A 144,179-nucleotide genomic window follows, 5' to 3' on the forward strand; every position below is an offset into this window, starting at 1 on the left:
AAGCTATTAATAGTATCCTATTACATTTATCTTATCAATAGGATCTTTAGTATACCATCTTATTCATTCCTGATATTTGAAAATTGTGCAGTTTCTATGTTTTTTTAAGAAGTCTAATTTTGTATCCTTTTTATTTGTCTTTTCCTCAAATAAGAAGATTTTAAAATTTTCTTTGCTGTTCATTTAAAATTTTTTATATTGATTTCTGTGTCTATCTTTACTATGTTCTATCTTTATTCTTTAGGATTAATTTGCTACTCTTTTCCTGGTGTCTTGAAATGGGAAATCAAAAAATTAATTATAAGCTTTTCTTCTTTTATAATAAATACATTTAAGACTGCAATCTTTTCTAAATACACTTTATACATATGCCATACTTTTTATTTGTCATATTTTTATGATTATGGTATCATACTGCTGTCTATCCTTAATTCTTAAATTGTAAAAAAATGTCCAATTTCTTTTTCTTTTAAACATCTTTTTATGAAGCCTTTGAAAAGTGGAGATTTCAGTTAAACACATTGAGCTTAAAAAATATTGTGTGATAATTACCTTAGGGCATGCATTATGTCAAAAGAATGTAACAAATATGAATTCAATATAAGAAACAATTTACTGAAAAGTTTGATCAAATTGATTGGCCAATTTAAACAACCATTAAAATCCAGCAACCAGTTTGATTTTCTTTTCTACCTGAACCAGTTGATGACCTTCTGAGTTTGTTGATTCATTACCCTTTCTGTTGATTTATGTTAGTTCCAGTGTAAACTAGTCCTGCAATCTGATTCTTTCAATTCACTTTACTAGAAAAATCAGCAAAATAGTTGATTTCTATATAGCTAAAATGCAAGCATAAAGAAAACCATGAGAAAACATTTCTCTGATCTTTCAAAATTTTTCAGTATTTTCTTTTAAGTTCCTAATTGAGCTTTAATGATTTAGTACTATGGTTAAAGCTTGTAGTGTCCTTAACCTTTAAAATGTGCACAAAACCCTTATTCTAGAAAAAGATACAACAAATTTAAAATAATTACATTAGGCAAGATTTGTTTATATTGAATTTCTAATTCTTACTGTTTAAAACTGTCAGGTGGTTTATTAATTGATACTTTCACAAAATGAGAAATGAGTAATTTCTTTGATGGAAAAGTATTAGTGCTATGTGGTGCAAATCACCTGATAATTTAATAATGTAAGACATGGCTTCTATCAAGTTACATTTCAATAGAGGAATAACATGCTTACAATTATTTTTTATAATAAATATTTATATACACACATACTTTATAAATGTACTGAGTTACATTTTGTCTTGAATAAAACAGTGAATCAAAAGGATCTATAGTGCAGTTTTCTGCCATATATGGTATTAGGTATATATCCCAAAGCAAAATAACTGAAAGTATTTTATTAAGTATGTGAACTTGTCATACACTGTTTCTTTGGAATTTACTCCATATATTTACTCCCAGTTTATAAAAAAAACTGGTGTAGTGTTTTACTATTAGTGAAAGGTTTATTAACATGTCATTGCTCTTAATAACTTTCCCATACTGTCTATAAACAAAGCAGTAATTCTTTTAATAAAGGAAGAATTCAAAAAAAGATGGGCAGACACTGTTCCATAGTGCACTCTGACATTAAATATTCCCAACTATTAACTCCAGTGACATGATAACACATTATGGCAGCAGCCCTTCATGGAACTAAATATTCTTACGTGGTGGACTTTTGCTATTGATTACTATGCATTCATTTAGAAAAGAAAAAATATATTTACATAGCAACAAACAAAAGATTAAATTGAAGAATTAAGTTAATGGAAGGAGATAAACACAAGTATACAAGAATACAAACTCCATAGAATATCTGTCAGAAACAGAAAACTGAAAATTAAAGGAAAAGACTCCTACTGGTCTGAAGTTGTTGGTGGAATTCACATCTATCTCTACTTGCCCTCCATTCCCCAATTTACAAATTCCCTTTAGGAATAGGAGCTCCTCACCAAGATGGGAAAAAATAGCAAGTGTAAAATCATCTAAGAAACACATTTGAGGCTCTGCCAAGATATTCTGTTAGCTTCATTTCTGATAATCAGTAAATTGAAAGAAATCCGACTTTAATTGATCTTGTAAGATACTAATAATTTTATATTTTATAAATTGAAAAATTAATTGAGCTTTAAAGTTTGTTTTAGACACTCAAAAAGGACATTGAAAAATGCACATGACATTTATAATTGGTAGATATAAAAATGAACACTATGTTAATGAGAGAGTGACCAAATTAAAATTTTTAAAAATACAGGATTTAAAATAGGATGAGCACATACCAATACTGAGTGGCAGATGATCCAGTGGTTTTAACATCTTCTATGTAATGATTTATTTTTAATCATAACATATAATAGGAAGTGGAAGAATTTCTTGTGATAGAAATATCAGCTTTATCTATTATAGTTTCTAATTTAGCATCAGGAGATTATCTTGGATAAAATGTACCTGTGATTTGTCACTTAAATATGTATGTATGTCTGAGAGTAAGCTCTGTTTTGCCTGTGTCCTCTCATTTCCGCATCTTATATATTTTAGAAAAATAGGTAGTGTTAGGGGTCACCAAATAAGCAGTCTTCCCACTTGTGATTAAACCTTTATTTTTGACTCAGGTAATGACAAAGAAAGATTAGTGAAGGGATCTTGCTTCATTGTTGATATCACTATAGACAATTTTATACATTTAGAAAGCCTAATAACAGTTTTTGGAAGATATAAAGAAAGGCAAAACAGAAATTCAGGCAAATATATGGCTATGTTAAAAGATAATACCCCCCTAAGTATTAAAATTAAATTAGAAGCAATTATTGAGACCTTGCAAAAATTAATTAACTATTTTATCTTTGGTTTCTTATTCAACCACAAGGTTATCTTGTAAGGATTAAATAAATTAATATGTAATGGACATTGAAAATTAGAAAGTGATAAAGATAGAGAAATAAATAGAGCTAGAGATAGAGAAGGACAAGAAGAAAGGAAAAAAGGATGGGGAGACAGAAACAGAGAGAAACTCATTTTAAAAGAAGACTTCAAAACAGTTTCAAGACAACACCTTAACTGCTTATAATAGAATTTGTGTTACTAAGAGGATCTGGGAAACCAGGAATAGAGGAGCAAGATCAGGGCAACATTTAGAGAAAATTATGGAGTTGTTCAAATTATAGGTCCATTTCTACTCATCAGTCAGCAGAGTATCCAGTGCATGGTACTCTTCTCTGAGGAGGAAGCAGAGGCTGCAGCAGGATTGGTTGAGGTCTAGTTGTAGATCCTGCTGACAGAGCAATTCAGTCAGTACGCTATAGATTGTGAAGGCCCAGAAAAAGTAATTCCTGGTATTTTTGGTTCAGACACTTTTTGCTAGACATTACTTCCAAATTCTGCTCTAGGTGATAGTTGAAAGTGAAAGTAGGACTTCATTTCTGGTAATGGAGTTTAGAGAACAGAAGCCTGGAACACCTGTAAAATAAGGTAATTACTCAGCTGATCCCAGGTTCACGTGACTAAAATTTCTCCATGGTGCAAGTGGTACAAAGAAAGCAAAACGGATTTAAGTTTACCTTAAACTTTAACTAAAGAATCTTTTATTTAATTGTTTTTAACTATGAAAATTTATACTATTTGTATTTCTCTGTCTGACTTATTTCACTAAGCATAACATATTCCAGGTCTATCCATGTTGTTGCAAATGGCAAAATTCCACTTTTTTTAAACAGCAGAGAAATATTCCATTGTGGTGTACAAATCTTCTTCGTCAATTTATATGTTGATGGGCACTTAGTTTGTTCCATATCTTGGCTATTGTAAATAATGCTGCTATGAACATTGGGGTGGATATATATTTTTGAATTAGTGTTTTTGTTTTCCTCAGATATATACCACAGGGTGGAATTGCTGGCTCATATGGTAGTTCTGTTTTTAGTTTTTTGAGGAACTCCATACTGTTTTTCACAGTGGCTGCACCAATTTACAGTTCCATCACCAGTGTACTAGGCTTCCCTTTTCTCCACATCCTGGTCAACATTTGATAATTGCAGTCATTTTTACGATAGCCTTTATGACGTGTGAGGTGATATCTCATTGTGGTATTGTTTTGTATTTCTCTGATGATTAGTGATGTTGAGCATCTTTTCATACACCAGTTGGCCATCTGTATGTCTTTTTGTGGAAAAATGTCTATTCAGATCTTCTGCACATTTTGAAATCGTTTTTTTTTTGATATTGAATTGTATGAGCTGTTTATATATTTTGTATATTAACCCCTTATGAGACATATCATTTGAAAAAAAATTCTTGCATTTAGTAGGTTGTCTTTTCCTTTTGTCCATGGTTTCCTTTGTTGTGCAAAAGCTTTTAAGTTTAATTAGGTCCTATTTTTTTCCTTTGCCTGAAGAGACAGATCTGAAAAATATTGCTACAAATTACATCAAAGAGTACCTTGTACCTATGTTCTGTTCTAGGAGTTTTATGGTTTCAGGTCTTACATTCAGGTTTTTAATTCATTTTGAGTTTATTTTTGTATATGGTGTGAAAAAAAATGTTCTAATTTCATTCTTTTACTCATAACTGTCCATTTTCCCAGCACCACTTTTAAAAGAGACTTTTCTTCATTGTATATTCTTGCCTCCTTTGTCATATATTAATTTCTATTGAAATAATTGCATTAAATCTGTAGATTGCTTTGAGTAGCATGAACATTTTAACAATATTAATTTTTAAAATCCATGAACACGGAGTATGTTCCATTTCTATATATCATTTTTAATTTCCTTCATCAATGTTTTATAGTTTTTAGAGCACAGGTCTTTTTTTAATGTGATTTTTAAACTGGATTGTTTTCTTGCTTTCTTTTTCTGATAGTTTATTAGTGTATAGAAAAGCAACATGTTTCTGAATATTAACCCCGTATCCTCCAATTTACTAAATTCATTTATTAATTCTAATAGTTTTCTAGTATAGACTTTAGTGTTTTCCCTATATAGTATCATGTCATCTGCAAATAGTGACAGTTTTACTTCTTCTCTTCCAAATTGGATGCCTTTTCTTTCTACATTCTAACAATTAAACAAAACAAATTCCATTTACGTAGTAACTTTTATGAGATTTATATGATAACATGATTAGAAAAAATCTTGATTCTTTATGATTTTGACAATCTGTAATTTTTCTCAATAAGTTCGTTTTGAAGTTACAAACACCTCTATAATTCCTCAACCTGTAAAATAGTGATTTCCAATACTGAACAATAAAATCACCTGTGAGTTTATAATAATGGCAAATGCTAATATCTAGGATACTTACTAGCTGAGATAAATTAGTAAATTAGAAATAAGAAAAATATCCCTATGTCAGAATCTAGATATGTCACACAATGTAAAAAAAAAAAGTAAAAAGGACAAAACAAACTGCCATGAACAACAGAGCAACAGAAACTTGACATGATTACCCATTCTTCCCAATAGAGCTTCAGAGAAAGCAAAGGCAGAGAACGTCCTGGGTGGTTGGATGATTATCAGTGTAATTAATTAAAAGATTGAGCAATATCTGGGTCAGATCATCAAAATTTATTTAGGTTCAGATTGCATTTTCTTTTACACTAATTCTCTTATTTAGGTAATATTTATTAATAATTGCATTAATATTAAAATATTAACATCTGGACAATAATTATTTTTAAAAAAGGTAACACCCAACAGGTTAGCATGATATGTAGAGAATGCTCAAAAATAAGCAGCAAAATATTTATAGTTAAAACTGTTATGAACACAAGAAAATGTATGAAACTAATGATCTTTATCAGAGAAAATAACATATAAGGTTTTATATTAATATATTTACATTTCTCATTGTAATTTTGCTATTTCTTCTTTATTTCTCTGTTGTTTAGGAAAATATTACTTTGTTTAATTACTGGAGACTGATTTGTTTTTATTTTTAAAATATGTTTTCTCACATGGATCTCTTAAAGTTTTATTGAGATATAACTCAAGCATCATAAAATTCATCCATTGAAGTGTATGATGTAATTTTATTTTTAGTATCCTCCCTGGATCATGCAACCATTACCACAGTCTAAGTGGAAGAATATGTTAGAACATTTTCATAATTATAAAAAGAAACCTTGTACTCATTAATAATAGTCTCCATGTCCCAGGCCCAAAGAACTGGGCAAAAATTAATGTACATTCTGTTTCTACAGATTTAGCAATTCTGGACATTTCATTCTGATGAAATCATGCAATAGGTGGTTTTTCATGATTGGTTTCTTTCATTCAACATAGCATTTCAAAATCATTCACGCTGTAACATAGTTAAATACTTGATTAATTTTATTGCTGAATAATATTTCATTGTATGTATACCTAGGAGTGGAATTGATGGGTCACATGGTAAATCTTTAACCTACTGTGGAAATAACACACTATTTTTCCAAAACAAATAAAGGCAAAAAAAAAAAAAAAAAAACTATGTCATTTTATACTTCCACCAGCAGTGTATAAGGATTACAATTTATTCACTGTTATTAATCTGTTTTTTTTTTTTTATTTCATCTTAGGGGGTGGGACATAGTTTTTGTGGTTTTCATTTTCATTCCCCTGGTTGGATAAGAATGTTGAGACTCTTGTTATGTGTTTATTGGAGATTTTTATATCTCCTTTAGACAAATGTCTATTCATAATCTTTATACATTGTTTCATTTATGTGTTTTTATTTGTCTTTTTTTTACTGAGTTTTAATAATTCATTATATATTCTGGGTACAAGTACCTTATCATATTTTTGATTTGCAAATATTTCATCCATTCAGTAGTTGTCTTTTCACTTTATTGATGTTATTATATGCAACATAAAAGTTTTCAATTGTGATGATGCCAAAGTTATCTCTTTTTTGGTCACTTGTACCTTTGTTGTGATAGCTAAGAAATCATTGTCTATGTATTCTCCTAATGTTTTGTAGCTTTAGATCTTAAATTTAGGTTTATGATGCATTTTCAGTTAATTTCTGTGTAAGGTGTGAGGTAGGGAGATCATTCTTTTACATGTGGGTATGCAGTTGTCTCAGTATCATACTTGTTGAAAATAACTTAAGCTGGGCATCCTTGTAAACAACTTCAAGTATAGTGGTTTACTTCTGTATTCTTGATTGTGTTCTCTTGATCTATATTATCTGTCCTTATGCCAGTGCAACACAAAGTTGGTCCTGGGCTTTTCTTTGTGAATAGTCTTTTGATTACCAACTCAATCTCCTTACTTGGTATAGGTCTATTCAGGCTTTTATTTCTTACTGAGTCAGGTTTGGTTGTTTGTGTTGCTTGTGATTTTCTAGGAACTTGTCTATTTCATTTCATCTAATTATCTAATTTGTGGGCATACAATTGTTCATAACATTCCCTTAAAATTCTTTTTATTTCTGTAAGGTTGGTAGTCATGTTAACTCTTTAATTTTTTATTTTAGTAATTTGAATATTTTCCTTTTTTGTCTTGAACAGTCTAGCTCAAATATGCTAATGTTGTTGATCTTTACAAAGAAACATTTGTATTTTTGTTGAATATCTATTTTAATTTTAATATTATCAGTTTCATAATTTCAGTGCTAATTTTATTATTTTTCCTTCGAAATAGGTTCAGTTTGCTCTTCTTCTTTTAGTGTCTTAGGATGGCAGTGACAGTTATTGAGTTGAGATTTATTTTTTCTTTATTTTTCAGATATATAATTATAACTGAATCATAATATAGTTTTCCCTACTTCTTCCTTTTTTTTTTTAATTTATTTTTTTTTTTGGCTGTGTTGGCTAGTTGTGGTGAGCGGGGGTTACTCTTCATTGCAGTGTGCAAGCTTCTCATTGCTGTGGCTTCTCTTTTGTGGGGCCTGGGCTCTAGGCACATGGGCTTCTGTAACAGTGGCACGTGGGCTCAGTAGTTGTGGTGCACGGGCTTAGTTGCTCTATGGCATGTGGGATTTTCCCAGATGAGGGATCAAACTCATGAGTCCTGCATTGGCAGGTGGATTCTTAACCACTGCGCCACCAGGGAAACCCCCCTACTTCTTTCAGTTCTTATGCCTTTGTCATGTTAATTGCTTTGACAACTGTCTCCAACCTAATGTTAAATAGCAGTAGAAATACTGAGCATTATTATATTGTTTCCTGCCTTTAATAGCAAAGGCTCTTGTGTTGCCCAATTAACTAAAATGCTAGTTTTGGGCCTGAATTATTTTATCATGTTGGGAAGTGTCCATCAGTTCTTATTTTTTGTTATTAATTTTTATTGAAGTATAGTTGCTTTACAATGGAGTATTACTCAGCCATAAAAAGGAATTAAATGTGCCATGTGCAGAGATGTGGATGGACCTAGAGACTGCCATACAGAGTGAAGTAAGTCAGAAAGGGAAAAACAAATATCATATAATATTGCTTATATGTTTAATCTAGAAAAATGATACAGATGAATTTATTTGTAAAGCAGAAATAGAGACACAGACACAGAGAACAAACATATGGATACCAAGAGTGGAAGGGCAGGGTGGGATGGATTGGAAGATTGGGATTGACTTATATACACTACTATGTATAAAATAGATAACTAATGAGAACCTGCTGTATAACAGAGGGAACTTTACTCAGTGCTCTGTGGTGACCTAAATGGGAAGGAACTCCAAAAAAAAGGGGGATGCCAGTATATGCATAGCTGATTTACTTTGCTGTACAGCGGAGCTTTTTTTTTTTTTTTAATATAGTAATTTTCAGCCACAAGGTACCTCTTAACACATAATTTGAGGTAATATGGCTCAGGGTCCTTTTCAATACTTCAACCACAGTAGTTCTGCTTTTATGTGATTTATAAATTGATATATAAGCAAGATTTTGTTTCAGAGATAGGCTTTTGTGCTTGTGCATATGTGTGTGTCAATGATTTAAAACCAATTCCAGAGAAAAAACTCTTACAGAGAACCTTAGTTGGAGCAGAAAATATGTAGAAATAACAAGAAATTGGAACTTAGTGAATCATAATTCAACATAAAATGCACAAATGGTGCCAGATATTACTTTATCCATTTCATAATTTTGCCTCTGACAATTATAATGGTAATTTTTTACGCAAATTAAAATTATTGGAAATGCTTATGTAGCAACCCATGATTTTAAAGCACACCAAGAAACAAATAATAGCTGCTAAACTCATGTTTCAAAGATACATCAAGTATGCACTTGATTAGGTGTATCCACTCTTGCAGCATTATTTTATACATTTCTCCATCTGTAAATTTATTTTCATGTAATATAATATAAAACAAATAATATCCTAAATGCTTTAGGTGAAGCATACTATAATGAGATCTGTGTACTTGTAGAGTGAGCTGGTAAGAAAAGGAAATATAGAGACACACTCTGATGATCATTTAGCTGCCTGCCAATTATAAAACTACAAGAACAAATGGCAGAGAAAATCTACCTAGCATATTTAAACATAATGGTTTTTGTTCCTAATTCTAGTGGTAAACATTCCATCTGGAAATTTTGGAAAAACTAAAATATTTAAGGAAGAAAATAAAGATTATTTATAATTTTGTTTGGTCAAGAATAAATGATAACTTTTCTCAGGTATCTACTTCTTTTTTTTTAATTAATTTATTTTATTTATTTATTTTTGGCTGTGTTGGGTCTTCATTGCTGCATGCGGGCTTTCTCTAGTTGTGGCTAGCGGGGGGCTACTCTTCGTTGCAGTGCATGGGCTTCTCATTGCGGTGGCTTCTCTAGTTTAGGAGCATGGGCTCTAGGAGTGCGGGCTTCAGTAGTTGTGGTGCATGGGCTCAGTAGTTGTAGCTTGTGGGCTCTAGAGCACAGGCTCAGTAGTTGTGGTGCACCGGCTTAGTTGCTCCACAGCATGTGGGATCTTCCTGGACCAGGGCTTGAACCCGTGTTCCCTGCATTGGCAGGCAGATTCTTAACCACTGCACCACCAGGGAAGTCCCTCTACTTCTTTATTTCTAAATTGGCATTATACAACCATAAATTGTTTCAAAACATTCTTTGTTCATAGAAACATACATTATGAACTAATTTAAAATTTTCTAGTAGTACAAAAACACCTAAGGGACTCATGATATAGAAGGTCCTCCTTTTCCCATACTATTTCACTTTCCATAATAGATATCAACATCCCTGGCACAGGGGAAGAAAATCCTCCCTCTACAACTCAGGGTACATTTTCAAATTAAAAGAAATGTAATCCTCATGAAAGAAATAGGTCCCACAACATTAGAATTGACTTGAATATTATGTGGACATAAATTATTTTATTTAAGTGTTCATTATAACAAGAAAATTAATAGTTACATTTTAGTTGGCACATATTTTTAATTCACGGGTTTGCATTCCATTTGTATGTTTAGTAACATTTCCAAGCACGGTTTTCTAAAACCAATGTTTTTCATTAATAATTTTTGTTGGAATATTCATGGGGCAAGGCCAGATAAAAGTGCATATAAATGAGGATGACTAATCAATCATATCTCAAGAATAATGAAAAAATTTAAATGAACCAGGGTTTAAAAGGATTTTATCAAAAAGAGGAAGAGGGAGAAAGCACCAAATATATCAGGATGTATAATCCATGTTGGGAAGAAACCAGAAAACATTTCTGAGGGATAATGATTTCCAAGGCTGGCATGTATAGGTTCATAGGCTGTACATTATACAACTTAAGACCAAGTCTATAATTTGACTTTATTTTCTTACCTTATCCCATGAAGTTTGGGTCCCATTGCTACTCATTTAATTTTCAGTTCCACTGAAATAAGCCATGCTTTTTAGTTCAACTTGTTGCCATTCTACATCATGGAAGGGAAAAAGTGATGATTTTTGTCTTGGTATATTGTTTGTATCATCAGGAATCATAATAATGGGGCAATTTCATCATGCTATGTAATGATATTATGTGTCAGCACTTGACATAGTTATATAACTAATGATGAAAGGCTTTTAATTAATGAGAAATTGATAGTACAATCATTAGATCAAATTTTATTCACACTATCAGATAACTTAATCTAGACCTCATCCTTTTCTCCAAAAATAACCTGAATCAATAAAATATTACATGTACATTCAACATGTTATTGGGGAGGTTTATGTAGCACCAGGAGGAAGAGATTCATCAGTATTTCAGTATTAAATAATAATAATTTTGACTTCTGTTTTCCAGTCCAGAAGTAAGTAGCTTAGAAGTTGACACTTAATCCTAACAACAAATAAAAAGCTGAATAAACTAAAAAATCAACATATCTTTTTAGACCATCAGAGAAATGAAACCTAGGGCAAACTACTGCTCCAAAAATTGGAGACAGATGAACCTATACAGAGAATCACAATTTACCAGAGCAAAAATTTATAAACAGTAACCTCTTAGGCACAGGTAATGTGGTAGAAAACCTTGAACAGTAATTGACAAATTGATGGGGGCTCAATGTGGACAAGCCTGAGAAAGAACAATTTCAGAGGGACTCAGTAATCGGGAATTTGTACCTGCAACAGCTCTATCAGGTCCTCATAATGGTGAATATCAGAGAAACATCTCTGTGTTTCTGACAGGGGGTGGGGAAACCAACACTTTGAAATATGCCAGTGTTCTATTCTACTTATGAGGCCTACCCTTGGATAAACTATCTTTCCAGAACCTAACTTATTCGAATTTTATCAGAGCCCAACTGACCTGGGAGGAGGAAAATAGCCAACTCTAGATCATTCTAGTCAGCCTATACCACCTAAGGGGGTGAAAGAAATAAAAAAAGAAAAGGCCAAAAAGCATTTATGAAGTTAACAGCCCAAAAGCAGAGGCTCAATAAAAGACTGAGACCTATTCATTGAACTATAGAACGTTCCCCCTCTCCCAAGACATTACCACAAAAATATAGATTCAACACAATTCCAATCAAAATCACAGCAAGTTATTATTTTTTTTATTATAATTTTAGTTTTAGAGCAGTTTTGTGTCACAGCAAAATTCAAGGAAGGGTACAGATATTTCCCATATATCACCTGTTCCCACAAATTCATAGCCTCCCCACTGTCAACATTCTGCCGCCAGAGTGGTACAATTGTTAAAATCGATAAACTTACATTGATGTGTTATAATCACTCGAAATCCCTATTTTATCTTAGGATTTTTTCCTGGTTTTGTACATGTTACCTGTTTAGACAAATGTATAATGATATGTACCCATCATTATGGTACCATATGAAGTTATTTACACTACCCTGAAAATCCTGTGTTCTATTTATTCCACCCCCAGCAACACATGACAGCCACTGATCTTTTTACTGTCTCCACAGTTTTACCTTTCTCTGGATGTCACATGCTTGGAACCATAGAATATACAACCTTTACAGATTGTCTTCTTTCACTTAGTAATATGGATTTAAGTTTCCTCCATATCTTTTCATTGTTTGATAGCTCATTTTTATTTAGCACTGAACAATATTCTATTATTGGGATGTACCACAGTTTACATATCCATTCATTCACCTATTGAAGCACATCTTAGTGGCTTCCAAGGTTTGACAGTTTTGAATATAGCTGCCCTAAACATCTATGTACAGGTTTTGTGTAGACATAAATTTTCAATTCCTTTGGTAAATACCAATGAGTGGGATTGCTGGATCTTATGGTAAAAGTATGTTTAGTTTTGCAAGAAAAGTTATTTTTCAAATAACAACAAACCTATTATAAAATTTATATGAAGAGACAAAGACCCAAAATAGCCAACACAATATTGAAGAAGAACAAAGTCTGACTGGCATTACTCTACTTCCAGTATTAAGATAAAGTTGTAGTAATCAAGACAGTGTGGTTGGTATTGGCAAAAGAAAATATAAAGAGACAGCTGGAACAAAATAGAAAATCCAGGGCTTCTCTGATGGCGCAGTGGTTTAGAGTCCTCCTGCCGATGCAGGGGACACGGGTTCGTGCCCGAGTCTGGGAAGATCCCACAAGCCGCGAATCGGCTAGGCCCGTGAGCCATGGCGGCTGAGCCTGCACGTCCAGAGCCTGTGCTCCGCAACGGGAGAGGCCACAACAGTGAGAGGTCCGTGTACTGCAAAAAAAAAAGAAAATCCAGAAACAGTCCCACATAAATATAGTCAACTCATCTTTGACAAAGGGGCAAAGGCAATAAATTGGAGAAAAAATAATCTGTTCAACAAATGGTGCTGGAAAGATTGAACATCCCCACGAAAAGAAAAAAAAAATGTATCAAGACATGGATTCATTTTGTACCTTCTTCACAAAAATTAACTCACAATGGATCATAGACCTAAATGTGGAGGAGTTTGGGTATCTGTGGGGGCTGAGGAACAATGGGAATTCTGTAATGTCTGCTCAGTTTTGCTGTGAAACTAGAACTTTTCTAAAAATTAAAGTGTATTATGGTTACCAAGGGATATGGAGGGATAAATTGGGAGTTGGGGACTGACATATAAAAACTACTATATATATATATATATATATATATATATATATATATATATATATATATATATATATATATATATATATATAAAATAGATAACTAATAAGAACCGCTGTATAGCACAGGGAGCACTACTCAGCACTCTGTAATGGTCTATATGAGAAAAGAATCTAAAAAAGAGTAGATATATGTATAAATGATTCTCTTTGCTCTACACCTGAACTAACACATCATAAATCAAGAATACTCCAATATTTTTTAAAAGTCTATTTATAAAAACAGTCTGTACCAACACCATAAATGTAGTTATTTGAAGTATGAAAGTGTATTATTTGCATTTTGCATTGTTTACTTTGTCACAGGAATTTTCTTAGATTTCTTAGATTTGGGGCTAATTAGTGATGCTGAGGTCATGATTCATCTAGAGTTTTGTTCTATAAAAACCTGTACATATTACAGAAGAGTCTTGTGGGAAGGGAGAAATATCAGGAACTAAATCACTCCAATATCATCCTGACATTGCTCATTTCAAACTGGCAACACATCAGCTCTGTCCCTCATTCTGAGCCATTTGCTGGCAGTCAGGACTTTTTCCGCTCATGTAAACCCCGTAAGCAAGAAAGTAAGAGACATTTCATTATGCCTATGTATATGCTTCTTATGTATTCATATTCATAAAATTTAAGTATGACTATTTTTTTAAACTGCAGATATCTAGTTTCAACAGTGTTTGGAAGACAGCTTTATAAATGTGAGAGTATTTACTCAGAGGTCATGTCTAGAGCAGCCTAACTTCAAGAATTTTTATTTTTTTTTGGTAACAATACCAAATCAACACCAGAAAAATATTCTAAGCACAGGAGGCACTTTAACTCAATTATCTGTATGAATCTATCTAATATATTTTTAGTCATCATAGCTGTTGTATTTGACATTTCTATTCTTCAATGTCACTTCTCATTAATGCACTGGTTCTGTTACTGTCATTTGAAGACTTTTCTGTTGTCATTTTACTTCATTAACTGATTATTTGCTAATTGCTATTTTATTCCCCTGTTTGATTCATCAGCTTTTAATAGTCCACTTAATCGACTTCTTTGTCTACATGATGTGAGAGAAAATGTGGCTGAATTAATCATTTAGCCTCTGAAGGCTGATATAGTGAGAGCTTACTTTGATTGTTCCATTTTCTAGATAGAAAAACTAAGGAAATATATCTGCAGTCTATTCAAACACCTCTCATTAAAAATATTCTTACTCCTCGCCTTTTCCAATCTCTTTTAAAAGTCAAGTAGCTACAAGGACACCTATATGTACACTACATTTTGCTGATTTTAAAATATATCATCTTTCATTTTTTCTGTAGTATTTCTTGTGATAGGATTTTAAATCATAACTTAAATTGTGTTTATACAAATTAAAAAATAAATGTTAAACTAACACAACATTATAATCAACTATATCTCAATTAAAAAAGAAAGTTTAAATCAGAAACTGAGGATCAAAGAAATCGGTGATTAAAGACAGTGTGTTGAGGCCTTTATCAATCAACTTAGGGTTACCAAATAGGAATTTTAAGGAAAATTAGAATAATAATCATAAAAATTCTAAAGTTTAATTTATTTTCCTGTTGAACATTTTCTTATTACAGTTCATACTGAGAAGGAATTTTGTGCAGCAAGGAAGTGATAGAGTTGAAATTCAAAGCAAGTTGTGCCAAACACAAAGACCTGAGCTCTACATAGTCTTACGTAATGAATGTGTGTGCTCTGAAGTCAGGTGGTGTATATGGTGTTGGTAAAAGAGAAAGGCTGTTACCCTTCACTCCATTATGGTCATCTCTGATACCCTCATTGGCAAAACCCTAGGAAATTCCAAAGCTTTTTGTTTTTTGGCCAAGCATGAGGCATGGGGATCCTAATCAAAGTTAGGAATCTACTGCATGGGGTACAAACTCTTAGGCAGAGCATGTATACCTTGTCTTGGGTTCTCACCACTTCCTCTTAACCTCAAAAGCTTTCCCTCCCTCCTCTTCTTGTTGAAGACATGTCTGCAATTAGCTTAGGCTTCTAAATGCCTGAGGCAACGCATCAGAAAAAGGGAAGGATAGACAGTTTGATTCAGGTTAAGCCAAAGAAAGAAAAATACTGTGATAAATTTTAATTATTCAATAAACGATTCTCTCATTTAAGAAAACAAGTAATTACCATACGGTGTTATACATACTGTAGTGTTATACAATGAGCACAAAAATCTTGAGGTCAATTTAGTTTGGGAGAGGACATCATGGCATTTGTGCTGGAATTTTTTATTTTTTTTAATATTTTTGGCAGTGCAGTGCAGCTTGGGGGCTTTTAGTTCCCCGACCAGGGATTGAACACCGGCCCTTGGCAGGGAAAGCACCGAGAGCTAACCATTGGACCTCCAGGGAATTCCCTGGAATTTTTTTTTCTTTTTATTTAGACAATTTTTTAGTGTAGTTTAAGGTTCACAGCATAATTGAGGAAAACTAGAGATTTTTCATATATTCCCAGCTCACACATATCCTCCCTCAAACTGTATTTTTTTTTTTTTTGCAGTACGCAGGCCTCTCATTGTTGTGGCCTCTCCTGCTGCAGAGCATAGGCTTCAGATGCGCAGGCTCAGTGGCCCAGCCACTCCACGGCATGTGGGATCTTCCCGGACCGGACACGAACCCGTGTCCCCTGCATCGGCAGGCAGACTCTCAACCACTGCGCCACCAGGGAAGCCCCTCAAACTGTATTTTTAAAGATAAGTAGGAATATATCTAGGCAAAAAATGAGAAGCTACACTCCTGAGAAAAATAATCTGTAAAAGACATGGGAAGTAGGACCTGTGACACATTGCAAAGGCTCTCATTAGCTAAGCCAAAGAGATCTGAAAATGAGCAGTAGGAAGGTGGGCTGGGAGATTGACAGCAGCCACAGGGTCATGAATGATCTTATCATGCACAGATGTTTAGAATCATGTTTGAGCATTACTTTGTTCCAATACATCAAAATATCTGAATGTTTTTGATGATCATGAACATTTTATTTTATTTTTTCAATTTAGTAACTCTGAGATGGCTGACTTTCAGGAAATATATGCTAGGAATAATGCTAGGCAAATTCAGATATTTTAATGTTGGATAACTATGCCCTTAACCTAAGAACACACAATCCAATACATTGAAAGAGGAAGGATAAGAAAACAGCTCAATATAGCACAGATCGGAATATAATTTAGTCATGATTTTCAGACTAACTTTTGGAAACAGATGCTTTGGAGTATTTTTGTTTGTTTTTTTCCAATACCAAGTTGATTATAGCCCTTAAGGTCTGAGGCTTAAACAGAATATAAACAAATTAGAACCCTAAGTTGAAAGGAGGAGATTTTGATGAAAACAATCATTATTTATCTGTTTCTCAGAGAAATAATTTGATATCTCTTCAAAAAGCATTATACTGTTGCTTAGCTAGTTAAAGAAGTGCTAAAAGAGACAACTACAAAATTATGCTGAATGTTATTTCTCATACATCAGAATCAAGTTTTGTGCACCATCGATTATTCAGGAAATAAAGCTCATTGCCACAGTTAGAGCAATAAGAAATAACTTTTGTTACATAGATGGTTCAATACCCTTCCTAATAAAGGTCATCTTCCCATTCTGGATCCTTTTCTGGGCTGACTCAACAGGAAAACAAAACAATTACCCAGACAGTAAAATTTCAATAAAGAATTCCAAAACTTTATTAGGTCCTTAAGAATGTCTTTCAAGCTCAAGCCCAGACTACCCTTCTCACTACTATCACTGTAATAAAGGCATCCATTACCTCCCATATTGATTGTCGTAACAGTCTTCTAGGTTTTACTTCAGTGACTGGCCCTCCAAACTCTAAAATATCTTTCAAATTAGTTTTAAGGTAATATTCATTAAACATCATACTTAAAACATTATTTCCTTATGTTCAAGAATCAAAAATGGATCCTTTATTTGAAGTAAAATGTAGTGTCAAGTTTTGTTTTGTATTGTTTTGTTTTGTTTTTGCTGTACGCGGGCCTCTCACTGTTGTGGCCTCTCCCATTGTGGAGCACAGGCTCCGGACGCGCAGGCTCAGCCTAGCCACTCCGCATCATGTGGGATCTTCCCAGACCGGGGCAGGAACATGTGTCCCCCGCATCAGCAGGCGGACTCTCAACCCCTGCGACACCAGGGAAGCCCTAGTGTCAAGTTTTAAAGACTTTTGTATTCACATCCCATCCAAATTTATTCTTTTTATTCTCCAGAATAAGTTCATGTTCCATTCAGCATACACAATGTTTGCTATCACTATACTATGGAGGGAATGTTTCTATCCCCCACAAATTCATATGTTATAATCCTAAACCACAATGTGGTGGTGTTTAAAGTTGGGGCCTTTGGAGGTGATTAGGTCATGAGGTGGAGCCCTCATGAACAGGATTAGTGCCCTTATCAGAAGAGATTCAAGAGCTTGCTCTAGTTCCCTGATCTCAGCCATGTGAGGATACAATGAGAAGACTGCCAGCTGCCAGTCAAGAAGTGGTCTCTCACCAGATACCAAATTGGCCAGTGCCTTGATCTTGGACTTCCCAGTCTCCTGAACTGTAGCAAATAAATTTTCTACTTTTTAAGCCATCCAGTCTAAGGTAATTTGTTATAGTATCCTGGAGTAAGAAACAATACCATATATTTATGTACTGCATCAATTTGCTTATAATTTTTGCTAGCAAAAAATGCCCTTATTCTTCTTCTCCTATGAAATTTTATCTACTTTCATGTCCTGCATTCTGTACTGTTCTCTTAACCCAAAGCAAACAGGTCTAAGTCTTTGCTTAATCAGCATACATTTATCTTTAAAAGTTTTTTGTTTTAAAAGTGTATATTTCTTAAATTCCTTGAAAATAAAAGAGCATATGTTTTATTCCTTTGTAATTTTCCATAGTGACTACCACAAGCCTTAGCTTATAGAAAGTAGTCCACCCTCTCCCAATCTCCCATTCCCTCACTGTTCTACTTAGTCTCAGAGGATAAATTTAGATCTTCATTCAGGAAAATGAAGAAGATACAAGAAGACATTTCTCTCATCTGTCTACTAAAAAATACACAAATCTACTAAAAAAAGCTGACTCATTTAAGGCCAATAACTTATGCTATGGTTCTCATCCACACATGCTATGATTATCATCCATACATCTCAGCTGTGAATGATCACATTTCTTCTTTAATATTAATATTTTCCACAATTAAATACGTCTCCTCAACCTAAAATAAAATGTCTTTTTCCACACCATTTGGTTCTGACCCATGCTGCTCTTTCTCTTCTCTAGTCTTTGGCTTCAATTAGCATCTGTGTACTATTTCTGAAAATATCCTTAGCCAGGCTTCTTTTTCTGAGCATCAGACAACTTATCCAATGGCTTATTAAAGTAATCAACAGCTGGCTGACTCAGACATGTGAAAACCAGATTCCTAATTCCCCCCCAAACTTAGTCCTCTCTCAGAGAATATTAATGTCGTCAAGCCAAAAACCTAAAAGTCATCTGTGACAGTCTTCTTTTCTTACCCCCTCCACCAAAGAAAACTAATCATAAATTCTAGTCATTTTTACCTTCTAAATACCATTTAAAGGCATCAGCTTTTGTTCTGTAGCCATCCTTTTACTTCTACTAATTTCTTAATAAATTCTATCCTGGCTTTTATTTGCCCCATTTTAATAAAACCATTCACTATTATTAGCATGTTTCTAAATAAATGGAAATGTCCATTCTCATCTTACCCGTCCTTATAGCATATTCATTATCTCTCTTCTTTGATATCCACTCCTTTAGAAATACTCTCCTTTATCAGATGACATGGCATAACTACCTTCCATTCATGCTTCTTCTATCCTGTTCTCTGGCTTATCAAACTTAATTGGATGATTAAATATTTGAGTTTCACAAGGCTACATTATAGTCTCTCTTCTTTTTCTTAAAAGGTGACTTTATTAATGCTTGAGCCTTCCATCTTTGCATACATATGTGCTATCTTAATCTACTTTTATTAAGAAAAGCTTTTCCCAAACCTTCCTGTTGATGTTGCCTTTTATTAATGTTCTCATATTCCATGTAGCTTTCCTTCATTGCCCTTATCACTGGCCTAATTTCATACATAACTATGTGATTCTTCTTTCAATTTATTTCCCTGCCATTAGACCCCTGGCTATGAGAGCTACAATTATAACTTTTATTTTATTTTTCTTACTTGGAATATGCAGGTATTTAATAAATCTATGTTGAATTAATGAATTATTAAAATAATTACTTAAATATTACACATTTAGTGGCATCATCTTGAGAACACGAGTTAAATATACCAAGAAGCAGATTAGCAATTTCACCCTAAACTTTGTCTTCTCCCAGCTTTTCCTCACTCAGTGAATGTTATCAACCATCAAGCCAGAAAGGACTATTTTATTATTTTTATCATATCTATAGAATTATCCAGTATAATTATTTAACAGTATATTAATCGTAGTACTCAAGAGAAACACACTCACTAGAAGATATATGTATGTATATGCACATGCAGAGAGAGAGAGAGAGAGAGAGAGAGATCCAGTCTGCTGTCTGCAAGCTGGAGACCCAGGAAAAATGGTGGTATAATTCATTCCAAGTCTATAGGCCTGAGAACCAAAGGAGTTAATACTGTAAATCCCAGTCTAAGGGCAGAAGAAGATGAAATGTTCCAGTTCTCTTAGCCTTTTTTTAAAATTCGGATTATCAATGAGTTGGATGAAGCTTACCCACACTGAGGAAGACAATCTTATATTTATATTCTATATGAGAATATGTCCTATACTTGTTTATGATCAAATATCATATATTTTTATTTTAAAGCAATTTCCATCTGTTAAAGCATTTAGCCTCTGGAAGTTTTAATGAATCATATATCAGATGAACATTATAAACATGTATATTTTATACAGAGGTAAATTCATTTCTATTTGAAGCTAAAAGAGTTATGCATTTGAGATTTCATTTCCAATGGCACAACGTTTTTTTTACCTTTTCTTTCACCCTAAAGTTTCATTGTGTTAAATATGTTTTTGCTTAAGTCATGCTATGTCATAGCATAAGGCAACACAGGACTGATATCAACAAAGGGATATTTTTTCAGCCATTCAGAAGAACAATAAGAAAAAGCCCCATATAATTTAGTTCCTTTTGAAATACAGTCATTCAAAGTGATAGCATGAATCAAGATATTACTCTTTAAAGAGTAATGTAAAATATAGTTAAAAAATATGTGGCTACTTTTTAAATCAAGTTTTGTTCTTTTTTAACATCTTTATTGGACTATAATTGTTTTACAATGGTGTGTTAGTTTCTGCTTTATATCAAAGTGAATCAGTTATACATATACAAATATCCCCATAAAAATCAAGTTTTGAATTGATAGTTTCTTGTGTCTTACATTGTTGAAAAATCCAATAGTGAAGCATTCGATCACATTTTGAAATGAAATTTAGTATATTATTAAATACTATTATTTAGTTTGATATTTAGTATATTATTCTATGGCTATAACTCTAATTTCCTAAAATTAAATTTGTTATAATATTACTAATATAATTTGAGAGACAAATGCAACTAAATTTATAGAGAACTATATGCATAAGGAGCACATACAAGCACATAGACAATATACTTGCCTTTCTTAACATTTTTAAACAGTTTTTCAATGATACCATACAGACTATTATGTATTATGTCCCACCTCCCAAACAATATGTTGTATTGTGTCCCACCTCCCAAACAATATGTTGAAGCCCTAACCCCAAGTACCTCAGAATGTGCCCTTATTTGGAAATGGAGCCATTGCAGATGTAATCAGTTAAGATGAGGTCATAATGAAGTAGAGTGAGACTCTAATTCAATATGAGTGGTGTCCTTATTGAATAGCCATGTGAAGACACAGAGACACTGGGAGAATGTCCTGTAAAGATGGAGGTAGAGATTAGAGTAATGGGTCTACAAGTCAAGGAATGCCAAAGAATGCTGGCTGTCACCAGAAACTGGGAGAGGGGCATGGAAAAGGTTCTTTCTCAGAGCTCTCAGATGGAGCCAACTCTGCTGACACCTTGATTTCAGACTTTTAGCCTCCAGAACTGAGACTAAATGTCTGCTGTTTTAAGCTACCAGTAGGTAGTACTTTTTATGGCAGTACTAAAAAGCGAATACACTGAGTAAACTAGACTAGTAACTGTGTGTGTGCATACACACATGCACATACACATATATAAACACATAGGTACATGCATGTATGTAGGTAGCTTATTTCAGCCAAAGTTCTGCTACTTTTTAGCCCTATCTTTAAGACTTAAATTATATTTTTATTTGGAAAACTATAGTATTCAGTATGTCGAAAACTAAACTAATTGAACTTAACATGCAAAATTTTATTTTATTTGTGTGAACATTTGAAATCAGCACAAATTGGAGGTAGGTGAGTTCTACAGGTCTCCTCAATCACAGCCTCACTTCTATGTAGAAAAGCAGTGACCATGACACTTGCAAAACAGTCTCACCTGTGTCCTTTTAGGGTCTCTGTCTACACCTCAAAAGAAATGTTCCCTCAATGCAGTAAGACAAATTATAGGGGTAAGGCCATTTATCATTATAAATCAACCATAGGCAACCAGAATTCTCCAAATCTGTAACTGTACATAAGAACACAATCTAATCAACTGTCAAAGATCATTCTAAAGAGTGAAGGATAAAGATCTTGCTATATGGCTTATATCCTGCTCATCCAATTTGTAGTGTATCTCTATAATATCATAGAAAATCCACATAGCTTAAACACTTCCATAATTAAAAATAATAGTAATTTTAATCATAATCTAATTAACAAATGACCAATTTTAAAGTGAATAGCTCTTCAAAATTCATTATTAAGAAAAAATAAAACCTCTAAATCTTTACCTACAAGTGTTTATTAGTTAGAAGGAAAGATGGCAGAAATGTTGACCAGCTGTTTCTGGAGTGTGGCCTTTTATGTAAATCACAGCTAACAAAACCCAGAGAGTATTTTCTCAATTACAGACATTAATTTACAGATAAGTTACTGAACACTTGACTTCTGCTTCCAGCTATGGCAGATTAGGTTGTTTGAGGGCAAATCTCCCACCAAGAACAAAAGGAAATATACCTCTGTTTGAAGGCATCAGAGTACTAATGAGACAATAAAAACTGGAGGATATAATATTTTAGACTGGAGAAAAGTGCTAAGAAGAAAATCTAAGAATTAGCTCTGTCTTCCCCCTGAGATATTTTCCATTTTTAAGTGGCAGACTGTATGCTGAGAAGCTGAGGGAGCTTTCAGCAGTCTCACGAGGCTGGGAGACCACAACTGGAGTTCATAGCCCACCAAGGAAAAGTCCTGGTGAACATGTGTTTTTCTGTTGGGAACAGTGAAGGACTGGCTACTTCTTAGAAGTGAGGGTACAGTGGAAATAGACAATCCTGCACAAAGTTTTAAATTCAAAATTAAATGTCTCTACTGGTATGCCTCCCAAGAATATTCCCTCTAGAGCAAGACAGACTCATTCATAGCCTCGTGTTTTGAAACACACTATTGGGTCTCTTTCTTTTAAATCTGCCATAAAGAAGACAAAATAAAAATGGCAAAAATGAAGAACTATCTATCTATCTATCTATTTATCTAGATGTATCTAGATAAATATGTGTATAGATCTATGTATATATATATATGTATGTATATATAATATATTATATATATATATATAGAGAGAGAGAAAAGGATTCAGTTATTTAATAAAATAGTTTTCAACTAAATAATGATTAATATATATATTCAAGGAAATATATAACAAATATATATGTATATCTCCAAAAATAATCATTAAATGAACAAATTAAGATAGATTATTGTAAAGTGATAATTTCTGTATAGTTTAGAATCATTGAACATTTAGTACATATGACTTATTTTATATTTTCGTATAAAGTTGTGCTTTCCAATATGGTAGCCATATTTGATATTGAGCATGTGAAATTGTGGCTAGTCTAAATACCATGTGCTATAAACGTAACATACATAGCAGTTTGCAAAATTTAGTATGAAAAATAATGTAAAATACTCTATTAATAATTTTTATATTTATTGCATATTAGTATTATAATAATTTATATATTTATTCAGTTAAATATATTACTAAATATTCTCTCTTGTATTTTAAACTTTCAATTATAGCTACTAGGAAATGTTAAATTACATATGTGGCTTGCATTATATTTTTATTAGCACTGCATAAAGAGTACAAAATTAAATCGTTACAAATTTTTTGCCTTCCTAGAATTAGTAGAAATTCAATATTTGTGTGTTGGAGAAATAATTGTATAGCAAAGATAAGTTTCCCTCTAAATGAAGAAGTATGAAATATAAGAATTTGAAAACATAATAAGGTGGCATGTTAATATCTGATGTACAAAATATATACTTGTGGTGGTCTTTAAGATGCAAAATATACGTTATATATTGAGTAACAGTAAACAAAAAGACTATAATGGCAAAGAAGCATTAAAAAACAGTGGGAGATGAGAAAAAGTTGCATTATGAAAGGCCATATGTTCCATGAATATGATTTTTGAAATGGCCTAAAGGGCAGTGTGAATTTTAAACAGTTGTTGAGTCAAGACATTTAAATATCTGCATTCAACACTAGATCTAAAGTTGAGATCTGTCACGTAATTGATAAACATAATTAATTCCACTATTATTTACATTCCATAAAATCATTTTCCAATATTGTTTATCATTATAAAGACAAGTAAGTGATGAGTGAGAATCTCTGGGCTCTCACTATTTCCTCTCCAACAAGTGATCTTCATTTAAAGCACTACAGAAGCAATAGTTTGGAGTTATTCATCTGTACTTTTGCCCCTCTAAAATAATGGTCCCTGGAAATTTTTAATTAGTCTGAGATCATAAATCTTTCCAATTCTCCTTGGCATATTTTTATCACTAGAAAAGCCAGTGTATATTATTTACTTCTTTTGTAAATGTGTTAATACCTATGATGATATGTATTGGTCAAATTAACTCAAAATTTAGAGACCTATTCCTCTAACACACTAATCTTTTCAGTAGCACAGATATGTACAATTTACAATTGTGTAATGGAGGTTAATCTCAAAACACCTCTATTATTATCTCTAACATTATTGCTCTCTAATTAGAGCACAACCTGCATTGTTATTGGTTTAACTGAAGATCAATTTCTCAATCATTGAATTACATAAAGCCCTGAGAGGGATAACACTTATTATTTCTTTCTTTGTTTTGTTAGGCATTTCTGACCTGTCAGTACATCTGATTTAGAAAAAATGTTAATGCAGTAGCTTATCTTTAATCTGTGAGGAGATCTGACAGCTGAGATTTTGTGATGATGAGCATTTTTGTCATCTCTGCTCATGGATTTTTGTGAATGCAGCATCATTCTGCAACTTTCCCTTTGTAACTCGCTCGCTCCAGTCTCCTGTGGTGGGGGTTAGTTGCTCTTACTGCTCCATGCCTCTTTCTTTCAAATGTCATAAACAAGACATATGCTTTCTCCCTACGTCTGTTATTGTAAAGTCAGGGGCGGGAGGGGAGGGTGTCTTTTTGGTTTGCTCCAGAAGTCAATTAATTTTTGCTTTGACAACAGAGACAAAAATTCAAAGTCCCTACACCATTGCCATAATGTCAACCTATAAACAACAAAGTGAAAGGTCCAATAAACTAGCAATAGAAATACCAAGAGCAAAAGTTCTTCCTTTCAAAGAATATAAAAATCTCATAAGATACCATTTTTAGTCGTTGGTTGGCCTTCTTAGGCCTGTGGTAGCCATGAAGGTGTGCCCCTGGATCTTCTTACAGGAAACAGTTTCCCATCCATCTGCGTAGAATTAGCTGAGAGACCCCCAGCATCACTCTCTTCAGAACCCACCTCAGCTTTCGTGTTGGCCCCTGCTATTTCTAGGCATCTTTCAGCCAATGGCAGTGCACAGTCAGGGTACTAATGGCTGGGTATTTCTGTACAAAGTGACTCCTTTAACAGGCAAATTTTGCTTCCAGACTTTGTCCCCTGTGCAACCCAGTCTGATGCTTTCTCTATCCAATCCTTTCTGTTCACAGGTATCAGATCTGTTTCATTGTCTGAAGGCCAAGCCTGCTCAGTACTTCCCCTATATATCTTTATATATATGTTATCCTTCAATAAAACTTTTACTCTGTGCTGATTCCAGTTTCCTGGAAGAGTGAACTGACAGACTGAAAGGGCCAGGAAATTTTTCCTCAGTGCCAAATGCCACAGTTGGCATAATTATCAATTATTAAATATAATATCAATTTACTTTCATTTTACATGTAAAAGTTAAACCAGAACTATTTGTCCTAGTACCACTGAATTTTACTAGGATTTATTTTAAAAAGACTAACTTCAAAAATATTTATGACTTGTATCCATATGGTACATCAGTCTTAACTCCTACTTGCTTTTCTTTTAAAATATTTACTATCTTACAAATGGGGCAGCTTGAAAGAATGAGGGAAAGTCCACCAAGAGCTATATAGTTACATTTCCAAAATTAATAAATCTTACTATTTTTAAGAAATATTGTATGGGACTAGAAAATTGGGGGGATTTTGTGAATGCTAATTTATGAAATTTAGTGTTACTAAACCCTTACGTATAGTAAAAGAACACTTGTATTTACAGTATTATTACAATAATAAGGAAGCATTCAGGAGGCTGCCAGGATGTTAATAATTTAGAGTGTTATTATTGAAAGTCATAGAAGAAGACACCAAAATTGCAAGCATGAGAAGTCTCCCCAATGTCTCCTTTCTGGGTTCTAGATTTATATTATCGAACATGGAATTTTATGTTTTATGATCACAGGAAGTGATGGAATTAGGAAAACACTAAATAAAATAGTGACATGGTCAGCATTTTATATCTATATATGTATGTATAGATATAGATGTATAAAAATTAAATTTATGCGTTAGTTTGAGTGTTTCTCTCCCTACTCCACACCTCCCATTATAATGTAGCAGCAGGAGAGCAAGAATTTCATTTTTCAATATATACAAAATTGATAGCAATGTTTGATGCTCAATAAATAGTCATTGAATGAAAGAGTAAATGCAATAAAGAATCCAACATCATAATCCATTAAAATATTTCTCTATCGATAAATTAGCTTCTTTTTAATATTTCAGTAAATTTTTTTGGTTTGCTTGTTTGTTTTTTACTTCAAAGAAAGTTCCAAGGTGATTATGCACAGGGAAAATATATTAATTCACTTGCTACCACCATTTGAGGTATACTTCAAAGAAGGAGGACAAATAAGTCAGTTCCATCAGACTTTGAAAATAATAGGAAACTATAAAGTCAGAGAACAAGAGATTTTCAGTAAAACTATGGTCATTTATATTTAAAATTATTCTGTAGTAGTTGTCCTGCCTGGGCTGGGTAGTTGCAGCTTTCCATTGACCTTAATCACAGGCCTCTGTAATATTAAGAGATACTCTATGGGAGCTCCTGTATTCCAGGTGTACTCTTCCTTATCTCTGCTGTGATGTAGCAGTCCAGTTTCCTCTGAATATTAAGGATCAGTCACCCCGGCCAACACAGTAACTCTCCTCCTTGCCTATTTAAGAGGCATAAGGAGTCCAAAATGTCTGGATGACAGTCTCCATGACCAGTTCAATGGAATTAATGGAATCAGTGGAATTAATGTTGTGTTTCCAGGTGAAAGCATTCTTTCCTTTGGAAGTAAGATCCCTAGGCCAGTAGAATATAAGGTCATGAGGACAGAAAGGAAAAACTTTGTTAGTGAGTAACAAGAGGTAATGAGAGTGGTGCCTAACCATTGACCACAGGCCATGAATCAGTATATAATCACCTGTCTGGTCCTTTTCCTTTCAAGCAAAGTGAAGAGCCAGGTGCATTGTTCAAAGTTCTGCCAGATGGGTGGATTTCCTTCACCACTGTCCTCCAGGGATGTCCCAGAAAGGGGCTGTAGTGTTGAAGCTGTCCACTTTCTGGTGGTGCTTGCATATTGTGCAGAACCATCTGTAAACCAGGCTCTACTCTTCTCTTCTTCTGTCAACTGAACTCCCCATGAGGACATAAGTGCAAGCTGAGAGAAAGCAGGTAGTGTGGCAAGAGAGGGGACCATGAATAGTTGGACCACTTCTTTATGTAACTTACTTGAGCCTTTAGGGACTGATTGGATCTGATCTCATATAGACCACTTCCATTTGATGATGGAGTGATGCTGTGCATTCCCAACTTTATGGCTTGGTTGGTTAGATAACATTCAGTTCATAATGGGTAGCTCAGGTCACATGTAACTTGGTGACCCATGGTTTAGAGTCCAGTGTCTACCAAGACCCAGTAGCATGTCAAAAGCTCTTTCTCAAAAAGAACGAGTTATCTGCAGAGGACAGCAGTATTTTGCTCTAATATTCTAAAGTTCTGCACTGTGATTCACCTAAAGGATTTTGCACAAGGCTTCAAGTGATACTCCAATTTGCCACTGACACTTCAAGCACCATTGGATTTACTGGGTCATATGACCCAAGTGGCAGAGCAGTTTGCAAGGCACCCTGGACCTGTTGCAGAGCCTTCTCTTGTTCTGGGCTCCACTTAAAACTAGCACCTTTCCAGGTCACTCAGTAAATGGGCCAAAATAACAATCCAATGAGGAATATGCTATCTCAAAAATCCAAAGAGACCCACTAAGTGTTGTGCCTCTGTTTTGGTTGTTAGAGGGTCCAGATGCAATAATTTATCCTTTACCTTATGAGGGATATCTTGATGTGTCCACATACGACTGGACATGTAGAAATTCCACTGAGGTATAAGGTCCCTGAATTTTTTGTCAGTTTTATTGCCTACCTTTTGACATGCAAACAACTAACCAATTAGTCTAGGATAGTTGCTACTTTTTGCTTACTAGGTTCAAACAGCATAATGTCATAAATGTAGTGGACCAGTGTGATATCTCGTAGAAGGGTAATCAAGATCTCTGTGAACTAAGTTATGTCATAGAACTGGAGACTGATAAATTCCTGAGGTAGGATGCTGACGGTCAATTGCTCTTCTTACCAGCAAACTGCTTCTGGTAGTCTTTACTAACAGAGATGGAAAAAAAATGAATTTTCCATCTTAAGAGCTGCACACCAGGTACAAGGGGATATGTTAATTTGCTCTAGTAATGAAACCACATCTGGTACAGCAGCTGCAAGTTGAAGCAACTATCTGGTTAAGCTTATTATTGTAATACATTCTTATTCTCCAAGATCCATGCCTTCTGCACAGTCCAAATAGGCAAGTTGAATGTCGATGTACTAGGCATAACCAGCCCTGCATCTTTCAAGTCCTTAAATGAAGCACTAATCTCCACAACCCTCTAGAAATGCAGTAATGCAATTTTCTAGGTAGAGGCAGTTTTAGTGGCTTCTGCTTGACCTTTTCCAATATAATAGCCTTCACTTCACAAGTCAGGGAGCCAGTGTGGGATCTGCCAATTACTGAATATGTCTATTCTAATTATGCATTCCAGAACTGGGGAAATCAGGGATCCTCTGGATCCACTGTGAGATGGACCACAGCTACCATTCCATTGGTGGGGGTGGGGGAGAGACAGAGAGGGAGAGAGAGAGAGATTTTAAGGGATTGGCTCATACAGTTGTGGAGGCTTGGTAAATCCAAAGTAAGCAGAATAGGCTGGCAGGCTGGAGACCCAGGAAAGAGTTGCAGTTCAAGTACAAAGGCAGTCGAATGGCAGAATTCCTTCTTGGTTAGGATGGTCAGTTTTTTTTCCTATTAAGACCTTCAACTGATTGCATGAAGCCATTCAGTTTGGTTTTTAATCTTTCTTCTTTTTCATCTTCCACAGCATGACATGATCTCAGTTTCCACTTAATGTTATTGTTTAAGCCACTATTGTTTGGGTGTTCTGTTTCTTGCAACAGAAAGTGTCATAAACGATGAACTTCTGAGCCTTTTACATTTATTTCTACTTTTAAAATCAGGCTTGTCATTGCTGTTCAGATGTGACATACACATTTTAACTTTGCTCTTGCTCTCGCGACATCTCCTCCTGGTCTGTCAGGGCTATCCACATAGTCACTTAACCAAAATCATGTCCATGTACCAAAGTTCAGTTTAAACAGGATATATTAGCAAGCTTCCCTTTATTGCCCTAACCAGATGTAACCATTTTAGTTCTAAAATTTCATACACTCTGGGGGTTGCCCTGGTGGTGCAGTGGTTGAGAGTCCGCCTGCCGATGCAGGGGACACGGGTTCGTGCCCCGGTCCGGGAAGATCCCACATGCCGCGGAGCGGCTGGGCGCGTGAGCCATGGCCGCTGGGCCTACGCGTCCAGAGCCTGTGCTCCGCAACGGGAGAGGCCACAGCAGTGAGAGGCCCGCGTACCGCAAAAAAAAACAAAAAATAAATAAAATTTCACACACTCTGAACTTTGAACCCTGAGACACCTGTCAGTATTGGCAGAAAGCAGTTTTGGATTTCCACAGACCTGAGTTATCAAAGTCCCTCTTTTACTTAGTAATCATGTGATCTTAAGAAATTTATTGAATGTCTCTTACTCTCAGATTACTCATTTAAAAAATGGATATAGTGACACTTTTTTGCTGGATTCTTAGGAAGATTAAATCCCGATTCTTCCCTTACAAACCGTGTAATTTTAAGAAAATCCTACTTAAGTTTCCACGTATATAAAATGTGGAGAGTAGTAACACCAACCTTACAGATTTTTGTTGAGGATTAAATGGGTTAATAAAAGTCGAACACTTAGAATGGTGTTTGGCACAGAGACAACACTGTCTACATTTGTTTTCTATTATTAGTAATGCATTGCCTGACACTGAAATATATTCTTGATAAATGCTAACTATTTTTATTATTATAATCACTATTTTTATATTTTTCTTAATATTTTCATTTGTTTGCTTACCTAGAAAACATGTGCCATGTAGATCCTAGCACTATGCCCATAAATAGATCTCAGCAGATAGTTAAAAATTATACTTATTCGTCAAACAATATCTACATGAAGTGCAACATAATTCTAAGAAAAAAATCTTTAAGAACTTTTTGCCCCAGATAGTAAGAAAAATGAAAGCTGTCACTGAAGTGCTCATAAAAATAACAACAGAATTGAATCAATATAATTGTCCATTGATAAAGAATTGACTAAATAATTAATGCTACACTGAGCCAAAAAAAAATCAAACAGTTATTAAATAGAAGAGTATTTTAAAATATAGCTTTTTATTATTATTCAGGTATGTCAAGACCAACAGATCAAGAGATGATTGCCTTTGAAAAGATGGCCTGTTATATTCACAAATTCTAAAAAGAGGAACATGGGGACGGGGCCACACAGAAAACACCAGAGTCAGTCAAAGGCAGAGAGTGAGGGGAAAGCAGGGACATGAGTCTTTATTGCAGTTTCTAAGGGAAGGAATGGGTGAGGCAGGGTAAGCAGGCTTAAAATTGGCTAGTTTTTAGTAATTTCCACAGACTCTGGGTTATAGGAGGTCTGTCTCTAGTTGCCTGGTACCTGGTCCTGAGATGATTAGGGCAAGGGAATAGTGTGTGAGCACCACAAAGGAGGTAGTTGGGGGGGGTGGTGAACTCTGAATTTATTAGTTTGCATATGAAAGACATGCTTGCAATTGGTTTGCCATCACTATGGATTAATTAACTCTGGGAAGAGCAATGTCTCCAGGCAACAAGATCCTAAAATGTCAAAGAATCAAATACGGAAATTAGAAAATATGGTATTATAAAGAGGTAAATCAGTATGACGTGGAAAGAAGTCCATAGAAGTTTATAACAAACTATTGTGTAAGAATTTGTTTAACCTGCAGCAGATCTGTGGTTGTTCAACATTTTTCTACTGGGTTGTCCAGAAACATGGTACTGAGTCTTGCAAATTAGGGATAAAGTGTATTAGCTTGTGGTTTATGATGTGTAAACTCATCTTTTGTACTAGCTTGCTTACATTGTTTATTAAATGTGTATAGACAATGGTATGCACCTAATTTTAGCTAGTTGACCAGTAGAGGATAAAAGACTTTAGTAAACTTGTTTTTTGGCTCATCTGAGACTAAGGTGTTTTATATCTATTTCAGTGATTCACAATCAGAAGATGGGATATCTACTGTGTAACTGCTTCTGGAAAATGAAAACTTCTCTGATCTTTGCTTGGCTTACTTATCTTGGTAAACTGTGTATCTTCATCAAAGCCTTTATGAGTGCACCCTATGGAGTTTCCTGAGTTCTCTCAATCACCTGACCCTTTGTAATTGCTAAAACATTATATAATACCATCTGTCTTATTTTTAAAGACAAATATGTATGTATATATATTTTACAAATATACACTGTAAAAAATTAATAAACAGAAACCTCAATTAAATAGAATTGGGAGACCAGAGCAGGGAGCTCTGAATATATAGAGTTTAATAGTGAATGTAAGTAATAAAAGTAAGTCGAAATATTTAAATGTTTAGTACATAACTATTCCCTTTTCCTTAGCTTAGGATAGTATGTAAGCCTCAATTACGTGACTGCCTGGGAGTCCCATATTTTCTGTGGAGCTCCTATACTTACTGAATTAAATGTGTTTTTCTCCTGTTAATTGGTCTTATGTCAATTTAATTATAAGACCAACCAAAGAACCTAGAAAAGAAAAAGGGAAAATTTTTCTACCCCTACACCACATAGGACCTTCCAATTCTAACTTGACTGATCATTACTTTGACTTGCATATGTGTACTTTTATTCAGTCCCATTTCCCAATTTTAGAATTTTACAGTACTCTTCTTGTTTTTCCATTTCTAAAGGTAAATTACAAGGGTGACCTATAACTAATTATGAGGTGTATCTCTAAGCACTGAGTCTCTAATGTCAATGCCTTCCTGCCAAAGACCACCTGGCATACACCTGCAGTTGAAAAAATTGTTATGCTTATTGCTCGGTGTAACAATGGGACTGCACACAGTGTGGAACCAAAGGTGATATTTCACTAAGGTGATATTTCACTGAGAGCATGTTACAGAGGACTTAATATTGGAGTTAGATGCTAGGTGATCTTGGAATGTACATTAAGTTAAAACATTAACTTTCTAGAAAGTTTTGTTTTTCTCTTTCTTATTAAGTTGTATCCTTCCAATTTTCAGTCTTGGATTATTTTATCAAAAAGAATAATCGAATGTATGATTTAAAGTAGATTAAATAAAGACACAAAACCTAATACCTGAGTTGAGTATGTTATAATATTTATATCTAACCCATACCAATTGTTTAATTAATTTCTATTGAATGGAAAAATGAATACCATTTGTGTGTGTGTGTGGTAGTGGGTGTGACTGGATGTTTTAATACTTATTACTTTAATATTTACCTAAAATCTTGTCTTTCTAGGAAAAGCTCCACTCAGTGTCAGGAGACTGTAGTGAGGTTATCCACCAGGCAGCTCTGTCAGAACTGATCACACATTCCATTCTCCTGGAGACTGTGCTTGATCCAGCCACCGGCACATAAGGGAATCTGAGTAAATCAGAGTGTGCAAAGAGAGTAAGAAGGTGGGGAGACTTGATATTTCTCAGTCCCTGGAACCATATACACCAGGTGAACTCAATAATCTCATTGAAAAAGACTATCTGAGAAATAAACCAAATCATCATGAAGAACCATGAGAGAGAACAGTTATGACTAAGAAACAGCCCTGAAACACTGGATCCATCTGTGCCTGAAAGAAGTATTATTCCTTCAACTGTAGCTACATAGGCAATAAAACACCTTTTTTTCCCTTTAACCTAGTTTCTATTGAGTCTCAGTAATTGCAGTGGAAATAATAATAAGCAAATTCTAATACAATTATTTGCTTTTCTATATGGGAAAATGTAGACATTCCTATTGGGAATATTTTTTTCCTCTAGTTAAGATCAAGCAGTTTTGGAGGATTTCAGCCATTTTGGACAGCTATAGAAACATAATTTTATCATTAGATTTTCATGTAAGCATTCTATAGAAGCTGACTGTGTGAAAATAATTCTGACACCAAAAAAGGCAGTTTTTAAGGGGCTATTTTATTCACATTGTAGAACATACAATGTTGTATGCACTTTAAATAATTCAGGACTGAAGAAATGTAATGATAAGTAATCAAATGAAAGCACATATATCAAAACATTTTAGTGGGGATGCATAGCTTCATAAATAGTTATTTCTGATGACTTCAATTTTCTTACCTGCATTTCTCAATGAATAGTTTTATTTTAATTCTAATGACAGTCAGTTTGAAAAACTACTTTTATTATTTTCAACTTGTAAAACCATTTAGAAAATAATGTCAATGAAACACTGGCTTTCTAATATGATACACTGTAAATTTTAAGTTTGGTCATCATTTGTTCAAAAATTCTTGTTGGCTTTGTGAGTAGGTGGAAAGATAAATGAGGACAGAAAATGAGAAAGGTATGGAAAGCCTTCCTCTTTGCTTCCTGTCTACCTAGCCTTATCTGGGTGATTCAGATCATCTCATCCCTTATACTCCACTTCCTGAGCTAGTAATTAAAGGGATTATGACTCCCAGTCATTTTTGAATTTAATTACAAATGCCATAGCATTGATAACTGTTAACTGGAGAAATAAAGACTAAGTGATATACACTCCTTGTCTTTATAATATCTCCATCTTTCTTCATCACTACACATAAAGAGCTCATGCAGAGTTTTAACAAACTGTTTCTACCACTCAATTTCAAGTTTCTCAGTTTTAAAACATTTAAAACAATATGCTTTTCTTTGCCAAGTCTCAGGAAATGTTGTACCTCTGCTATTTTGAGAACTGTGCTAGACAATTAGAAAATCTTCAGCAAGATGACTGTTGGTGAACATTGAATGTATTTAACTATATAGAAACAAGAATAAACCAAAGGATAACAGAATAAAGTGCAAATTTATATTTCTAAATTGCAGAAAAATGAAAGAAAATAGATGATATTGTGAATTACATAGTGGGCTATTAAAGAAAATAAATTTTTAGATGAAGTTATAGAACAAAAAACAATTTTTAAATATGCTTGTATTTAAGGTAGAAACCTCTATCAAATCATGAAATGTCTCTCACCTTCCTTAGGACTACACCACAATAAGATACAAGGTATGTAGGGAAGTGGCTTCTTATTAGTATGTTTTCTAATACGCTGAAGCAGATTGTGGGCATACTTAAGCTTTATAGCTTGCGTTCTAATCAAGAAGCTTATTTATTCCTTTGTCCTAAGTTTCCACAAAATCAAATGCACTAGATAAATTGATGAATGTAACAAAATTGCAGAACATCCTGACTTATTCCAAATATATAATACCCTTTCCTCTCTATATATTTCTATGGATCTGTTCAGCTAGAATTCTTTTGACCATTGGATAAGATCGCGTTGCCCTTTCCCGTAGTAAATGCTTTGAAAATCATAATAAAATGTGACCTAAGAGTAAGAACCTTTAGTTCTCATGATTTTATTGTCCCAAATAATTTTAGCTTCTCAAGAAAACAATTTAATAAACACCATGTATCTAGCACCATCCCTAATTCTAGCTTATAAATGATTGAAAATTATTTTGGTTATTGTTGGTAAAGGCAGTCTCACACACAGTCTTTCCACCACCCACTTGGTTGCTTAAGGATGGACCTTGGGTTTGTGATACTTCCTTATCAAGAGATAAAGAGCTCACACAGCCTGTGCTGGGCTTATCATCTTGTGTGGGAATATTCTCCACTGTTTCAAGCTCAGTGAGTATTCTTTTGTTCTACTTAAGTGTGTGATCTTATGTCACCATGCCAACCCCACTGCTATATCTGTCTTCTGTGGACAGGGACCCAATCCTTTTGCTATAGCATGAGAGTGTTGGGAATAGGTGAATTGCCCTGCCAATAGAGACCCACTGGGTACTGGGACCCAGACCAATCACTGAAGTGTCTCTAAGTAAGTAAAGCGTTGTTCCATCCAGTACTTGACTCTGTTGTGTTTTCCTTGCCAACTCTGATACCAAGATGCAGTGAGCAGAAGTGTTTGGATTTCTGTTTCTGAAGGTTGACATAGTGATGATCTTTGCTATCCTCCATGTGGTTGGAATCCTCCCCTGGGATTGATAATAGGTATATGATATTCTGCTCAACAGTTTTTTTGGTAATGATTTGGTCTACAGATCCTCCTAAATGGTGTTCAGTTAGTTGGAGTATATTTGTAATTACTCTGTGGGCCAAACATCATGCTAGAAGTTAGGGGTAACACCACTGAACAGGAAATATGATCTCTGCTCTCTGGATGATTTCATTCTGTTTGGAAGATAGTCATAAAGCAAGTAATTCTAATTTATTAAGCAGAGTCTCTTGTGTCACAGGTTCGATAGGGTCAACTCCTTCATTCATCTTCATTTTCCATGAGAACAAGCTGGCAGCTTTGATAAGCAAGTATGCCTAAATTCAGTGACCTGGGACCTTAGGTGTTTAGGAGCACAGGTTCCATATTTGCAGTTTTATTTTTTAAGTATTTTTAAAAAATCTAAGCTAACAGGGGAATTAATTGATAAATTCTGTATACTTTTAAATGGCATAAGCGTTGTCTGATTTACTTGTTTATGTTATTGAATGCTAGTTTTACCACATCTCTTACCAGGTTTCCTGATTAGACTCATTCCTATAAGTGAGTGTTCAGACCATAAAAAAGAACATAATAAAAATGTAAATGTGACACCACCAATGGCATTTCTCAAAGATGAGCTCTGATTCCTGTGAGCAGTGTTCACACTGGAAGAGAGGGAAGCTTTTTTCATGTGCTTCAACACCTGAGTTCTTGTCATGTTATCCTGTAATTATGGGTTTGTCTGTAGCCAAGCTCCATTTTCCCATCTCTTAAGGCCGTTTCTTGTATCTGTTTAATGTATCTAGTGAAGAAATGAGCTAATGGGTTTATTATTTAAAGACTTTTGTATTAAATCACTATATTATATCAATTATATTTTTACAGGGTATGATTATATTATACCAGTGGCTTTTATATTAAAATCTATTCTGGAATTGGCATTCTCATTTCTAAACACCAAGTTTCTGGCACAAATTAACAGTACCAACATCCCCTTTCAGAAGTCATGGTTTTAATGATAAATGAAGATAGCAAATAAAAAGATAATTTACTTCATAGAAACTTAGAGAATATTTACCTGGTGTCTGGAGATTATTTATTCTAGGCCCGATATATCCTCATCCTATTCCAAAATGAATATTCTGAGTACAACTTTTAATTTAAGAAAGAGGAAAAATGACCTTTTTTTTTTTTTTTAAATTTTATAAACCGTGAAGTGTATGAGGGTTGACTACAGGTACAGTGTTGTACAGAATATTTCTAGACCTTATTCACTTTTCTTGACTGTAACACTCTGTCACTTGATTAGTAACATCCCAGAAACAACCTTTTTAATCAAAGCACTCCCTATACTCTTCAAATAGGGAAATTATCAGGGAAGAGACAATCTTGCAATTCAAATGTAATGAGACAGATGTTTTTCTGTGTCAGCTTTCTTTACTCTGTATGAGCTCCCAGTACTTTGTGACTTTCTTCCCTAAATATTGAGGCTTGAGTCACTTCTCACACACCAAGTATACACCAGTTGGGCAAATAATTAGAATTACAGAGAATTTATATATCAATCAAGGGCAAGTTGAACAAGAGAGTGCAGGTTATCAGTGGTATGCTTATTTAATGAATACAAATTCTAAAATAGTCTTGACTGTACAAGTCCAGGAAATCTGACTTAGCATTGATTGAAATCCTGCTTCACATAAACATTTTTCATTATTTGTGTAGTTCCCATAGTAAAAAAGTGCCTAATGCAAAGTAAATACAATCATTATCATTTCTAGAACGAGTCGTATGAGAGGTTGTATTACATAGTTTGCTGTGTGTTGAACGTACAATTTCCTGCTAAGTTGTCTTTTAGTGGTAGCTCATTCCCACTTTTGCCTGAAGCTTGCTGTGCTTAAAGACCTAGTTAGATGTGTTCTCACCTCTGGCAGATGAGGGATCAACTTTATAGATTTCAGGATGAAACAATTTATTACCACTTTCTCACCTTCATAACTGTTAATCTAGTTCTTCTGGTCCTCTTAATGGTCTAGCATGTGGCCTTGCATAGATACACATTATTTTTGATTGTTACACTGTCACTTTCCTTCCATGTGTGGAATGTGTCACCGAAAGAGGACTAAGTGCTCCAAGGAGCTGATGTGGCTTTTCCTGTGACTGTGTAATTATCTGACTTCATTTTTCAGTTTTAGTTTTTGTCCTGGCTTTTTCTTTTTCTAAAATGATAACTGCAAAGGAGAACAGAGTGCACCATTTCTAACTGAGATAAAGTTTATCTCCCTCTCATTAGCTGAATAGTATTCTTCTTTGACATTGTGGTCCAAACATTAATAATCTGGAGGCTCTGGGGAAAAATCCACTTCCAAGATCATTCAGATTATAGGAAGAATCCAGTTACTTGTGGCTGTAAATCTGAACTTTCGATTTCCTTGCTAACTCTGGTCAGGCAATGTTCTCAGCTTCTAGAGGCCACTTACATTCCTTCTCACTTGGCCCTCTCCATCTTCAGAGCAGGAAGGGCACACACATTCTCTTCACAATTTGAACCTGTCTTACTTCCTCTTCTGCTACAGACCAGAGAAAGGTCTCTTTTTTTAATGGTTCCTGTGATTACAGTAACCCCACCAAGATGCCATGCAACACAGCATAAACCTGAGGTGATAGCTTATCCATCGTGTTAACACATTTTCAGGGATTAGGGTGGAATATCTTTAGTTGGGGGGGCAGTTTAGAAATTCAGCCTAACACACATGACATGGGAAGTTACTTTGGATACTATAGCATAAAAGTTAGATTATGTGCTCTTGAGGTAGATGTTCTCCTGTATTTATACTGCTTGTTGCCCTTTGACATTTTTATCTTTTACAAACAGTGGTTTCCTCATTTACACATGTGGTGAATAACACCATAAAACTCGTAAGGCTGCTGTGAGAATAAAATGAGATGGTGTTTGGGAAGCACCTGACATTCAGCACTATATAAAAGTTATAATTATTAATTTTTTTCTTTGTTTTACCTATAAATTCTATTTCATCTTCAAAAAGTCATTTCCTTATTTTCTTACTTGATTCTCACAAGCTGTAAAATAATTATTAAAGTTGAATGTATTAAAAAGTAGTTGAAGTAGGTAGGATTCAATTTTAGGGTTTTTTTTTACTTCTACTTATATATTTTTCTTTGCAGATTTTTTTCTTTTTTTCTTTTTTTTTTTTTTTTTTTTGCGGTACGCGGGCCTCTCACTGTTGTGGCCTCTCCCATTGTGGAGCACAGGCTCCAGACGCGCAGGATCAGTGGCCATGGCTCACGGGCCCAGCCGCTCCGTGGCATGTGGGGTCCTCCCGGACCGGGACACGAACCCGTGTGCCCTGCATCGGCAGGCGGACTCTCAACCACTGCACCACCAGGGAAGCCCGGTAATTACTATTATTAATTACAGTTTTCAAATGAGGAGATGGAGGCTTAGAGGGTTTAAATACAGTCTTAATACCACACAGCTTGTTGGTGCAAAGTTAGAATAGAAGTGATTTTCCTGAATACTGAGTCACACATCTCAGCCATTCTGCTACGTAGATTTGTTTAAACACTCTTTATAACTAGAATGAACTTGTGTTGTTTTTTTCTAGTGTATTCTTGTTCATATCTGTTGCCTTGGTTCAATTAATTGTGCAAGTTACATAAACAAAAATTTTTCAGTTTATTTAATATACTATATTCATAACATATATTATTGACTAATGGAATTAAGGTATTTTTTTCTTAAAATAAGCAGATATTCCATGTCACTAACATAGCTTTATTGAATTTTGTCCATGTTAACTTTTAGAGAAAGCATGGGCAAATATAAACACACACACACACACACACACATACCACACCATGACGTGAATGCTTAACACTGTCAAATGAGGTCCTTACATTTCAAATGACATGAGATTTTGAAGAGCTAAGGTTTAAATGCAGGATGGATCTTGTCACTTAATACCCTATCCCATTCTCATCCCCTCATCCTTCTCTGGAAAGAATATGTAAGCTAATGGTGAAATGGAGCAGCACTCTATGGACCCTTCCCAGGACAACCCCCCCCCACCCCCGCCATGGCCTCTGCCTGCCCCTTCTCTGTAAAAACACTTTTAATCAAAGAATAAATTTAATCAGAGGAGTGAGAAAATGCAGAAATAAAGGAAAAGCAGTCAAACAGGACAAAAGAATAATTGTTTAGTTATTAAATAAAGTCAAGGACCTTTAGTTTCTCCTCAAGGGCTATAGATAGCATTCTGAACCATATCCTTTCACCTACTTTGTAGATACTGAAACCCCCAGCAAGTGAAAGAAGTTAACTATCAATACATGATGACCACACTGTAGCCATGACATAAGCTGCCACAATTCTGACAACTGGCCTCAAGGAAATAGGAACAAATTCACCCTGGAACTGAAGTTTAACTCTACTTAAAAGAATCAACATGAAACTGATCAGAGCACTGCATGGCCGATTTTAAGATGACATCTCTTTAAAATATAGAATCGAGGAGAGAAATAACTATAATATCAAAGTGCTGAAGAAAAAAAAAGTCAACATTTTAAAAAAGTCTTCCTAAACTTTGGGGAATTTATTAATTTGGTTTTGCTACTTTACAAGTAACACTGAGAAACTCATATTTCTAATACTTGAAAATAAAGACTGAATCAAGAGAGAAGGTCAGAGAACATTCTGAAGGTCTAAGAACAATATAGGAGGAAAGAACCCAAGGGAACTAAGTTGCATTTTTGACTAGTCAAATGCAGTTTTGAACACAGGCGTCTCTGCCTTGAAAGAAAAAAAAAAAAAGCTTTCACATGAGACTTCATTTCTTTAGCCCTTTTGAATACACTAAATCATCTTTATTTAGTTATTTCTATTGACTTTATAATCTTACAGACTCAGTGAAAGAGTCCAAGAAATAAAATAGGCTTAGCACAACAATGCAACTTGAATCAGCAAAGTAATGAATGTGTTGTTCTGTCAAATCCCATTGCCACAATAGCTGCTTCAATTTATTTGAAAAATATACAACCCTGGAGTCTCAGCACCACTTAACAGCCAAGGAGAACAAAATGTGTACAGTGAGATACGAATCTTCAGTACCATTAGTTCAGTATATTTCTGCATAACAGCTTTTCAAAAATTGAAAGCATATTTTGGCACCATGCTGTTTCAAAACAACAACAAGATCTGTGAGATATATGCTGAAATCTGTCAGTGCTTAGAAACACTTTTTAGTTTTTTTTTTTTTTTTCCATAGAACTCCTGCCTGTTTGGCTAAATTCCTTTTCTCTATTTTTTCATGAAGATTACATTAAAATAGTATCACCAAGGAGACTTAAAGTTTATCATGTATGCATGTGACTCAAAGAACTTTGAACAGGCTGAGTAAATCAATTCTTAATTAATAATCTGTTGACTGATTATAGAAGGGCAGGCTCTATATCTTATAAGAGTGCAGGAAAAAATAAAGAAACTAAAAAAACAGTACCACCTAGAACATCACCTTCAGAGCACAAAGTAAGTATTGTTTGTATTTGGCTCTTTCGAACCAAGAAGAGGTCTGTAAATGAGTGGTGGTGAGTTTAAAATAAATGATACTAAGTAAGATAAGATTTTTAAGTAAATCATTCTCACTTGACATTCTTTGTATTAACACTGTTAGAAAACAATGTTATGATTATATTTTAATAAAATATATTTGTATAATATGTCAATAGAAAATAATTTATTTTCAAAACTTGTGCTAATTATTTATTTTCATTACTGTAATCCTCACATTAATCAATTTTAAATTTTTTTTTCTCTTTCTGATGAGGAAACTGAGACTCCAAGACAGTTGTAAGTCACATAACTAAAAAGAAACAAACTTTGTTTGTTTAACTTCAATAGATTTTTTTATATTTACAGAAGTAGCTACTGATGATATTACCAGTACTCTTATGATGAATGTTCAGGATAAAATTCTCAAGTTTGAGATAATATTTAGCTATCAAATGTGTGATATTAAATATAAGGTGAGGCTGCTAATTTTTCTTGATGTACAGTATTTTTTTAACATCTTTATTGGAGTATAATTGCTTTACAATGTTGTGTTAGTTTCTACTGTATAACAAAGCTAATCAGCTATATGTATACATATATCCCCATATCCCCTCTCTCGTGTCTCCCTCCCACCCACCCTCCCTATCCCACCTCTCTAGGTGGTCATAAAGCACAGAGCTGATCTCCTTGTGCTATGTAGCTGCTTCCCACTAGCTATTTATTTTACGTTTGGTAGTGTATATATGTCCATGCCACTCTCTCACTTCGTCGCAGCTTACCCTTCCCCCCTTCCCCCTCCCCATGTCCTTTATTCCTGTCCTGGCCCTAGATTCATCAGAACCTTTTTTTTTTTTTTTTAAGATTCCACATATACGTGTGAGCCTATGGTATTTGTTTTTCTCTTCCTGACTTACTTGACTCTGTATGACAGACTCTATGTCCATCCACCTCTCTACAAATAACTCAATTCCGTTTCTTTTAATGGCTGAGTAATATTTTATTGTATACATGTGCTACATCTTCTTTATCCATTCATCTGTCGATGGACACTTAGGTTGCTTTCATGTCCTGGCTGTTGTAAATAGAGCTGCAATGAACATTGTGCTATGTGAGTCTTTTTGAGTTATGGTTTTCTCAGGGTATATGCCCAGTAGTGGGATTGCTGAGTCATATGGTAGTTCTATTTTTAGTTTTATAAGGAACCTCCATACTGTTCTCCATAGTGGCTGTATCAATTTACATTCCCACCAACAGTGCAAGAGGGTTTCCTTTTCTCCACATGATCTCCAGCATTTACTGTTTGTAGATTTTTGATGATGACCATTTTTGTACTTTTTTAAATGTCAAATCTACGAACAAATAAGCATGCTCATTGGTGATAGAGTGAAATAGCCTAAAATCCCAACTAGTTAATTTTTGGATATGCCCATTTATATAAAATATAAAATATATCTTGGAACACACTCTTGAACATTATTGAGACTTCCATCCATCTGATTTGAAATGAAGGAAAATATAAAAACATTTTTACTGACTCAGCTGAGAAGCATGGCAGAACCTCAATCATGTAACATGGAAGAGAAACAACTCATTCAGGAATGAGTAGGACAATATTTAAAAAGAAGATAATGCAAGTGTAGAATATGTTCCTCCAGAGAACAGAGGTTGCATGGTGTGTGCCAACTTTGTCTAATCCTTTCTTTTCTGGAGGAATGGCAGGACTCCCCAGAAGTGAAGGCAAGCATACTGCAGCAGAGGGCATACTTCATGAAAAGAGAGGCTCTCTGGTTCATTTAATGTGGGGAAGGAGAGAAAAAGTCCTAGAAACCTCTTCAGAGAAATGAAGCTGATAAGATCTAGCAGGTTATCACAGGTCCAAGCAAGAATTCTGGATTACAGGAAAAAAATAGTTAAAGTAGTAGCAGAAAACTAAAATGTACATCAGGAACCAAGGTGATGTTTCTCTTATAAGGACAGAATTGTGAGTTACAGGTAAAAGACTAACTCTCAGTGATCATACAGTTTTCCAGAACACCTCATAGGCATAGGATACTGGAATTTGGATTTAGACAAATTCCAGGATCAGCTGGAGTTTCCAACAATCTCTTTGAACATTGACCATCTGCTAAGTCTGTTGAAAGTCTCCATTCCCATGTAGAGGGCAGTCTGAAGCATTACAAGCCTTCGTAGTGGAAGACAAAGATCAAATGTTACCCAAAAGATACAAGAAATTCAGATACATGCCCTCAGAGAGTTGAGAACTAGCTTACTTCAGAGAAAGGACATCTTAAAAAGATAATTCTATCTGTATGTGGTGGAAGTAGTTTCCATAGCTAGACTTCAGTCTTTGGTGTCTTCTGTAATGCCCAATAAAAAAAGGCCAATCATCCAGAAAAGGAAGAAATTGAAGCAAATTTATTTATTCTTGATGAGCATAGGCCACTGCTAGTAAATGTATTTTCCTTAAATCAATGTATTTATTTATCAAAGGTTCACTGAGCATCCAATATACACTAGACTCTGTACAAGTTTATGGAGAAAAAAAATAATACTTAGTCATCTTTCTGAAAAGTTAGAACAATTCTACTATGAGATTAATAAGTAGAATCTCTCTTTTGCAGATAAGAAAGCTAATAAAAAAAGTTGGTGCCTTGTTTGGATATTGTAGACTCATCCACAATTTTGAATTGCATTTTTTTCATAAAAATATGAAACAGCAAAAGTAACCCTACTATTTAACTTAAATGGTATATAAACACCAGCCAATTTTGTTAAGGCTTAGAAGGCTATGACATTAAGATTCATAGCAACATTATTTGTCATAGCCAAAAAGTGCAAATAATCCAAATATTCATCTGTTGATGGAGGGGTAAATAAAATATGGTATATCCATACAATGGAATATTACTCATCAATAAAAGGAATGAAGTACTAACTCATTCTACAATATGAATGGGTCTTGATAACATTATACTAAGTAAAAGGAAACAGTTGAAAAAGACCACATATTATGTTATAATATTTATATGAAATTCCAAAATAAGCAAAGTTACAGAGTCAGAAAGTAGATCAGTGGTTGCCTAGGGCCCAGAGGTTTGGGGAAAAAGGAGAGATGACTGTTAAAGGTTGTGGAGTTTCTTTCTGGGGTGATGAAAATTTTCTACAATTGATTGTGACAACATTTGTAAAATTCTGTAAGTATACTAAAAAACATTGAATTGTACAATTCAAATGAGTGAAATGTTTGGTATGTGAATTATATCTCAAGTAAACTGTACACACCACACACACACACACACACACACACACACATACACACAAGTCTAAAGACTTTTAGCCACAATTTGTTCTTTCTGTCCCAAATGTTCAATTTACCAGACTATGATCTTGATTAAATTACTTAATCTCCTGTGCCTCATGTTCATAGTCTGTATAATGGGCATAAAAAATAGTGCTTATTGTACAGGATTATAGTGAACATCTAAATGAATTGATATATATATATAAAGAATTTACAAGAGTGCCTAGCACACTGTCAGTGCTAAATATATATTTGCTTCTGCTGTTGCTGTTACCACTACTACAAGTAGTATAATAATAATATTTATTATCATTATAATTATTATTTTTATAAGTCCAACCTAATTCATTTAATCCATGGAAACAGTATCTGACCTCCTCCCATTAATTTAACTACTGTATTAATTAAATTGTAACTACATTTTTACCTAAAGCCTGTCAATAATTTTTAATCAGTTATATAAAAAAAGTCTTGTCCTGTGACTTAGACCCAGATTTCTTTGTGAAAAGATTAACATCTTATTTGATATAAAGTAGGAAGTTGTATTTTTTTCCTACTAAGGCAATGAAAATATTATGTTCACACCCTGCTCAATCAAAGCCAACCTACTGAACTGGATAATGGTTCTCATTGCACACCTGCTCACTATATATTTCTAAGTAGGATGGCAGAGTTATAATATCAGTATATGGCAAGGATATGGGATACTAACACACCAGTAAGAGATTGACTATAACCACTTAAATTTTTTCACATAAAATACTCAAGATATAGTCCCTCCAAAGGGAAAAAGCAAAATCTTTGACATTATAGCATCTACTCTTTCTTTTATCTTCACCTCTCTGTAAGTCTTGCTTTAGGCTAAATACATCATTAATCTTTAACATATCCAACTAAGAACACAATTAAAGTCAAATAGAATAATGAGTGGCATTACAAGAAATACAAAGTAACACACTCAAGAATGGATTCAAATATTACGTATGCTTCATAATTACACATACCCAGTAACTTGCACAGTGTCAGATCTAGAAAAAAATTAACTCTTTGATGAATAGAATCAGAATATTTGAATTAATTTGAAAACAAAGCCAAGAACCAAAGGTTAACTTGTAATATTAAATCTTTTCATGCATGAACTGTACTGTCAAGCCTTATATTCATGTTTTATTTCTTTGGGTCTTACTCTGATTTCAGAAAATGTGGCTTTAGTTACAGACATGCTTTTTACTCATTGGGTAACACTGAATGAAATTTGAATCTCTAGGAGTCTCAGTTTCCCAAACTGTCACATGTAGGAGATAAGATTATATCACTGATTCTCAATCTTCACTCAGAATTACCTGGAGCAAACCCTGAGATCTACATACAGAGACTTGCTTTCAGCTGGTTATTTTAGTGTGCAGCCAGAGTTGGGAAACTATTGGACAAAAGTATCTCCCAGGTTTCTCCCAGTTCTATAAGCAAGTTTTCTATCTGGGTGGATACGCTGACTCAGTTCACAATAGTAACATAGCATTACCTCATAGAAGAGTAGGTTTAAATGGTTAGTAGTTATACTTTGAAAAAACATAATTGACCTAATTTGATTTTACTTACACAAGGAAGTCAAAGAAAAAAAGATGTATTATGTTACATTAACACAAAGAAAAGGCTGCAATAGAGAGGAGAAATAAAACAAATCATACCAAAACAAAAGAAAACACAAGAATCTACCGTCCGTATGTTATCCTTCCTACAAGGTAGACCAAGAAAAAAGAATCCTATAGAGGAAAGAGCAGCACTACTTTGAAATGGTATGATTTTCTTTGTCTTTCTTTCAAACTATTCATATATAGCCTCATGTATTTGAGCAATTGTTTTTGAAACAGCTTGATATATTCAAAACAGAATGTAAGGTTTGGGAAACATTTTATATGTCACTCTTCCACCCACATTCCCTCACCACCACACCCTACTAAGCTAAGGAGAAGATACTTTATTCTCAATTTAGCATTCTTTAAATGTGAGGGCATTTCATACAGAGACCAACTAATTGATTCCTAAACTAGCCCCTGACAACACAACAGCAGACCCTTGGCTCTCCCCCTCCTTCCTCTGCTTCTGACAGTAGGCAATACATCTTCTCTAGCTCTTGCAATATCCAAAGGCTCCAAACACTTTTACCTCCAAAAATTCAACACTAGATAAGAGTATAAACTCTTTGTGTCCCAGATACATGAAGGCTTTCTCCCAACTTGAGACCTGTCAGTTGACCATGGATGTCTTACCTTCAGTGGACTACAATGTTTAGGTTCTAGAGAGTGGAACTTTGCTTTAATTTGAAGAGTTTCTTTTGACTGGAAACATATTTTAAGTTTCTCATTGACAAAGAGGCTCTTTCCTCTCTATGACAGAAGTAAAGAAGTAACATTTCTAGCAAGCATGGTAATCAGCACTTTGCCCATATAGTTTAAACAGCCCCAGACTCCACTTATTACTTAACCTATTTAATACATGAAGAAAGTGTGACTTGGAAAGTTTAAATAATCTGTCCCAGGTCCCATAGCTTGGTGATGTGGCCAGTGATGAAGCTATTTCACACTAGTTGTCTACCTGCATGAAATCTCATTTTGCGGCTTGAAGCAATATGAATGCTTTTTGTTTTGTTTAGATTGTTTTTCTTTTTGCTCTCCTTCCCCACAAACAAGCACTTGGGTTATTACTTTGTATGAGTCAGGGTAGCCTTTATGTCTACTTCTTAACTTGAGGATAAGGATCTTTTGGAACTCAGGATGATTTGAAATATTTTACTTTTCTGTGACATAGTTACAACTCCAAAAGTGAATAATATCTATGATTGTCTTCCTTAGTATTAAATATTTTCAAGAAAGATAAACACATTAAATTCTACCATGACAATTGCTATCTATGACATAGTCAATTGTGGACTCCTTTTTATTTTGTGACCAAAGTTGCATTTCATTTTCTTCTCAGTTTTTCTTAAAGATTTCATGAATATCAAGGATTACTGTTGAAACAGACTTTACTGGAGAAGTAATTTTCCTCCATGTTTAATTAACTACATATATGCAAAAACAATGGTAGTTTGTTTAAATAAAAATGGAATTCTTAGTTGACAAGATGATTTAATTCCAACCAAAAGTAAAGGAATTCCCTATTTTATGTAAACCATGCATCCTTTATTTTTGAAAAAAAAATATTTGGTTAAAATTATACTGAGTGAAAAGCTGAAAACATTTCTTTAAGATCAGGGACAAGACAAGGATGCCCATTCTTGCCACTTTTACTCAATATAGTATTGTAAGTCCTAACCACAGCAATGAGACAAGAAAAAGAAATGAGAGGAATCCAAATTGGAAAGGAAGGAGTAAAACTCTCACTGTTTACAGATGACATAATACTATACATAGAAAATCCTAAAGACACCACCAAAAAACTACTAGAACTCATCAATGAATTTGGTAATGTTGCAGGATGCAAAATTAATGTACAGAAATCTGTTGCATTTCAATGCACTAAATCAAACTATCAAAAAATAAATTAAAGACACCATCCTATTCATTATCCCATGGAAAACAATAAAATACCTTGCAGTAAACCAACCTAAGGAGATAAAAGACTTGCACTCTCAGACAACTTTAAGACACTGATGAAAGAAATTGAAGATGACACAAACAGATGGAAAGATATACTGTGTTTATGTGTTGGAAGAATTAATATTGTTAAAATGATAATACTATTCAAGGCAATCTACAGATTCAATGCAACCCATATCAAAATATTGTACCATTGGCATTTTTCACAGAATTAGAAAAAAAATAATTTTTAAATTTATATTTAAACACAAAAGACCCTGTATAGACAAAACTACCTTGAGAAATAACAGAGCTGGAGGTATTACACTCCCTGACTTCGAACTAGACTACAAAGCTACAGTAATCAAAACATAATGATACTAACACAAAAACAGACATGTAGATGAGTGGAACATAATAGACAGTCCACAAATAAACCCAAACACTTATGATCAATTAACCTGCTACAAAGGAGAAAACAATGTACAATGGAGAACAGACAGTCTCTTCAATAAGTGGTGCTGGGAATACTGGACAGCTACATGTAAAAGAATGAAATTAGAACATTTCCTCATACCATATGCAAACATAAACTCAAAATGGATTAAAGACCTAAATATAAGACTAGAAACCAGAAAATTCCTAGAAGAAAACATAGGCAGGATATTCCTTGAGGTAATTTGTAGCAATAATCTTTTTGGATCTGTCTCTTAAGGCAAAGGAAATAAAAGCAAAAATAAACAAATAAATAAACTAAACTTAAAAGTTTTGCAGAGACAAGGAAACCATTGACAAAAGGAAAAACAATCTACTGAATGGGAGAAAATATTTGTGAATTATATGACTGATAATAGATTAATATCCAATATATATATATATATATAACTTACACAACTGAATATCAAAAAGACAAACAACTCAATTAAATAATGAGCAGAAAGCCTGAATAGACATTATTCCAAAGGAGACATAGAGGTGGCCAACAAATACATGTAAAGATGTAACACCTTTAATCATCAGAGAAGTGAAAATTAATATCACAATGAACTATCACCTCACACCTGTCAAAATGTCTATCAACAAGAAGAGCACAAATAACAAATGTTGGCAAGGACGTGGAGAACAGGGAACATATGTATATTGATGGAGAGATTGTAAATTGGTGCAACTGCTGTGGAAAACAGTATGGAGTTTCCTCAAAAAGCCAAAAATAGAACTACCAGAAATTTTACTCCTGTGTATATATCTGAAGAAAAGAAAAACACTAACTCAAAAATATACATGCACCTAATGTTTATAGTGGAGTTATTTACAATAGCCAAGATATGGAAGCAACCTAAATGTCTATCATAAAATGAATGGATAAAAAAGAGAATAATAAACAAACTAATTAAACTTAAAAGCTTTTGCACAAACAATGGAATATTACACAGCTATAAAAAAGAACGAAAATATTGCCATTTACAACAATATGAATGGAACTGAAGGGTGTTATGCTTAGTGAAATAAGTCAGAGAAAGACATACTGCATGTAATCACTTATATGTGCAATCCAAAAATAAAACAAACTAGTGAATATAGCAAAAAAGAAACAGACTCAAATATATAGAGAACAAACTAGTCATTACCAGTGAAGAGAGGGAAGTGGGACAAGGTAAGGTAGAGGTAGAGGATTAAGAGGTACAAATTACTATGTATAAAATAAATAAGCTAAACAGATATATTGTACTGCACAGGGAATATAGCCAATATTTTATAATGAATGTAAATGGAGTATTATCTATAAAAACTTTGAATCACTATGTTGTCCACCTGAAGCTAATATAATATTGTAAAATCAACTATACCCCAATAAAAAATGTTAGCTATGTGATTGGATGGAGGCGGTAGCTCATACAATTTTGTTATTTATAAATTTATTGAACACATTTTATCATCTTAAAAATAAAATACACAATAAAAGGAAAAAAAAGCATACTGAAAATTGATCAAGACCCTTATCATTTCCTGAAATTCCAAATATTCTGGAATGGACCCATTGTTGTAATATTTCCTTGACCAGAGTCTCCTCAGAATGTCTTATTGTTATAAAAAATAATTATTCACTTTTGTTTGATCTTATAGGGCCTTTTATTTCATAAATATTGTTTCTTACCTTAAAATATTCTTCTCCATTAACAATATTGTCCCTTTGCCTTCCATAGTGATTTTTATATTGCATTGTTGTTACCAAGCCTCTCTTTTATCAAAATATCTCAGAGACAGTTTTCCACACTCTTACAAAGAATTAGTTGCAAGTAACCTCATCTTTTATATATAAGACATTTCATATGCTAAAGGAAAAATATATATCCTTCAAAACCTTATGTATATTTCTCACTTTTTAAACTAATATATTTGAAAAAGAATAGATATATGTATATGTATAACTGAATCACTTTGCTGTACACCTGAAACTAACACAACACTGTTAATCAACTATTAATTGGAAATTAATATATTTTTCATTCCTTTGAAGGTTGATTGAAAATGTGTTTTCACTGGCATTTTTGTTATGGTAGTGTTCTGATTAAAATTAAATGGCAAAGTGTAAGAAAGTTATCACTCAAAACTCGAGTCTAATTACTCCAAATGATTGAGAATAGACTTTACTAGTAGTAATTATCAAAAAATTTCTAACTTATTTGTAAGAAAAGGCTGAAATTTAGAAAAATTACTTCTTTTGCGAACTGAGGTTTTAATTGTAATTTGCATATGTCTTGTGGTCTCACAATTCAAAGTACTTTAAACATATTGTTTATCAAACTACCTATTAGCCTGCAAAAATTATATACATGTCATTCTTTCATTAATAAAAAGCAGCTGATTTTGCAATAAGTTTCCATAGAAACAAATGATAAAAATTTTCTTATTCAAAGATACAAAAGTGAACGCTTTGGAGTATTCCTAGGAAAGCTACTAAATTCAAAAGTTTATTTCAATCATTAATTTATTTTAATTTTAATGCACTGCATGTCATTTAAAAAAGCTGTCCTTTCTTTTCTTTCTTTTTTTTTTTTTTTTGGTGACTCTCTAAGATAAACAGTGAAGTAGGTGAAATTTGTCTATGTCCCAGTTTCCACTTCTTCCTTGTCCTACAAATCACTCCTTGTCTCAGTCCCCAGCCACCCATTTTTGTCCTGGCAACCCTAGCTACCCTGGACTCCATTACAGAATGCTTGTGTACTGTGTTATGCAAATCATTTCTACCAGGTCTACACAGTTTAATCTATTGAGTATTCAGGAACTTGAGTAAGAACAATAACCAGAAGAAGAATCATATTTGGGGAATTTCTGGAAAAGAGAAGAGAAAAATTGACAGGAAATCTCCCGATTTTTGATTTCTACAATGATGATCTCAAGAAATTATAGCCTCTGGAATCAGACATTCTCCTTTCAGATGTAGTTGCTCGTAAATGAAACTATGAAATTAAGTCACTTTTAATTATTTAACTTGCTTCTTTAACAAGCAAAGATTCACAAAAAATTGGGACTTTTCCTTTCTTCTTCAGCAATTTAACTCCAGTTCATAGGAAAATACCTAACACATAAAGGGGATATCCCTATTCAAGTGAGTTTAAAATAAGGATCTAGCTGCATTAGAAAAAGTGTCTTTGGATAGAGTACAGGTCACTTATATGTTCCTACCTAAGCAATTACTTTTCCATCCCTAAAATTATTTCTTTTGGTATTAGTAACTTTTGCAACATAATGAAAAGTAACTAACTATGATTACAGAATAACAATTTAAAAAATTCATATATAAGTTGTCTGCTTTCTAAAGGTTGTTGTTTGGGAAAGTTACGCTTGAGAATTCACCTACTGAATTTTTCAATATGTAGTTTTTCAATAATATATATTTGTTAAATATATAGAAAATAAAACCCAATGAAATTGAACTGAATTTCAAACCATTATAGTTAGCAGTATATAACAAATATTGAACTGTTAAGATGAACTAGGCCCTATGCTAAGGATATTACATGAAGTGTTTATTTTAACCTTATCCAAAATACTATTTTAGTAGCTCATTTTTCAGATGAGAAAATCAGGACTTAGGTTTAATAACTTCCCCGAGGTCACATAGCTAACATATTGTGACAGTGGAATTTGAACACTGACAGTCTATCTTCATAATCCTACAACTACAAAAATAAAGCAAAAAATAAAAGTAATTGATACAGATTGTCATACTGGAAATTAGATCTCTAAATTTACATTTTCATTCTTTTTTAAAATGAATGAGTAGCAAACATTTTTCAGGGGGCACATCTCTTCCAAAGTATCAGATATTAGAAATGATCTCTCCTTGGCAAGTATTCTTGGCAAGGCCTCTCACTGTTGTGGCCTCTCCCGTTGTGGAGCACAGGCTCCGGACACACAGGCTCAGAGGTCATGGTTCACGGGCCCAGCCACTCCGCAGCATGTGGGATCTTCCTGGACCGGGGCACGAACCCGTGTCCCCTGCATCGTCAGGCAGACTCTCAACCACTGCGCCACCAGGGAAGCCCAAAGAGAAGAAATCTTAATCACTTTTATTCTAATTGTTTAATTTTATTGGGAAAGAGATGGAAGCCTCTAGTCATATCTTACTAATAAACATAATTTTCATTTTTCTGTTATAATTTCTACCAACATAGTTAATATTTAACTTATAAGTAATCAGTACAATTTCACTTCCAACAATGTTTTGGTATCAGCATGCCCTTGTTCTGTATTCAAACCCACAAGGAAACAATGTATTTATGATTCGGAAACAAACACAAAGTTAAATCTTATACATGCATTTCCAGATCTGACTTCTTTGTTTGAATTTATAACTCCTTTTCTACAATTCTCTCTCTCTCTAGTACTCTCTCTCCCACTTTTCCTCTGCTTCTACCTCTCTCTTGCGTGTGCATGTGTGTATCTATATCTAACATATGCAAAATATAGTGCATATCTAAGTGTAATAAGTAATTATAATTTGTGAGTATACTTATGTAATAAATAATGACATATTAAAGAGAAAGGCAAAATACAATACAATTTCAAATGATGTGATAAAAATAAATGTTTTATACATCTTTGCAAGAACTCATAGATGAAACAAGGAAGAGAGGCAAACAAAATTATTCCAGAGATCCTATATTATTGCAGGGAAAAGGGCAATCTATAGTGAAAAATGAAATTATTGAGAAAGCATTAAGACACTGACCTATTGTTTTGGAAAATATGTTAGAATAGGAAAGAGTTATTATTTACTTCAAACAATACAAGACAAATAGGTATCTGTTCATGAACTCAGAGAAAAGGAACATAATCAACCATTAGTAGATTGAAAAATGTACTAAGACATTCAAATTAACAAAGAGAAGAGAAACTCATAAATAACAATTTGTACAGAGGAGCAAAAATAAGTAAATGGAGAAGAAAAAAAAATGCAATGTGAAATATCAATTCAACAGGAAGATACGAAAATTAAAAATATATATGCACTCAACATCAGAGTACCTAAATATATAAAGCAAACATTGGCAGAACTGAAGGGAGAAATAGCCATGCATTAATAGCAGGAGACTTTAATACTCCACTTTCAATAATAGATATAAAAATCAGACAAAAATTTAAATAAATTAATCCCAAAGTTGGCAGAAGGAAAGAAATAATAAATATTAGAACACAAATAAATAATTTAGAGAATAGAAAAAGTTAACATATTTAAGAGTTGTTTCTTTTTTAAAGATAAAATTGGCAAACCTTTAGCAGACTAAGAAGAAAAAAAAAGAGGAAGCTTAAATAAATAAAATCAGAAATGTAAAAGAAAGTTTGGGATTAACATATACACACTACTATATATAAAATAGATAATCTACAAGGACCTACTGTATAGCACAGGGAATTCTACTCAATATTTTGTAATAACCTATATGGGAAAATAATCTGAAAAAGAATGCATATATGTATAGGTATAACTGAATCATTTTGTGGTACATCTGAAACTAACACAGTGTTGAAAATCAACTAGAGTCCAATACAAAATAAAAATTCAATTAAAAGTTAAAAAAAAGAAATGTAAAAGGAGACATTACTATTAATCGCACAAAAATAAAATATATCATAAGAGATAACTATGAATAATTATATGTTAACATACTGGATTACCTAGAAAAATGAATAACTTCCTAGAAGCAAACAACATACCAAGAATGAATCAAGAAGAAATAGAGGAAGAGGAGCTTCAAGATGGCGGAAGAGTAAGACGTGGAGATCACCTTCCTCCCCACAGATGCATCAGAAATACATCTACATGTGGAACAGCTCCTACAAAATACCTACTGAATGCTGGCAGAAGACCTCAGACCTCCCAAAAGGCAAGAAACTCCCCACATACCTGGGTAGGGCAAAAGAAAAGAGAAAAAAACAGAGACAAAAGAATAGGAACGGGACCTGCACCAGTGGGAGGGAGCTGTGAAGGAGGAAAGGTTTCTACACACTAGAAGCCCCTTCGCGGACGGAGATTGTGGATGGTGGAGCGGGGGTGTTTGGTACCGCGGAGGAGAGCACAGCAACAAGGTTGCGGAGGGCAAAGCGGAGAGGTTCCCCCACAGAGGATCAGTGTCGACCGGCACTCACCAGCCCGAGAGGCTTGTCTGCTCACCCGCCGGGGCAGGCGGGGGCTGGGAGCTGAGGCTCGGGCTTCGGTCGGAGCGCAGGGAGAGGACTGGTGTTGGTGGCTTGAACACAGACTGAAGGGGGCTAGTGTGCCACAGCTAGCCGGGAAGGAGTCCGGAAAAAAGTCTGGAGCTGCCAAAGGGGCAAGAGGCTTTTTCTTGCCTCTTTGTTTCCTGATGTGCGAGGAGACGGGATTAAGAGCGCTGCTGTGTAAAGGAGCTCTAGAGACGGCCGCGAGCCACGGTTATCAGTGCGGACCCCAGAGACGGGCATGAGATGCTAAGGCTGCTGCTGCTGCCACCAAGAAACCTGTGTGAGAGCACAGGTCACTATCCACACCTACTCTCCCGGGAGCCTGTGCAGCGTGCGACTGCCAGGGTCCCATGATCGAGGGACAAATACTCTAGATGGGATCAATAGCAGAGTAACTGAAGCAGAAGAACGGATAAGTGACCTGGACTATAAAATAGTGGAAATAACTACTGCAGAGCAGAATAAAGAAAAAAGAATGAAAAGAACTGAGGACAGTCTCAGAAACTTCTGAGACAACATTAAACACACCAACATTCGAATTATAGGGGTCCCAGAAGAAGAAGAAAAAAAGAAAGGGACTGAGAAAATATTTGAAGAGATTATAGTTGAAAACTTCCCTGATATAAGAAAGGAAATAGTTAATCAAGTCCAAGAAGCACAAAGAGTCCCATACAGGATAAATCCAAGGAGAAACATGCCAAGACATATATTAATCAAACTATCAAAAATTAAAAAAACAAAGAACAAATATTAAAAGCAGCAAGGGAAAAAAAACAAATAACACATAAGAGAATCCCCATAAGGTTAACAGATGATCTTTCAGTAGAAACTCTGCAAGACAGAAGGGAGTGGCATGACATATTTAAAGTGATGAAGGAGAAAAACCTACAACCAAGATTACCCAGGAAGGATCTCATTCAGATTTGATGGAGAAATTAAATTCTTTACAGAGAAGCAAAAGCTAAGAAAATTCAGCACCATCAAACCAGCTTTACAACAAATTCTAAAGGAACTTCTATAGGCAGGAAACACAAGAGAAGGAAAAGACCTACAATAATAAACCCAAAACAATTAAGAAAGTGGTAATAGGAACATACATATTAATTACCTTAAATGTAAATGGATTAAATGCTCCAACCAACAGATATAGACCAGCTGAATGGATACAAAAACAAGACCTGTATATATCCTGTCTATAAGAGACCCACTTCAGACCTAGGGATGCATACAGACTGAAAGTGAGGGGATGGAAAAAGATATTCCATGCAAATGGAAATCAAAAGAAAGCTGGAGTAGCAATTCTCATATCAGACAAAATAGACTTTAAAACAGAGACTATTATAAGAGGCAAAGAAGGACACAACATAATGATGACGGGATCAATCCAAGAAGAAGATATAACAATTGTAAATATTTATGCACCCTAACTTAAGAGCACCTCAATACATAAGGCAAATACTAACAGCCATAAAAGGGGAAATAAACAGTAACAAAATCATAGTAGGGGAAATTAACACCCTATTTTCACCAATGGACAGATCTTCCAAAATAAAAGTAAATAGGGAAACACAAGCTTTAAATGATACATTAAACAAGATGGACTTAAGTGATATTTATAGGACATTCCATCCAAAAATAACAGAATACACTTTCTTCTCAAGTGCACACAGACCATTCTCCAGGATAGATCATATCTTGGGTCACAAATCAAGCCTTGGTAAATTTAATAAAATTGAAATTGTATCAAATATCTTTTCCAACCACAGCACTATGAGACTAGATATGAATTACAGGAATAATCTGTAAGAAATACAAACACATGGAGGCTAGACAATACACTACCCAATAACCAAGAGATCACTGAATAAATCAAAGACAAAATCAAAAAATACCTAGAAACAATTGACAATGAAAACACAATGACCCACAACCTATGGTATGCAATAAAAGCAGTTCTAAGAGTGAAGTTTATAGCTATACAAGCCTACCTTAAGAAACAAGAAACATCTCAAATAAACAACCTAACCTTACATGTAAAGCAATTAGAGACAGAAGGAAAAAAAATCCCCAAAGTTAGCAGAAGGAAAGAAATCGTGAAGATCAGATCAGAAATAAATGGAAAAGAGTTGTAGGAAATGATAGCAGAGATCAATAAAACTAAAAGCTGGTTCTTTGAGAAGATAAAACTGATTAACTATTAGCGAGACTTATGAAGAAAAAAAGGGAGAATAGTCAAATCATAGAATTAGAAATGAAAAAGGAGAAGTAACAGCTGACACTGCAGAAATACAAAGGATTATGAGAGATTACTACAAGCAACTGTATGCCAATAAAATGAACAACATGGAAGAAATGGACAAATTCTTAGAAATGCCCAACCTTCTGAGACTGAACCAGGAAGAAATAGAAAATATGAACAGATCAATCACAAGCACTGAAATTGAAACTGTGATTAAAAATCTTCCAACAAACAGAAGCCCAGGATCAGATGGCTTCACAGGAGAATTCTATCAAACATTTAGGGAAGAGCTAACACCTATCCTGCTCAAACTCTTCCAAAATATAGGAGAGGGAGGAACACTCCCATACTCGTTCTACGAGGCCACCATCACTCTGATACAAAAAACAGACAAAGATGTCACAAAGAGAGATAACTACAGGCCAATATCACTGATGACCATAGATCCAAAGATCCTCAACAAAATACTAGCAAACAGAATCCAACAGCACATTAAAAGGATTGTATGCTATGATCAAGTGTGGTTTATCCCAGGAATGCAAGGATTCTTCAATATACGCAAATCAATCAACGTGATACACCATATTAACAAATTGAAGGAGAAAAAACATATGATCATCTCAATAGATGCAGAGAAAGCTTTTGACAAAATTCAACACCAGTTTATGATAAAAACCCTCCAGAAAGTAGGCATAGAGGAAACTTTCCTCCACATAATAAAGACCATAAATGAGAAACCCACAGCCAACCTCATCCTCAATGGTGAAAAACTGAAAACGTTTCCACTAAGATCAGGAACAAGACAAGGTTGCCCACTCTCACCACTATTATTCAACATAGGTTTGGAAGTTTTAGCCACAGCAATCAGAGAAGAAAAAGAAATAAAAGGAATCCAAATTGGAAAAGAAGAAATAAAGCTGTCACTGTTTGCAGATGACATGCTACTATACATAGAGAATTCTAAAGATGCTACCAGAAAACTACTAGAGCTAATCAATGAATTTGTTAAAGTAGCAGGACACAAAATTAATGCACAGAAATCTCTTGCATTCCTATACACTAATGATGAAAAATCTGAAAGTTATATTAAAAAAACACTTGCATTTACCATTGCAACAAAAAGAATAAAATGTCTAGGAATAAACCTACCAAAGGAGACAAAGGACGTATATGCAGAACAATATGACACTGATGAAATAAATTAAAGATGATACAAATAGACGGAGAGATATACCATGTTCTTGGATTGGAAGAATCAACATTGTGAAAATGAATCTACTACTGAAAGCAATCTACAGATTCAATGCAATCCCTATCAAACTACCAATGGCATTTTTCACAGAACTAGAACAAAAAAGTTCACAATTTGTACAGAAACACAAAAGACCCGAAATAGACAAAGCAATCTTGAGAAAGAAAAATGAGCTGGAGGAATCAGGCTCCCTGACTTCAGACTCTACTACGAAGCTACAGTAATCAAGAGAGTATGGTACAGGCACAAAAACAGAAATATAGATCAATTGAAAAGGATAGAAAGGCCAGAGATAATCCCACACACATATTGTCTCCTTATCTTTGATAAAGGAGGCTAGAATATACAGTGGAGAAAAGACAACCTCTTCAATAAGTGGTGCTGGGAAAACTGGACAGCTACATGTAAAAGAATGAAATTAGAACACTCCCTAACACCGTACAAAAAAATAAACTCAAAATGCATTAAAGACCAAAATGTAAGGCCAGACGCCATCAAACTCTTAGAGGAAAACATAGGCAGAACACTCTATGACATAAATCACAGCAAGATCCTTTTTGACGCACCTCCTAGAGAAATGGAAATAAAAACAAAAATACACAAATGAGACCTAATGAAGCTTAAAAGCTTTTGCACAGCAAAGGAAACCATAAAGAAGAGGAAAAGACAGCCCTCAGAATGGGAGAAAATATTTGCAAATGTAGTAGCTGACAAAGGAGTAATCTTCAACACATACAAGCAACACATGCAATTCAATATCAAAAAAACAGATAACCCAATCCAAAAATAGGTAGAAGACCTAAATAGACATTTCTCCAAAGAAGACATAAAGATTGCTAACAAACACATGAAAGAATGCTCAACATCATTAATCATTAGAGAAATGCAAATCAAAACTAGAATGAGCTATCATGTCACACTGGTCAGAATGGCCATCATCACAAAATGTTCAAACAATAAATGCTGGAGAGGGTGTTGAGAAAAGGGAACCCTCTTGCACTGTTGGTGGGAATGTAAATTGATACAGCCACTATGGAGAACATTATGGAGGTTCCTTAAAAAACTGAAAATAGAACTACCATACGACCCAGCAATCCCACTACTGGTCATATACCCGGAGAAAACCATAATTCAAAAAGAGTCATGTACCAAAATGTTCATTGCAGCTCTATTTGCAATAGCCATGACATGGAAGCAACCTAAGTGTCCATCAACAGATGAATGGATAAAGAAGATGTGGCATATATATACAATGGAATATTACTCAGCCATAAAAAGGAATGAAACTGAGTTATTTGTAGTGAGGTGGATGGACCTAGAGTCTGTCCTACAAAGTGAAGTAAGTCAGAAAGAGAAAAACAAATACCGTTTGCTAACACATATATATGGAATGTAAAAAAAGAAAAAAAAAATGGTCAGAAGAACCTAGGGGCAAGACGGGAATAAGATGCAGACCTACTAGAGAATGGATGTGAGGGTACAGGGACAGGGAAGGGTAAGCTGGGACAAAGTGAGAGAGTGGCATGGACATATATACACTACCAAACGTAATATAGATAGCTAGTGGGAAGCAGCCACCTAGCGCAGGGAGATCAGCTCGGTGGTTTGTGACCACCTAGAGGGTTGGGATAGGGAGGGTGGGAGGGAGGGAGATGCAAGAGGGAAGAGATATGGGAACATATGTATATGTGTAACTGATTCACTTTGTTATAAAGCAGAAAATGACACACCATTGTAAAGTAATTATACTCTAATAAAGATGTTAAAAAGAAAAATAAATAGAAACTCTGAATAGACCTATAACTAATATGGGGACTTAAACAATAATCTAAAACCTCCTAATGTGGAATCTGAATAATAAAACAAAGTAGTGAATATAATAAAAAAGAAACAGTCACAGATATACAAAACAAACTAGTGGTTATCAGTGGGGAGAGAGAAGAGGAGAGGGGCAAGAGAAGGATAGGAGATTAAGACGTAATAACTACTATGTATAAAATAAATAATCTATAAGGATATATTGCTAAAACAAACAAACAAACCAAACACCTCTCAACAAAGAAAAGTCCAGAACCAGATAGATTCAGTGATTCTACCAAACATTAAAAAAAAATATGATAACGCCAATTCTTCTGAAACTCTTTAGAGGAGGATATACTTTAAAATTCATTTGAAAAGAACAGAATTACCCTAATATCAAAACCAGACAAAAATACCACAAAAAAAAAGGAAAATACAGGCCAATAAACCTGATGAATGTAGATGCGAATCCTCAACAAAAATACTACCAAACCAAATACAAAAACACATTAAAAGAATCACATACCAAGGTCAAGTGGGATTTATACCTAGGGTACAAGAATGGTTCAAGATAAACAAATCATGAATGTAATACATCATATTAGCAGAATGAAGGAAAAAAATCACATAATCATCCCAATAGTGCAAAGTATTTGACAGAATTCAGCATACTTTCATGGTAAAAAACTTTCAACAAACTAGGTGTACAAGAAATGTACCTCAACATAATAAAGGGCACATATGATAAGACTCTAGCTAGTATCATACACAACAGTGAAAACCTGAATGCTTTTCCTCTAAGATCATGAAGAAGATGGGGTGCCTACTCTCACCACCTCTACTCAACAAAGTACTAGAAGTCCTAGACAAAGCAATTAGTCATGAAAGAAGCAAAAAGGCATCCCAACTGGAAAGTAAGAAGTAATAGTATCTGTTCACAAATGACATGATCTTATATTTAGAAACCTCTAAAGGTGCTGTACACACACACAAAACTGTCAGAACTAATGAAAAAATTCAGTAAAATTCCAGGGCAGAAAATGAACATACAAAATCAATTGTGTTCCTATATACTAACAATGTACTATTTGAAAAGGAAATTAAAAAAAAAATCCTATTTGCAGTTGCACCAAAAAGAATAAAATACTTAGGAATAAACTTAACTAAGGAGGTGAAAGACCTTTCTACTGAAAACTATAAAACTTTGATCAAAGAAATTAAACAAGACAAAAACAAAAGTAAAAAATCTCATGGAAGACAATATTGTTAAAATATCCATACTACCCAAATTGATCTACAGATTAAATGAAATCTCTATCAAAATCCCAAGACATTTTTCACAGAAATAGAAAAAAAAATCTAAAATTCACATGGAAACACACACAAAAAAAATATAGCCAAAACAATCTTAAGAAAGAACAAAGCTAGAGACATCACACATTCTGATTTCAAAAATATTACACAGCAATGACAATTAAAACATTATGGTACTGGTATAAAGAAATATATCAATATATAGACTACTGTAACAGAATAAAGTGACCAGAAATACATCCACGTGTATACAACCAACTGATCTTTGACACAGTGCCAAGAATACCAAATGGAGAAAATATAATCTTTGCAATGAATGGCATTGGGAAAACTAGATATCCACATGCAAAAGAATGAATGAATGAACTTACACCCATATCTTACACTATACACAAAATCAACTAAACCTAAATTAAAGTCTTTAAAACCTGAAACAATAAAATTCCTTTAAGGAAACATAGGGAAAAACCATGACATTTGACTTGATAATCATTTCATGACTATGGCACTAAGAGCTAAGGCAGCAGAAGCATAAATATATAGGTGGGACTCTAACTAACAAGATGTTACACAGCAAAGGAAACAACCAATAGGCTGAAAAGGCAACCTCCTGAACGGGAGAAATATTTGTAAAACATATATTAGGTAAGGAGTTAATTTCCAAAATCTATAAGGAGGGGGCTTCCCTGGCAGCGCAGTGGTTGAGAGCCCGCCTGCCGATGCAGGGGACACAGGTTCGTGCCCCGGTTCAGGAGGGTTCCACATGCCATGGAGCGGCTGGGCCCGTGGGCCATGGCTGCTGAGCTTGCATGTCCGGAGTCTGTGCTCTGCAACAGGAGAGGCCACAACAGTGAGAGGCCAGGGTACAGCAAAAAAAAAAAAAAATCTATAAGGAATTTCTACATCACAATAACAATAGCAACAACAACAACAAAATAGCATCCTTGTTTACAAATAGACTAGAGACCTGAATATGTATTTCTTCAAAGAAGGCATACAAATGGTCAACAAGGATATGAAAAGATACTCAGCATCACTAATCATCAGGAAACTGTAAATCAAAACCACAATGAGATGTCACATGTTAGGTTGGCTATTATCAAAAAATGAAAAGAACAAATGTTGGTGAGTCTGTAGAGAAATTGAAACCCTTGTACACTTTTGATGGGAATGCAAAATGGTACAGACACTATGGAAAGCAGTCTGAAGTTTCCTCAAAAATTTTTTGAAATACACTCTACCATATGATCCAGCAATCTCATTATCTGAATATTTATCCCCAAGTTTTGAAGTCAGTATCCTGAAAACACATTAGCACATAATATTCATTGCAGCACTCTTCACAACAGTTAAGATTTGAAAACAATCTCAGTGCCCATTGACTGATGAATGAATAAAGTATACAAGCAATGGAATATTATTCATCCTTAAAAAATAGAGAAGGAGAGATAGACCTTGAAGACCTTATGCTACTCGAAAAAAGTAAGTCATAGAACAACAACTACTGCATGACTTCACTTTTATGAAGTATCTAAAATAGTTAAATTCATAGAATCAGAGAATAAAATGCTGGTTACCAGAGGCTGGGAGAGGAGGAAGTGTTAGGCTGCCAATCAACAGACACAAAGTTTCAATTACACAAGATGTATGTGTTCTAGAGATCTGTTTTATGACATTGAGCCTGTAGTTAACAGTACTGTATTGTGCACTTGAATATTTGTTAAGGGGGTAGATCTCATGTTATGTGTTCTGACCACAACAGAATAGAATTTTTTAATGTACAGTTAATACTGAAAAATTTAGAAGTAATAATAGCATACGAATCATGCATGACAGAAAATGTGAACATACTGAATTTTACAGTTAAAAGAGAGAGAACATTAGAGTAGATTAAAAAACCCCTTAAAACTAGCTATGTCTTATATGGAAGATATCTAAAACAAAGTGTTAAAATGAGGCAAATACCTACAAAAATAAAGCAAATGAGGAAATACTAATATCAAAAAATGTTAAATACAAAAAATTAAATACATCAAAAAAAGATAAAGGATATTTTATGAGCATAAAGATATATTTTTTGAAGAATATACAACTGCCATGAGCCATTTACACCACATTGAAGAAGTCAATATATAACCAAAAAGAAAAATGAGTACATGCAGGGGTTTATATTCACACACACACACACACACACACACACACACACACACACACACAAAGACAGAATTTTGAATTGCCGACCCTCCAAAATTGTCTCACTCTGAATGATATACTTATAAAAATCAATGATGCCCTTTGCTAGAAAGGAAACTTAAACAAAATATTTAAAGCTGTTATATACTGTATTCTATTATCATATTCCAATATAATTAGAAAATAAAGTTAACAATATAACTCTCAACTACTTGCAAATTAAGAAACATATCAACAGCAAATTCTCAAATCAAAGAAATAACCTAAAGGGACATTTTATAAAATCCAGAAAACAATTAAGAGGGTAATATTTCATACAAATTCTTGAATTAATTTTGAGAATATTTATTTAAATAAGAGTTAATCTGATTCATCCTAGCGCTTACCTATTTTGCATTTGGTTGCATGCAATAGTCTAATTCAGTAAAAGGAACTTATATTTGTGACACATCTCCCTTCTCATTCCTAATGCTGTCTATTTTTCCCTTGTAAATGTGGTCCAATTGAAGAAATCTATTAACATAATCTATAAAAAATAGAAACACGTAAATAATATAATAATACCAAAAGATGCTGAAACATAACACATTAAAGTTCTTCCATCACTTACTAATAAACATTTCTGAATAAAAATGAAAATAATAAAACAACTTAAAGCACAAAGAATAGTTTCTGAATATTCAGAAGTGAATAGTAAATTATAAACTATTAAAACCATAATGAAAATCATGGTATAGACATGAAAGTGGAATGTCACTTGTTCCTCTTCAATCTAAGAATTTCTTTCCTTGACAATCTGATAAGGGTGGAATGTGGATTATGTTGCTAGGCATAACTGTTTGAGGTAAACATGACCTCTAGGGCTTCCCTGGTGGCGCAGTGGTTGAGAGTCCGCCTGCCGATGCAGGGGACACGGGTTCCTGCCCCAGTCTGGGAAAATCCCACATGCCGCGGAGCGGCTGGGCCCGTGAGCCATGGCTGCTGAGCCTGCGCGTCCGGAGCCTGTGCTCCGCTACGGGAGAAGCCACAACAGTGAGAGGCCCGTGTACCGCCCCCCAAAAAAAAACATGACCTCTAATTTGCATGTTGCAACTGACTTGGGAGGAACCATAAATATTTCATAGGCAAATATAGCTTGGACCTCTCTCAATGTGGTGAGTCTTGTAACAGATACGTTTCTGGTGAAGATGCTGGAAACCCCACTTATGAGGGTTTACCAGTGGTATTGGCTGCTAAGGGGTATAAGACGTCTAAACTTACACACTTCCTGTCAATGTGAGTTTTAGTCCCTTACACATGGGCTCTTTCAGGTAGGACAAAGTAATACCTCCTCTATAGCTCTGAGGACTATTTCCTTGGAAGAGAAAAGCCTCGTATTTCCCTGCTAGCCTACTATGATTCATCCTAAATCCTTCTGAGTATTCTGGTGCAAAGTGTTCCTGTGATAGTCTTCTGAGGCTACATGGCATCAGAGAATCCCATTTATAGTTAAATATTTTCTTGGTTTATTTAGTAAATAAGTAAAACACAAATATTTGGTATGTACTTGAGAAGACCATACCCTTTTTTTGTCAATGAAATACTTACAAATCTAAAGAAAAACCAAAAGTTCTGGTAAAAACAAAATTAATGAGGGAATTACCTAAAAATGCTATAACATAAATATATTAAAAACAATAGCACTTCTACATTCTAGCAACAGGAAAATAATAGAGGAATATATTCCTTTTCCATTAAGAACAAAACCTTTAAAATACTTAGGGATATTTTTTTATAGATTTATGACTTATGAATATAACTCTAAAATCATGTTAGAAGAAATAAAACCATTAATTTATTCAGCAAATATTTTCTGAATATCTAATATAAGCAGGTTATTGTTCTAGGTTTATGGGATCCATCCAACATTTAAAAATAGAAAAGAAAAAGAAGAAATATTCTTGCCTTTGAAGAGCTTATATACAGGGTTGGGACAATTATTCAAGAATTCAAAAATTAAATTAAAATGGAAAAAATGATAAGTGCTATGGAAAAAATAAATTAGATTAAATTAGAGATAATTGGAAATGAGACTGCATTAGTTTTCTGTTGACAAATAACAAATTACCATAAACTTAGTGGCTAAAAATAACATGAATGTATTGACTTTGAGCATGGCTTAGCTGGGTCCTCTGATCCAAGTCTCACAAAACTACAGCCAAGGCCTCAATTGGGCTGCAGTGTCATTTGAAGCTTAGGTTTCTCTTTCAAGCTTATTGATTATTGACTTAATTTAGTTCTCTGCACTTTTTTTTTTTTTTTTTTTAATATTGACGGCTTTAGGTCCAAATAGCTTTCTCTGTAACATGGAAGTTTTCTTCTTCAGTCTCAGCAGAAGATCATCTCTGGTTTAAAATCTCTCTCTTCAAAGAAAGATTAGACCCTTTTTAAAGAGCTCACATGATTAGACTGGTTCTATACACTGTAATCTGCCCTCTGATTAATTTGATGTTAACTGGGTAGAGAATTTAATTACATCTGCAAAGTTCCTTCACCATTGCTATTTAATCTAACTTAACCACAGGAGAGAAATCACATCATATTAAAAACTCTGGCCCACATTCAAGGTGAAGAGATAACGGAGGCAGTGTACACCAGGGAGTGGGAATTCTGGGAAATCTTAGAATTCTGGAAATCTTAGAATTCTGCCCATTACATGTAGGGAGTGCTTTTTCAAAACTCAATAGAAAGATCAGTCTTAAACGTGTGCAAGACAATAGCACAGCTAAAGAAGTTAACTAAGCATACATCTTGGTGAATATTACTCAAGCATGACAGAATAGTCAAGTATGCATGGTGTGTTGTTTGAAGAACATCAGAGACGTCTGATTTTCTGGAGCAGAGTGTGTAAAGAAGGAGCATGTTAGGAGGTGAGTGCAGAAATTAAACATAGTCTTGGAGGCTATTGCAAGGACTTTGAACTCATTTACTCTAAGTAAACTGGAAGACTTTTTACTCAGGATTTCAAAGAATGAGTCAGGAAAGTAAAGAAGAATATGTTATATGATTGCCTGAGAATATCAAAAAACATCTTGTTCATAGAGGTCATCAAATTTACACAGAGAACCATTGGTTTGAATGTCCTTTTTCCTACAGTACCAGGCCACAGCAGTGGTACAGCGTCAGAGAAAGTGGAGCGATGGATGTAATCAGGCTGGAAGGTTATGCCAAGGGGAATAAGGAAATGAGATAATGGCAGAGCAGACAGAGATAGAACATAAATTGAATGCATTAGAGCGAATAAAATGATTAGCCATGGATTTTAAGCTGGGTGAACAAACAATGAAAGTGAGATAAGAAAATGAGTGGTAGTAATAGAGTGATCTGATGTGTAAAAATGGAATAAAACAAATAATCAAAAAAGAGAAACATATGACATGCCTTGCTGTGTAAAAATTTAATATGATAAAAATATCAATCCTCTGAAATTAATAACTAACTCAGATTAAAAAATAATGAAATATAATTAGGATCACACCAGTATTTTTTATTTGAAAAAATGACCTGAAATTTTTATAGGAAGAGGGATACCTGTAAGATGTTTAAAAAGAAGGCTACTAATGGGATAACTTTCATATCCAGAATGACTATAAAGATACTACAATCAATTCAATATTTATTGCAATAGAAATAATTGGATCAGTGATACAGGAGAAATTATTTAGAAATAGATGGCATCTATATGATAATATTATTTACATATAAATACATTTTGTATACTTGCAAGAAGTTAGTAAGCAACACAATAGAGAAATGTGTAAAGGGTGTGAAAAGACCATTCACATATGGAGCAAATTTACATGTCTAAAATGTTGACTGTATATGAAGATGTTCAATCTCTTTGTAGTCATGGAAATACAAGTAAAATCATGATCAGTTATCACTGTGTGCCTGACAAGTAGATAAATTTTTGAATGAGAACATCTATCACTAGTATTTATTCCTAGTACAGATTCAGATTCCAAAAATATTATTTAAAAAATAATCTGTGCAACAGTACTTGTATTATTAAAATAAATATGTATTTACCCTATAACCTCACTCATAGGAATCTAGTTCTTAAATTAAATATAATAAAATAAATATAAATAAAATCTTCAGTACTTAAAGCTATACATGCACAAATATTTATTATGCCATTGTTCATAGTCTCAAAAATAAGTAAGCAAAGTCAATGTCCAGCACAAAATGAATGGGGAAATAAAATTGTGGGAGAATTCGATGATGGAATACTATACAGTCTTTAAAAAATGGATACAAAATATCCACTTGGACTGGGGAGATTTTAAGTACAATAAGCTCTTAAAAGTAAACAAAATGGCAAAATAAAGTATTTTTGGACACATTCTAGAACTGCACTGTCTAGCACTGCAAAATATAGTAGTGTTTTAAATTTGAATGTTTGAAATTAAAATTTTGAATTTCTGATAATTTTGAAATTCAAATTTTAAATTTAATTTTTTAAATTGCAATTTTAAGTAAAATTAAGTAAAATAAAACTTCAGCTTCTCAGTTGCCCTAAGCACCTTTCAAGTGGTGAATAGCCATGTGTGTCTAGTGTTCTTGTATTGGACAGTGCAGAAGTTCTATCATTGCACAAATTCTCTAGGAAAGATCTGTTGAGATTAGATTCTGGAGAGACTGATAAATAAAGCTGATAAAATCCCTGAGCATATCTAACTTGTATTCTAAAGAATGTTAAGAAAAATGTTTAAATGCAATCTAATTTTTGAAAACTAAACATCAAAAATATCCTTAGGGATGAATATATGTTCATATGTATACCTTTAGGTATGCTTGTATATAATTATAACTATATATATAACTATATATATATAACTATATATATATTCAATATCTTGTAATAACCTATAAAATAAATAACCTATAAAACTATAGTTTTATAATAACCTATAAAATAAATAACCTACAAAAACTATAGTTTTTCAGATTCTTTTCCATTATAGGTTATTACAAGATATTGAATATAGTTCCCTGTTCTATACAGTAGGTCCTTGTTGTTTATCTATTTTATACATAGTAGTGTGTATCTGTTAATCCCAAACTCCTAATTTATCCCTCCTATCCCCTTTCCCCTTTGATAACCATAAGATTTTTTTTTCTGCCTGTGACTCTATTTCTGTATTGTAAATAACTTCATTTGTATCATTTTTTAGATTCCACATATCATATGATATTTTTCTTTGTCTGACTTACTTCACTTAGTATGATAATCTATAGGTCCATCCATGTTGCTGTAAATGGCATTATTTCATTCTTTTTTTATGGCTCAGTAATATCCCACTGTGTGTGTGTTTGTGTGTGTGTGTGTTTGTGTGTGTGTGTGTGTGTGTGTGTGTGTATACCATATCTTCATTATCCATTCATCTGTTGAGGGACATTTAGGTTGCTTCCATGTCTTGTAAATAGAACTGCTATGAACATTGGGGTGCATGTATCTTTTCAAATTAGAGTTTTCATCTTTTCTATGTCTATCCCAGGAATGGAATTGCAGGATTATATGATAATTCTATTTTCACTTTTTTAAGGAACCGCCATACTGTTCTTCATAGTGGCTGCACTAATTTACATTCCCACCAACAGAGTAGGAATGTTCCCTTTTCTCTACATCCTCTAAAAATCATTTATTATTTGTAGACTTGTTAATGATGGCCATTCTAACTGGTATGAGGTGATAGCTCATTGTAGTTTTGATTTGCATTTCTCTAATAATTAGTGATATTGAGCGTCTTTTCATGTACCAGCTGGACATCTGTAGGTCTTCTTTGGAGAAATGTCTATTCAGGCTTTCTGCCAATTTACAGATTAGATTGTTTGTGGAAAAACATAACTTTTAAAATGAACTCCTTGGATGCATGAAGGATATTGGCAAAACAATGTAGAAAATGGAAAGTAACACATAGTCAAAAAAATAAAATAAAAAGTACATATGTAAAAATAACGTCATATAACACTATGTAAATGAAATGATTTTAAAGAATAAGAAAAAAAGAGAATAAAATTAGTTCCACTTTAGTATTTTTATGACAATTTTTATGTGAGAAAGATATGAAAATGTATTTTTTTCCATACAGATATAAACTGCAAAACAAAAAGCTTGGCTTTTTTTACTAGCAATATATTTCCCAGAAATTATGGGCATTGTGACATCACTGATATATCGTCTTTCTTTTCCACATAGTTGTGAAAAAAATTCAGTTTTAATTTCATGAAAATGTAGAAATTATTAACATGATACTATTTTATTGAAACAATTTATATCATGATTTTTAATATTTAATAGACTGTGTCATAGGGTTTAACAAAAAAAAAATGCAAAGTGGGAAAGCATGGGACAAAGAAATATTTATTTCCAGTGGATAGAAATAAAATGTGATGTCACATTTCTGCTCAAGAAAAAATAGTCTTATCCAAAAGAACATAGGAGAAAACTGAGAGATGTCTAGTTAAAACTACTTCCTCTGAGAGGCATCATACCTTTACTGACTTATTCTGAAAGCAGTATCTCCCTCTTTTATTGAAGATACTACATTTTCCTAGGGGATTACAAAAATTGAGGATGGTTTCTTTTCATAAATATTCCTGATACTTTCTGAAGCTTATTTGCTTTGGAGAATATCATCTTTAATCTAAGTCTGACTTCTAGTACTGAATATAAATTGGTAGCTTGGTTCAGAGGAAACCTCCTTTTGAGAAAAATTATAAAATCTGGATAATAAAAAATAAATCAGCTTTTGAAAAGATCAAAGAGCATCAATCAAGGCAGCTCTGATGAACGTTGTAAGTGGGGATGGGGCATGATGCTGAAAAGGAGTAAAATCACTTACTGATTTATACATGTCTGATGTTCTCTGCCAGTTTTCTGCTTCAAGAATTTGCCAATCTGGGGCTTCCCTTGTGGCGCAGTGGTTGAGAGCCCACCTGCTGATGCAGGGGACGCGGGTTCGTGCCCCGGTCCGGGGGGATCCCACGTGCTGCAGAGTGGCTAGGCCTGTGCACCATGGCCGCTGAGCGCAACGGGAGAGGCCACAACAGTGAGAGGCCCGCGTACCACAAAAAAAAATAAAAATAAAAAAAATAAAAAAAATTTGCCAATTTGTAAGCTCTGTGAGATGTAGAAGTTTAATAGACAGTGGTGTCTCAGAGCCCTTGGCAGTCTCACCCAAATACAGCAATAACCATTGGTGTTCAGAGCTATTCAAACCTGTCAAGAATGAAGAGACCAGAATTTCAAAGAAAACAAACTGCATATGAGTGAACCCCAGATCTGTACCACTTTGTCCCTTTAAGCAGATGCTTTAAAGCAAATATCTGGGAAACTATGAAGAAAGCAATAGATAAACGACTAAAAATCTAAAATGAGTTTTCAGTAGGGTTAAGGCCTTGAGAAAATAAAAAATGGAGTTTAAATCCTGCAAAGAAAGGAAAAGAGCACTTCACATTTCAAATAAGATCCCTCAAATACTATTTCCAAGAGATTGCAGCAAAACCAATTTTAGAATAGTCCTTATAAAAACTGATATGTAGCTTGGAAACATGCCAGGTCCTAATGGCTCAAGATGATTTCCCCCACTCTGTTTACTATGCACACACCTATTTATCTAACTATATCCCTACTATCTATCTATGTATCTATGTATCTATCTATCTATCTATCATCTATCTATCTATCCAACCATCCATCTATCTACCTACCTACCTCTCTCTCTCCTTTCTAATATGTGATACACTCCTGGGAAAATGGATTAATAAAGAAACTCTAGACCTGTGGTATCACCACTGAAGTGTTTTAGAAATTTAAGAATAAAATGGTAACAATATTTCTGAAAAAATAAAAATAATTGATGATGATGATGTAGTGATTCATAACTTGAAAGCCATTTGAGGATATTGTAGTACCTGGTAACATCCTTATGAAGAGCACTTTTTTATATAGTTATTTGATCAATTTTCATTTCTGATTGTTTCAATGTTGAGTAGTATAAGTTCTGGAAATATAATAGTCTGTTTCTTTTGATATTTCTGGGAAAGAAATATTCTTTTAAGATACTTATGTTTAATAATTTGATAGTGAGCTAGTTTTGTGCTGCTACATGTTTAACTTGTTTTTCAGTGTATTCACTAACTCTTTATAAGCTTTAAAATTATAAATTGACTTCCTATAGTCCTTCATAACTTAAAGGAAAAAATGGGAATTTACATAAATTATTTCAGTGAGTCTGTGTTTGAAGCATACTATAAAATTACAAGCTTTGGACAAATGTATATCCATTTGTGCAAATGAATGTTTATTAACTAGTTAAGGTGTAGAACTTTATGTTATTTTTATACTCTAAACAGCAATCTTTTAGCTTTAGAAAATAAGGGTTTGTCTATAATTCAAACATCAATTTTCAGTGGTCTAAAGAAATCTACATAGAAAGAAAGGGAGGAAAATAAACAGTCAAATTTTAACAACATATGAGAACATTCAGTTCTTACTATTTCAATAATATATATTATCTAACCTGAACATGGAAGAATACTAAAATTGGCAAACAGTAAGTTCCTTTCTTTCAATAGGTTCCAAAACACAGCAGGTTTATGTGGGGCAGGAAGTTAACAGGTACCATTAATCTTCTGTCATAAAGTTACATGACTCACGGTCCATGATTAGTAATCAGACATTCAATTCTAGGGCCATTTACAAAAAAAAAAAAAAAGTCGAAATAATTGAATGCTGAGCTACTAACAAACATTTTTTTTTTTCTGTTTTGTGTAGAAGTTTTCCTTTCCAATTAAAATAAAGGAATGTTTATAATCATCACTGAATTCAACCTAAGGAAGCTATCCAGATTTATCTGGTATGATTGCTGGTAAGTATATATATTAACTTTACATCAAAATTTGGTTTTCTTGAGGAATCATGGTTAATCTGTGAATTTTTTACTATTAAAACTGAAATTATAACAACATAGCTATTTCTTTAAAAATCCTGAATCAATGTACATTCAGAGACAACATTAACAAATGTAAATATATTTCCAGCAAAGAAAAATGGTCTGTCTGTACGAACTTGCTCAATCAAATGTTTATGCACACATAAACATTTTTGGAAGAACTCCCTAACCGGAAAATCATGAGTATAGTGAAAATGATTTGTTGAGAATGACTCTAATGTAGAATGAAAACAATATTCATTGTATTATTTTTACTATGAGCATAAATATACATAACATACAATAAGGTTTGTTCAGTGGAGTCCAACATTAACTTCTCACTATTTAACATTAGAAATTAATAATTATTTTATCCGTGTTATTTTAATTTTACAAAATAATAATAATTAATATTTATTGACCTCTATGTACCAAAGTCTCCAAAGCAGTTTACATGGATGAATTGTTTTAATTCTCAGAACAACACTGTGAGGAAAGTACTATGGTTGCAATCCTCATTCTATACAAAAGCAAGCACATCAGTAAAGGAAATTGCTCAGATTTACCTGAATTGGAAGTTGAAAGGGGGCTCTCACACACAAGCTCTCTGATCCCTGCCCATTACATCTGTCATTAGTCAGCATTTGTTGACCTTAAGTACAGAATTATTTGAATTCATTGTGTTTGAATTTATGTTATATTTTTCACGGAGCCTGGCTGTCCTCTAATGTGCTCTACAAAGTCCTAGCTCTCTGACTCATTGAACCTGGTTATTCTTCTCTTTATACCAGCAGTTCCTTATCTTTGACCTCTGCACCCTTTGCCCACGTCCATGCACTCTGTCACACTGTGTTTCTTCTGTTGGCATCAAATTCCACATGAGAGCTTTGTAAAAGTAAACTAAGGTCATCTCTGTTGGAGGCTGACCAGAGAATCACTGCCAATGGCATAGTGGAGTGAAACTTCCTGTTGCACATAGTCAAAATACTCTTATGGTTCTAGTTGTTTAGCAGTGTTTTATTCCATGGGACTGCAGGAATACAGCTGATTGCTGATCGTATTTGAACCTCAGTGACAGAAAACACTGTCATTCTCTTCAAATACAAAAAAAAAAAAAAAAAAAAAGAACATGCAAATATTTGGAACATTACTAATTTATTATATTTGATTATTCTTAGCATCTGAATCATATAAATATCAGCATGAGAGACAGAGAGAAATTGAGAAAAAATAAATTTTATCTCAGTTTTTGTGGTTCAGGACTTCAGAAGTGGATTAGCTGTGTGGTTCTGATTTGGGATCTCTTTTGAGGTTGCCATAGAGATATTGGCTGACACTGGGCCACCTACTCCTCATGATGGCTCACTCCTGTTGTTGGCTGATGACTGGAGGTTCCGATTTATTCAAACGTGGGACTCTCCATGGCTACTTGAGCAACCTCAGGGTATAGTGGCTGATTTTCCCCGGAATGAGAAATCCAACATAGAGAGGTGTAAGTTGCAGTGCTTTTATGACATAGCATCAGATCACACAACCATATTCCAATAACCTGTTGTAACAAAGTCCGCTTTATTCAATATATGAGGGAACATCAAAGGCGCCAGGATACCAGGAGTCTACAGTCATCCTGGGCTATCTTGGAGGCTGGTTTTCACACAGGCAAAGATCTTTGAAGTGGGCAAACAAACTTCCCAGGATGGAGAAATAACACATCGAAAGGCTAGGCAAGAGGGAAAAAAAACTGACATATTCCAAGTGGATAAAAATACCAGAGTGAGCACTAAAGAGCAAGGGATAAAATGAGTGAGAAAGGGAGGGAGAGGTCAGATCATGTGGCAACTTGTACATATGGTACAAATATTGGTGCTTATCCTAAGTGAAATGGAAATACATTGAAGTGATTTGATTAAGAGACTGAGATAATACAAGCTGACTTTTTCAAAGATTACTTTGCAGCTGAGTAATATTAGATCATAGGGAATGAAAGGGAAAGCAGAAAGATGAAATACAGGTCATACATTATCTGACTTACTGTAAGAAATCTGAAGTGAAATTACAGTCATTCCCTGAAAAAGTAAAATTCTAGTAGTTCATAAAAGAAATTCGTAATTCTAAGAACTAATATGGCTTCTATATTTTTAGAACTCTCACTGACTTTCATCCTTATATACAATACCAAGAAATTCTTTATGTTTCAGTCTTTTTTTTTAGGAGGGCTACTAATGCATGTCTTCAGATTTCAATATAACAGTGATGGCAGTTCCTAGCTTCAAAAATTCCAAAGCAATTTTTTCATTCATTATCTCCCCACTTGCATATAATTCCATTAACACAGTTTTTCTGACTTTCCCAATGCTTGGATATGTTGATTACATTTATTTCCTTAGCTCACTTGACTCTTCTTTGCACTTACATTAAATATATTCAAAATCAGTATCTGTTTCTAAACTTTTGTCTAGTTTTCCTTGAATCATTTTTAAACTCCGCTAAATTATGAAGATCTTCTGACAACATTTTTCATAAAACTAAGTCACTAAATGTATAATAAACCTAGTCCTTAAAAGTTGAGTAGAATTGGTAGGAATGAAACATTAGAACTATTGGCCTTAAGAAAAGAAATGAGATATGATACTCTTTAGAAAGATTTTTTTTTTTTTTTCGGTACACGGTCCTCTCACTGCTGTGGCCTCTCCTGTTGCGGAGCACAGGCTCCAGACGCGCAGGCTCAGGGGCCATGGCGCAGGGGCCCAGCAGCTCCACGGCATGTGGGATCCTCCTGGACCGGGGCACGAACCCGTGTCCCCTGCATCGGCAGGCGAAAGAAAGTTTTAAAAACTTAAAAAAAAAGTCATTTAGAAACAATTTGCCTTGTATCATTATATTTCAGAGATTTTGATAAGAATGTTATAGAGAATTTTGTTGAGTACAATGTCTGATAAAAATATAGTAATAAAACAGTGGGGAAGAAATATTATCTTTTTTATGTTAAATTGTGTCATAATAGCATGTAAACCACACAAATACCATGACTTAGACAATGGTTTTCAAAGTGGGTATTATCAAACTTCTATAGTTTGTGTCTGATTATGATCTCTGTATGACCAAACAACCTTTCATGCCCATGCTATCAAATGCATAGTCCATATTAAATGTCTGACTGACTATATTCCCAGAAGAGCAAAGTGTCACAATATTAAATCTTATTGAGGCAATTCTAATTTCTTTTAAGCAATGAAGTGATTCAGATAAGTATTTTCTAAACAAATAATTAGAAAATAATAAAAAATATTGAACCCATGTATTTGTCTTCCTATTAACCAGTCTAGATTTTTGTTTTTCAGTAAAAAAATATAAATAAATTGAAAGCACCTACTGACACGTTGCACATAGTCGAAGCATAATTAGGGCACCATGCCATGGTATAAAGAAAAAAAAAGCACATAAATAAAAATTCCAACAAGTGTTTTAGTAGTCATAATGCAAGTGTTTGCCCTTTTCAAAAGAGCATGTATAAATGCCTATATGTTTATGTATATTAATGTACATGTATGAATATTCATATGTATACATATATATTTATCATTCATATATTCACAAACACAACCCAAATTATTTATTTATTTTGCCTAAATGTCATCTTTTATTATTCTACCAGTGCTAATAGGATTATAATGCAAATAGTAAGTGCAAACCATATCAACATATATACATTTTTCTAGTAGTCATATTAAATTATAAAAGTAAAAGGTGAAATTAAAAATTAAGCATCATCATATTTTATTTAATACACTATATCCAAATATTATTTCAATGTGTAATCACTGTAAATGTTATTAAGACATATTTTAAATTCTTTTTTTCATACTAAGTCTTGCAAATCAACATGTGTTTTATACTTTATACCTAGAGAATATCTCAGTTACGAATAGCAATATTTCAAATATTCATTAGCCATATGTGGCCAGTGGATACTATATTAGACATCAAAGCTCTGGAGTGATTTAAGGAAATCACTTTCTTTTTTTAATTTTTCTATTTTTTTCATGCAAAACACTGAATTTTTTTTTTTAAACAGCAGGTTCTTATTAGTCATCAATTTTATACACATCAGTGTATACATGTCAATCTCAATATCCCAATTCATTACACCACCCCCACCACCACCCGCCACTTTCCCCCCTTGGTGTCCATACGTTTGTTCTCTACATCTGTGTCTCAATTTCTGCCCTGAAAACTGGTTCATCTGTACCATTTTTCTAGGTTCTACGTAGATGTGTTAATATATGATATTTCTTTTTCTCTTTCTGACTTACTTCACTCTGTATGACAGTCTCTAGATCCATCCACGTCTCAACAAATGACCCAATTTTGTTCCTTTTTATAGCTGAGTAATATTCCATTGTATATATGTACCACCTCTTCTTTTTTTTTTTTTTTTTTTTTGCGGTATGTGGGCCTCTCACTGTTGTGGCCTCTCCCGTTGCGGAGCACAGGCTCCGGACATGTAGGCTCAGCGGCCATGGCTCACGGGCCCAGCCGCTCCACAGCATGTGGGATCTTCCCGGACCGGGGCACGAACCCGTGTTCCCTGCATCGGCAGGCGGACTCTCAACCACTGCGCCACCAGGGAAGCCCCCACCTCTTCTTTATCCATTCATCTGTTGATGGGCATTTAGGTTGCTTCCATGACCTGGCTATTGTAAATAGTGAAATAGTGCTGCAATGAACATTGGAGTGAATGTGTCTTTTTTTTTTTTGGTGGTACGTGGGCCTTTCACTGTTGTGGCCTCTCCCGTTGTGGAGCACAGGCTCCGGACATGCAGGCTCAGTGGCCATGGCTCATGGGCCTAGCTGCTCTGTGGCATGTGGGATCTTCCCGGACCAGGGCACGAACCCACGTCCCCTGCAACGGCAGGCAGACTCTCAACCACTGCGCCACCAGGGAAGCACCTCATTGTAGTTTTGATTTACATTTCTCTAATAATTAGTAATGTTGAGCAGCTTTTCATGTGCTTCTTGGCCATCTGTATGTCTTCTTTAGAGAAATGTCTATTTAGGTCTTCTGCCCATTTTTGGATTGGGTTGTTTGTTTTTTTTAATATTGAGCTGTATGAGCTGTTTATATATTTTGGAGATTAATCCTTTGTCTGTTGATTCATTTGCAAATATTTTCTCCCATTCTTAGAGTTGTCTTTTCATCTTTTCTATGGTTTCCTTTGTTGTGCAAAAGCTTTTAAGTTTCATTAAGTCCCATTTGTTTATTTTTGTTTTTATTTCCATTTCTCTAGGAGGTGGATCAGAAAAGATCTTGCTGGGCTTCCCTGGTGGCGCAGTGGTTGAGAGTCCACCTGCCGATTCAGGGACACGGGTTCGTGCCCCGGTCCGGGAAGATCCCATGTGCCACAGAGTGGCTGGGCCCGTGAGCCATGGCCGCTGAGCCTGTGCGTCCAGAGCCTGTGCTCCACAACAGGAGAAGCCACAAAGTGAGAGGCCCGCATACCACAAAAAAAAAAAAAAAAAAAAAGAAAAAAAAGAAAAAGAAAAGATCTTGCTGTGATTTATGTCAAAGAGTGCTCTTCCTATGTTTAAGGAAATCCCTTTAAATTGTTCCTTTTCACAGAATTATCTTCAACAAATGGCATATCTTTTAAGGAAATATAAAGGACCTCTCAACTCCCTTTATCAAATAAACGTTTTTACTTAAATTAAAAAATATATAATATATTACATACAGACATAGATATTTCAAGCCAGTGTTTCAGGCAAATGAAAGAAGTCTTTTATGAGAAATGTATAAATTATTCATACATTCCAAAACTAGACTGAAAATAATTCACGTGTTTATTTTACTCAAAAGATTGACACAGAGCAGGTTCAAATGAATCCAGTTAAAGAAAAAAGAAACAAGGTAAAAAGGTGGCAGCAAACCCAGGAGACTTGAAAGCACTGAATGACTGAATCCAGAATCCTCAAGTGTTTGAATAAGGAGACTTTTTTTAAAGAGAGCTTTGAGCTTGACAGACTGTGAATGCCATGAGCTATTAAAGCTACAAAGATTACACTCTAAAGCTGTTTATTGCTGAAAGTGAGTGGGGAAATCTCATGGCCAAAGGAAAGCAGAAATGAATGAGCTTCTGGCATGTCTTAGAATTAGAGATACACTTTCTACATTATTTTCTCATGGTGGAAGTTGAAAACTTGGGGAGAAAAATACAAACTTGGCTCAGAGATCCAAAAAGGAGTAGAAGGTAGCAAATTTATTTAGAAAAGTCAAAGCTCTAACATTGGAAGTCTGTTCCGATGCATCCTGAGTCTGAATTATTGTTTTGATTAATGAACATCCTTAATTTACAAAATTGGGAACCACCTGGAGGCAACGTTTCTCTTAAAAAATCGCCTCCTTTGCTTAACTCCTCACAACGCTTGAAGTACTGCTGAAGTGTAGTCAAGATTTTGCTGCTTCTGTTTATATGAATACTTTATAATTAGTCAAGGTTAGTATTTTTTAAAAGTAGTTGCACTATTTTATTTGGTTCTTGAGAAGAGGTAGAAAAATCAACCCAAATAAGGAAGCCAGTGTTTCCTCTTCTTCTATATGGCTCTTCAGAAACCCTTGTTTAGAACATCCCTTCTAAGTGACATCCTCTGCCAGGTTCCATCTTGTATATAAATTTGTTTTATAAATTACCCTCTCAGAAGTAAGTGTGTTTAACAATAACAAAAGGAAAAAGAAACAAATTAATTTATTTAATGAAATTTATTTTTTTTTGTAATCTGAGTATGAGCAAATTATTTTGAACATTGGGATTTCTCCTATCACTTTTCAAATTACATCAAGTATTCAATTACCCATTCACAGCTCAAGTTCAGAATGGACTCTCCAAATCCTAGTAAGTTAGGAGATGGTAGCATCAGTAATGGAGCAGCACTGTCAATGACAATGATGAGGAAGGAAAGGAGAGAATTTTAATATGTTTATTATATTGAAATAATCATAATTGTAATGCACTAAAACTGTAGATTTTGTCATTCTAAGTAGTTGAACTCAATATGCATTTACATAGTAGTTTTCTCTAGTGAATGTTGCCAACTCTCAACCTTCCTGTCATCCTCTCCCAAAGCATAGTAAGATTAAATATGTAATAAATATGTCTTGTCCCAAGGCAAGTTGCATATATTCTCCATCACAATAACAATTTCACTACATCAAGAAAATATTCATTTCCAATTCTCCTCCAACTTTGTGATAGCCAACTCTTGAAAACTATCATTGTTTTTGTGTATATATATATATAATGTGTGTGTATATATATGTATATACATATATATATATATTTTGCCTGTGGTCATGTGGACATTCTGTCCTTATCTACCTGTGTTTTTCTGAATGAGGACTCCTTTTATGCCTCATTGATCTTAAAAGTTTTTATAACAACTTCTAACTTCCTTTTAAAATTTATTTACATTACTTCTTATTCAAAGTTCAAAGTACAACTTGATTTGGATTTTATATCAAGATCAGACATTACATATGTGTAAAGAAAATCAACTGTAAAGGCACATTCAATATTTTGTCGCTTCTGCAAAGAAACACAATTTTAAAGTGCATGACTTGTCAAGGCTTATAAATTTGTTGTAAACAGCACAAATATTTGAATAATTGTGCAAAAAATAAACGTAATGGATGCATTTAACTGAAAATTAGTGTATGCTTGCTTTAATGCTTTTTGGTCTGCACAGCAATATAATATAGAATCCAAACTTGTGAAAGCACCTATCAAGAAGATTTGTTTATATAATAACGTGTTTTTTGAAGTTAGAAAAGTAAAAACATATTAAATTTGATGCAAAGATTTAGAATATAAAATTTAGACGTAAGAGATCCGAACAGAGACCTGAGCATCTTAAGATATTGCATTTAGGCATCTCCAAAGAGTAGCCAAACTGGTTTTTCCCATTAACATTATCAATTGTGTGTTTTACCAAGATATTCTATTTTTAATCACAAGTTGTATACTAATTCACATGGCACTTTCTTATGCAATCTTGTCCCCTGCCACTGTACCCCAAAGAAGCTAATTCTAGTTGGTCGACATATAATTAGGAAAGTCAATCTTGCTTCATTGATTTGATAATTATTTCATAAATAAATGTCAGGGTTTCAGTTTATTTCTCCATATAAAAATTTCTAGTCTTTAGAAATAAAATTGCCAAAGAAGAGAGTAAGGAGGATAATACAGGAACCAAATGAGTGAAAGGGTTGAAAAACAATGACCAGCAATGTCAGTTCAAAAGTAAATAGAGCAACAGTTGTTTTTTCTTGAAGATTAAGTTAAAAATAGTGGATAAACTGCTGTAAAATTTGACCAGTATGGAGATATGTCAGCCAAGTTATCCAATTACACAATATGTAAACATTCACATATTAGATCTCTAAGCAATTTTGACGCCTTGGAAGCAATTACACAACAGAGAAAAGCTGACCAAATGCCAATACATGTCAGTAATTAGTGGTGATTTATCTATATGAAGGATCTAAGAGAGAGAAATCTCTACATCAGTTATGGATGCCTTGTTTATGGAATGAATTAGGAGTCACATTGCTATTCTATTCTTTATCATTTCTCAGATAAAATAATGCTTGTCAATCTTTTAACATATTGAAATGCCAGGATAATTTTAACTGCTTCCGATCCATATTGCAAGCCCATGATGAATCAAGTCAAAAATAGCCATTTTGTGATCTAATCTTATGAAGGATACTTAAAATCTTCATAAGTAAAGTGAAAACTAATTATATTTCCATTAGATTTGTAACATTAAAAATTAAAATATCTCACACAGTGTGAGTTGGTAAATGACTATTCTCTAGCAGTTCTGCAGGGAAAAATTAGGCAGTTATATGCTCCACAATGTAATAAATATATCTTTAATGAAAATTCAGTTGGTGTTAGTATTCACTAGCATGCATATGTCAAATTCATTAATTCTTTTAATATGGACAATATACTTTTCCAAGGAAGCAGTGATTATTCACAGCAATACACTTTCTAGCCTGTTCAGACTAGTAATGTATTATTATAACAATGGACTTAATATTTGCACTCATGATAGTAATTTTTTGCTTGCTGTTTGCTCTAGCTTAGTTCCACATATAAAACTATAATTTCTTTTTTTTTTTAACATTTTTATTGGGGTATAATTGCTTTACAATGGTGTGTTAGTTTCTGCTTTATAACAAATTGAATCAGTTATACATATACATATGTTCCCATATCTCTTCCCTCTTGCATCTCCCTCCCTCCCACCCTCCCTATCCCACCCCTCCAGGCGGTCACAAAGCACCGATATCCTTGTGCCATGCGGCTGCTTCCCACTAGCTATCTACCTTAGGTCTATTAGTGTGTATATGTCCATGACTCTCTCTCGCCCTGTCACAGCTCACCCTTCCCCCTCCCCATATCCTCAAGTCCGTTCTCCAGTAGGTCTGTGTCTTTACTCCTCTCTTACCCCTAGGTTTTCCATGACATTTTTTTTTCTTCTTAAATTCCACATATATGTGTTAGTATACAGTATTTGTCTTCTTCTTTCTGACTTACTTCACTCTGTATGACTGACTCTAGGTCTATCCACCTCATTACAAATAGCTCAATTTCGTTTCTTTTTATGGCTGAGTAATATTCCATTGTATATATGTGCCACATCTTCTTTATCCATTCATCTGATGATGGGCACTTAGGTTGTTTCCATCTCTGGGCTATTGTAAATAGAGCTGCAATGAACATTTTGGTACACGACTCTTTTTGAATTATGGTTTTCTCCAGGTATATGCCCAGTAGTGGGATTGCTGGGTCATATGGTAGTTCTATTTTCAGTTTTTTAAGGAACCTCCATACTGTTCTCCATAGTGGCTGAACCAGTTCACATTCCCACCAGCAGTGCAAGAGTGTTCCCTTTTCTCCACACCCTCTCCAGCATTTATTGTTTGTAGATTTTTTGATGATGGCCATTCTGACCTGTGTGAGATGATATCTCATTGTAGTTTTGATTTGCATTTCTCTAATGATTAATGATGTTGAGCATTCTTTCATGTGTTTGTTGGCAGTCTTTATGTCTTCTTTGGAGAAATGTCTATTTAGGTCTTCTGCCCATTTTTGGATTGGGTTGTTTGTTTTTTTGTTATTGAGCTGCATGAGCTGCTTGTAAATTTTGGAGATTAATCCTTTGTCAGTTGCTTCATTTGCAAATATTTTCTCCCATTCTGAGGGTTGTCTTTTGGTCTTGTTTATGGTTTCCTTTGCTGTGCAAAAGCTTTGAAATTTCATTAGGTTCCATTTGTTTATTTTTGTTTTTATTTCCATTAGTCTAGGAGGTGGGTCAGAAAGGATCTTGTTGTAAAACTATAATTTCTTAAATTTAATTATTTTGCAAAATGTGGAATTATAAGATCAATCAAATTTGTCAAATCCAGATAATCTTGGGTTCAGAGTTAACAGTAACTCCCTAAGCAAATTAATTTCTTCACCTCTGAGAACTCCAATTTAACTCTTCAAGTAAAGAACATGGGGAGAAAAGATCTGGGAAAAAGTTGACTTTGAACTGTTCACTGTGGGCCAGGGACTGTGCCATTTGCTCTGTAACTTCATGTAGTCTTCACAAGGCTTCTTAGTGTTAGTTATTATAATTTGAGATAAATTAATGATGCCAGTCTTAAAAATAGAAGTCATACCCAGTCATGTAAAATCACTATTTATAATAAAATAAATATTGCTGATTCACAGTCATTAGAATGTATATACATATTTAACTACAAGAATACCATACTTTATTGTGTTTCACTTTATTGTGCTTCATAGATATTGCATTTTTTACAAACTGAAGGTTTGTGACCACCCTGTGTCAAGTAAGTCTTTCAGGGCTATTTTTCCAACAGCATTTGCTCACTTTGTGTCTCTATGTCACATTTTGGTAATTCTCACAATACTTCGATTTTTTTTCATTATTATTGTTATATTTGTTATGGAAATCTGTAATTGGACCTTGATGTTACTATTGGAAATGTTTTAGGCAACCACAAATTATGCCCATGTAAAAGGGAAGTCTTAATAATGTTGTATGTGTTCTGACTGTTCCACTGTTGGGCCATACCCTCTCTCCATCTCCTCCAGCCTCCTTATTCTTTGAGATACAACAATATTGAAATTAGGCCAAATAATAAGCCTACAATGGCCTCTAAGTGCTCAAGTGACAGGAAGAGTTGCATGTTGCTCACTTTACATCAAAAGCTAGAAATGATTATACACAGTGAGGAAGGCGTGTTCAAAATCAACATAGGCTGAAAGCTAGGCATCTTGGATCAGTTAGCCAAGTTGAATGGGAAGCAAAAGTTATTGAAGGAAATTAAAAGTGCTACTCCAGTGAACACAAAAATGATAAGTATGGGAAAAGCCTTATGTCCAATACGGAGAAAGTTTTAGTGGTCTGGATAGAGGATAAAACCAGCTACAACATTCCCTTAAACCAAAACAAGGACCTAACTCTCTTCAATTTTATGAAGTCTGAGAGAGGTGACAAACCTGCCGAAGAAAAGTTTGAAGCTAGCAGAGGTGGGTTCATGAGGTTTAAGGAAAGAAGTTGTCTCCATAACAGAAAAGTACAAGGTGAAGCAGCAAGGGCTGATGTAGAAGTTGCAGCAAGTTATCCAGAAGATCGAGCTAAGACAATTAATGAAGACAGCTATACTAAACAAGAGATTTTCAATGTGGATGAAACACCCTTCTATTGGAAGAAGATGTCACCTAGGACTTTCATAGATAAAGAGAAGTCAATGTCTGGTTTCAAAGTTTCGAAAGACAGGCTGACTCTCTTGCTAGGGGTTTATACAGCTGGTCACTTTAAGTTGAAGCCAATACTCATTTACCATTCTGAAAATCCTAGGGCCCTTAAGAATTATGCTAAATCTACTCTGTCTGTGTTCCATAAATGGAACAACAAAGCCAGGATGACAGTACATCTGGTTACAAGATGGTTTACCGAATATTTTAAGCTCATCGTTGAGACATACTGCTCTGAAAAAGAAAGATTCCTTTCCAAATATTACTGCTTATTGACAATGGATTTGGTCACCCAAGACCTCTGAGGGAGATGTGCAATAAGATTAATGTTGTTTGCATGCCTGCTAACACAACATTCATTCTGCAGCCCATGGGTAAAGGAGTAATTCTGACTTTCAAGTCTTAGAGTTTAAGAAATACATTTTGTAAAGCTATAGGTGCCATAGATAGTGATTCCTCTGATGGATCTTGGCAAAGTAAATTGAAAACTTTCTGGAAGGGATTCACCATTCTAGATGTCATTAAGAACATTCGTGGGCTTCCCTGGTGGTGCAGTGGTTGAGAGTCCGCCTGCTGATGGAGGGGACGTGGGTTCGTGCCCCAGTCCAGAAGGATCCCACATTCCATGGAGAGGCTAGGCCCATGAGCCATGGCCACTGAGCCTGCGCATCCGGAGCCTGTGCTCTGCAACGGGAGAGGCCACATCAGTGAGAGGCCCGTATACGGCAAAAAAAAAAAAAAAAAGAACATTCGTGATTCAAGGGAAGAGGTCAAAAACAAATATTAACAGAGGTTCAGAAGAAGTCAGTTTCAACCCTCATGGATGACTTTGAAAGATTCAAGACTTCAGTGGAGGAAGCAACTGCAGATGTGGTGGAAAAAGCAAAAGAGCTGGAATGAGAAGTGGAGCCTGAAGATATGACTGAATTGCAGCAATCTCAGGATAAAATTTTAATAAATGAGGACTTGCTTTTTATGGAGGAGCAAAGAAAGTGGTTTCTGAGGGGGAATCTACTCCTGGTGAAGATGCTGTGAAGATTGTTGAAATCACAACAAAGGATTTTAGAATATTACACGCACTCAGTTGATAAACCAGTGACAGGGTTTAAGAGGGTTGATTCCAATTTCTTTTATTTTTATTTTTATAATTTTTTTATTGGAGTATAGTTGATTTGCAATGCTGTGTTAGTTTCTGCTGTACAGAAAAGAGAATCTGTTATACATATACATATATCCACTCTTTTTTAGATTCTTTTCCCATATAGGCCATTACAGAATATTGAGTAGAGTTCCCTGTGTTATAAAGTATGTCCTTATTAGTTATCTATTTTATATATAATAGTGTGTATATATCAATCCCAATCTCCTAATTTATCCCTTCCCCCCACAGTTCCTCTTTGGTAACCATAAGTTTGTTTTCTACATCTGTAACACTATTTCTGTGCTGTAGATAAGTTCATTTGTATCCTTTTATTTAGATTCCACATATAAGTGATTATCATATGATATTTGTCTTCCTCTGTCTTACTTCACTCAGTATGACAATCTCTAGGTCCATCCATATTGCTGCAAATGACATTATTTTGTTCTTTTTTATTGCTGAGTAATATTCCATTGTATATATGTACCACATCTTCTTGATCCATTCCTCTCTTGTTGGGCATTTAGGTTGCTTCCTTATCCTGGCTATTGTAAATAGTACCACAAAATCATTGGTGTGCATGTATCTTTTTGAATTATGTTTTTCTCCAGATATATGCCCAGGAGTGGGATTGTTGTATCATATGGTATCTCTATTTTTAGTTTTTTTTAAGGAACCTCCATACCGTTCTCCATAGTGACTGTTTCAATTTACATTCCCATCAGCAGTGTAGGATGGTTCCCTTTTATCTTCACCCTCTCCACCGTTTAATGTTTGTAGACCTTTTGATGATGGCCATTCTGACTGCTGTGAGGAGATAACTCATTGTGGTTTTGACTTACATTTTTCTAATAATTAGTGATGTTGAGTATCTTTTCATGTGCTTTTTGCCCATCTCTATAGCTTCTTTGGAGAAATGTCAATTTAGATCTTCCACCTATTTTTTGATTTTTTTTTTTTTGAGCTGCATGAGCTTTTTGGACACAAACAGAAGGAGAGATATACCATGTTCTTCGATTGGAAGAATCAATATTGTGGATATGACTCTACTACCCAAAGCAATCTACATATTTAATGCAATCCTTATCAAATTACCAGTAACATTTTTCACAAAATTAGAGCAAAAACTTTACAATTTATATGGAAACATAAAAGACCACGAATAGCCAAAGCAATCCTGAGAAAGATAAATGGGGATGGAGGAATCAGGCTCCATGGCTTCAGACTATACTACAAAGTTACAGTAGTCAAAACAGTATGGTACTTAACCAAAAACAGAAATATACATTAATGGATCAGGATAGAAAGTCCAGAGATAAACCCATGCACCTATTGTCACCTAACCTATGACAAAGAAGGAAAGAATATTTAATGGAGAAAAGACAGTCTCTTCGATAACTGGTGCTGGGAAAACTGGACAGCTCCATGTAAATGATGAAATTAGAACACTCCCTAACACCATACACAAAAATAAACTCAAAGTGGATTAAAGACCTAAATGGAAGGCCAAATACTATAAAACTCTTAGAGGAAAACTAGGCAGAACACTCTTTGACATAAATCACAGCAAGATCTTCTTCAATTCACCTCCTAGAGTAATGAAAATAAAAACAAAAATAAACAAATGGGACCTAATTAAACTTAAGTGCTTTTGCACAGCTAAGAAAACCATAAACAAGATGATTCCATTTTGAAAGAAGTTCTACTGTGGGTAACATGCTATCAAACAGCATTGCATGCTACAGGGAAATCATCCTTGAAAGGAGGAGTCAATCAATGTGGCAGACTTCACTGTTGTCTTATTTTAAGTAATTGCGGCAGCCACCCCAAGTTTCAGCAACTACCACCCTGATCAGTCAGCAGCCATGGACATGGAGGCAAGACCCTCAATGAGCAGAAAGATTACCACTCCCTGAAGGTTCAGATGATGGTTAGTATTTTTTAGCAATAAAGTATTTTAACATTTTTATATTTTAATTTTATACTTTAAAATATTTTTAAAAAATTAATGTACTTTGTTTTTTCAGACATTGTTTTTGCACACTTAATAGACTACAGTTTAGTGTAAAAATAACTTTTTATATTCACTTGGAAAACAAAAAGTTGTGTGATTCAGTTTATTGTGATACTTACTCTATTGTGGTGGTCTGGAACCAAACCCATAATATCTGCCAGGTATGTAGTATTTACCCTAGAATGATAAAGGAAACAAAATCATGATAGTAAAAAGAAAGCAATAACCACTTGTTATAATTTACAAAGCTCCTCATGATTTCCATAGGTCATTCATATATGTCATTTTAATTTATTTTTTGATAGTTCTGTAAGTTATGCATTGTTTTTTTTTTTTTTCTTTTTATGGAGAAAAAAATGCTATGAAGTGAAATTCTCTAAAACTACACTGGGATAACTAGCAGAGTGAGGGCTTAAACCTAGGACTTATGCCTCTAAACATTGTGCTTTCTATACTTTAAAGTTCTGGGAGTTATGTTTGAACATCATGGAGACATTCCACATGCAGGTCTCTGAATGATCAATGGTAGGCTATGGCAAAGTCATTTAGCTAAGATTAGAGTGCAATTCTACAGAAATGAAGAGGCAGTTTTTCTCTCTTCATGCAAAGATAGCTCACTTATAGTATTTTAATATATATATATTATATATAATTATAGGATTTTAATTTTGTTTGTTTGGTTGGTTTTATTCATAGCATATTCTTTTCAACTTGGTTAAATTACTCAGCCACCCTTCCTAAATGCCTAACATCAGAAAACCCTCATGGAGAAATCCTTTCTAAAAACTGTATTCAGTGTCATCCTTGTTAAGATATCTTCCTGTAACTTCATGCTCTAAATAGTGATAAAAATACATAAATCTCACCATATATTTATATGTATAAGCAAACATATCATTTGCTTTTCCAGACACATGTATTTGGCAATACATAACATTCCAAAAGTGATTTATTGTTACTACTTTCTACTATTTCTATTACTAAAGAATGTAGAGGTATAATACATTACCTATGTTAAATAATCCAAGTCAACACTTCTAGTAATTATTCTATTTTTCTAGTAATTATTCTATATTTTCAATACCTTCCTTGAAAAATATCTATATGACTTTCTGTTAGAATAAAATTCAAATATTTTGATGAACAGTCAAACGAATGCATCTTCAGTACATATAGAAAATAAATGACCCAAAAACATAAATCAGAGGAATAGCATAATATATGAGATTTTCTGCAGATGAAAAATACTGTTTGGGAGGAGAAGCCTAAAATTAAATTTTTAGTGAGCTGAGAATAGAGGCGAGGATGTGGAAACCAGTTAAAAGTCAAGAACATATTATTAACTATCTCATGAGCCATGATAATAAAATAACTGTGTACTATTTACTTTCATAAAATATACAGAAGAAATAGACTTTTTCAAGATGCTAAAGTGTCTCACAAATATCTAGATACTCCAAAGAAGATATATGATAAATAGTTTGGTATACTTTATGACAAAGAACAAAGTTTCCATATAGATTAATCTTTTTTTTTTTTTTTTTTTTTTTTTTTTTGCGGTACACGGGCCTCTCACAGTTGTGGCCTCTCCTGTTGCGGAGCACAGGCTCCGGACACGCAGGATCAGTGGCCATGGCTCATGGACCCAGCCGCTCCACGGCACGTGGGATTTTCCCGGACCGGGGCACGAACCCGTGTCCCCTGCATTGGCAGGCAGACTCTCAACCACTGAACCACAAGGGAAGCCCCACATAGATTAATCTTACCACAATGATTTTTATGCCTGATTTTAATCTCCGTTAGTAGCAGATTGATTGGGTCTCTATCAACTCCAGCAATTTTCTTTCCTACTTTATTAATAGGTTGTCCCTTTGGATCAATATAGCAAGAAGTAATAAATGGGGTAGTTAAACAGATCTAGGTATCCTGTTGCTGCCTATTCTCTTCACGTACTCCACTTATATTCTCTTCTAGAATTGAATGCATGATTTTATGAATTCAAGTAGCCTCAATTATAAATTACACTACTAATGGCCAATCTACATATAGATATTTACTGATTCTTTTTGGGTATATTTTCTAATTTAAATTAAACAACACTTGAAATTTTAGTTATTGATTAATAACTCTATATATTCATCAAGGGCCTGTTATTCGATAATCCTTATGCTTGATGCTGGGGAAATAAAGGTTAACAACAACATAAAAGCCAAACTCCTATGCTTACAGAGCTTAGAATTGGTAATAGAAAAAGGTATTAAATAAACAATAAAATAAATAAAATAATCACCCTGACAAGTACTATGAAGGAAAATTAATGATTATATGAGAGGTGATAATAAGGTATCTGATCTAATCATGTAGAAGGTGCCTGACAGAGGTTTGATGACATTGAGATCTAAGGTTGATAAGAAGTAGAGAATGGGGTGGGAAGAGTGTTTCAGGCAAAGTTTTGGTGGCTATAGCACCTGGCCTGGTGTATGTAGTGAGGTAAACAAGACTGGCATGGTTGACATTGATGGAGTTGGAAGGAACATGATAGAAAATGAATGTGGAGATGTAGGTCATGTCTTTATTGGCTGTTCTAATAGTAATTTGAAATTTGGACAGATAACTAAATATAAATTTTAAAAAATTACATTGGATTCAGTGTTTGAAATATTTGTGTATGTTGTGTACATGGATATCAAGTGAAGAAGGGAGTTATGGGAATACCAGTCATTAAATATTGCAATCACCTAAGTGTGAGATGAAGTGACCGGGGCTAACAGACAACTGAGGAGAGTGGATAGACTTAAGATATAGTGAAGGAGAAAAATGGTAGAGCCTAGAAATAAGAGAAATCTGATAACAGAAAAAGGGAGATGTAAAACATTATTCTCATGTTTCTAAGATACTAGGATTAGTTGACTTTTGCACAACTAAAAGGATGATAATATCTGTCACTGAATTAGAAAGCTTTGAGTCATGGTCAGATTTGGGGAAGAATATTGAGAGTTCAAGCTTGGTCACATTTAGCGTCAGGTGGCTGGAAGATGCCCAAAGGGAGATGTTGTGTAGGTAGTTGATTGTATATGCATAAAAGAGGTCTTAGCCAGAGTAATATTCTTGTGTTTCAACAGCGTAATACAGAGTAATGGAAGCTTTGCTTTCTATAGAAATTTATGTTTCTAAGATTTTTAAAATTTGGCATAATACTTTGATGGAGCAATATGAAAATATTTCAAAATTCAATTATGCAATTTTATTATAAACAGCAGTAACTGTATGACACCTTGGAAACTAAAATTAATTTAGAGCTGTTGAAATTACTACAGGGTTGGCTTTATGGGGACTTAGATCAGATAAAACCTGAGAGCAAATTATTTTATTTACAACTCAATGCATACAATTGACAGGCTGACAGTTCCCCTAAGAGAGAGTCGGAAATTATTGCAAAAAGAAGCTAGTTTAATTGTGTGTTTAGTGTATACGTGTGTGTCCATTTAACAAACACATATATAGAACTGTAATATTCCAGAAAGTATTCTACTTACTTTATTTATTTTAACTCAGTTAATCCTCAAAAAATGATATAGGAACTTTCAGTTTTCCCTTTTTGAATATAAGGAAAATAAATTATGAAGGAGCTAAGTGTCTTTATAGCTCATACAACTAGTAAAGGAAAAGGTTAGAAATCAAACATTGTCAGCCAGCTTTCAGTGTCCCTGCTCTTGTGTAGATGGCACTATTATTTCACTTATTTACTTGCCCACGCTCTTTGTCATGATTCCTTACCCCAGTCCCATTGCCATGACTTGTGTTGATTTACTATAGGAAGAAGAATTTTCCCCTTCTCATTTGATAATGCTTGGCCATTTGACTTGCTCTGGCCAGTGGACTGTAAACAGAAGTGCAAAATGCCAGTATAAGCATACAATTTAAGGATCATCAAGTGCTTTTACTACTTTTTTCTGCTTCAACAACAGTTTGTAACATGTAAGCTCTACTTCAGTCTGGGTCCCAGAATAATGAAGCTTGATTGTTACTAACTTTTAACTAATGTGTATTGATTCTTCACAAGAAAAAACTGTGTTTTTATAAGCAAATAAATGATGTACTCAAGATATTAAATGCTTTAATCCCATGGAATGACATCACCACAGATATCCTTTTGAAAGTACATATTGCTTTTTCAAGTACATTTTCTCATTAAAACCAGAGCTTTTGCAGTAAACTTTGGACAATTGGAGATCCCCTAATTATTTCACTGAGATTCACCCATATAAGACATATTCTAATAACAATGTAAATTTGGTGTTTTTAAAATTTAATGTTTTATTTTACTTAGAGCTTAATAAGTGGAGAATTATGGATGCATCTCCTTAATCAAGTATTCCAAGTTAACACCGTAAGTAATGAGACAAATCATACACCCCTTGATGACACACAAAGTAGGTCACACGATAATATTTTGACATTACCGAAAACATGCATAATCTCAATATAATACTGAAAAAAGCATCAGACAAACACAAATTAAGATTCATGTTACTGACCAGAGCTCTTCAAAAGTATCATGGCAAGGAAAGAAAAGGAAACACTGACCCTAAAATTTAAAAGAAAATTCACAGAAAAATTAGTAAAATTATGCAAAAAAATCTGTACAATATTTAACTGTATAGTACCCATTCAATTTTCTGTGTTTTTAATAGTACTATGCATACATAAGTTGTTAACCCTAGGGTAAGCTGAATGAAGGGCACACATATACTGTGATCGATTTTTGCAACTTTTCTAGAAATCTAAACTCATTTTAAAATTAAAGAAAAAGTTTTGTATCAGATAAATCTTTCATTTCTTAATGCTATAAAATTTAACAAACAAAATCTGAATGTTTTCATCAAAATATTATATTTCCATCATATGACAAGTCATCCAGAATATATTGCCTTAAACTATTTATTTTCCAAAATTCCTTGGATCAGTTGTTGATGGTCTGGACCTGCCTAGCTGATCTTTCTGTTGGGCTTTCTCATGTAAACTGAAGAGTTATCTAGCAGGTGGATGGTTAAATCTTATGGCTGGGGTACCTTCTTTTGCTGCCAAGTGACCTTTGATCCTCCAGCAAGCTAGCTCAAGCATTTTTCACATGGTGGTCTCAAGGTTTCAAAAGCAGAAACAAGATAAGTCCCACTGTTCAAGTGTTTCTTAATCCTTTTCTTAAATCATATTTGTTAATGTCATATTGGCTAAAACAAATTACATAACTTATCTCTTAATGGAAAGAGGTACAATATCACAATACAAAGTAAGGTCTATAGTCAGAGATGGAAAGAATATGTGATCTTTCTTTGTGCAATCTACCATGCTTGCCCAATTTATCTGTCTTCTTCATACATTAGATGTTTATCTTTGTGTTTTAGAAATAACTATCTCTTCAATGCCAGAGATTATGTCTAATTAGTTCTTTGTATCTAGCATAATGCAAGAATTAATTAACTGCTAAAGAATAAGTTAATGATTGATTAAATGAAATAGTTATTAGCCTACTTATAATGATGAACAGGAATTGGGAAACTTGACATTAAAATGGAAAATATGTATTAATCTTTATTTGTATTCATAATGCTGTGCACAATTTTTTATAAGACTTTTAGGCTTTTGTCTTTCAGTTCTGTCATTTACCTAATTTTTCTTTTATTTTCATTCTAATAAATGGTCCACTTTGGCTATACTTAAATTCTTTCTCTTCTGTATTTTGATTTTCAGAGGATCCATATCTATTAAATTTATTTTGCTTATTGACTTTTTATTGATTTTATTAATATAATTGTTTACCTCCATAGATACTTGTTGAATTCTTACTATGGGACAAACAAAATGCTTGATTGTTCTCAAAATCATATTTCCCAGAATTTTTAATGACCAGTTTTCTTGTTGCTCAGGTATCATATAAGCTTTATTTTATTGCTTTATTTCAAAAACTCAAATGCCTTGGACTTTATCACTGTTTAAAACCAACACCATCATCAATAACAAAAACAAACTTGATGAATTATTCCAAATTTAAATAATGAATACTTAATAAACAAACCTTATAAAATACAGTTCACAAACAAGAATTATTAAGATTTATATTAAAATTATATTAAATTAAACTGTTTTATTTGATAAAGAAACAATACCATATAAACATTAATATTTTTTAAACCTGGAGTGTTTAAAATTTTGTTTTTAGTTATTTGAAGAAAACATCTGGTCTTCTTCATTATTTTATATTCAGCACCTGCTTCAATGGTTGATAAATCGTAAACAAACAAAAAATCCAGTTAGAGTCATGAAGTAATAAATGACTACGGCTGGCAGTTTCAACAGAGTAGGTACATCCCTAGAAAATCCATCCTTTAACTGTTTATTCCCTTCATTCACATTCAACTGTGAAAAAAAATGTTTCCTTATTAAATGTCTTTTATTCATGAATGACTTTGCCTAAGCATCATTTACATGGAAGAAAAAAGTGCATACGGCTAGAATATTAAAGTGAATTAATTTTCTTTTAATTTACTACCTCTTGTATAGCCTTTTTATGATCATGGCTTATATATTTTTCTTATACTTTTTGAAAAGCATTAGAGGAGCATTAACTTGAGGGAGCTGTAATTTTAGTGTCTCCTTGAGAAGAGTAAAAACACTGTATGCTAACAGGTACCTCTAGCCCCCATTTCTTTGGATACTACACATAGCCTCTGCTTCTTGTAAAGAAAATCCTTAAGGAGAGCAGTCACTTCTTAGCACTTTGTTTTTTACAGAAGATAAGAACATATTTCTTTTACCCTACTTTACTAATGCACAAAGCCTTTGCATATTGAAGAAAATAAATAAAAAACAACTGTAAGCTTAAAGGAAAATATGAGAAAAGGAGAGAAAAATAAATCAAATTTACTTTCCTTTTATCTGTCAATTTTCCTTCTTCATTTATTTTCTACAACAAATCCATTCCTCAACAATTGATAATAACACTTGAATTAACAGTCTGTTTCTAATCAAGTCTCTCTCTAATTCAGTTGTTTTTTTATTTCCCATTCCTAGACTCATCCGCATTCTCTTCCTGAGGATAGCAAGCAAATCATTAAGTGAGATAAACAGTGGTTAACTGGAAAATAAACAGGCTTCTAATACGCAGTCAAAACCAGTCACTTACGTAGAATACACCCTATAATCAGGACAGAGCCATTGTGCATAGCAAGTAAGAGGTAAGTATAGCGGATATTTCTCAGGCCACAATAATCTAAGATTGTAGAGCATAAATTTTTTTTTTTTATCAAATCAATACAGTTAGAGTAGCAAACTCAAATCTACCATATTTAAGTGATAAACAATCTGTAGAGTAGCGTAGGTAAAGAGCACTCAACCATTTCCCAAGATATCCATATGTCCTTTGGATCCACCTCAGGGTGCTTCAAAACAGCAAGAAGCATATTTGAGAAATGGTTCATCCCTTTGCTCTTTGCAGCTCTGACTAATATAAAGTAGTACTTAAAGCTATGTGTTTCTGTTCTGAAGCTTATTGTCTACTATATTTTCCTTCTACAATTTGATTTTACCTGCATGGTAGATTTTTTTTTTATATTGAAACAAATCTGAAAAATTATAAAGGACTAAAAGCATCAGGTTTATGAACTGTCTTGGATGAATTCACCCTTGTTTCTTTTGAATAATAATAATAAGAGAACAGAAGATTCAGCTCAATACAATAAAACCTGCTAAGTTATATTAACCCTCTCATCACTCATATTTCTATTCTATTTTATAAGCACAATATGACATCTGATTTCTTTATTTATATAACAATCATTTAAAATAATTTATTATTATGTATGTCAAACAACATAATAGTCAATACTAATTAAAACCATATGACCCATATATTTTTAAAATTATAATACTAAAACTTGTTTGGAATATGGGTTAAAATGACAAAAAGGCTGGTTATCTATAGACCAAAAATAAAAAATGTAGTTAAAATCACAGGAAGATCAGCTCTATGCTTTGTGACCACCTAGAGGGGTGGGACAGGGAAGGTGGGAGGGAGACGTAAGAGGGATTCACTTTGTTATAAAGGAGAAATTAACACACCATTGTAAAGCAATTATACTCCAATAAAGATGTTTTTATATATATATATATATATATATATAAGCATATCTTCCATCTCTTCTCTAACATTTAACTTTTTTTCTTCTGACAGATATGACTCTCCCCTGAAGATACTGATTTCCCTGCAGTCCTAATAGAGGTGGCTACTTTTTTTGCCCATGGCCCTTTTCCCAGTGAGTCTGGAGCTAGAAGCATCACTACTCCTCATTACCCCATTCTAATAACTTCCCCTCCTGCTTCCCTACACTCTCAGCTTTAAATCTCATGTTATCAGACTATGCTACCATGATTCTTCACTGCTGCTGTCATTTAATGACACTACCTTGTTTGCCTTATTTAAGACAATCTCAATGTCCCAATAATAAATATTTTTAGCACTCTGGAGTCTTGATTTTTCTCCAAGTGTTATCTTGATCTCAAAATTATATCAGCTTCTCAATCCTCTGTTAAACCATTGGTTTTGTTGTTAGCAGTGGTATGTGTTTCTTTTAAAATTACCAATTTTACAATTCTTCTATGCTCCTAATTATGGGGATTCACTGTCCACTGATTTCTATATTCTAGCTCATTTCTTCTAGAACATGGAGTTCAGTAATTCTGCAACTCCATTAGGACCTCCAGTTTCTTGATCCTACCACCTTCTCTGCGTCCCTCACCCTTTAGATATTCTTACTCCATTCCCTGGACCCCCTTTCCTTGCCTTGTTTTATTTTATTTGCTTGGAAAAAACACTTTATATTATTTTGCACATGCAGATATGCCAGGAAAGCTGGAGAAGAAAACACCACCATGGTAATTCAGCTCACAATAAATCCACAGCCACAAAACTGAAGGTGCTCTTGGTGCTGTTAGAATATCTCATCTTTGCCTTAACCACTTCACTTTTTCACTCAAATCAGCTATTCAATACTTAACACCTTTCCCCTCTTCTCAAGTCTCCTCCCCATTTTTAGTTTTAGCTAATTATCTTGATTCCTACTTCTCTGAAAAATCAAGCAACTACTAGAAAACACCAAAAATTTCCACCGTCACAAACACACACATGCACACCACTATTTGTCTTACCATTTGTATCACATTTCCCTGCCTGTTACCATAGATAAATTATTCCTACTCATGCCATATATCTGAGCCCTCAATTTGGACACTAATTTCAATCCCCTATATAATAAAATATTACTCAGCCATAAAAAAAATGAAATTGAGTTACTTGTAGTGAGGTGGATGGACCTAGAATCTGTCATACAGAGTGAAGTAAGTCAGAAAGAAAAAAACAAACAAACAAAAAAATTGTTCTGATGAACCTAGGGTCAGGACAGGAATAAAGATTCACACATAGAGAATGGACTTGAGGACAAGGGGAGGGTGAAGGGTTAGCTGGGAAGAAGTGAGAGAATAACATTTACATATATACACTACCAAATGTAAAATAGATACCATGTGGGAAGCAGCTGCATCTCACAGGGATATCAGCTCTGTGCTTTGTGACCACCTAGAGGGGTGGGATAAGGAGGGTGGTAGGGAGATGTAAGGGGATATGGGGATATGGGGATATATGTATACATATTGTGGTTCACTTTGTTATACAGCAGGAACTAACACAACATTGTAAAGCAATTATACCCCAATAAAGATGTTAATAAAAAGCAATCTGTTCATTTTTAAGGCAAAAATATAATCATAATTTTTATGTGTTTTCCCCTTTTACTGCAATTTCATATATAATATGCTAGTAATTTCAGAGGGAACGGTATACTTTATGGAGTGGGAGATTTTATTTTTTTATTTTCCTATAATGTTCTTTCTATTATTAACCTCTGATGTTATTAAATCCTACTGCAATATTCTTCTTGAAATAGAGCCTGTATGAAAAGTACAATTCTTCAGAAATTTCATTAAGATCAGCCCATGAACTGCTTCCTTATTTATTCCTGCATGAACAGTGTTATTCTCATCTTTCTCATGGCACTGACCCATCATTATGTCTGAGGAAGGAAATCAGATTTTCAATTTTCTGGGCAGTGAGAAGGGGATTTCTGTTTTTCAAGAGCCTAAAATCCTAGGTATTATTTACACAGTGTGAATTAACATAGGTTAGCAGCAGATAAGGTTTTAAGGTGTTTTATGACTAGGGGGAGTAATGAACAATGTTTTAGATTTAAAAAAATAAACCTGTCATGACTGTGTGTTCCACAATGAAATAGAGAAATAAAGGATCTATTCGCTTTATCTACCCACTTTTGGAAGAAAGGATTGATGTGGCAAAGAATTTATGTGTGTTGCTTTTTGAAAGACTATCTTTACAAAATAAACATAGTATATGAAGGATCACTGTTGGTTTTACTTTATGTCAGAAATACACCTCTGGTGTTAAAATACTGTGTTTCCCTTCTTTTAAACTACTCTCCAATTTTTCTATTATCTGAAGTCAAGATCTTTTAAAGTCTGGATCAAGGATATCCAAAGGATCTGCTTAATTGATTACTTCAAAATGACAATTATTTTTTTTCACATTTCCTTTAGCTATTGCTTCCTGAGGTTACAGTTTGCAGCTATTCCCAACACCCAGCTTCCCCTTGGCCTCCCCCTAGCCTAACTGGTTGGCATTAAACCCAGGCCACCTGGTCTCCATGACTCTTTAGATAACAGAGGAGCTGTGAGAGTCCCTGCACTCTAAGGAGTGTGCTTTCCCCATTTGTTCTTGAAATGACAAACCTATAGAAATGGAGAACACAATAGTGGTTGGCAGATCTGTGGGGGGGTGAAAGGAAAATAGATGTGATTCTAAAATAACAATACAAGGAATCCTTGAGGTAGTGCAACTGTTCTGTATCTTGAAAGGTGGTGGCCATCAAATGAATCTACTTATGTGATAAAGGGACATAAAAGTAAACACACATACACATAAACTCGTGAATACAAGTAAAACTGGGGAAGTCTGTACAAGGTGGGTGGATTATATCAATGTACAATTTCTGGTTGTGATATTGTATACGTATTAGGAGAAATTAGGTAAAGGCTGGAAGGAATCTCTGTGTTATTTCTTAGAACTGAACGAAAACCTAGAACTATGAAAATGAAAAGCTTAATTAATAAACTTGACAAAGGTGCATGGTGCACTGTTTCATTAATAAAATACAGAATATCACCCACAGATTTAGGATAAATACAACAGAGCTACTGTAATTGGTAACAGGATTTTTTGAGAAATCAGACTATAATTTGCAACCTGATATCTCATGAGAATTTAGAGAAAAGCATACTCTATTTAGGAGCAGAAATACAAGACTCTTCTGATTTGTAAACTTTGGAGCTTGTGAAATGTAAAGAGAAATATTAAGAACGTAGCTGTTATTAATTAATGCAGACACTTAAAATATTGCTATAGTTATTAGAGTTGAAATGACAGCTACAATAACAGTAAAAAGAAAAATCATTTCATATCTAGTAAAATTGAGGCAGGAGATAGATGGGCTCCAGGTTAGGTATTTACAACTGGCCTCCTGTTTACACTTCATGGGGCAGGGAAAAGTGGCTTCAGACCCGACACTTACAACTAGTCTCCTGTTTGCATTTCCTGAGACGGGAGGTAGATGGGTTCCAGGTTAGACATTTAAATCAGCCTTCTATTCACTCTCAAAATGGAAGCTATGACAGGGACAGGGTAAATAGCCAGGCTTTGGCTCTTGTGGACGCTTTAAGAAAACATTCATGGCAAGAACAAAGAGGGGCAAAATCTCATTTGAGTAAGGGATCAAGGGATTTCCATTTCCCCCATCCTTGGGGCAAGGGAGACACCACATATGCGTGGAAAGGCTCCTTGGGGGTCAAAAGTCAGGGGACAATGCCAGGAGATAATGAGCCTTGTTTCTCCCAGAGGCTTTCATGTCAAGATCTATCTTGGCTGAGAGGTGCGTTTGCACCTAAGGGGAGGGTCCTTAGACAAATTAACCAGGGGGGCACAAAACAAGATGATTGATTGGCCAGAAGGAAGACAAAGACCCAGAAAACTGCCCCCTTATAAAGAATTTAAACTTCCCAAAGGTGCGACTCTCTCTCTGAGTTTGCCTTTGCATCTTTCTGCATGTACCTTGCTTTTCCAATAAGTTTTTACTTTTCTCTTTACCTTCTGCCTCCTCACTTGAATTTTTTTTTTTGACAAGACAGGCAAGAACTGGGGATCCAGGCCGTAGCCACTGGCCTCTGTGATCTAGTGGTTAGGACTCCCAGTCCGGGAACTAAGATCTTGCTTCCAGCTACTGCTCGCTACTGCTTGCTGCAAACTTCCCCTTACTGATGTGTGCATCCAAAATCCAAATCCCCTTTTCAGAAATATGGGAGAGTGGGAGAAATCCTACAGAAATTTGAAAGCTCACGTGGATATTGCAAGCATGTCATAAATAAGACATTTAAATGTCATGCAACCCTTTCTTTCTATTCTATCATTTTGATCCTAAAATAAGGGCATGGTTTCAATGTTCCCTTTGACTTGTTTCTAGGTTTACCTTTTCAAATATGGTAAGCATTTGATATAGTTCCTGCATGCTTGAAATTAATTATATTTAAATTCCTTTAGCTTTCCTAACTACCAATAATTCAAAAAAAAAAATTTTATTTTAAGCTTAGCATATCATATAGATTTATCCTTCATTGAAAATATATAACAGTGAATTAAATTTCTCATAATGACCATAATATCAAACAAATAATGACAAATACTTAAAGGTTCTTCATTTGGTAACTACCTGAAAAATTCTTGGATTAAATACTTTCCAAAACAATGTTATTAAATTAATATTTTTTTTCTAATTTTCTTATTCACCATTACGGTAAGAATTTTTTTTTTAATGACGTCTGCATTTTTCCTTCTTAAATTTTACTTGTTTCACCAAACTCATAAATTGAGCAATTTAATTTTAAAGTGCCCCAAATATTTGGCTAATACATAAAAACAAAATAAAGAGTAATTATATGTTCATTAAATTTTCTTTTTGCTAGAATTAAATACTAGTTTGTGGCAAATTTACATGAAAACAACTACAGGGACTCACAAAGGAAAAAAAACAAATCAAAACATAATTTTGAACCAGATGTCCCCACTACATATCACATAGACATATAAGATATAATGGATAAAATGCTTCTGAAGCTCAAAAATGTTCATGTAGATTCTCCTAATGTTATGCTTAATTAAACAAGCCAATATGCCCAAATATTTGTGCTTTTCTATTAAATCAATGACTAAGAAAATGACTTTTAATTTAATTACTCTAATATGTATTTAGTATCATCCGAGTCTTTATTAGTTTGCCAGGGCTGTCATAACAAAGGGCCACAAACTGGGTGATACTGGTTTAATGTAAATTTATTTTATCACAATTCTTGAGGCTATAAGGCCAAGACCAAGATGTCAGAAGTCATGGTTTCTTCCGAGAGCTTTCACTTTGGCTTGCAGATGGCTTGTGTCTGTCTTCTCTCTGTTTCTTCCCATGGTTTTCCCTCGTACATTTTGTGTCCAGATTTTCTCTTCTTATGTGGAAAGCAATCATATTGGATTGGAGCCAACCCTACTGACCTCATTTTTAACTTAATTAACTCTTTAAAATCCTATATCTGAATATAGTGGCATTCCATTGTACTGGGTTATAGAACTTTTTCACATGAATTTTAGGGAGATTCAATTCATTCCATAAAAGTAGTAAACACTATTCTGGTTTCAGTTTCCCACAAAAAATTTTAACTGATATATTCATGACACATCCTCCATGTTCCTAAGATTCCAGTTTTCCCATATCTTATTTACCATTTAAGCTATCATTTCTACCTCTTGAAAAACAAATCATAAAAATGTTGGGGCTCTAGTAAAGATTTACTTTATTGGATTGGAAAATCCAATTGTGAAAATGACTGTACTACTCAAAGCAATCTACAGATTCAATGCAATCCCTATCAAACTACGAATGGCATTTTTCACAGAACTAGAACAAAAAATTTCACAATTTGTATGAAAACACAAAAGACCCCCTAATAGCCAAAGCAATCTTGAGAAAGAAAAATGGAGCTGGAGGAATCAGGCTCCCTGAATTCAGACTATACTACAAAGCTACAGTAATAAAGACAGTATGATACTGGCACAAAAACAGAAAGATTGATCAATGGAACAGGATAGAAAGCCCAGAGATAAACCCATACACATATGGTCATCTTATTTTTGATAAAGGAGGCAAGAATATACAATGGAGAAAAGACAGCCTTTTCAATAATTAGTGTTGGGAAAACTGGACAGCTACATGTAAAGGAACTAAATTAGAACACTCCCTAACACCATACACAAAAATAAGCTCAAAATGGATTAAAGATCTAAATGTAAGGCCACACACTATAAAACTCTTTGAGGAAAACTTAGGCAGAACACTCTATGACATAAATCACAGCAAGATCCTTTTTGACGCACCTCCTAGAGAAATGGAAATAAAAACAAAAATAAACAAATGGGGCCTAATGAAACTTAAAAGCTTTTGCACAGCAAAGCAAACCGTAAACAAGACCAAAAGACAACCCTCAGAATGGGAGAAAATATTTGCAAATGAAGCAACTGACAAAGGATTAATCTCCAAAATTTACAAGCAGCTCATGCAGCTCAAATATCAAAAAAAAAGAAACAAACAACCCAATCCAAAAATGGGCAAAAGACCTAAATATACATTTCTCCAAAGAAGATATAAAGATTGCCAACAAACACATGAAAGGATGCTCAACATCACTAATTATCAGAGAAATGCAAATCAAAACTACAATGAGGTATCACCTCACACCAGTCAGAATGGCCATCATCAAAAAAACTACAAACAGTAAATGCTGGAGAAGGTGTGGAGAAAAGGAACTCTCTTGCACTGTGGTGGGAATGTATATTGATACAGCCACTATGGAGAACAGTATGGATGTTCTTTAAAAAACTAAAAATAGAACTACCATATGACCCAGCAATACCACTACTGGGCATATACCCTGAGAAAAACATAATTCAATAAGAGTCATGTACCAAAATGTTCATTGCAGCTCTATTTACAATGGCCAGGACATGGAAGCAACCTAAATGTCCATTGACAGATGAAAGGATAAAGAAGATGTGCCACATATATACAATGGCATATTATTCAGCCATAAAAAAGAAATGAAACTGAGTTATTTTTATCAAGATGGAAGGACCTAGAGTCTGTCATACAGAGTGAAGTAAGCCAGAAGGAGAAAAACCAATACTGTATGCTAACACATATATATGGAATCTTAAAAAAAAAAAAAAAAAGATCTGAAGAAAATAGGGGCAGGAAAGGAATAAAGATGCAGACGTAGAGAATGGACTTGAGGACATGGGGAGGGGGAAGGGTAAGCTAGGATGAAGTGAGAGAGTAGCATGGACATATATACACTACCAAATGTAAAATAGATAGCCAGTGGGAAGCAGCCACATAGTACAGGGAGATCAGCTCAGAGCTTTGTGACCACCTAGAGAGGTGGGATAAGGAGGGTGGGAGGGAGATGCAAGAGGGAAGAGTTATGGGGATATATGTATATGTATAGTTGATTCACTTTGTTATAAAGCAGAAACTAACACACCATTGTAAAGCAATTATACTCCAATAAAGATGTTAAAAAAAATATATGTTGAAGGAGGCCAAAAAAAGTAAATTAAAAATCCTTTAAAAATCTCCATTAACTGTCTTAGAGGGAGAGTGGGAACTTGTATTTCATTGACTGTAGTTTATGCAAATAAGATCAGAGAAATTAACAACAAAAAATGATTTACCTTATAAGTTATAGCTTAGAATTTTTTAAATGATTCAATTTTATATCTTTATAATTTTATCATTAATAAAAATCTACAGTAAACATATTATATGTATATATAAAATATTCTATTTTCCACATTTAAACCCTGAAGAGTATGTAAATTGCCCCACTATATGACATTTTATGATTAATTTATTTGATTGAAAGAAAAAATGTGTTTTTAAACAGGACCTATGTTATGAGAAATTATATGAGATATTTAGATCCCAACGAGATAAAATAAATCAATTTGTTTAATCAGCTTCATAAATCTGTTTCAGAAAGATTACTAAATATGACTTCTCTCTTAATATAAGTAATTTGGCAATGGGACAATGCCGTTAAAGCAAAAAAGAGGTGTAAAACCACAGCACACAGCTAATGAAGGCAGAGTGTGATGCCTTCTGCCAATTTAGAAGTCACTGAGAACCATCTAAGCATGAAATCAGAGCAGATGTAAGAAAGACAAAACCACTTTAGTTATTAGTTTCTTGTTGCCTATGTAACAAATTGCCACAAACTTATTGTCTTACACAATGAAAATGTATTTTCTTTAGTTCTCGATGTGAGAAGTACAAAATGAGTCTTAAGAGACCAAAATCAAGGTATCAGCAGGGGTGATTCTTTCTGGAGGCTCCAGGGGAGTAACCTTCCCCTGCTAGCTGGCAGCTGGCAGCTGGCATTCCTTTGCTTGTGGCCACATCATTCCAATCTCTGCTCTTTACCTCACGTTGCCTTCTTCCTCTTCTCTGGTCACATATTCCTTTACCTCCTTCTTATAAGGATACTTATGATTACATTTAGGGCCCATGTGGATAATCCAGGATAATCTCCCCTTATCAAAACGCTTAACTTTATTACATCTGCAAATTCTCTTTTGCCACATAAGACAACATTCACAGGTTCCAGGGACTAGGACCAGGATATCTTTGGAGGTTATTATTACTACAGTCTATATTTTCTTCAATTTTTTGGGTACAACTTCATGGGATACTTAAAATTAATCAACCTACAGTATCTAACAAAGTATTTTGGGAGCAGAGATTGTGTGTCAATTTAAGGGTCTGTCTAAGTATATGTAGGAAGCTCTAGACTTCTTGTGGAGCACGAAGTAGGGATATACAATGGGTTATTTCTCACCCAAATAAGTACTTTTTCACATTTAAGAATCTAACGTCCCCATATAGAGCTAGAGGCATTGCTGTTTATTCACAAGCATATTTAAAATTCTTCTAGATACCAAAATATAAATAAAATCCATTGCATTAGAAAATCTTTTTGAGATTAAGTTTTCTTCTGTATAATCAGTACTCTCATATAGGTTATCTTACTAGGATATATCTGGCAATAATATCATATACTTAAATGCATCAATTTAAAATATTTTTCTGGTTATTTTAGACATATTCATCTTGTTACTGTACCTAGATTGGAAATTCCTTAAGGAAATAAGATCACTGCATATGTATTCTGCAGTTGCAATAGCTTAGATCCATTCTTAAAGATAGCCCTGGAGGATCACTGTCTTCCTCTACAGGGATGAGAGAGCTTTTTTTGTATATTTGATTTTAATATTTGTGGTTCAATAACACACAGATTTCACCTACCCCCTTTTTATGATGCTAACCTAGGGGTTCAGCTGACTTTTGAAGGTCAGCATTCCCCAACTTATTCTCTAAGGACACTTCCTCATGTGTAACAAAATTTTTACAGTCAAAGACAACGTAAGAACATAAGGACAATGTCATGATTTTTTTTAATGAAATATAATGTATTTAATGCACAATTTTGTTTTGTTTTCATTTTAACATCATGTTCATCCAATCATGAATTTAGTGTAAACCAGTAAGTAGTATCAGATAATTCTGTTCTGACTGCTCAGTTGCTTGCACCATACCCATAAATATTATTAACACTATCCCTAGCTTTGATTTAATTTGGGGGGTCTTTAAAGGTCCTTTTGTTTTCTATAAAAAGGTGGTTATATTAGGATTTTAGTTGTTTTCTGTAGTTTTTTAATATAGCCATACTTATCACAGCAAACATTTGACAACCTTAGGTCAATACTCTCTCTATACTTATTAATTTATTTATGTATATATTTTCTGTAATTATGCATTTATTTTCAGTTATTAACATTTTATAGTTCAGGAAATACAAAAATCAGCTGACAAATAGATTATTTTGTTACTTCATAGACAGACCCTCCTCGACAAAAGATTAACTGAGGTTTTCATTCACTAGGTAAAACAGTTTATTTTATTTTACTGATGGAAGTTTCTTAAAGGATGATTTTACCAGAGACCAAAGTGTTATTAATATGTTTTTATTTGTATGTTGCCTGAGGTAGTAGATGAGAAAAAAAAGTCTTAGCTCATTTCCTTTGTAAAATCCATAATGCACAGAATTTGAAATAGGAAATAAGCCATGGAACAGACTGAAATAAACTCATAAAATTAAAAGAAGCTTAAGATAAAATGAGACATATTCCACACACATTTATAAACACACTGCTTTAAAGGTGATAGCAAATGTGTTAAATGTGATAGACAGCGAGGTATGATGAACAGTATGTTAAGTGCAGCCTTCAGATGCAAGAATATCTGTGCTAGAATAATTTAAGATATAATTTTGTATGTTGAAATATAAACTTTAGAATCCTAAGATCTTTAAGTGAGTAAAAATCTCACAGGTCCTCTAGCCATATCCCATTACCTGTAAAAATATCTCCAAATGTTCCCGGCCACTATTCATCTTTTTCTGCTTAGAACTTACAGGATCAGAATGCTTTCTACCTCAGCCTATGGTTGTTATGAAAAGCCTCAGGTGTTCTAGACATCTTCCTAGAATGGAACACAGTTTCTTATCTGTTAATTTTACCCCTTGCTCTTGGCCAGAAAGACTGCCTAACCACTTTTCAAACCATAATGAGCTTAAATACCTTAAAAATTATCAGATATCTTCTTAGTTCTCTCCATCCACTGCCTAACCACTTTTTAAAACTTAATGAGCTTAAATAGCTTAAAAATTATCAGGTCTCTTTTTAGTTCTCTCCATCCAAAGTGAAAATGTTCATGTTATATACTACTACTTTCAGTCTTGAAGCTTAATCTCTTCAGATATACAAAGAACTGAGACTAATATTTACTTAATCTCTTTATAAGCTTAGACTTTTTAATTGAAAAAAAATTAATTGAAAAAAATTATTGAATGTTTTGAATTCAATTGAATAATTTTGAAATTTTTTGAATTCAATTTAATTAAATTGAAAAAATGCTCAGATCTTAAATATACAGTGTGATGAATGTTGACTTTCATGCCCCATGTAAACACCAACCCAAAACAAGTTACAGAATATTTGCTTTATTCTGAAAAGTTCCTTCATAATATAATTTCCAGTTGCTTCCCAACCCTGAGAGGCAAGCTTCAATCTGTTCTCTATCATCAGGAATTAGAGTAAAGAGATAACAGTTCAGCATCTGTCAGGAAGGGAGGAAAAACTCAAAAATTTTGGCAATGATTAAGATATGTGGATGGTGCCGGGGATCCCATAGAAAATATACAAAGGTGATTTCGGGAGTGTGGGGCAAGCAAACAAATAAACACTATCTCCTCTGGGTATTTCTAAAAAGAGTGAGACATATCGATGGAACAAATGATTTTTCTAAGATGCATTTGTGATTGTTAATTACCACATCATTAAAAAAAGAAGTTTGACAGGAGTGCCTGATTTTGATCTCCTTTAGCACAAACCATGGTTCTATGTCACCTTTCCTTTCTTCATAGCCATAATCCTAAAATGACTGATGCCTCTGTCACTGTCTTTGTGCAGTACCTCGGTTTATATGTCACTGTACCTATATTAATGTATTTATACTACTGGGTAACTAAATTTAGTATAGATTTTACTCTCTACATTGCACTTCCAAGATGTTTGTGGTTATTTTTCTAGATGGTTCAGTCAGGAGTTTCAGCCATGATAGTGACATAAGGACAAGGGGACAGTGACCCATCATGAATGTTTCCCTCAATAAAGTATCTCCTATAAATTAAGTCTAGTTGATGTTTAGAGTTGCGTTGCTGAGATTTTTGGTGACATTTCCCTATCATCTGAGATTTATTCCAAAGTTTTGCCCCATTAGAATAGCATTATTGAATATCCTTAATATTTCTCAAAGTCCTTAGGCAGTTCAATTCTTTTCTGATGAATGATTAATCTCATCTGGGTTTAACCACTGGTGGCTGCTTTCCTTATCTCCTTTCTGTTGAAGAATCCATACATATTGTCACATGTACATGCCACTGTGGTGGGAAAGTTAGATGTCCAAAGTTGAGTAACCACTTGAAATAAAACTAAATGGATTATTTGTGGGTTTGATTATTTCCAATATTTTAAAGCACTAAAAAAAATTGTATGGCCATCAAAATGTTGACTATGTTCATGTATTTTAACATAAAGAGAAGTAACACTCAAGAAGCACCCAATCATCCCTTTATGACACAAAATTATATCAACATTTTAAGTCAACTAAACACTTTAATCTGTCTCAATTCTGCTTTTAGAGACTTGCAAATAACAAACACCAAACCAAACACTGAACTCTGTCTCTATTCTTTGACACTCCTGATGTATGAGTCATGCCCTGGCAAGAAACAGAAATCTATTAAAACAAGTTTAGTTTAAGAGAATGTAATTCAGTAACCAGAAGAGATATCTACAGGTCTAGAGAAGCAGCTGGGGAGTTGTTATGGTCAACCACCCTTAGACCTAAAGGAGTGAAGGGAGGAGATAATGTCAACAGAGCCTAGTGAGAGCTGGAATCATGGAGAAGGGCTATTTATTTAGACCTGTAGACGTAGAAAGAAGCAGCTATTCCTCTGCATTTTGCTAGTGAAAGGAATGAAAGATGTCTTGCAGTGGAAATTCTAAACATGTCAGTTTAGATAAAATATTCTTCTTGGCTGGGTGGAGCTTAACCACCGCCCTGCCCTTAGTACCACACTAGAGGGCATATCCATTTCTAAAAAATATCACATAACAATAACACGTAGGACTTTGATTCACATTCCATTGTGCACGTGCAGTCATGTGGCCAAATCTAACTGCAAGGGACACTGGGAAATATAGGCTACCTGTATACCCAAGAAGAAGAGAAATTAAATTTTTGTTTTGTTTTATTCTGTTTTGTTTACTAAATACTAGCAATTTCTACTGCATGGGGATTATGAAGATGAATATTTAAATATATAACTCTTTCTAAACATGCATTTGCAATATTTGTTTTTCAGGTTTAAGTTTGCCTGGAGTTAAATTCTAAGATAAAACGTAAGCTCATCATTTCTATGTATGATGATTTTTTAAAATGTAGAAGTTTAATCAGTGTAGATTGAGTTCAAGTAACTTGTCTTGCCTGTAAATTTGGGTAATCCCACAGAGACAAAATTTTCTTCCTTGTTTTATTTTCAGACACACTCATCTATTTATATGTAACAGTGTTAAGAGCTACAATTATAAAAAAGAAAAAAAAGTAAATTTCTTTCTGCCTCTTAGAAAACCTGTTTTTGTACACTTATTGCTTCTGAAAACTTGAGTGTCATTTTAACAGCCCCTCTCTGGAAAGCCATTTAAAGTCAATACACAATCCATTGAAGTCCTGTTATTTCTTCCACTAAAGCAACATTTGTCATACTTCTACTAAATGTCAGACATGGTGTTATGTGTTGATAATATAATGATAAAAGGTAGATTTTCTTCTTTGTCCTACATAATGTTTATATCATATGATGATAAAACTAAAACTATCAATTAAACACTTACTATATTTTCACTTAAACCTCAAAAATAGAATAAATATTATTACCTTCATTTATAAAACATGGTTATTTAATTCAGAGAGAAGTAACTTGTCCGGGTCTTATGATTTATAAAAGTAAAGATCAAACACGAGCTACAAACTAAGTATTGGTATCCTTCCAGTCCCTTTTCATCACATATGGCATGTGATATTTTTCATATGTAAACAACACTGTGTTATAAAATGATCTTTTCATGCAATTTCCATAGAAAGTAGTATACCTTAAAATTTAGTTTTTCATGTTTAATTTTAAATTACTCCCTATTCTAATTTTCAAATAAATTATGCTTTGTGCATGTATCTCACCTCCATTTTCTAATAAAACTGTCTCTTTTTCTTTGAGGTAGTTTTAAATTTTGTTTTCTTCAAAGTGGGGTGATTATTTACTGACATTTTTTAAAACAATGAAAATACAGTGCCATCTTCTGTCAATGTCTTATTCAACAATTGGGTATAAAGAATTGAAAGACTGGGTTAATATGGATGAGCAAAAAAGAAGCAAATAATTTGGAGATTTTACTATCTTGGCATAATGTACTACATCTTTGAACACTTCCAAAGAGGCTAATTATTTGAGAGACCTCTTGGGACAAAGACATGTTTAAAACAGTGCGATTAATTATCCAAAACCTTTGAATATTCATTAAAACAATGGAGGGAAGAGGAAGGATTCAGAGTGAGACAAGTGACAGTGGCAGAAACAGTTGGCCAGTGTTTGTAGCAATTCTGTGTTAGTAGTATCCTAGGAATATAAAATAAGCAATTCTCTATTTTTAAACCATTAATTAACTTCTACATTTGTCTATATCTTTGTAAATATATGATTGAGGGTGGACAGTTCTCTAATTATTCACTAGAATAAAAGATAGAGAAACAGTATTTTTTAAAATAACCTTTTAAGATTCAGTGTGAATGAATACTTTTTTTTTTTTATCTGCATGTTGTTCATAGAGTTCAACCTTAAGGCTAGAGATGTAACTAACATAAGTAAAATTTATTTTAGATTTATTATTTGGTTAAGAAAACATATTTTTTAAACACCTTGATATTTGGAAGAAAGTATTTTGAAGTCCATCTTAACTTTCATCCATTACTGCTTTCTCAAAGGAGAGAAACAAAAACAAACAAAATATTTTTTAAAATCTATATATTCGACAAAGATTGCAAGAGCCATTTTTAAAGTCACTTTTAAAGTATTTTTAATAATATATCGAGATAATATTTACATTTTATGACTAGTAGCATTTTAAGAAACATCCCAGAAATCATGTTTAAAAATCCAGGGCAGGGATTTTTCTTCTAAGGAATTAAAGTAATCAAACGCAAGTCAGTGAGAGTTAGTGGATTGAAGTGCCCTTATCCATAAGACTCCAAAGAACAAAAATTAAAGGCAACTTCGGAGGAGCTTCAAGATGGCAGAATAGTAAGACTCGGAGATCACCTTCCTCCCCACAAGTACATCAGAAATACATCTACACATGGAACAACTCCTATAGAACACCTACTGAATGCTGGCAGAAGACCTCAGACTTCCCAAAAGGCAAGAAACTCCCCACATACCTGGGTAGGGAAAAAAAAAAAAAAAAAAGAATAAACAGAGACAAAGGATAGGGACAAGACCTATACCAGTGGGAAGGACCTGTGAAGGAGGAAAGGATTCCACACACTGGGAGCCCCTTCGCAGGCGGAGACTGCAGGTGGCAGAGGGGGGAAGCTTCAGAGACGCGGAGGAGAGCACAGCAACAGGGGTGAGGGTTCTCTCTGTCCCTTTTTTATTATTATTACTTTTCACAAATATTTTCTTAATAATTATTTTTTATTTTAATAAATTTATTTTATTTTTACTTTATTTCATGTTATCTTCTTTCTTTCTTTCTTTCTTTCTTTCTTTCTTTCTTTCTTTCTTTCTTTCTTTCTTTTTTTCTTTCTTTCTCTCTCCCTCTCTCTCTCTCTCTCCCTCTCTCTCTCTCTCTCTCTCTCTCTCTTTCTTTCTTTCTTTCTTTTTCTTACTTTCTATTTTTCCTCCCTTTAATTCTGAGCCATGTGGATGAAAGGTTCTTGGTGCTCCAGCCATGTGTCAGGGCTGTGTCTCTGAGGTGGGAGAGCCAACTTCAGGACACTGATCCACAAGAGACCTCCCAGATCCATGTAATATCAAATGGTGAAAATCTCCCAGAGATCCCCTTCTCAACTCCAAGACATAGCTTCATTCAACGACCAGCAAGCTACAGTGCTAGACACCCTATGCGAAACAACTAGCAAGACAGGAACACAACTCCATCCATTAGCAGATAGGCTGCCTAAAATCATCATAAGGCCACAGACACCCCAAAACACACCACCAGACGTGGACCTGCCCACCAGAAAGATAAGATCCAGCCTCATCCACCAGAACACAGGCACTAGTTCCCTCCACCAGGAAGCCTACACAACACACTGAACCAACCTTAGGCACTGGGGACAGACACCAAAAACAACAGAAACTACGCCCCTGCAGCCTGTGAAAAGGAGACCCCAAACACAGTAAGTTAAGCAAAATGAGAAGACAGAGAAACACACAGTAGATGAAGGAGCAAGGCAAAACCCCACCAGACCTAATAAATGAAGAGGAAATAAGCAGTCTACCTGAAAAAGAATTCAGAAAAATGATAGTAAAGATGATCCAAAATCTTGGAAATAGATTAGAGAAAATACAAGAAACGTTTAACAGGGCCTAGAAGAACTAAAGAACAAACAAACAGTGAGGAACAAAACAATAAATGAGCTTAAAAATTCTCTAGAAGAGATCAAAAGCAGAATAATTGAGGCAGAAGAACAGATAAGTGACCTGGAAGATAAAATAGTGGAAATAACTACCACAGAGCAGGATAAAGAAAAAAGACTGAAAAGAATTGAGGACAGTCTCAGAGACCTCTGGGACAACATTAAACACAACAACATTCGAATTATAGGGGTCCCAGAAGAAGAAGAGAAAAAGAAAGGGACTGAGAAAATATTTGAAGAGATTATAGTTGAAAACTTCCCTGATATGAGAAAGGAAATAGTTAATCAAGTCCAGGAAGCACAGAGAGTCCCATACAGGATAAATCCAAGGAGAAACATGCCAAGACACATACTAATCAAAGTATCAAAAATTAAATACAAAGAAAACATATTAAAAGCAACAAGGGAAAACAAGAAAAAACACACAAGGGAATCCCCATAAGATTAACAGCTGATCTTTCAGCAGACACTCTGCAAGCCAGAAGGGAGTGGCAGGACATATTTAAAGTGATGAAGGAGAAAAAACATACAACCAAGATTATTCTACCCAGCAAGGATCTCATTCAGATTCCATGGAGAAAAAAGTTTTACAGACAAGCAAAAGCTAAGAGAATTCAGCACCACCAAACTAGCTCTACAACAAATGCTAAAGGAACTTCTCTAAGGGGGAAACACAAGAGAAGAAAAGGAACTACAAAAACAAACTCAAAACAATTAAGAAAATGATCATAGGAACATACATATCGATAATTACCTTAAACGTGAATGGATTAAATGCTCCAACCTAAAGACACATGCTAGCTGAATGGATACAAAAACAAGACCCTTCTATATGCTGTCTACAAGAGACCCATTTCAGACCTAGGGACACATACAGACTGAAAGTGAGGGGATGCAAAAAGTTATTCCATGCAAATGGAAATCAAAAGAAAGCTGAAGTAGCAATTCTCATATCAGACAATATAGACTTTAAAATAAAGACTATTACAAGAGACAAAGAAGGACAGTATATAATGATCAAGGGATCGATCCAAGAAGAAGATATAACTATTGTAATTATTTATGCACCCAACATAGGAGCACCTCAATACATAAGGCAAATACTAACAGCCATAAAACGGGAAATCGACAGTAACACAATCATAGTAAGGGAACTTAACACCCCACTTTCACCAATGGACAGATCATCCAAAATGAAAATAAATAAGGAAACACAAGTTTTAAATGATACATTAAACAAGGTGGGCTTAACTGATATTTATAGGACATTCCATCTAAAAACAGCAGAATACACATCCTTCTCAAGTGCTCATAGAATATTCTCCAGGATAAATCATATCCTGTGTCACAAATCAACCATGGTAAATTTAAGAAAATTGAAGTCATATCAAGTAACTTCTCCAACCACAACATTATGAGCTTAAGTATCAGTTACAGGAAAAAATCTGTTAAAAAATACAAACACGTGGAAGCTAAGCAATACACTACTTAGTAACCAAGAGATCACTGAAGAAATCAAAGAGGAAATCAAAAAATACCTATAAACAAAAGACAATGAAAACACGATGTCCCAAAACCTATGTGATGCAGCAAAATCAGTTCTAAAAGGGAAATTTATAGCAATACAACCCTACTTTAAGAAACATCTCAAATAAAAAACCTACCCTTACACCTAAAGCAATTAGAGAAAGAGGAACAAAAATCCCCGAAGTTAGCAGAAGGAAAGAAATCATAAAGATCAGACCAGAAATAAATTAAAAATAAATGAAGGAAACAACAGCAAAGGTTAATAAAACTAAAATCTGGTTATTTGAGAAAATAAACAAAATTGATAAACCATTAGCCAGACTCATCAAGAAAAAAAGGGAGAAGACTCAAATCAATAGAATTAAAAATGAAAAAGGAGAAGTAACAACTGATACTGCAGAAATACAAATGGTCATGAGAAATTACTACAAGCAACTCAATGTCAATAAAACGGACAACCTGGAAGAAATGGACAAATTTTTAGAAATGCACAACCTTCTGAGACAGAACCAGGAAAAAATAGAAAATATGAACAGACCAGTCACAAGCACTGATCTTGAAATTGTGATTAAAAATCTTCCAACAACAGAAGGCCAGGACCAGATGGCTTCACAGGCGAATTCTATCAAACATTTAGACAAGAACTAACACCTATCCTTCTCAAACTCTTCCAAAATATAGCAGAGGGCGGAACACTCCCAAACTCATTCTATGAGGCCACATTCACCCTGATACCAAAACCAGAAAAAGATGTCACAAAGAAAGAAAACTACAGGCCAATATCACTGATGAACATAGATGCAAAAATCCTAAACAAAATACTAGCAAACAGAATCCAACAGCACATTAAAAGGATCATACACCATGATCAAGTGGGGTTTATTCCAGGAATGCAAGGATTCTTCAAAATATGCAAATCAATCAATGTGTTACATCATATTAACAAATTGAAGGAGAAAAAACATATGATCATCTCAATAGATGCAGAGAAAGCTTTTGACAAAATTCAACACCCATTTATGATAAAAAGCCTCCAGAAAGTAGGCATAGAGGGAACTTTCCTCAACATAATAAAGATCATATATGACAAACCCAGAGCCAACATCGTCCTCAATGGTGAAAAACTGAAACCATTTCTGCTGAGATCAGGAATAAGACAAGGTTGCCCACTCTCACCACTTTTATTCAACATAGTCTTGGAAGTTTTAGCCACAGCAATCAGAGAAGAAAAAGAAATAAAAGGAATCCAAATTGGAAAAAAGAAGTAAAGCTGTCACTGGTTGCAGATGACATGCTATTATACACAGAGAATCCTAAAGAGGCTACCAGAAAACTACTACAGCTACTGATTGAATTTGGTAAAGTAGCAGGGTACAAAATTAATGCACAGAAATCTCTTGCATTCCTATACACTAATGATGAAATAACTGAAAGTGAAATTAAGAAAACACTCCCATTTACCATTGTAACAAAAAGAATAAAATATCTAGGAATAAACCTACCTAAGGAGACAAGAGACCTATATGCAGAAAATTATAAAACACTGATGAAAGAAATTAAAGATGATACAATAGATGGAGATATATAAGATGCTTTGGATTGGAAGAATCAACATTGTGGAAATAACTCTACTACCCAAAGCAATCTACAGATTCAATACAATCCCTATCAAACTATCACTGGCATTTTTCACAGAACTAGAACAAAAAAGTTCACAATTGGTATGCAGACACAAAAGACCCCAAATAGCCAAAGCAATCTTGCGAAAGAAAAATGGAGCTGGAGGAATCAGGTTCCCTGACTTCAGACTATACTACAAAGCTACAGTAATCAGTAAGAAAGTATGGTACTGGCACAAATAGACAAATGTAGATCAGTGGAACAGGATAAAAAGCCCATAGATAAACCCACACACATATGGTCACCTTATCTTTGATAAAGTAGGCAAGTATATACAGTGGAGTAAAGACAGCCTCTTCAATAAGTGGTGCTGTGTAACTGGACAGGTACATGTAAAAATATGAAATTAGAACACTCCCTAACACCATACACAAAAATAAACTCAAAATGGATTAAAGACCTAAATGTAAGGACAGGCACTATCAAACTGTTAGTAGAAAACATAGGCAGAACATTCTATGACATAAATCACAACAAGATCCTTTTGACCCACCTCCTGGAGAAATGGAAATAAAAACAAAAATAAACAAATGGGACCTAATGAAACTTAAAAGCTTTTGCACAGCAAAGCAAAGCATAAACAAGACCAAAAGACAACCCCCAGAATGGGAGAAAATATTTGCAAATGAAGCAACTGACAAAGGATTAATCTCCAAAATTTACAAGCAGCTCATGCAGCTCAATATCAAAAAACAAACAACCCAATCCAAAAATGGGCAGAAGACCTAATTAGACATTTCTTCAGAGAAGATATACAGACTGCCAACAAACACATGAAAGAATGCTCAACGTTATTAATCATTAGAGAAACGCAAATCAAAACTAAAATGAGATATCATCTCACACAGGTCAGAATGGCCATCATCAAAAATCTACAAACAATAAATGCTGGATAGGGTGTAGAGAAAAAGGTACCATCTTGCACTCTTGGTGGGAATGTAAATTGATACAGCCACTATGGAGAACACTACGGAGGTTCCTTAAAAAACTGAAAATAGAACTACCATACGACCCAGCAATCCCACTACTGGGCATATACCCTGAGAAAACCATAATTCAAAAAGAGTCATGTACCACAATGTTCACTGCAGATCTATTTACAATAGCCAGGACATTGAAGCAACCTAAGTGTCCATCAACAGATGAATGGATAAAGAAGATTTGGCATATATATACAATGGAATATTACTCAGCCATATAAAGAAACGAAACTGAGTTATTTGTAGTGAGATGGATGGACCTAGAGTCTGTCATACAGAGTGAAGTAAGTCAGAAAGAGAAAAACAAATACCGTTTGCTAACACATACATATGGAATGTAAAAAAAAAAAAAAAAAGAAAAAATGGTCCTGAAGAACCTAGGGGCAAGACAGGAATAACGATGCAGACCTACTAGAGAATGGACTTGAGGATATGGGAAGGGGGAAGGGTAAGCTGGGTCAAAGTGAGAGAGTGGCATGGACATATATACACTACCAAATGTAAAATAGATAGCTAGTAGGAAGCAGCCACATAGCACAGGGAGATCAGCTTGGTGTTTTGTGACCGCCTAAAGGGGTGGGATAAGGAGGGTGGGAGGAAGGGAGACGCAAGAGGGAAGAGATGTGGGAACATATTTATATGTGTAACTGATTCGCTTTGTTATAAAGCAGAAACTGAAACACCATTGTAAAGCAATTATACTCCAATAAGGATGTTAAAAATTAAATAAATAAATAAAATAGAAAAAACAAATATAAAAGAAAAAAAGATAGAGACTTGGTTAGTTTTAAACTGTTCTGAGGTCCTGCATTATGTGAGAAGAGAATAAAGGTAATGGTAAAAAATAATAATAAATAAATAAATATAGGCAGCTTCATTCTATTCTTAAAAAAAAAAAAAAAAGCTTGAGTTTTATGTGGTTGCTTGTTATGTTTGATCGTTTTATATGTTCAGAGACAAATCACCAGCAAGGGCAGGTAAATATGTGTGGATGAGATTCAGAGTGGCAATCAGTGACCAGCAATCTGCACATACCTCATAGAGAAAACAGCCTTTTGTTTTCTGGCTGAATGATTTTCAGTGCAGTTTTTGTTTAATTCAATTTCTTTGAGACTTATTCTAATCTTTTAAAGTAGGTTTTGCTACTCATTCTCTCCTAGATTAATTTTCATTCTACTGATCTATTTCTCCAAAGTTTCCCCAAATCCCTGAAACACATTTCAATTAATTTAAATTGTTGATTTTGTGTGATGTTAGAGCAAACAGTGCTAGGCAGAGATGGTTGGAGTTGCATGAAGTTAACAAGGCAGCTGAGTACCATGACTTCAAGAATGCTGAATATTTGAGGTCTGGGAAAAATCAGTGGTTTGAAGATAAGAATCTTCTATCTGTTTCTGAGTGCTTTAAGTGAGGGACCTCAATTTTTTCCTATATATGATAATATCCATGCTCTACTTCATATTGTCTCAGGGTATTATATGTTGATTTGAAAATATGAAACACACCATAGAAAATCCAAAATTTTGTATTAATTTAGAATGTTCAATTCAAAAAGTCAACAATGCACAAAAAGAGTGTAATGACGACAGAGCTTAGACTTTAGGATATAATTGAATAGAATATAGGTATCTGCAATCATAAGTACAAGTTAGTAAACTAAATTAACATTTTGAAATAGAAAGGTTTATCAGTCAAAAATAGTCCAATATTGCAATTTCAAATGATTCAAGTAAATTAATGGAAGGGGAAATGACTCTCGTCTTTACCCAAAACAGTTCTATGTAAAATCAGTAGATTTGAGAAATATAGCCCAGGTTAATATACGAAAACATAATAATTTATAGGAGACAGGAATATATGGCAAAACTTTGAATCCTATCAAGATATTGGTGGAGGTCATGTATGGGGGATACTCCAGACCACTGAGAGAGCAGCATCACCACCTTCTGGAGAACATTTATATATTTGATGTCCAGAAGCCAAGACGTGGTCAAGGCTCTTTCGGTCCCATGGTTGCTTTAATACATCTCTACTGGTGAAAAAATAAAATTATCCGTATCTCCAGGAAAACTTCACAAGCTTAGAATGAATATTTTAGTAATGTCAAATTACAATAAACTATGGAGGTGAAAATAAAAAGACTAGTGTAGTATCTTTAAAAATCTGATGATTCACCAATTTAATAGTGATATTTGGTAGGAAAAATTTGGTGTCATGATACAAATTAATGCTGTACAGAGAATTTTTCTATTTGCAGAAAAAACAATTAAAGTGTGGGTAGACTGTGGATTTAGTGAGACTAATTTTTAAGGTTCATTGTTTGAATTTCAACCAACACTTTGGAACAATATAAAAATATTTTCCTGTAAGAGTTACAGATATGAGCATTTAGATTTCCCAAAAGCTTTTCAGAGATTTGAATAATTTTCCAGGCTGTATAAGAAACTGTATTAAAGGTACATATTATGAAAGTCATTGCAAGGTTTTTTTTTGTTGTTAATTTGTGACCTCGGGGCACACCTTGATCACATCTTTAGAAAATAACACTTTAGAAAATAACAGTGATATCAACTTGACAGATGGAGTGATCTCTAATGGCAAAAAAGCAATAATAATAATAATAATAATAGCTCAGTCAAGAAATTATGAATACCTACCCCAATAATGTTACAGTCAATGGAATAGAAGTAACAGATGTAAGCAAGGATAGAATCTCTGTATTTTAATGTAAACTCGTTAGCAATCTTAATTACATTTGCAACCTTAATTCTTCCTTGGGCTCTATCACGACTTGTTCAAAAGTTCCAGGGATTAAGGTGTAGACAAAATTATAGGGGAGTCTATTTTTCTGCCTCTCACAGGGAAATTATAGAGCAGTTAATGAAGGGCAGCAAACAAGAGGGAAAAGCTTTCAAACTTACTGAGTTTAAGATTCTGACTCCATATCCAGATAGAAATGTCTAAGAAGCAATAAGAAACTTGGATAAACTCACAATTAGAATTTTCTCTGAACTTTTACCCATGTATAAATATTGCTGCAATTACACAAATGCCTAGCTTTGAGAGTTGGCCATTTTACTCTCTGATCTATGTGCATTAGTATTCTACTCCTGCAGAATAAATTTACCTCAAACTTACCACCTTAAAACAGTACCCATTTGCTAGTTCACAGCCAGGTCAAAAGTCTAGCACTGTGTGGGTTTGTTTTCTGCTTGATTAAAATCAAGGAGTCAGCCAGACTGAATTCTCATTAGCAGGCTATATGGAAAAATGTACATCCAGACTCATTCTTGTTAGCAGAATATGGTCCGTTGCAACTTATAGGACTGTCCTGTCCATTTCCATACTTGCTGCGAACTGCGTGCTGCTCTCAGCTCCTAGAGGTCACTCACAGCTCATGCCATGTGGTCCCCTTCATCTTCAAGCCAGCAGCAACATGCCTAATCTTTTACCTGTTTTCAAACTTTGACTTCTGCAGCCAGTGGAATAAAAAGCTATGCTTTTAAAGGGCTATATGATTAAGTCAGACTCACCTGCATAATCTCCCTCTCAAGGTTAACATTGTCCTATAATATAGGTTAGTATAGATTAATCATGCAAGTACATTTCATCATACTGAGTTTAAAGAATTATACAGTTGTGTACACTGGAAAAGTGAACACCATGGAGACCATCTTAGAGTTCTGCCTACCTCCCTAATCATTATTATTGCTCCTGTCTTCATGTCTTATTACTGTCTCTAATTTTTGCATCTGAAATCTTGATTCTTATTTCCACTTTAATCCATGGCTTTCTCTCATAAGGCAATATTAGTATCTTCTTTCTACCAACCCCATCTGTGAGCAAGGTCTGTGCTTTCCATTGTGTCCCTCCACAGAACAGACTGTTTGGCAAACCCCCATCCTCTCTTCCAGGACACAGAAAAATTGCATTTTATAGAGTCTTAGGTTATAGCTCCAAGCTGGTGGTGTTGGCACAGTGCTTTGGGGACATACAATTTTTTTAAAAAAAAAGAGAATGAAAAAGATCTGAGATTCTCTTTGGACCAAGTATAGAGAAAAAAAAAAAAGAAAAAAAAAGGAAAATAAGGTAGGATTAGAAGCAGAAGGAGGTGGAAAGTAAAGGGGAGGTGAAAGAAGCAGATAAAACAATGTACTATCTTAAAAAATATGGGTATATATGTATACATATAGCTGATTCACTTTGTTATAAAGCAGAAACTAACACAACATTGTAAAGCAACTATACTCCAATAAGGATCTTAAAAAAAAAAAAATTGCTTAGAGAGTTTGCTTCTCTGGAACAAAAAATAATATAAAAGAAAAAATCCGAACACAGATATCTGCTGGTGCAGTAAAACGCTAACATTTTCACTCATTAGAGAGCATATGGTGATGTTTACAGAGTTAAACTGCTTGGAGAGGGTTACTCAAGCAGGTTAGTTAACTCAGGTTACTCAATGCATTTTTTAAAAGGTGACAAGGGTAAGGTGGAGCAGAGCATAGGCATTTGTTCTGAGAATGAAAAGTATCTGTGTGCAAGTTATAGAGAGTTTTATGAAAAAGCAAGTCACATAGAGACAAAATATGGAGATAGAAATGAGTGACATAGGGTTGAAAAAAAAAATGAATGAGCTAAGAGTCGGCTTCCTTTCTTCATGATGGTAACTTGCCAAGATGTGAGGATTTTTTTTCCTTAGGAATCCAGACACCCATTTCCTTCCTTAATAAGAGAGTTTGTCAGAGTCAGGCTGAATAACAGTTTTAATTTAGTTAAAAAAAGATCACAAATATTGTGGAGAGTACTGTTGCCTTTAGGTATTCATGAATGGAAGACCTCCATTTTTTTTTCACCATGTGCACGTATAATAGAATCATTCCAGGCCAAAACAAACAAAAAAGACAAAAAATATCTTTACTGTTTTGGGCGAAGAAAAATGCAAATAACAGAACTAATAACAAATAACTTTTAAAATGTTAATACATTAGATGTTCATTTTTTTAATTTAAATATTTAATTGTGTAAGTGGCATATACCTGATGGTTGACTCATAATTATCCACTTAGTTTTATTTCTGAAAAGAATATGCTTATTTTACTCTGTAACTCTTGAACTGGAGAAAGGCAGAATCAAGTAATGAGAAAATGGAAAGAACGTAGGAATTTGGTGTCCTGTTGAAACAAAAGCAAAGCTTAATTATCTCCTGGCAGTACAGCACTTTTATGTCTCAGGCGAATAGTGCCATAGCTTGGGCAGCTTTGTTACTTAATGGATTTGGGGAAGGAAAAAAGGGGCTTGGGTGGCTTTTCCCTGAGAAAGCAAATAAGAGGCAATGATGAGAAAGAGAGATTAGATGATATGGGTCATAAACATGTTCATTACCATCCTCTCACATTTGTATAAATATGTCTCACTTTCCAGAGGGACTGCTTAAAATTAAACACTGTCTCTTCAGAAACAAGAAGGGTTTTGTTACTCAGGCAGAAGCCCCATAAAGGCTGCCATGAGATTTGCCTGGGACTATTAGAAAGGGTTCTTCATCAGAGAAGGTCTGCAAAGCCCAGCATGAATTGTCTAAGGGAACCTGAGAAGACAATTACGTCATATAATATCTCTGAAAAGGAAATTTCCAGAATCCTGGAAGTAGAAACTTATCTCCTTTTAAATAGCTTTTAATTAACTGCAACTATCCACGAACTCTTTCTGAGTGGAGTCGAAAGGGGTTGTTTGAGAAGCAGAGGTATTTGATTTGCAGCCCCCTCAGGAGATTGCTTTGCTCTCCTATTAGAATTATTTTCTGGAGTGAAGGATCATTTTTTTAAATCCTCGTGGGTGTCTGTCCTCATTCTCCAAGAAATGGCATTAGTTAGAGTTACAGGAATTTATCTTGTAGTGTTTATGTGCAGTCGTGTATGTTAAAGACAGACATTAGTTGCTCTGTGAAGTGTGACTTGATGAAGCTTCGAGGGTCTCATCTTCCCATTTGCAACAGCATTTTGAGCAGAGGGAAGAGCCAAAGTAAGGCCAGTTATCTGGCCTCATTACATATTACTCCATAGCTCCTAAACCTGATTAACTTGCTGTCAATTGTACTGGGAGAAAGAACTGCTTCAAAAATAGAAACCATGTAGACATTGACAGTTGGGATAAAGAAGCCGTGTAAAACCAGTAGGAATGATCATATTGTTTCTAATAAAGAAAATTTCTGGCTTTGGATAATACTGATACAAAAATTTTCTTTCATCTTTATTTTCGTTAGGCACTACCCAATCAACCAAAAAGCAGAGCTTTGGCAGCAAGCTTTGGTGACATATTGACCTTCAGATATTCCTACTGTGGTATGTGTGTTGTATGTTTTAAAGCTACAAACCAGTTTTGCTTAGGAAATTGATTTTTGCTTGTGATGAAAACCTGTGAAAGCAAGTTAATTTTTTTTATAAAAAGTGTTTTTCTCATCTTCTGAGGAAAATTTGCAGAACATTTAAAGCCTTTGTCTTATCTGTGAATCTGATCACAACATTCTGATTGAGCACGTCTATAAGGCTAAAATCATGGTCTAACAGGTAAAGTCACATTATCAATTAAAGAGAATTGCAATCCTTTATTTATGAACCACTCTATTCTCATATGAACCCCATTTACTAGAGTATGGCTTTTTAAAATTTATACATTTATAATGCTTGCTTTTTCTAGCTTTTAACAATTTCTACAAGTTGGAAAAATTCACTTTTCAAATCTTTAGTAATGAAAGTGTTTTGAAATGCTGGCATTAGGTGTAGACAAAATTTTTGCCAGCATGGGAAGCACTGACATTTCTATAAAATAAAATTAAAACATATGTACATATAAGGCTTCTTTAAGGAAAGAAATATGAATTCTGACATTCATATCATCAAAAGCCAAAGTCACCTGTGATAAATCATCATGTATTCAAGTAAGAAAAATAAAGTATTTTTGCTTCAAATTGAGAAGTAAAAAAATAATTTATGAAGCATATTAAAATATAGGGGCCACAATCATAAAATATAAATGGCTCTGACTTCAAATTTCCACAATTAAATATGTGATGAGGCCTACCTTGACATTTTTAGGCATACTAAAATCAGGAGCAAATATTTACTGGGCATCCCTGTGTGTTAATTCAAGTCCTCTTAGTAGCAGATGCTAATACGAGATTAAATGTGTAATGGTTTTATTAGGGAAATAATGGTGTGAAAGAACATAGACACTTAGGGAAAGCTGGGAGAACCATCAGACCCCAAAGCAAATCTGACCCCAGATGAAGAAGAGAGGAAGAAAAAATCAAGAAGAAATATCCTAGACAGTCATGTTCGGCAAATATGTCAAAGATTTTTTGAGCCAAGATTGGCTGACAGTGGAAGCCCTTGTTTCTCAGGACAGGGTCTGCCTTTGCTTCCCTGCAACACTCAGTTACTAACAGGGACCAACTTGTAAAAGGAAACCCCTTGGCACACTCGCAGTAATGAGTAAAGCAGCTGGGGCTCTTTGTCAATTTTGCTTTCTGTAGCAGGAGGCTTGAGAAACTAATTCTCATTGACCATCAGGAGAATATTCTAGGTGTGATGGAAAGACAAGAGTCAACAACTGAATATGTTGCCTCTCTACAGGAACTTACAATCAACTTTGAAATCTGATCTAACGTTTCTCACTAAAATATAAATAAATAAAAATCTTTCTTTAGCTTTTATTCCTATCCAACTCTCATCCTATTTCTCTACTCACGTTCCAAAATGTATCCCCTATTCCAATCTTTTGATACCAGGAAATACATCTTCCTCCTTTGTACTACCAGTGAAAACAGAACGTTTCTCAAATTTTGGCATGGTGGATCCATGGGGAAAAGAAAGGAGAAGTGGATATTTTTAGACTCCATTCATCATTCAACTGTCTACATCTTCTTAAGGGAAGTGATATTTTGGATTGTTTAACCCAATTGCTGTAATTGAATAACAAAGAGTTCTGGACTCTGTATGTAGGAGAAAGAAGGTTTAATGTGAGGATCCGACTCTATATAATCCTGCTCCTTTTTTATGTGTAGGATATCTGTAAATCACGTGTAAGTTGCACACAAAGGAAGTCTTATGTCACCACTCTAGGTCTGAACTTTCATCATATCCCGTTAATTCATACTTTCAGCTGTAGAGATATTTCTATGTAGAACAATGTGTTTGTTTGTGTGGGAAGAGGTTGTGAAGGGGATTGGGGAACATGACAGAATCATGAGTCCCTGACATTGCTGAATATCTGGCAGATCAGTGAGAGAGGAGCAGTCAAAAGTTGGGAAAAGTCAGAGTAGAAAAGGAGTGACAGAATGGAGAAAGGTATTTAGTATCAAGGAAAAGTCCCAAAGTAGACATTAAAACATCTGAGTTCTAATCCACCCTGAATATTTACTAGCTGTGTGATTGTGGTCAAAAGCTAAACTAGGGGCTTCCCTGGTGGCGCAGTGGTTGAGAGTCCGCCTGCCGATGCAGGGGACACGGGTTCGTGCCCCGGTCCGGTAAGATTCCACATGGAGTGGAACGGCTAGGCCCGTGAGCCATGGCTCCTGAGCCTGTGCGTCCGGAGCCTGTGTTCCACAACGGGAGAGGCCACAGCAGAGAGAGGCCCACGTACTGCAAAATAAGTAAATAAATAAAAAAGCTAAACTAGTTAATACGTGTGTTAAATAATTCAGAAAATAATTGTGACATATACTGAACAAATACTTGTAAAAATCTCAAAACTGTAAGCTCTATGCAAATTAAACAGATATAGTATCACATAATAATAAGTATTTATACATTATTAACATCAACAAACATATTTCCACAAATTATATGAGTTAATTATTTGGTTAACAATATAAATGCTTTGTTTTGGGTAAACTCATTCTCTTATATTTATTACAGAAGCACAACTCAAACTAAAAATTGTTAGTTCATGTCAAAAAGAGGTTTGTTTCAGGTACAGATAGATTCAGGGTTAAAGTGACAATTCCATGACTCTGTCTCCATTTCTCAGTTCAACTTATTATCTGTGCTTCTCTTTTCATATTGGACTTTTTATTCTGTTGCAGATAAACTTTTTGCACAACCAAGAAGGATGACTCCTGGAAATCATACCCTATTTGTTTACAGCCAGTGATACAAAAAGAAGACAATATTCCCCATTATTTCCAGCAGGAAAGTTCACAGGATAATTCTCATTGGTCTTCCTTGGTCCTAGTGCCCATCTTTACATCAACAACTGTTCCATCAGGGATGCAGCATTATAATTGGCCTAATCTGGCTTAAATGCTCAACTTTGTTGCCATGTAGAACATAATACAAGAATGACCATCCTGTAGGACAACAGATGAGATAAATGACAATTAACCAGTGAAAGAAAGCTGAGGAACGGAACTTATAGCTTAGTTTGAGTTGTTGAAAAAAAAAATTACACATATACTATTCGTAGTGGTAGAATTAGAAAAGAATTGGAAATTTGTTTCCATAGGGCAAATTTTTACAGGAACCTGTAAAAGCACTGGGAATCTGGGAAACAAGTGAAAGGAAAGGGAACTGGGAAAGTGTTCAGGCATAGGAAGGCCCATGTGTGTCTTACATTGAAATTCTGCCCCTAATTTTAGTAACAACTGATATCTGATGTTTCAATGCAAATGTCTTTATTAATTAGGGATGCTATAAAATTCAACCTAGTTTTCCCAACTGGAGCAAGTGAGCAAGTCCTCCTTTTCCAGATCAGGCGGTGTGTGTGTGTGCGTGTGTGCATATATATATATATATATATATATATATATATATATATATATTTATATATTTATATATTTATATATTTATATATTTATATATTTATATATTTATATATTTATCAAATTCCACTCCTAAGGAATAATCAAGAAGAAATATAGATGTGTTCATGTCAAACCCATCTTCTATCTCTCCTACTGTTTCCTCTATGTTTTCTAAAACATTTTAAAAATTCATATTTAAGATGTATTTAAAACAGCGTGGAAGTTTTTAATGTTCTGTTTCCTTGAAACATATAAATAAGCCAGTAAAAATGAGGAGCACAACTGCTTAGAAAAGACCTCCCTTAGTAGTTTCTAAAGTGTGATGGTAGATAGAACTGCTTTCTTTTGACAAACTCATATTTTGTCTTTTCCTTACATAGTTCAGTATTCATTTCTATAGTGATGAATGTATTATACACCTCAAGGCAGTTTTGACTCTAATCAAAGAAGTGGGAGTCTTCTAAGTAAGAAATTACAGTAAATCTTAAGTACATGTTGGTCCTTACAGCATGCTTACACATCTATTCAGGGAACTAACTACTCACTTTGCTGTAGGTTCCAAATATTCCTTCTAAAATCCACTAAATTACAATGATTTTACACATATTTCCTTTCCAATGTTCTCATTACCTTAGCTGGAAATGAAATACTTAGAGACCCTAGTATAATGAGAGTTACACATTTTAAGTGTAAGAAATTATCAAAGTTTGAAATAAAAATACTTCACCTTTTTGCTATCACTTCATTTGCTGATTAATTACTGGAAACTTTGAGTAGTGTCCAATCACAGAGAAAAGCAGTATTGCTTTTTAAAACAAAGGAATTTTCTTTACAGCTTTCAAATATTTTTGTGAAATTTGGGGTTTTTCCTTAAAAAAGAAGTAATGTTTAGTGTTAGGGCAGAGTGGCACCAGGGCCTTTATTTGGATTTGCTGTCAAAGACAACTTAAAACATTAATAAAAGGCAAAAAAGTTAAATGATTTTAGTGAGGTGTATGTTGAAGAATGGATGGATAGGAATCCATGGATCAATGAGACAAACCATCTGTCTTGCTGTCTCAGGGTTTTTTAGTCTGTTCTGCCTGAGGCTGCTCGTACCCTCTCTATCAAATAGAAGGCTATTGACATCCTCTCCCACAGAAGCTTTATCTCTCTCTCTTGGGCCCCTCTGTCATTCTTCTCCACAAAGAGACTCTGCACAGCTCACTCTATCCTTTACTCTCAAGAGAGCACAAAGGACAGATGTTAGAGGTTTTCACATGGAAGGTGGACAGTCCTTAAGCCCTAGTAACATTTACCTGAGGAAGGTGCATGGTCCATTGGGTTCAATTTTAAATTTCATTGAGCCATTGATCATCAAAGCAAGTTAATCAATCATCATCACATCTGGTATAATTAGCACAGTAAGTATACAAAACTCAGCTGTCTGTGCTATGCATATTAAAGACAGGTATAATCCAAACAGTAGATAAAAGCAAAATTTGAAATATCATTTGGTAATTCTCCAGAAGATATATTTTTATTACAGGCTTCCTGGACTAATTGGCTACATAGAATGATTTATTTTGATCTGAATTTTAAGGAAGTAGACTGATTTTGAACAAATATGGTGTCAGCTAGTAAGAACAAAACACTCTTTAGCTGTTATTTAATATTTAGTTCATCTTGTTGTATAATCAAATTAAGATATGTAAAAGACAATCTTAACAACATTCAATAAAAAGATTATACTAGAGAATTGCTCTTGGATAGGTAATTGTGCATAGACAGTATTTACTAAAGCTAGTTTATATTCTAATTAATGTTACATAGTTATAGAATAATCTTCACTCGATATGTTATACTGTCCAAAAATATGCCTGATGCCAGAAGAAAGTTGTGTCAATATTTGTTACAAATGATATAGAAAATGACAGAACTAAATAAGTTGACTGCATATGACTGTATCTTAGGGAATCATCATTATCATCATCACCACCATCACCACCACCATCAGCACATCACAGTCATTATGCTCTAACTCACTACATACACTACTATATTCATTTAATATTATCAATAACTCTTTGACATACTTAATTAATTCCATGTATAATTAATTCCATTCCAAACAGGAATCAGAGAGATTAAGTAACTTGTCTCAAGACACAGCTAGAAAATGGCATGAGCTAGGATTTGAATATAGTTCTCTTTTATTCTAGAATTCTTATTATCTACCACTACCAGGCATTCTACCACTTCTCTTAGGAACTCACTTAACAATCAAGGCATTCACTTGATTTTACTGGCATCTTAACCTGACCCTGTTGTCCTTGCACGAACAGCCTCCTTGGAAGTCCTTTGACAGAATTCTCTTCTACAGTCTACTGTTTCTCTCAATTGTATGTGAAATGTAGCTTCTGAATTCCTCACTTAGGAATTAGGTCAACTTAGCTGAAACTGATAACAGAGTTTTGGCACATGAGCTTTACTTTTTCTGTTTGTTCAGAGGATCATTCTTGCTACATCTTAAGTAGTTTTTATTTCTTACCTTATGCAAATTATCATCACCCAAATCCAATGTATTGAAAGATTTGAAAATTAAATACTGCCCCAGATGTTGACATATGAAATTCAGTTTGATTTTTCCTGCAGAGAACCCATTCTCTAGGGGCCACATCACTCTTAGATAACTTAGATCCTGTTACTAAAATATATGAATGGGAAGAGAGGCAAAATCCTGAAAAAGCTGGTTCAAGCTGTTCAAAGGGCAAATCTCATTAGAAGGATTTACAATCCAATTACATAAGTTCTAAGAGACTAGCTAAATTATTGAGGCTATTCATGTTATTTTACTAGAGCAGAATGTCACTGTCATTGCTAATAAAGGAATTATTAGCAAGACCTTGAGAGAACAGTTAGAGATCTTTGTTCTAATATGATCTGATTTGTTCATAAAGGGTTTCCTAAAGCTAGTAACAGTTGTCATGTTTTATTATAATAATGTTCTCTTTTTTTCTTTAAGTTCAAATCTCAAACTAGACTTTTGAGTAAATGCAAGTGGGATTAACCTTAATGCACTTACTGAGTGAGGATATATGCATTTTTAAAATTGTTTTAATGATCAACATTCTTTAAATAGGTACAACTCTCCAGAATATTCTTTTACAAATAGGTATTATTTTACTTCATAAAGCATGAAATAATGAAGCACTCAAGTGATAACATTTTACTGCAAATCATCAACCAACTAAGCTTCTCTTTTCATTGCTATTCTGACTAAAATCCATATAGAGAGTAAGATGGAGAAAGCAACATGGAAAAAAAACTCACTTTAATGGTTACAAAGAGTGTTTTTCATATTAAACTTCAAAGTTTCTCTTGCCTTTGAAATAATAGTCCTCCAGCTTAGCAAAAATAACGGGGTGGAGAGTTGATGAGGGAGGAGAGTTAAATTTTTTAAGAACCTATGTAGACATGCCTCTTGAGAAATTAGAGCATATTATATATGGAAATGTTTGACTGCTAATTAGAACTGCTGCACACTTCTGAAATAAAGCTGAGATAAGATGTCTGAAACTCCAGTTTCTATTTTCAGTCAACTTGTGACTCACTATTCAAATTTTGGAATTCTCCTTAATGCTTTCTTATGCTTCTTTTCTCTAATTTCATCCACAAAGAAGAATAAGCTGTCTTAATTATTTTTTTTTAAGTAGGAATGATGATCAGTTCATATGCACAGTGATTCATTCATTCAAAAATGCTTTTAGCTAAGTGCCCATGAGATGTAGGTCCTTCTAAGTGCTAATGTACAGCCTTGAGCATGAGAGTCAAGACTCCATTCTCAGGGAAGCTTAGGGAGACGCAGAGAGAATAAAACAACTAATGAGTAAAAAAAAAAAATAAATGGGTATGTTGTTTTCAGATTGTGATAAAGTTGGAATAAATTAGGTTCTGAAATAGAATGACTGGAAGTTGTTGTATTCCACTGTTAGGAAAAGTCTTTCTGAAGAATTGAAAGCTGAGAAAAGACATGAATTTTAGAAAGGATTCAGCATGTCTTAAATAGAGGACAAAGCCAAACTAAAAAGGTAGAGGTGAACTTAAGTGTTCAAGAAACACATCCCTGCCACTTCAAGCCTGACAAACAAAATTTCTTCTTTCCATGGACTAGATATAAGCAAGCAATGGAAATTTTGAAAGTTGCCTGTTGAAGCTGGAAGTACCAGGTCTTCATAGGGCTTGGACTACTTAATCAGCATTAGAAGCAAAGTATAATATAGTCAGGAAAAATGGTTTTGGATTTTACGTGAGCAAAAAATAAGCATTTCCTGTACTACCCCACTGCAATTTTGAGACATATCTATTACACAAGCCAGAATTATCTAAATTAACAGAGTCAAAAATTTGGGCTTTGTTTTAATAGCCAAGAGAATGTACTAACAGATTTCAAACAGGTACAGTGAGTGATTTTGTTTATGTCGTTAAATTATGACTCTGCTATTTGGAAAGTGGTTTGTTAAGGAATAAAGTCAAGAAACCCATTAGGAATAAAACAATCAAGATCTGATGTTGGCTTATGTTAGGGTGGTGGCCCTAGAGATGGAAGAAAATGAACACAGTACAAATATATTTGAAGGTTAAGTACAAACGACCTGGAAGATAGGATGTGGAGGTGATATACTAATAACAATGAAGGATCTCCTCTCATTTTTATGTTTCGAGCAATGAGATGAATGTTTGTATTCATATTTAAATGGGAAGACAGCAAAAGAATTCAGTAGAATCTTATTATTTGAGGGCTTTTTGTTGCATCCAGGGCCAGGAAGTTAAAGCAGGTCTGTCATTCTCTGTGCTGTGCTCCATCCATAGACATTTTTGTGAACTCTGTGGTCTGGGGTTTCAGAGATAAGGAAAAAAAATCATCGAGAAAGAAACTACAGAAGTTTAAGCAAAATGACACCGAATGCTTTTCTTTAGTGAATATAGTGAAACCAAAAAATACCTGCATACATTGTCCATAATGCAAAGAACAGAAAATTAGAAAGTGTAATTATTTAAGAACTGACTAAAGAAGGCACTAAGACTAAAGTTCTGGATTCAATTCCAAGCCTAGCCTATGATTGCCACTAGTTTTTTATCTTTAAGTCACTTATCCTCTCTGATCAAGTTCATTCATATGTAAATAGAACAGAATATAATGGACCTATTTCTCTTAATAAGCTTATTATGATCATCAAAAAGTCGAAAAAGTAAATTATAAAACACTATAAAAATGTAAGTTAAATTTTTGATTACTAACGTTAACATAAATACAAGATGCATGAGTAACTTCCAAACTTTAAAATAATATACTGTATTTTTTTGTTGTTATTAAAATTACAATTTAGCCATAAAGAAATTGTGTAGAAAACAGAATACATGAACAATGAATATAAAAATGAAGCTAATTTCTAAAGAAGAGAAATGAAACATAGCACTCTCCAAATTAATTAAAAAATAGGAAAAATATATACAATCTATTTTCAAAAAACTCCAGGGAAAAATTATCTTGATTTAATTAAAAAAAAAAAAACAGAAAAAAAACCAGAATAACAAAAAAAAAAAACACACACACACATGAACCATTAATTTAGCCCACTCTCCAGTAAAGACAGAGTCAGACATACACAGTGTAGGTTAAATGAATGTAACATGGTTGTTTTAAAAGTGCAGTGTCAGGCCAGAATCCAAAACAGATTTCAAAGTCGTACATGGCATGCTGCAGGAATGACACACTTGCAATAAGTCTGTTTTGTTTTGTTGCAGAAAGACATAGTGTCAAGAGTTTACAGTTTGATTTCAAGGCATATTTTATATATCTCCAACTTGAACTATGGAGAGTACCCTTACCAGAGAGTGAGGAAAAATGAACAAAAGCAAACAAAATAAAATATTTAATTTGTCTTAGCAGCTAAAATGCCCCCCCAAACACTGTTCTTATATTCAAACCCTTGGATGAGTCTCTGCCCTTGAGCATGGGTTGGACCTAGTGACTCACTGCTAACAAATATAAAGCATATCAAAAGTTATGAGATGTGGGTTTCCCTGCTGGCGCAGTGGTTGAAAGTCCGCCTGCCGATGCAGGGGACACGGGTTCGTGCCCCGGTCCGGGAAGATCCCACGTGCAGCGGAGTGGCTGGACCCCTGAGCCATGGACGCTCTGCCTGCGTGTCCGGAGCCTGTGCTCCGTAACGGGAGGGGCCACAACAGTGAGAGGCCCGTGTACCGTAAAAAAAAAAAAAGTTATGAGATGTCATTCAAGATAAGATCATTATGACTTCCAGCTCCCCCGCCCCTTTCTTTCAGATCTGGCTCTGGGAGAAGCCACCTTTATGCTGTGAGAAACCTTTTGGAGAGATTGATGGGGCAGGGAACTGATGTCTTCCTTTACAGACCAATCAGTGTGGCCCTGCGGCCAGACAACAGCCTCATGAGTGAGCTCAGAAGCCCATCCTCCCTTAGATGAGCCTGGGGATGCTGCATCCACTCCTCCAAACCTTTACTGCAGCCTCTAGAAGAATTCTGAATCAGAGGCACAGCGAAGCTACACCTGGGTTCCTGACCCACAGACACTCGGAAAAAATGAATAATTGTTGTTTTAAGATATTATGTTTTGGATAATTTATTACCTAATAGATAACTAATACATGACCTTTTCAGTCAAAATTCCCTAGAAATATTTACCATCATAGTTTACTTAAAACTATCCAATTTATTATAAAATTTTGTTTTTGAAAATTTTCTTCACAAAAAATGTTTAAGAAAAGTCATATGTATATATGACTTATATATATATTCTATTTTATACTATATATACTATATATACTATATATTCTATATACTATATAGTATATATACTATACTATATATACTATATATACACTATATATATACTATATACACTATATATATACTATATACACTATATATATACTATATATACTATATATATAATATATATACTATACTATATATATATACTATATATACTATACTATATATACCATATACTATACTATATATACTATATAATATAGTATATAATATAGTATAGTATATAGTATATATATATAGTATATAGTATACATATATACTATATATTCTATTTTATACTATATACTATATATATATATTTTCTATTTTATACTATTATGCTTTTTCTCTTCATCAAAATCTGAAAACTAAAGGAACTATCTTTGTGAAAGAAAAAGGTATCATATTAGAAAAAAAATTGGTAAGCAACTAGGGTTAATATCCATGACTACAGTCATCTTTTTAAGATTTTTAAATTATTTTTTCAAGAAGGATTTTTTCCAATCCTTTCAGTTGCACAGTACATTACGGTATGAAGATAAAACAACTTCTGAAACTAAAGCATTGACATGTGAATATTAACAGAGATTTTAAATGTAAGGGAGAAAAAGTCGTGACTCTAAGATAATGCAGTAGTTTGATATACTTGAAAATTATAAAGCAGCTTTCTGATCTAAATTTAGGGAAGCTGGCAGCTGATCAAATGTTAAATGAGGATTTGAGAAAGCAACTGTTTTAGGCACACATATGAGCTAGGAGTGTGTTGGCAAGATTAACCTCCCTGAAAGGCTATCAAAAAGAGAGAAGGAAACAGAGATTCCTGACATTTACGCCAGTCAGAGATACTATGTTACCAACAAGTAACAACAAATAATTATTTTTAAGCAATTCAGTAATGATTTCTAGACAAGTCAGCTCTTAAAAGAAACTCTGATTTCCCCCCATATTCTCTGGGTACTAGCACTTCCATCTGGTTTACTTTTCTGACACCAGACTCAGGAGGACATTCTACCATAAACCCTGATATCAGAATAATATATAAAACAGTCTCTGCACATGATAATTCCAGTGGTCTAATGTGGAACATTGGAGGAGAGCTATTTAGGCCATATGCATTGTTTTCTCTTCCTTACTATTCTTGTCCTCTCTCCATATATATATATTTACATACAGTAAACTTTTATGGGAAGAATGAATCAGATGAGGTATGGGCTAGCTTTCCTTCTTGGCTGTTATTTTGGAAAGACACAAGTAGACAGACTACTAGATTGATATAATAAGATAAAATGCCCAAGAATAGACCCAAAATTTGGTCTCTCACATGGGGGTGGGTATTATCCAATAAACAGTGAAGGAATAATTGGTTAGGTATTGAGAGGCAGAATTTTACAGTAGTTTAAAAAATAACACTCTCCATTCAGTGCTTAATTTGGAGACTTGTCTTTGCAACTCACTAGTTCTCTTTTTTGGGGGAAATTGTTAAAACCACTTTCATCTTAGTTATCTCATTTATGAAATGGAAATAATATTACCTACCCAAAACCTTGTTGAAAATATGTTCTCATGTAATATTTATAAACTATTTAGAAGAGTGGCTTGTCCACACTAAGTGTTCAAACAATTTTAAATGTCACATGTGTTAGTAGAATAAATTTCGAACACTATTTCATATAGATGGACTTGTGATATTCTAGAAAAAGAAAATGCAAAGATGTATGTTATCTCAAGTTGAACATATTGGTTAACTGTTGCTGCATAGCAAGACACCTAAACATTCAGTGGTTTCAAATGTAAATCCTGTATCATAACTCATGTGTCTACAGGTTACTGTTACAGGTTGAAATGACCTAGGCTGAACCTTGCACAGCTGCAGGTGGGCTGGGCACAGCAACCTGGGCTCTGTTCCAAGTGTCTCTCATCTAGAACTGTCACACTGCCTGGGTATGTTCTTCTCATGGCAGTGTCAGAAGCAAAACTGAGCAAGGAAAAATCACGAAAGACATCCCATGGCTTAGGCATGGAACTGGCATACACTTAGATCTGCCTAAATCTATTGTCTAGAACTTGTCACATGACTGAACAGAAAGCACAGAGTGGAGAAAGATAATCTGTGGTGTTGGGGAAAGAAACCATGATGTCACACAGCAAAGGGTAGGGCTACAGGAAAAAGTGAAATATTGGTACCAAAAATGCAGTCTACTTATCACCAAGAGAAATGTCCTTGTGAGGACATTATGACATAAACAGTAATATTAACTCAATGTTCCAGTACAAAAACTGGCAAGCAAAATAAAGACAAACAATAAAAATGAAATTATTTACTGCAAATTCAATGGAAGCTGCCATATTTCAATTTAAAAAGATAAGAAAGTCCAATAGAAAAGATGGAAGAGGAGATAGAAATATGGAGAAACCACCACTCTCAGATTTTTTGAGATGGGGTTTAAATAGGTACAAACCCTCCAGTACTAATTTTTTCAGTGTAATATAAAAGTCATTAAAATTATTTCTATTGTGCATATTATTCCTACAATAAATTATGTTCTATAAATCTTACCTTAGGGAAGGGGGATCTCAGATGTTCGCTAATATTGATGTATAATATCATGAATTAAAATTTATAATAGCACAAATCTTGGAGATAAGTACATTTTGTTTAAATAGGGTATGATGAAATTTATCACAAGTAACCAAATGAATGGACATGTAGAAACAAAAATTTCTTCATATTTTGTTAAGTTGACATTTTTTCAAAGTTTATCAAAATTAGAGAATGATATTAAATATAAACACTACTCTGTGGATAGTCATAATACACATGAATCTATTAAAAACTCTGAAAAGTCTTGCAGTAAGAATAAAATCAAAACCCCATTTCCTAAGTATATTTGGTATCATAATCACCAAATAGTTCAATAACACCTATTAGCATCTGATTAATTGTTACTTAGTGGGACATGGTTTTTAGAATCATTACACTAAATTTACCAAAAGTAAGCTATAAAACAAATCATTAAGTAAAATTATATGTGCTCACATGGTGATATCTTAACTTCAGAACACTGAATAAAATAATTAGGAAACAATGATATATCTGCACAACATAATTTATATATATTTAAGATATACACTATAGCATTATCATATATATGCATATATATGTGAATATGGAGAGTGCTTGAGAGAGAGAAGGAGAGGCAGGTTAGTAGATAAATACCATACCATAAAGAAGCTTCATATAAAAGTTAAAATTCAAACTCTGGAGTTGAAGAAACCAAACTCAACCCCACCGCAAAGTGACAATTTCCTTATCTACAGTTTAGAGGTTTTCTGATTTTCAACAATGAATGTATATTATTTACATGGTCAGAAAGTCGATTATAAATGTAAAAGTATGTATATTTGGAATATGTATCTTTCTAAATGGAATTTATAAATGGAAATAAAATGGGAACATGTTAGAAATTTCTAATGATCAGCTAAACTAGCTTACAAATTTGTGAAAATAAAAATGATGATAATAGTAACATAAAATGGCCTCACTGAATATTTCTTATTTAGAGATTGAGTTCTTAAGTAGAACTCTCAACTTTATTTACTGTCTCACCTTTATAAAAGTGTTTTAAAATATGTTAATAAAATTCTCTACTTCAGTTTCTTCAATACTTATGTTTATTCCTCTAATTTATCCAGCAGTGACAATCTCCAATTTTTTTGAATTAGTGCTCAATAATAGTCCATAGGTTGGGCTTAAAATTGTACCTTTATCATGGTTAAATCATTAAAAATGCAATAATCTAATGTTTTTGTATGCGAAAAAGTACAGCGATAGAGATTTTTGTGGGGATTCATACAAACAGAAAATGAGGACGTTAGCCAGCTTTGTTCAAAACAGCAGTGTTTTGGAGCTTCCTTTACGTTATTTTTCTCTCATGCTCTGTTAACTCCATAGGCATCTCATAAAGCTTCACCTGGACAAAATAGTGAAAGCAAGGGCAACAGCCAGAATGTCAATGCAGAGCTCAAAGAGGCCAGATGTGAGGGAGAAGAAAGAAATTAAAAGTTGTGATGTGTTGTGCTGAGTGGGAAAACACATTTTTTCTCGTTTCCTCACTCTTCAAGCCGACAAAGCCTACTCTAAAATATTTTAAAGTGGTAAATCGCTATGGAGGAACAACATTTTTAAAATGTTATGTTTGAAGTTTATCTCTGAGATTATTCCTTTATTTATCCACTAAAAATATCTGAATGTCAACTGTATGGTCAAGAGTATGCAAAAAGCTCTTGAAAGGGAGTGCATCTCTCACTTTTAAGCTCTAGACACAAGAAGTGGTTGACTGCAGTGTGTTTATTCTGTTCTGCTTCAGGGAGAAGAATAAATACACTGGAATGTAAGCCATAGTGAATCTACGATGTTTCTTCAGTAAGGACGATGTATGAACCTGGATTTTGAACAGATAAGGGGTTGGCTCCTGGCTCCTGAGAGTAAAGAGGAGAGAGAGAATGATAGTGGCAACACACAGGAAAGATGCTGGCTCTTACCCACATCAGAATCTGGCTTCCCACTCATTGCAAGAGCACAGCTTGAGACTCAGAGAGCTTGAAACAGAGTTTTCATCTGAGCACCTGGACGACCAGAGGGCCAACTGGGTTCATACCAAGAACTGGAAGCTCTGACTTCAGAAGGGCTCAGCAAGACAAGATGATTTCTTATCCCTATGATGATTCTGAACCATGAAATTGGAAATTTAAAAGATTATTTTTTCCAGGATTTGCAGTTTCCATATCTACTCTACAGATTAAATTATAATTACTTTTTCCCTTAACTTTAACTTGAGAGTTTACACAAGTAAGGAGCACTTGGATGTCCAAAGTACATTTTCTGAGACGTGATTATTGTGATGATAGCTAAGGGGAGTGTTTCTCCATAACCTATTTGTGAACTGACAAAGCCATGTTTTAGTGGCTCTATTTTTACTGCTGATAATGACTTCTCAGTGTTTCTCTCTCTCCTTCAGTTTATCTGGAATCTGGCTTACTTTAAAAGAAATATGATGTTAAGTTTCATTAAATATATTAGCTACAGAGTGTGATAATCACTTTTCAGGAAATACATGATCACTGGAATTTACACATTTTAAGTGTTTTGACATATGTTTTATGAATTATCATTCAATTTTTCTAAGCAGAAGTGACCTTAAAAATAAGGGAAACATTTATTTATTCACTGGTAAATTTTCCATGCCCTGTTATGACACCCTTCTCCCTTTAATAATCCTTTGATGTTGGTCTGAATACATATGTGTATGCTTTTAAGCTTACTGATTGAAGGCATCACAAACATTATGCTACTAGGAATAACAGAGACCTGGGACATTTTTATTTGCCTGGCCGCATGTCTTGGATTTCACTTTGAGGTCTAGGGTTATTCATCTTGGCTTGAACACTCCTATAACTGTGTTTGTTTAATCTTGACTTAACCCATTTTGGCGTCTTCCTTCTATGGCTGGCCAGTATCACTTACTAGAAACCCTCCTGGCTAGGCATTATCTGCCAAATCCAACTCAATCATATCTTACCTTTTCCAAGTTCTGGAATGTTTGGCTTCTAAATAGGTCTTTTTCTCAATACTACATTTTAACTGAGACAGCCCTTTCTATGAGGAAAATCAATTTATCCAGAGTTTTATTCCTTCATGGCCCCGACTGAGATAGAATTCTTAGTTAAGGTGCTGATTATTGTGTACAAGATCAGAGATATGGGGAGTCCTGATGGACCTTAGGGTTTCCCCAGGTTCAATTGTTTCCTTTCAGAGAACTGGGGATACTAAATTGTTCCCAGTCATATAACTCATTATGACTAAAAATATGTCCAAAAAGTAGGACATGTGAGTTCAGTCTAACTCTATTTTTCTAGAATTATTCCACTGAAGTAATATGTTCATTTGCTTTGATAGTCACATTCGGTTTCCAAAGTGGTGAATATAAATGAAGACACATAGAAATTTCCTATGTAGAGATTGTTCAGTGGAGTCTTCCTTCTGCCCTCCAAACATGTGAATGAACTTCTGCCTGCTTCATTTATTCATATGCTCCCAAGTACCTGTGACATGGCTCAGCCCTAAGCAAAACAAGTAAAGTTGTTATCGTTGTTGTCTTATCACTTGTGTGCTCAGTACGTTTGTCCTCCAGTCGTTTCCTTTAACAAAACTATTATCAGGCAAAGGTCTGATCTCTATTATGAATATCTTGAGAAAGGAAATAAGGAACCCCCTGACTGTTGTCAGATTGAAGCAGGTATAATAAGCTATTAACAGGATCATATGTTCTCCTGTTGAACATAAACAATATCACAGAGTACCAATGGCAGACGAAGGCACTGTGTGTTGATGATGATAAAGACATAAAGACCACTCTGTAGTTATATTAGATCTCACCCTCAAGCCAAACACTCCAGAACACAGTCTAAACCACAAAAGTGACCAAATTGCTCTTTCTTCTGGCCAACCTGAGGAACTGCTCCTTCTTGATCAATCAGAGCTTTAAACTCAGACTCATTCCATTCATCTTTCCTCCTAGATAAAACTTAAGACACAAAATCATGTAACTGCTTCCATTTTCTGACAGAATCAAATACATAAAAGCCATACTTCTTTGAAATATTCTCAAAATATCCTATCACATGCTCAAATCTTATAACAAGCCATTCCTTACATCACTGAGATGCACCAGAATCCCTCACGGTGTGGGTTCCCCCTCAGTTAAGAGTCAATAAACTCAACTTTGTTCAACTACAGGTGTGTTCAAGGTGTCTTGAGGAGAGTGAAATGACAATCTTATAATGGAATTCAAAAAGTTACACCTGCAAGAGTTATTTCTATTTAAAACCATAATTTGCAATGAACTTTGTTTTTTTCAGTCTGAGAGAAGATACTAATTCACCATCGAATAAAGGAAAGTGTTTTGAGAAAACAATTTAGCCAATATCCCTGAAATGAATCATACTAGGTATTATCCTATACTACCTGCCAATTCTTTGGGGTCCTGTTGTATGAGGATGCTGCACAACCTATAATTCTTTACATACATTGTGGATAGAAGAGACTAGATTCGTAATATATACCTATTGTCAATACTGGTGATTTATTTTCCTATTTGACTAACAGTTACCAAGTACCTGTTAAGCATGTGGTATATGTAGCAGATTAGATTCTGCAGTAAAAGGCTTTAAAAAGAGACATTAGTTAGGGATCATCATGTGTAGAAAGAAGGCAAAGGAAGTAAGATTAGCCAAAAGAAGAAATTGAACGATGTTGCAGGATGACAAAGTTTTGGTGTATTAGTGGGTAGCTCTGGAACAAATATTGTCCATTAGAGTGTCCTACATTGGCCCAAAATGTTCATCCTTTATATTTCACTTCTCCCTGCTACTTGATACAAGATTCTTTGATGTCACCTCAGACAAGGTGACTGAAGCTGCAGCATACCTTAAAGGATATGCCAACTAGATGATGAGCATTCTTTTTCTGCAAGACCTTCCTTGAAGAAGGAACTGACTGACCCAGCATGTTTAGTTATACTATAGCATATGTGTTACTCATTCAAAATGGAGACAGAACTAGATAGCAATTAAGAAAATATTGACAAGTAATAAGAAATACCAAAAACAAGCTAGTAAATTAACATAGAAGTAAATTTTAAAATTACGTTTGTTTTACTTATTTATTCAACAAAGACGCCAGAGGACCCTCCGTATCCAGAGGTTATATATCCCTGGGTACCATGAGCCAGCTATACTAGACCATTCTATAGAAGGGACTTGAGCACCCGTGGGGTTTGGTATCTGTGGGGAGTCCTGGAACCAATTCCCCGAGGAGACTGAGGGAGGAGTGTGCTTCATGCTGTAGGGATTTCTTTGTGTCTCTCTGCAGAGCTGTAATAGTCTGATAGACAACTATTAGTTCTCCACTCACTTTTATTTATTTCAAGACAGCCATTGTTGATTTTTTAACTCCTTTCTTTTTCATTCTTAATCCCATTGTGATTAAGCATCTCTCAAATTCATGGGCAATTTTCACTCTGTTTCACTGCCTCAGAATTAAGTTGTCCCGAGTATAAAAATCCATGACACAAGTAATCAAAAATAGGAGAGTAGAGAATCCTCAGATGTCACCAACAAAAAATAGGCAAATAATACCTGTGAAGGGATTTTAACATCTACAAAGTACTGGGAAACTACATATCAGCATTTGTATAAGTATCTCAACGAACTACCTTTAGCTTTTCTTTGCAGATTGAATTATTTATTCACAGCAGTATAGCAAAAGAAGATCTTTCAGTCTCTTTTCTTTAAAATTACAAAAAATACATCTGTTATATTCAAACACAAAAGCTCACACACAAATATTCACATAAATACATACTAACACACACACTCACTTAAGATATTGTGCCCACCGGTGGTGGGAATATGGTTATAAACTAATTGCTTAGGAAGTATATAAAAAAGAGGAAAGTGTATGTTGGGGGTCCAGCAGTCCAAGAGAGAAGAGAAACAGGAAGGGAAGCTGGGGTGATAGGGACCTATTTATTGAGCCCTGACTTGGGTTCTGACATTGTACTTGACACTAAATATAGGTTCTTTCTCTTTCCACCCCCCTCACCAGCTTTACTGTGGTATATGTAATATACATAGAATGTTCATATTTAATATGCACATTTTGATGAACTTGAACATATGCATACACTCATGATATTGTCACCACAATCAAGGTAACAAACATATCTAACACTTCCAAAAGATTTCTTGTATCTCTTGACTTTTTAAAGAATATTTAGGAGCTTCCCTGGTGGCACAGTGGTTAAGAATCCACCTGCCAATGCAGGGGACATGGGTTTGAGCCCTGGTCCAGGAAGATCCCACATGCCACAGAGCAACGAAGCCCATGCACCACGACTACTGAAGCCCACGTGCTTAGAGCCCGTGCTCTGCAACAAGAGAAGCCACTGCAATAAGAAGCCTGCACACCACAAAAAAGAGTAGCCCCTGCTCGCTGCAACTAGAGAAAGCCCACATGCAGCAACAAAGACCCAACACAGCCAATACATAATACATACATACAATACATACAGCCAATACAGCCAAGACCCAATACATAAATAAATTAAATTAAAAAAAAAAGAATAGAACTACCATATGACCCAGCAATCCCACTACTGGGCATATACCCTGAGAAAACCAAAATTCAAAAAGAGTCATGTATCAAAATGTTCGTTGCAGCTCTATTTACAATAGCCCAGAGATGGAAACAACCTAAGTGTCCATCATCGGATGAATGGATAAAGAAGATGTGGCACATATATACAATTGAATATTACTCAGCCATAAAAAGAGATGAAATTGAGCTATTTGTAATGAGGTGGATAGACCTAGAGTCTGTCATACAGAGTGAAGTAAGTCAGAAGGAGAGAGACAAATACCGTATGCTGACACATATATATGGAATTTAAGGAAAAAAAATGTCATGAAAAACCTAAGGGTGAAACAGGAATAAAGACACAGACTTACTAGAGAGTGGACTTGGGGCTATGGGGAGGGGGAAGGGTAAACGGTGACAAAGCGATAAAGAGGCATGGACATATATATACTACCAAACGTGGGGTAGATGGCTGGTGAGAAGCAGCCGCATAGCACAGGGAGATCAGCTCGGTGCTTTGTGACTGCCTGGAGGGGTGGGATAGGGAGGGTGGGAGGGAGGGAGACGCAAGCAGGAAGAGATATGGGAATATATGTATATGTATAACTGATTCATTTTGTTGTGAAGCTGAAACTAACATACCATTGTGAAGCAATTATACTCCAATAAAGATGTTAAAAAAATAAATAAATAAATAAATAAATAAATAAAAAGAAAGAACATTTAGCATGAGCTTTACTCTCCCAACAAATTTTTGTAATAACTTTGTTTTTTAAAATTTTTATTGGAATACAGTTTATTTACAATGTTGTGTTAGTTTCTGCTATACAATAAAGTGAATCAGTTATACATATACATATATCAACTCTTCTTTTAGCTTCTTTCCTAAAGAAGATGTGGTACATATATACAATGGAATATTACTCAGTCATAAAAAAGAAGGAAATAATGTCATTTGCAGCAACATGGATGGACCTAGGGATTGTCATACTGAGTGAAGTAAGTCAGACAGAGAAAGACAAATATTATATGATATTGCTTATATGTGACATCTAAAAAAGTGGTACAAATGAACTTATTTACAAAACAGAAATAGAGTCACAGATATAGAAAACAAACTTATGGTTACCAGGGAGGAAAGGGGGAGGAGGAATAAATTGGAAGACTGAGACTGACATATACACACTACTATGTATAAAATAGATAACTACTAAGAACCTACTGTATAGCACAGGGAACTCTACTCAATGCTTTATAATGACCTATACGGGAAAAGATTCTAAAAAAGAGTGGATATATGTATATGTATAACTGATTTACTTTACTGTACAGCAGAAACTAACAGAACATTGTAAATCAACTACATTCCAATAAAATTAATTTTAAAAAAAGAAAAAAAAAAGATGTATGTATAGTGCCTCACAACTAGATTAGCTCAAATTCATCTTCTTATCTTTCTCTGAGATTCTCTTAATAAATGTTCCTAAAATTTTGTCTGTGAGTCTCCTATTTGCATTTATTGACTCTCCGTCAAAAGCTTCCTCACATCTATGGAGCTAGATACCTCTTAAAACATAACTTCAAATTATTTGAAAATTCTCATTCTGACTGGCTAACTGTATAATATATGTTTTACATATAACTCAGATTTGATGTGTCCAAGTTTGTGCTCATAGACACTCCAACCAAAGCAAGTTTTCCCAGTGATTCTTCCTGTTTCTGGTTACAACATCACCATTCTTCCACAGAAGAAGGCTTGGACCCTTCTCTACCTTGACTTTCTCTCTTCATTTCCTTCTTTAGGAAATTATTTGGCATTAAAAGAGAAATGCATTTAAAATACCAGTTAGATTTTCCCTTTGTT

General features: G+C 34.3%; 1 long non-coding RNA gene across 2 annotated transcripts; it reads left to right on the forward strand.

Annotated features, from left to right (window-relative positions):
- The first annotated feature begins 35,534 nt into the window (after positions 1-35,534).
- LOC307186488 lies at positions 35,535-96,207 on the forward strand. 2 transcript variants are annotated; one of them, XR_013828345.1, is made up of 6 exons: positions 35,535-35,620; positions 36,039-36,108; positions 72,570-72,663; positions 92,046-92,105; positions 94,787-94,950; positions 95,946-96,207. It is a non-coding gene; the product is annotated as an uncharacterized lncRNA (long non-coding RNA). The 2 variants fall into 2 exon arrangements; XR_013828346.1 differs by lacking the exon at positions 92,046-92,105.
- The last annotated feature ends 47,972 nt before the right edge of the window (positions 96,208-144,179 follow it).

The sequence above is a fragment of the Stenella coeruleoalba genome, assembly GCF_951394435.1.
Source record: "Stenella coeruleoalba genome assembly, chromosome: 5".
In the NCBI taxonomy this organism is placed as follows: domain Eukaryota; kingdom Metazoa; phylum Chordata; class Mammalia; order Artiodactyla; family Delphinidae; genus Stenella; species Stenella coeruleoalba.